The sequence below is a fragment of the Apus apus genome, chromosome 14 (assembly GCF_020740795.1).
Source record: "Apus apus isolate bApuApu2 chromosome 14, bApuApu2.pri.cur, whole genome shotgun sequence".
In the NCBI taxonomy this organism is placed as follows: Eukaryota; Metazoa; Chordata; class Aves; order Apodiformes; family Apodidae; genus Apus; species Apus apus.
Genome location: NC_067295.1, coordinates 2,364,548 through 2,490,861, shown reverse-complemented (window position 1 = coordinate 2,490,861; position 126,314 = coordinate 2,364,548). Strand labels below are relative to the sequence as shown.

The 126,314-nt window shown below is 46.5% G+C and overlaps 1 protein-coding gene across 2 annotated transcripts; it reads right to left on the bottom strand.

The window, feature by feature from the left end:
• Positions 1-5,632: 5,632 nt before the first annotated feature.
• Positions 5,633-124,839, bottom strand: CACNA1H (calcium voltage-gated channel subunit alpha1 H). 2 transcript variants are annotated; one of them, XM_051632379.1, is made up of 33 exons: positions 124,747-124,839; positions 122,523-122,656; positions 117,817-117,914; positions 111,670-111,829; positions 102,900-103,215; positions 90,471-90,563; positions 87,778-88,567; positions 83,246-83,658; positions 56,227-56,378; positions 55,029-55,214; positions 54,242-54,359; positions 52,757-52,912; positions 48,069-48,159; positions 46,142-46,350; positions 44,030-44,461; positions 43,235-43,335; positions 42,701-42,824; positions 42,493-42,561; positions 42,199-42,383; positions 39,967-40,093; positions 39,272-39,397; positions 38,471-38,560; positions 37,438-37,651; positions 30,534-30,685; positions 28,686-28,795; positions 27,462-27,595; positions 26,837-26,907; positions 19,594-19,672; positions 17,440-17,561; positions 16,629-16,967; positions 12,429-12,612; positions 9,251-9,429; positions 5,633-8,640 (listed from the first exon to the last, which is right to left on the bottom strand). In XM_051632379.1, exons 1-33 carry the CDS (start codon positions 124,837-124,839, stop codon positions 7,483-7,485), a joined length of 7,005 nt encoding a protein of 2,334 aa, XP_051488339.1. In that variant the 3' UTR covers positions 5,633-7,482. The 2 variants fall into 2 exon arrangements, with proteins under 2 accessions (XP_051488339.1, XP_051488340.1); XM_051632380.1 differs by having other exon boundaries at positions 37,459-37,651; positions 124,747-124,821.
• Between the last annotated feature and the right edge of the window lie 1,475 nt (positions 124,840-126,314).

Sequence of the window (126,314 nt, the reverse complement as noted above, 5' to 3'; positions counted from 1 at the left end):
CTGGCTGAACCGGCGGCTCTAATTGAAAGCGAACCTCGCGTGCCAACAAGGCAGAGGAATGTGCCGAGCTCCGCCGAGCTGCAGCCGCTGAACCGGGCTGAGCAGCCCTGCCCGCTCCCCTGGCCGCGCGGGGGAAACTCAATGCGGGAAGTTCCCCGCTCGGGCACCCGCTGCCCAGCTCGCCCCGTCTCCTCGGGAGCCGCCCGGGCGGCCAGACCCGCCGGGAGGGGCGGGAGGGGTGCGGGCAGCCCTGGCCCGGCGCCGCTCGGGGTGTCCGTGCCGCGGGTTGCGGGCTTTTCACGCGTGGGCTGAGCAGAGATGCAGCCCAGCCTTGTCTGCGGGTGGGGAGAACATCCTTCTCCTCCTCCACTGGCTCCATGTCACCCGCCTTCTGGCAGCTCTGGTGGGGGTGGCTGTGCTGCTCGGTGGGGCTGGTGGCCGCAGGTGTCTTGAGGCAAAGGGGCACCCCAAGACTCCCCCTCTCCTGTTGAAAGAGGGGGCCTCTTCCAACCTCTTCCAACCCCCTGTTGAAAGGGGTGCTGTGGTTTATGTCGGGCTGACAGTGACTACCGTTACACTTCATGCTAAAAAAAAAAAATAACCTTCCGTGTTCTACATAGATGCATTCTTTGTCAGTGTCAGTTTCAACTTAATTATTTAGGTTTTGAGTTGGGCTGGTTTGTTTTGGCGTTTTCGTTGTTTGGTTGGTTTTTTATTTTTTGTTACATTCAGGAAGCAGATTTGTCCAAGAGAAGAACGGGAGAAGCAGGAGGGATGGCTGGGAATGGCTGAAATGTTATCCTTTCTTCCCCTGCTCCTCAGAAGCGCTTAAGAGAAAATAATTCATTTGAGCTGAAAATTATCAGGAGGGAAAATACAGCAGGTCTCACCCAGCTGTCTGATGCAGCTAGCAAGGCTGTTTAATTAACACTTTATTTGGCTACCAGCTACCTCAGAGTTACCTAAGATCCAATTTAAGGTGTTTTTTTCTTGCCTGGCAAGTGATTCACAGCTGCTGGAGAAGTTAATGTCAGCACTGGGAGACCTTCCCCATGACAGAGAGAAGGCAGCAGGGTTATGCAGCAGCTGTGAGTCACCCGTGCCTGCTTGTGGCAGGACTCTGTCCCCTCCCAGCCATAATGAGACCTTTTTTTCGTTCCCCTCTTGCACACCAGTCTTGTTCTAATTAGCTGCGTTTTTTAGCCTATGTGAGTAGGATGAAATCCCAAGCAAGGAAGCGTTTTTACTCTGCTGGAAAACTTAATTAATGATCCATCAGTGAGTTTGATTTCCAAGCATAATGAAAACTCACGGATCCTGGTGCCTCCATGGGTGTTATTTAATGATGTTGTTGCTGCTTTTGGCCGTGTAAAATGTTCACCTCTTCTCTCAGACTTGCCCTGACCCTGTGATGTGGGAAGGGACTAATGGGAAAGCTCCCTGGGGGTTTTGGGGCCACAAGGAGGACGTGCACTCACCTGAGCTCCCTGACTTGTCACTTGTCCCATCTCTTGCAGATGCTGTGCCCACCTCAGGTGTTGGCTCCAGAAGAATGACTCCTGGTCTGGTGAGTACACTGGTGTCCTTTTGGCACTGACCTCCATGCATGAGGCACATCCAACAGCTAAGGGAATTCTATTTTTTTCACACCCAGAAAGACCCAGGGGTTGGAAAATTTCCAGACTTTGGAAACGTGGGCTTTGGATTCAAGCTGACATGCCTTGACCTGACTCCTAGAGCCCAACAGGCTGCCTTGACCCCTGGGCGGTGGGATCCCAAGTGCTCTCCAAGGGGTTTGTGTGCCATTGGGATTGACTCCACGCTCTGGTGAGGGCTGAGCCGGTGCCGTGTACCTTGGACCAGCCCATCACCCCAGCTCTGAGATCCTTTCCTGTGGTTGCAGTAGCAGGGGGAGAGCAGCAGGTCCTGGTGCTGCTGCCTGGGAGGGAGCTCTGAGAAGCCCTGGGCTGCAGGGAGGAGCCCAGTGAGCAGGTTCTTTGCCACTGTTACGCTTTCATGTATGATCAAACCAGCCCCAGGACTGAGTCCTGGCTTCCAACACAAGCTCCAGAGAGGGGGGTGAGACAGAAGTGACAAGACAGTGGCACAACAGAGAAGTTTATTTGAAATCCCAAATATTTATGATCAACACCTGCTAAATGGCCGGTGAGATATATTTGACAGCATCATTAATCTGCAATAAACCAGTTTTATTTTTAGCCTGTTTGCACAACGTTTCCAGCCTGACTCATCACTGCCTGCATTTTGTCTCTGCAAGGAAGAGCTTCCCTGCCCTTTGTCTTAACAGCCTTTTACTTTTCTCAGAGCTCTTCCCACCTGCTGCTCAAATCAAACAGCACGGAGGAGGATGTTCTCCTAACGTCAGGTGACAGAGCAGAGGAAGATCTTCTTGCTGTGATTCTTGCTGAATGTATTTACCTGGAGATCTCTTTTGGTGGGAAGGTAACTGGGTGAAGACAGGTAGGGTTAATGTGTCCTAACACTGCAAGCCAGCTGGAAACTGGGGCCCAGGAGGGTTCCCACCACCCTGGGCACAGTGTGGAGGGAGCTTTGCTGGGATGGGGAGGGGACATTTTGTGCTTTGTCACCCAGGCCAGGTGTGAACGTGAGGAGTCTCAGCCCAAGCACCTTTTACCAGTATCCTCTCCAGAGCAGAAGACCAGGGCAAAAAGCCAAAGCAGACCTTTAATAGTCAGTATTTGCTCCTCCTCGTGACACTGGGTGCTTTAGCAGGCTGGGGTTCTGCTCTGACCCCCCCCTTGCCCATGTGGCTGCTGGGCAGAGCCCTGCTGGGTGTGGGAGGTCTTGCTGCCAACCAGCTGTGGAACACCCAGTCTGCTATGGGGAATTAATTTGTATTGAAACTTGTTTCCCTTTGAGAGATATTTATTTTTGCTGTTGTTAATGAAGAAAATTAATTAGTGTGTTGGCGTGAGCCAGTCAGAGTAAATTAACATTAAGGCAAGAAGGGGGAGAGGGCAAGGAGGACCACAGCAGCTGTTTCCCAGAGGGGCATTGGGTTCAATAAGGGAAAAAGAAACAGGAATAATAATTATCAGGAGGTGGCTGGGGTGGGAATGCTGCTGACAAACCCTGGAGATGTTACCACAGGCCCTTCAGCAACTTGTGCCTCAGAGTGGGGCAAAGTAGGATCAACAGTAAGCTGCTCCAGGGGATTTCAATCAAATATTCAACTAATTAATCTGGTGTCTTTCCTGTGGTGTGACATAATGAAGGTTGTTGGTGTTTGCTCTCTCCCCATGAACAGATGATTTTTTTATTTTTTTTTGCACTGAAATGTCCAATGGCCACAGCTGGAAAAACCCCAGAACTGACCTACCAGTGAAGGTCCTGGCACGAGGAGCAGCCCAGCCTGGTCACAGCCCCAACCCAGGGGTGAAACCTGTCTGGAAACATGGCTGTGTGCCTCAGTGTCAAACCAGGGAGACTGTCTGTGCCACCACGTGTCCCCCAACCCCTTTGCACCCTCCCAGCTTCCACAGGGAGCTCATGCTGGGGCTGGTGCCACTGAAGGAGCTGAAACCCATTGTGGGAGAAGCTGAGCTGCCTGCGTTAACACCATTTCACTGGAGGAGGATCCTGTATCCACCTGGCATGAGCTGAGTTATTCCAGACTCCAGCAAGATTGCAGCAGATAGATGTGTTGAGCTGCTTAAAAACCAGGAAGACATGGAGGTTTCAGCCCCTCAGACCATGCTGGGGGTGCTGCAGCTCTGGCAGGCTGCACTACAGCATTGAATTAAGCCCCCCCACATATGCAAGATGAGAAGGCTCCAGCCATTAAAACGCAGGCGAGTATTTAAATCTTAATAGGGAAGATTTAATGGAGAAAGGCAATTTAATTATTCATCCTAAGAAAAGTTGTACAAGTCTCCCATGCCTGTCAGTATTCATGCAGCCTGTATGATCTCACACTGGCAGACTAAAGTTTGTGTCTAATTGCACTGGGGATGGAGTCAGATTTGGTTGGAGTTGTGTTGAGTTTTTTTTAGTGCTTTAATTTTTCTCCCCAGCCTGACAAAGAGAATTCCAGATCAATGCCAGCTGAGCTTTAAACTTGCAAACAAGACCATCTGAAGGCTTTTGGAGGTATGTTGTGATGGTTTCCTTTGCCCCTTCCTCAACATTGTGTTTTTTAAGCCTTGTTTGATCCCTGCTCCTCCAAGGCTGCTGAGGAGGCTCTGGACAAGCCCAGACAGTCCCCATGGGCTGTGGTTTTGCTGGAATGGAGAGAGGTGGAGAAGAGGCTGGCTGACAAATGGGCATGACTGACTCCTCATGAAAAATGCAAAATAGAAATCAATCCAATTAAATAATAATGACTTTCATTTACCCACTGCTTTTCATTTTCCAGCTGAAGCAAGGCAACCATCTCAGCCAGCCTGGTGGGAACTGGTTAACATTGCAGAACCCAGGAGCAGGGAAATTAGCGCTGGGTGATGGATGTTAAACCATGCCAGGTTTGAGCCAAGGACCCAGCTCAGGGAGCTTGGGGTTGTACCTCTACATTCAGGTGACTATCCCCAAAAAAGACATCTGAGAATGATTAATGGGCACTCTCTGGTCTTCCACAGGCTTCTCCTGTGTCTTCTACTGCAGCAGAACAGGAGATGTCTGTCCCATCCTCTCCCATCCTGGGTGGTGGCAGGCAGAGGAAGCACCTCTTCTTTTCCTCCCTTTACATTTCTTCTACTGTCAAAGAAACCAGCCCCCTGGCTGCATTTCACCCTGCTGGAGCCTCAGTTAATGTGCTCCAAGCTGTGGTTCCTACTGCAAAGTCAGTAGGATTTGGCTCCCACCCGCCCCCCCCCAGCCCCACCCCTGCCGAGGCAGAGCCAGGATCAGGGACTGCAGGAGCAAATCTCATCCCTGACATGCTGCTATGGCCTAAAAAAAAAAAAGAAAAAAAAGAAAAAAAATCTTCCAACTTGGTCCTCAAATCACTCCTCTATCACTGTGCAGGGTGTTGCCATCACTCACCACACCACTCCAGGGCCACAGGCTTCTCTTCCAGCTCTGGGGCACAGGGACGGGCTTTGGATGCAGGGGATGCTGCCTTGCCCAGCAAAGCTGACCATCACAGTAAGTCCCACCAGGAGCAGTGCCAAGAGAGGGACACAATGGGGTGTCCCACACACCTCCTGGCAGGACTCAGCCCAGCACAGGGGACTTTTCCTCCCCTCCTTTCCAATTCATGGGTTAAACTACAACCAAAGAGTTTGCCATTGTCCCCCAAAGTTCTATTAATTATTACTTCCATGGCACATTTCTGGAATTCCTTGCTAGCCTGCTGAGACAAAAGAAGTATTTCCAAGAGTCCAGTGACTCCCTGAGTGCAGTTGCTCGGCGGAACCGCTCGACTTACGGAGCCTCTCGCTCGAGGTAAGGAACCTTTGGAGCCAAGCAGGTGGGACCAGCTCCAACCACCAACAGGGAAGGGAGTAGTTTGGCCACATTTAGGAACGAGTTTTCAAGGGATGTCAAGCTCTGGGGGTAGGATGGAGACCTGTGGGACACAAGGTGCTGGAGCAGGGCTCGGTGTCCCAGCTACACCCCACCCTGCGGCACAAAGTCAGGCCACGCTTCCAGTTTATACAGTTTAATACATGTGAAAGAAGATACATTTCCTTTTGAGTAATGAATGCATAAATAACAGAAGATATATGTGGATGCATAAATATGAGGTGGCATGGAACGAACCAAACAAAACCAATTGTTTGAATTTTCTTTTTTGTTGTTTGTTTTTTCTCTTCCCCCCCTCCCCGTGTGACCTTCTGTGGCTCTGATTTAGCATCAGCTTGTCATGGTGAAGCTGTCCCACTGCCTTGGGGAAACTGTCCCACCGTGAGAGGGCCTGGATGAGGGGTGGGGAGGGGGGCAGGGACCAGAGGCGAAGGAAGAAAAATCAACCCCAAAACTGTTAAAAATAAAAACGGAAGAAGTGGTGTTACCAGGTGACCTGGATTCCTCTAGAGGCTGCGCAGCTGGAGCAGGTGACAGAAGGGCCTTGGGGATTGGGGTGAAGGTGTCCATGTGTGGGGCCGGGAGGGAAGACTGACAGAAAGAGGGCAAATGGGGGGGTTACAGCTGCCCCCGAGGGTCTGAAGGCTTTCTGCTGTGAGGAGACACATCCTTAGCTTAACTGCTCACAAAGAACATCACCTAAGACAGCTCTTTACACCTTTACACATGGTATCAATAATTTACTTTGAACTGCAGTAAACAAAATACATTTCTTAAATAATTTACTATTTATTTGTTTTGCATTTTTTTTAAATCTCTCTGTAAATTTAGCTTTTTCCTTTTTTTCATCTTTTTTTTTCTTTTTCTTTTTTTTCTTTCTTTGTAAACAAGAAACCTTGTTTGTGCACGTTAGTTCAGATTATTGCGACGTTTAACCTGAATTTCAGTTTAAAAAAGAAAAAAAAAATAATAAAAAGGCAACAGGACAGTTGTACAGACAAGAAGAATGAAGAACTTATTATTGCACTGGCTACAATTCAGTAGTGATTTGGTTGGTTGGTTTGTTTTTTTTTCGTGTAGTTAGGACAACCTCTAAAGTACAACAGAAAAAATGAGAGCGACGTCTAAAGCATCAGCTGTGAAAAGAAGCTGGTGGGATGATGGTGGAGGAAAGGAGAGGAGAACAAATGAAAGAGAAGAAAGAAGAGCAACATTTGGAGAACAAATGGTTGTGATAATTAGTTCCACATAAACCCCAAGGAACCACCACCCAGTTGAGGAGTCACATGTAATGCAAAAACCAGTATTGTTTCTCTATAAAAATATGTGCATTATGAAGAGGGAGTTTTTGTGGGTAGGTTTTTTTTTTTTCTTTTTACCTTGTTTTGTATCTCACAAATACATTATTTCTATTTATATAACTGCTGATATACAGACAATGTACAGCTCCCATCTCCTGGGCACTCCCGCGTAATGTGACATCTCTAAAAGGTGCCTCGTTAAAAGTTGAGCATCTTTAAAAAACAAACAAACAAACAAAAAAACCCCAACGAAACCTGAAGAGAATCCCCCAAATCACAACCACCACCACCTTGAACCCGAATCAATGTGATTGAGGCCACGGAGCAGGGTGGGAGGAATGAACCAACCCCTGAATCGACTCCACCTTCCCTTTAGCAAAGAAACCCCCAAACCCTCTTTGCAAAGCCCAACAGCCCAACCTGGAAACCCATCACCGTGGTGTCCAGCTGTTTGTTTGGTTTCTTTTGAATTTTTGTGTGTGTGTGTGTGTTTTGTTGTTGTTTTGTTGTTTTTTTTGCAAACCTCCACAGCGCTTCAGAACAAGTGACTGTGAGAAAGGAAAAAACCCCCGAGGGAGCAGCCACCCACCTCCCTGTGGCTGCTCAGTCCCTTCGGTTTGGAAACCCACCTTGGTGTCAAGCCCTTGAGACCCCCCCGCTCCCCCCTCCCAGACAGCTATACTGGGTCATCTATGTCTTCTTCTGTTGCAACAGTCACCGGGACCAAGTCCTGCTTCCGGAGGGGGCTCTTGGCAATGCCCAGCAGCTCTTTGCTTTTCTCGGTGTTGCTCCACTGAGTTTTTAAGTGATCTGGCTTTCTCAGTTCGGAGGCAGCGGGATCCAGCCGGGAATCCACGGAGGCCGGTGTGGACTGACCGCTGTCCAGGAGATCCGAGAGGCTGCTCAAGGAGCTGTTGTCCAACTGCTCGAAGGAGAAGTTGGGGATGGTGAGGTGGTCCCCGCGGCAGGGGGGCTGGCCCCGGCGCTCCGCTTTGGAGGCCGGTTCCCCGGGCTGGTTCTCTGCCAGCTCCAGGGACTCTCTGTAGGCCGGGAACTCGCAGGACGGGGTCCTTCTCCGCAGCATGCTGTTCTCGGAGGGTTTGGTACGCGAGGCCGCCCCGCCATCGTCCTCCATGGGAGGATCTATAGAAATGCAGGGTGGGCTCATCTTCTTCTTCCTCCGGGCTCCGTGGATGTACTCAGACTCAGTCTGGATGTGGGCAGGAGAGCGCTGCTTTTCCCCAGCAGGGTCCTCAAAGCTACAGTCCCTGTCACTGATGGAGGGGCAGATCTCGATGGAGTGCCGCCTTTGGTCGTCTGCCCAGCTGGGCTTGTTGAGGAAGCCCTTGGTATCGGTGCTGTAGAGCTTCTTCAAGTCCTTCTCCTTGCTGCTGCCTCCAGAGAGGCTGGTTGTGCTGCAGTTCTTGAGGGGCACCGGAGACGGGGCTGGGGAGATGAACGGTGAAGTGGAGCGGCTCCCGGCCTCCGAGTGCTCCTCCCCCCAGTCTTTGGCCGAGCTGTTGATGTGACGAACCTCCTCGTCAGCCAGGTCGGAGGACTCGAAGAAGCTGCCCTCGGGGTTGGGAGGGCTGCTGCTGGGGCTGGGTGGCCGGCTGCGGATGCCGTGGACGTGCTTCCGTGTGAGCGCGCTGGGGTGTGGGCGTGGGGAGGTCGGAGGGGTGCCGGGGAGGGAGGAAGCCGTGGGGTGGAGTGGGCTGGGGGGGAAGGTGCTCTGGGGCTGCTGAGCTGATGGTTGCATCCCTCCAGGCTCTGCCTGCAGGCTGTCCTTGTGGTCCAAAGTCTGCCCATCCACTGAGTCCGTTCGAATGGCCTCCTGGAAAATGAGGAGAGATGGGATGAGAGCCTGGGGATCTGCTGTGCTGGCAGCACTTCCAGTGATCAATCATGGCATGTGGCAGAACTGCTGGTGGGTCTAATGTACCCTGCACTGCCCCATCCCTGCCCTGTGGTGCCAACCCCTGTCAGACCCTCCTTGGACAAGAGGATATAACCTGGGTAGCAAGCAGACCAGACCCTGAGTGTCTGGGGCTTGTATCTGCTGGGTCTTTTGGCATGGTCTTGGTCTTGCTCTAGCACCAAATGCCAGGTCAGTGCAGCCTGTGCTCAGTGACACAGTGTGGGGCTGCCTGCAGGTTCTCACAGCACTGCCGAAACTGAACTGAGCACCTTCTCTCTAGGCTTCAGTTGTTCTTTCACAGGACAATACATCCACAGAGATGAAAGTAGGTAAAAAGGGCCTCCCCTAAGTGTCACTTGCTGTGACTGGAGTATGTTACAATTTATGGCACCAGAAACACTTTGTTCTAAAAAGGGAAATTCTACTCTCAGCTCCAAGAAAAGAAACCCAAGAGTGGACTGGAAAAGAAGGGAAAGACCCATGTGACTATGAAGGAGTTTACCTCTGCAGGCCCTTGGCCTCTCACCTGTCTGCAGAGCAGCTTGTTGAGAGTAGGAGATCGAGGTGTGACGTGAGGAGGAAGGATCTTCCAGCGGTGGCGGCCTTCGTGGTTGGGAGAATGGGCTGCCAGTGGCAGGGACTCCTTGGGGACCCTTGGAGAGGAACACGTTCCCACGGGCTGGGAGCGGATGGAGGTGATGGACCCTAGGAGACAGCAAGAAAGCAGTCACCACCACTCCTGGCACAAGGGCTGTGAAGGTTTGAGGAAGAACTGGTGCCCACAGACTCCAGAAGAGGAGTAAACACAGGAGGGGAAAGGAAAACCTGTCTAGTCTGGCTGTGATCCCAAGCCACAGCATAAGCCTCGGGCAGTGCCAGGGTTAAAAACCAGCTGCCCCTTGTCCTGTGTCCTGCTTTGAATACTGAGCCAGATCTCATCCAAGGGGGCAGAGGGACTTCAGATGAAGTCTCTGCATGTGCCTCTGCCTGCTCTGGGATGTCACATTACAGTCTTTACACTCATAGCCTCTTTTTTCTGTTTCAGGTAAGAGGAATCTTCTCTTTCAGCTGCTGCAACACTCGGGATGGATGGTGGGGCACCAGGACTATGTGGCAGCAAATGAAGGCAGGAGAGGGGCCTGCATTTGAAACGCTGCCATCGGCCTTCTCTTGGTAGCAGTGCTTTGGGTGGATCTGTGAAAAGAATTTGCCTGTTTGGAGAATATGGATCAGGGGAGTCTGGTGGGTGTACAGGATGCTGTGAGTCAGGATGCCAGGGACAGGCTCACATCCTTACCTTGCTCCACCACCTGAAGGCAAGAGCAGTGTTGCTCAGGTCCCTCCCAATAACCAGGGCTCGACTTACTGGTCCAACCTCCAGCCTGGCAGAGCCACCGGGCACTCTGCCACCAACCGGCACCCACAGGGCCCTTTCCCAGTCCCTACAGCCCAACCACCACCATCTGTCCATGAGGCAGAGTTTGGCTGAACATCAGCAGCATGGAGACTACTTCAAGTGCTTTGACAGTCCCTGAGCTCAAGCATCAGGCAGGAATCACTCTCTTCCTGAAGGTTCCCAGTCCCCTGGCTGAGTCTAACGGCAATCCCTCCTTCCCAGCCCCTTTGTGGTGCTGCTTTTCTGCAGTTCTCTGCTGTCTGAAATATCTTTTGCTTTTTTTATTTTTTTGGCTGCAGGATTTATTGTCCTCATTAGCTTGAAACCCAGCATCTGTTCCTACATTACTGCTCCATGTTAAAAACACAACTATCCATCACTTCAAGAGATCTCGCCCAGAGGTCAGGGAACTTGAACCTATGACAAAAGCCATCCAGACAGATTGCAGTTGCATTGCAGAGAGAGATTTGTTGTTGGGAAGAAAGAAAAGTTAGTGTTTAATAATTTTTCTTTTGGAGCTTTTCTCCAGAACACCACAGAAAGAGCAGAACTTCCTACCCCTCACCCCACTTCTCCCTAGATCTTTTCTGGGGTCTCCTACAGCCAGACTTTCAGACTGGGTCTGTGCTGCTCATGTGCTATTCCAGCCTTTACAAAATGTGTATTACGATGCAGAAAAACTTTGTCATAAAATCTGTCACAAACACAATCATAAAATCAAAACTCTATGCTCTCCTGCCTGTCTTTGGTTGGAATTTCCTTCTGTTGGAAGCTTTCCATCTAGCTCTTGTATATGAAACCAAAAACCCCTCTGAACTGCATGCGCAGGAACACTGAATATCTCGGGATTTGAGCATTTTTCCCCCTTGTTTTTCTTGTAAATGGGGGAACTTCAACTAAGACCAAAATAACATAAGATCTGGACATCTCACACTATTTAGGAGAAGACCAGACATCCTTAACTGATGATGAGAAGTCCATGAAAGCACAAAGGCTAATGTGAGTCTCTGCTCAGTTTTACCTTCACATAACTTGAGGGTCTGTGACTTAAATCAGAATTTGATGAGCTCAGAAGCAGCACTGGGTGATGCTGGTTGGATCCATTTACCAGACCAGGTAAAAAGTAAGCCCCTGTTATATTCATTTCTGAAGTGCTCTTGGAGTGAGATTTGGGAAACATGAGCAAATTCTTGGTCTGTTCTACCCAGCACTGCCAACATCACAGCAGTTTTATATTGATATAAATCCTGATTTACACCCACTACGGAGATGAAAACCATCCCCAGTAGTCCAGCCACGAAACTCAACCTCTGTTTTCTTTGCTTAGCAAAGAATTTGCAGGTGAAATAATAAATACTGAGCAGAGAACATTAACTGGTATCTGGAGAGTTTGAACAAATACAGAGTTATTTCACTCAAGGAAATCAGAGCAGATCTTGCCAGCCTCACCAGGGTTTGCAAACCCACTCCTCATCTGTCCAAGCAGTTCTTGCATTTCAACCAACCTTCCATCAAAGGAAACCAGGCTGGTAAGTTCTTGGGAGCAACTCAAGAAACACTTGTGCTTTTAGGGAGGAAGATATTATCTTTCTTATTGATTTCCCCTTCTAACCAACTCACACAACAAAAGAGCTAGAAAAGCATCTCAGGGGAAATGTTTTTTGGATGCAGTTAGATAAATATGTAGTCAAAGGCTCCATGTAGCTCCTGATTCCCTAACTGTGGGGTCTCTCCACAAGATTCATTTTAAGGCCAGGCTAGGGAGGCACTGGAGAGTGGTTTCTAATCTTTATGCTACCAAATAAACTCCTGCATCTCTGAACTCAATGTACTGTGCTGAAAAGATGCTACCCTGAGACCAGAGACTGCCTGAACCAAGAGCTGTGAAGGAGCTCTGCCAGGAAGTGATTCTGACTCTGGCTTTCATTCCTGTTGATTTTATTGATTCGTAGTCATCCTGTCAGGGCTGATCGCTCCAGAAGAAATGTGCAGCTCCTACCCTTTTCCTCAGCTAACAGCCCGTCCCCTGCGCCACCAACATCGCTCGGGAGCCCCACTTCTCCCCAGCCAAACCCCCCAGCCAGCAGCTTTTTCCTGAGAAAAAGCAGCAACGTGATGAAAACACAAAATTGTGCAGCGAGTGGAAAACCACAGATCAAACCAAAGCAAGCCCTGGCTCAGCCCACATTCACACAGGGTGCCTATGGCCCATCTAACCACCATGTGGACCTGCTATGGCTTCAGCTGGGAGGAGGAAGGGAAAGCTCCGCCAGCAGCACCTCTCTGGGATTTGCAGGGATAGGTTTACCTCTCTGGGATTTGCAGGGATAGGCTTCCATCTCCACCTCGTGGAGGGGGAACGGGGCTTTGGCTGGCATCACTGGCCGGAACATGTAGCTGTCGTTGGGCAAGGAGTGCATCCGGGACACGGAGATCTTGCGGACGGTCAGCAGGTTTTGAGGGTCCTGTGGCCTCAGAGAGGCTGCGGCACCCTGCAAAGCAAGGAGAGAGGGAGGTGGGGTCATGCAGCATCTTGGTGGTGAATTTACAGCAATTCTCATCTGCATTTTGTTTTAAAACCTTGTGCAGATGTTCCTCTTGGCACCTCTGCAGGCCTGGTGGCTGCAACGGGAGAGCAAAGCTACTCTGAGTCAAGAGCTCAAGTTGCGGCTGGAGTCAAATGAGGCATCAGTGACCCACCACTGAGCAGTCTCTTGGACACCACAGAGAAAAGTAAAGTCCAGGAAAATGAGGCCCACCCTCTAAAACCAGGAGAAAGCCAACATTTCTCATGCTGTTCTGCTCTGATTTTCCCTAGGGCTGCTTTCAGCACAACTCAGGTGGTGATGCTCTCCTCAAAGCTACTCTGGGACAAATGGGAAAAACTGGTCAGTCCCCAGCCCTGCTGACTGAGGGGGTAGCAAGTGTTTCTGGAAATTCATGTATTATCTTCCCAAAACACACATACAGACAGACATTTAAACATACACATCAACACCACTGCAAACCCTGTGGCCTCTCTCCTACAGGATGGAGCATTTTGGGCACTGCTGACCCCCAGAAGATGAACAACCCCTTGGCAGGAAGCAGAGGGAAGAAGGCATCATGACAGCATGTATGTGGGTGTGGAGCCTGTTTGGGGGTAGAAAAGGGATTTCTCTATGTTTGCTCTTGCTATGAAACAGGTCTGGTTGGAATTGTATGGACAGAGCACGTTGCAACCCTTCAACTCGACCCCTCACTGCTTCTGAAGCCCTTGATACTTCAGGGTCTGTAGAGCGAATTTATCCCGGAGTCTTGGGGAGCTTTAGAGACTCAAACCACGTCCCTGCGGTGCTGAGGAAACAGCTGGGAGAGCTGGTGCCACGACTTGGCCAAGTGTTGGTAGAGCAGGAGCCCCTGGAACAGGACCTGCAGCCTGGCTCCCAGCCCTGAGGTTTTGGTCCTGGACACTCTCCCCTCACAACTTACCACATTATCTGAAGTACAACTAATCACTCTGGTTTTCCTTTAATGTCAGCCTCCCAGTGACTGATTGAAAACATTTTCCCAGCTGCATGCCTTAAATTAAATGTATTTTGCTTTGCTCTGCTGAGCTGTTTTCCCTCTCTGCTGGCAAAATCTGGGCCTGAGGTCCCTCACTGGCTAGTCTGGAGGTCACTGAGGATCTGGTTAGATCTGTTTTTTCCACATGTTTCTGCCTTACAAATTTATCTCCTCAGATCCTTAAAGAGGTACATGTGGAGGTGAATTACTCAATGCTTCTACCCTGCTGAGGCTGGTTGAGAAGATGGGGGGATCAGCAGCAGTTGTTTGCAGGGAGTTGGCCTCCAGAACTGATGGCTGCCTTGGCCAGCAGCCCCTCAGGTCCCTCCTCTGATACCTTCCTGCCTCAGGAGGGTGGCTGTGCCAGGTGGCCTCTGGCCATTATGGCTTATAAGCCATCAACATGGCAGCACCTGAGCTGAGAGCAGGCAGGGGATTATTAGCTCTCTGGCGCCACACTGAGAACAAAAGGTCTTGCTCCACTTTCTCAGTGTTCCAACAGAGAGATCACAGTATTTGTCTTTTAAATCTCACTTCATCTTTGCAGGATCTTGTATGTGCCTCCTTTATCTGGGACAAATGAACAGAAATCTCCTCTTGACATAAAAAAAATATGCAGTTTTTAAGGTATCAACTATTGAGACTCAATTGACTTAGGGATGTTGGGCCATTTCAAATGGCTTTAAAGTCACTGTAAGAAGTGCTTGAAATATGAAACATGGACAGGAAGCTTGTGGGCTCACACCTGGTGCTCTCAACAGCAAAACAGGTGAGACACATCACCATGGGCACTGCTGCTCCTCCTCTTTGGGGAGATATGCCTGGTGCACAAACAGGTTCTCACAGCAAAAGTAAGAAAACCAGACTGGGCTGTGTTTTCTCCACAAAGGGCTCTGCCTGCCTCCAGCTCTCTTTCCATCATCTGAAGGCTGACTGCTGACACATCACATTGCACTGTTTTTTAGCTAAAAAGAGTATTTCATTCATGTCCCACAGAAGGCTGCTGGCAGAGTCAGCTGGGACACGTTCCTTGCTCCACCCCTGCACACCCATTCGAAGGACAGAGGATGGAAGACCATTGTGGCTGTGAAGTGACAGGTTTAGGACAACTCAGACACCAGCAGTAGCTGCACAGCACCAACGCACAAGGCCACAAGCAGAAGTAATGGCACAACATCATTCACCTCAGCCTCGTGGCCTGGGGGTTTGTGGGAAGGTGTCAGGACATGGTGGGACACAGAGCAGAAGGACGGGGTTTCCATCGTGGGAGTCTCTGCCCCCTCCAGCGTGGCTGAGTCTGGGATGGCTAAAGACACATTCTCACAGCTCAGCTCCTCCTTCAAATCAGTGAGACAAAAAGCATCAGTAGCAGAGCAAGGCTGGGGCTTAATGCTCACACATGTTTGCCCTGTGGTATTTTCCTGGTTGCCTCATTAATCCAAAGCAGGAAGGAAAAGTAAATGTAGGCTGAAAAAACTGTTGTAAATGGCAGGAAGATACAGAACGTCTTGTAACACCTTCCACAATGCCCATGCCACCACCAAGGGCAGCCCTACAGAGCCCTGCATATCTAACCTCTTCAGTGCAGGTGGCAGGGAGAGCAGGACTGAGCTGCCTGCCCTCCCAGAGCAGCTCAAGTGTCTGAGATGGGAGTGAGGTCAAAACCCTCACCTGCATCCCAGCCATCTCATCCACAGGGGAGATCTGTGGCCAGCTCAGGCTGCTCTCCCTCTGATGAGCATCACCTCTCACTGTGCATTTTCCAGGGCTAAGGGGAGCTCTGCTTGGCTCCTGATGTGCTCAGGAGGTAGTGGAGGATGAGGAAAACCCAAGGAGAATGAACTCAGCCTGCAATCATGGCCCATGTGAAAGGAGGTGCCCTCTCTTGCCCCACTGAGAAAAGCGACCTGGGTGTTTCTGGTGCATTTTCCTGCAGAAACATCTATTAGAAACTACACTCCAGTGAATTCCCCATCGCTGTATAATTAAATTTCTTTTTACTTAATAGAGTTTGATAGATTTTACAGAAAATCTAATTTAATGCATTTTAATCTCAAATCCCCCATAGATTTTGCAGTAGATTTATTTGCTATCACAGTGACAAAGCAATTTTGTGTTCACTCTTAATCACCCGCTGCTGACACGGGATGAGACAATTATCTCGTGCCCCTGCTTCCCCCCTGACTTCTGATTACCCTATTTTTTCCTGAGGACTAATAGAAATCAGAGAGCAGGCAGTGCCTGGAAAATCAACCCAGGCACCTCCAGCTTCTCAGTGAGAGTCTCTGACAATTCCCAGGGTCCAAGTCAGCCATGCCCTGAGCAGAGGAGCCAGCAGGACAGTGGGAGCTGCATCTTACACCAGTGTCAGACATGCCCCCCTGAGCTGCACACTACAATTTGCTAGAGGCTTCTCTGGAAATCCCAAAACAGGATTAAGAAGAACCTGAGAAATATTTCTGTGCCTGTGTCAAGGGAATTTGTGCTGTCGTTCACTGCATGTGTCAGGTTGACAGAAGCAGCACTCCCAGGGCTTTCTGAGATTGCTCCCTGCTCCTGCTGCCCAGGCTAAAAAGACAAGGACCGATATGTTGGCTGGGAGAGCAGGACCTGTACCTGTTATGCTTCTGAATATAAAATTCACAACCTTTGAATAACTGGAAATGGCAAGAGCTGGACTTTCAACTCTCCCCTAGAACAATGACCAGGACAGAGCTAGCCCTGGAGAATGCATTGCAAGCAGCCTTCCACCTCAGGGGGCTCTCCTGAGAGAACTCCAGATGGGGAGGTGATGGTGACAGCTCTGACATAGGATAACCCAAGCAAGCTGCCTTCCTCCCATGCTGCCTTGTCTCCGTGTCCCCTGGGATCTGACTGCCCAATGATCAGAAGACAGTGACAGGTGAGAACTGTCCCCTCCCCTCCCTGAGCATAAGCGCAGATGCTTTGTGTGAGCTCTTACCTGGGCTTGGTGCTTCACCTGCACTGCTGACTCTGACTTCACGGTCTCCTGACTCCTGTAGGATGCCCTGCTCTCCAGGGCCACTGCACCTCCCCTTCTCCCACTGGTGGCTGAGGTGGTTGCTCCTCTGGACATCTCCAACTCGATTTCAGCATCCATTTCAGCATCCTCCTTGGCCTCCTTGTTGCTCTCCTCCAAGTGCTTCATCAGCACTGCCACCACCACGTTGACGAGGACAAACTGTGCAATGAGGACGAAGGTGACAAAGTAGACAGGAGAGATGACAGGCAGGTAACTGAGGCAGTGCTTGTCTTCCTGAGTGCATTCCCGGAGAGTGTCCTGCAACAGAGAGGGAGAGGTGAGGGATCAATAAGGGCTGGGGCTCTGCTTGGGCTCCAAACACAGAAACATCAAGGATAACCTGCTGAGGACTGAAGAGCAGATCATGACATACCCCAGACACAAGAGCTTGTAGGTACATGGATAGAAAAAAACCCAAACACCACCAATTACATCAACTACAAAGAGTAGGGTTGATACCTCCCAAAGGCACAGGGCACAGAGTGTACAGTCACTCCTCTCAGCCACAAGAACTGGCATAATTTTCCTAAAGTATTATATGTGTGTTAAAAAGAATTAAGTTTCAGGCTGGGTGAGACTGAGGACAAATTATCCCTTGAAAACACACTGAGCTTTTAAAATGGAAAGTTTGGATTTGATGTTTTAAAAGGAAACTTTTTTTTTTTCTTTCACACAGAGGTTCCTAAATTTGTTTGAAATCTGCATCTACAGAGACAGAGATTGCACACACCTTCATGATACCATTCCAGTTGTCCCCTGTTGACACCCTGAAGAGGGTGAGAAAGGCCATGCCAAAGTTGGTGAAAGTTGCGTGCCTGCTCAGGCCTTCACAAGGATTTTCATCACTGCAGTCTGCAGGAGAGAGGAGCAGAAGCACATCAGTGAAGCCAAGTTTGCCAATTGCCCCAAACCTGGTGGTGAGACCCTGAGATATGTCACCCTGATAGATGACATCAGGGGGGACTGCTAAGTGGTGATCCCTGGATGGCCTGCAACACCTGAAGGGCAGCTGCAGAGATTGTGTGGCCAAACTCTCCCAGCAGTGACTATAATGGATGGCAACACACTGGGGCTTAGAAGGTCCAGGTTGGACATTACTAAAGTTGTTTTCATCTGCAGGGTCCAACAGCTCTGGGATAGGTCACCAGAAAATTTTTTGTTGGAAGCTTTTAAGATTTGGCAAGACAAAGCCACAGCTACTCTGAGCTAGTGATGAGGCTTCAAGTGGTGGGGGCATCCAGAGGCCTCTTCCACCAACATTTCTGTGATTCTCTGGACTTTAGCCCGACAGGCAGAGCCAACACAGAGAGGTATAAAAGGAGCTGGAAACAAGCAGACTTGCTGGGCTGCCTGATAGTGCTCTACAGTGCCCTTTGTCTGTCACCCTCTTGATTATGTTCTTGCCTTGGTCATTTTTTACAGGGTACATCTACCATGAGGGATATTTCACTGAGATAAAGTGGAGCAATTTGACATTTTTTCCCCTGAGAATTAATGTACTAGTGAATGTAAACTGAAGGTAGGAGATTTCCCTCTTTCCATAAAAGAGAGGCTCATTAAATATTCATGAGGACAGGCAGCAATGTCCCTTGCTGGGGCATTTCACTATTAGGTATTTATTTCAGTGGCAAATAGGAAGGAAAGCCAGAAGACCAAAAACACCCAAACCACAAATGACCAGTCTTGGGGGAGTGTGTGCTGGTGGTTCTTGTGGCATTTCCCAGTTAAATCAGGCTGGGAAGTGGTGGGCTGGGTGCCTGCAGTTTGCCCCAGACAAGACTAAGGCTTTCCCAGGCTCTGACCAGGTGCTTCCCTGGGGACTGACACATTGGCAAGGTGTGTGTGTGGAAACAGAGCAGCAGAAGGTGCCTTTGTGTATAAGACATTTTTCAGCTTTGTGGCTGAAAGAAGACATACCTACACATCTAGATACGTAATATAAACTCCCCAATATTTCATTTGGGGTGGATGCAGAACTACTTTTTTTTCCAGAATTCATGGAAGACTGAAAAATAAGTTCTTGTGGGTTGCAAGAAATATTCTGCTTTCAGACATTTGTAATCTGAGCAGAGGGTTGGCCTCATAAAGGGGATTAATGACTGCCATAAAATCAGCCTGGAGGAAGGGTCCTTCTGATGGGGTCTTGGAGACCTAATTGGGATGCAGACTCTGAGAAGGCAGACACAGCTCCTCCAAACAGCACCTTTGAAGGCAGTGACTGCCTTGGCCTGGCTAAGCTGGGTGAGGCAGGGCTAGAGGATTTGCTTTCTTGACTCCATCTGATTTTCTTTTTAGTGGTGGACCTCATGATCAGCTACACAGTATCCTCAAGCCAGAGGAATAAATGACATTGGACAATCAGGAACCAGTGGATGCTTCCTGATTTATGTAGAAAGGGGGAGGTGATGCTGAGAAGAACAACGGACAGATGAGGCTTGGGCAGCTGGAAGAGCAATGTCAGCCAAGTGCAGAAAACTAATGGAGTGTGGTGGAAGCTCTGAGGAGGGACGTGTTTATGGTGGCACCTCTCCAGCATGAATCTGACTACCATCCAGCTTTGCAGACTCTGTCTTAAGTAGCAAACTTCCATCTTTGTGAACATACCTATGCTGGACAACTATATTTAAACAGTAAATAGTTACTCTACAGCTAAGGGTGGTGTTGGACAAATCTCTAAATGAGTGTGTGTGCACGTTAGACAGGTTCTGTACTACATCCTCATGTGTCATATGTGACCCTGAGATCAAGAGAAAACTTTAATCTTCAGACCATGAGCTGTGAAGCTAAAGGAAGGCCTGAGAATGAGAGAGAGGAGAAAGGAAATGGCAAGATACCGAATAAACACCAACCGGATGAAATAAATGATGTCAGGCACATTACTCACCTAGCTTGCCAAACAATTCCACTCCAAGGGCAGCATAGATAAAAAACAGGAGCATAAAAAGTAGGCCAAGGTTCCCTACCTACACAAGGAGAAAGCAGAACAAGGGTCAGGCAAGTTGAGGTCACAAATTAAGTTGCTCCATCACATTTTAAACACAAACAAAAGAGGCACTGGTGACCAGAGGCTGATCATCATCTCCCCTGCCTTCTAACACCCTGGTTCCCTTTCATTGTTCTTCTTTAACAGATCCAGTGAAGTGTTCTATGCGGTGGAAGGAGCAGATGTTCCCCTGTGCAAAGCAGCCTCCGTCCCTTACCCACCACGCTGCCTTCAGCTGCCATTTGGCCAACTCACAGCTCAGCCCCAGTGGCACTTAGTTCCTTCCTGTGCTCTGGGAGCTGAAGAGACTTGGTGCTTGGGTTTGAGTTCTAAGGGCCTTTGCTTCCCATCTGCCAGGTTTGAGACTGAACTCGAAGGCTGAGAATTTGAAGACAATGATACAAACAAACCCTGTCTCAAGCCACAAGAGGAGAGTTTCTTGAAGGTTTCGCTGCCCTGGAGGGCTTTTAGAACCATCCAGTAAGATGGAAAGCCCTCCTAGCCTTGCCACTTTACAAATATTTCTCAACAACCACTACCTGAATCTTAGCTTTCAGTGTCTCAAAAGAAAAGTCTTCTTCCATATAGCAGCCCTTGCGTGCAGGCACCTTGCAGCTCCAGCACTGGGTGCTCTGCTGCCCCCGGGCAGTAACTTGCCCTGCAAGGGGGCTGAGGGGGTGGTCATAGAAGTGCAACTGTGCCAGGAGCACAGAGGTTCTTAACAACAACAGTTACCTGCACTGCACTCAATCACTATGAGGGATCAAAGGCTTTAAAACATTTCCAAAAGCAGATTTATTTATTTATTTATTTATTTATTCAGGCAGAGAACATGAAGGGCAGGGTAACCTGACCAGTATTTTACGTGCACCAAACTCCAGTCACCTCTCCTTTCCCTGCCACTTCTAAATGCCTTGTGTCTATCAGCTTGTAGCAGAGACAGAGAGTTCTCCAATTAGTCACAGTGTCACAAGCATCATTTTATCTCTAAAGAAAAATATGAACTAGGTGGTGAGCCAGGTAGTCAGGCCAAAGGATCCATGATCTCCAAGGTATCTTCTAGTGAACTAGAGGGAGTTGGAGGGAGCTCCCTGCTCTGAGGCAGCACAGCCACGTTGCTGCTGGGTATTCTGACCATGCTGTGCAATTTCATTAGGAAGGTTATCAGTATGATACCTGTCATCATCAAATTAACACAGCTATCACTGCTGAGGCAGGCTGGGGTGGTTTTTTTTGTATGAAAGAAATGGGAATAGTCAAATCACCCAGTGGAGACTGTAATTGTTCTGAAGCCTCCACTGGCTACTCCACATAGAGCTTTGCAATTCCGCTAACATGATTACCATACTCCAGGGAATAATAGAGATAATACAGTGATGTGGATGGCTGGTCTGGATGATTTCATCTACATGCTCTGACTTCTGGAATTGTGTTTCCTAACTCAGGTCTGCTGGACCACTGGTGCTTTGTAAGACATTAGGAGGCAGCGGGCAAAATGATTGCAAATTAGAAACCAGAGGAAAACAAGGACACCCACAACTGCACACATGGTCTGCTGGGGAGGCAAATGAGCAAATCATTAAAGAGAAGGAAAATAAAAGTGATAAACAAGTTCTCTAAGTTGAGTGTAAATTAAAACCTGATGCTGTAGCACTGCAGCATTTTTTCAAAGAAGTCTATAAAAGCTGAGTATTTTACTGCTATTTTAATGCCTAATAAATCAGCCTGGAAATTCTGGCATTGAGGAAATTCTAAAGAATTTAGACAAACATCAAAGTTATTACCAGGTTAACAGTCAAAACTATTATCTATCTCTCAACACATAGAGCAGACACACGGGCAGCTCCAAAGCTCAGCTGATGCACAGGTTCTCCTGGGGAGTGACTGAGTGTCTGTGGAAATGTGGCTACATGAAACAGAAATGTGGGAAGCAGAAGCAAGTCAAAGATCCTGGGATGGGTGATGGCACCACCTACACTATTAAAGTCCATCCCAAACTGTATCTAGACATCCAGAACTTTCTGCTAAGGAGCAGGTTGCTCCCCATGTGCACATGAACAACCTGCTGCCCTGCCCACCCCCTGCAGCTGCAGCATCCACATGGACATGTCCAGACACTGGGTGGCTTGTGAAGTTGGAGAGGGCATGAGTTTCTCAGCAGTCCACAAACACCTGATGCTCAAGAGAATGCAGCTGAGCAAACTGGCAAAACTGCCACATCTATTTGTGTAGCTTCTGGCACAAGTCAGGGCCAGATTTAATATTCTGTCAGGGCTAGCCCATGGTTCTCTGTTATGTGTCCCTTAGGAAAGGACCAGAAGGTCCTCTTCAGCCTACGGCCTTCACCAAGGCCTGAGCACAGAGAAAGATCCAAGGCACGTTCTCAGAGATGGGCTGAGGTGGAGGCAGTGAGGTCAGGCAGGGCTGCTGAGCAGCAGAGCAGACTGGATGTGTGTCTGAGACCTGGGTGAGTCGCTGCTCTCCTGTAACTCAATGTCCTCATTTGTAATACCCTTGTGGAAAGGTAATGAATGTATCTGAACACTTTCAGATCTACTGAGACCAGACAAGAAAAAGATCATACATGAAGCATGTTACTGGGAGGAATGGGAAGGGACAGGAGCACATCCTGGCACTTTTCTCCAGCAGCCAAAGGCTGGGATGCCTATGCTGGACTCTGCACCAGGGACAGAGATCCAGCTCTGGTCAGTAACCTCAGCTTCGGCAGCCAGACACCCAGGCAGGCTCTGAGTGGTTCTGCTCTAGCAGCACTGAGCAGGTCAGCCCGTGCTCTGTTAATCCATCAAGCTCTTCCTGATTTGGGCTGGTGCCTTTGGCTGGGCAGAGGAAACTCCAGATAACCCCTCTCTCTGGCAGCCAGGGGCTATCCATCATTTGCTGTGGCTCCAGTGTTGAGGGGAGGCTGTAGCCTATAGGGAGTGAAGCAGAGATGAAGAATGTTTTGGAGATATTCTTTGTGCCCTCAAGTACCTCAGAGGAGCCCCAAGAGAAGACAGAAACACTGGGGAGTATCTCCTGGATCTTCACTTTCTGGCATCCTGGCTGCCACGTACTGCTGCCAAACATGTCTGTGTGCCTGGGCCAGAAGGATGCTGTGGGGAGAGAGGCAGTGTCCTCCATCCCACCCAGAGGAGCAGGAAGGCCCCGTGTGAGGAGCTACCACCCCAGCTGGATCTGTCATCTACCATTGCAAAAGCCTTGGAATAAACCTGCTCACTGACAAGTCACATGCAGCAAAACTCTTCTCCCACTGCCCCTGCATGGCCTGGGGTGGCTGTTTCTGCTTTAATTCCTGTAGGCATCACTGCTATGAGTTTTTTTGCCTCCCCCAAAGTGAGAGTGCAGTAGTTAAGCACCACTGCATGTCCCATCAGAGCACAACCTCTGACCTACACCACCAACTACAAAGCTCATATCTGCAGGCACTGGGATGCAAAGCACCTACACCAGGTTGTGTGAGATCTGGAAACGTGCTGCACCGATCAGGTGCACAAGCCACCTGGGCACTGTCACTTCTCTGTCACACTGTCAGATGTGTGATCCTACCCAAATCCCTCTAGATCCTGCTGGCCTCTACTCTCCCTGCTCCAGGAGAGGCATTGATGAGCTACATCTATTCTGCTGCCCTGCTGCCACGATGGCTGGTGAAGCACAGCACAGTTCGTCTTCTGCCTCCTCCTGCTCTGACATGGATTATTTCTGCATCACTGGCCCACACCTTGGCATTTCAGTTGTCCATGTGGGCACTGCACACAGCTCCCTGGGATGCCTGTCAAGAGCAATTTCTCATAAAACTAAGCCCCTGCCAATCCTTTCCAAGTACATGAGTCCTCCTTGTCCTTCTTCCAGCACTCTCCAGCCACAGCAATAAGCCTGGCAGCAGGAAGACACATGCTAATTTATGCACTAAACCCAAGAGAAAATGGCCACACTTACCTGCTTGGAAAATGGAGGCCACCTGTGTGAATTCCTGGACTAATGGAAAGGGCCAGACAGACAACCTTGGAGGCTAAAGACATCTCAGTGGTACAACCACAAGGCCACCAGCTGAACGGAATGACCTCCCTTTCTGTGCATCCCCAGGGAGCCTGTGCTAACAGCCAGCAGAGCCCTGGGGGTTTTTACCTAATCATTTCTGCCTCACTACTCAAGACCCTCAGGCATCTCTGCTCTTTTCCCAGCGTGCAGCCCAGCACACAGGTACCTGTCTGCCAGGACCTGCCTCATCTGCAGTGCTTGCTGGTAGGACACTTCTGTTCTTGCTCCCTGAGCAAGAATTAAACCTGTGGGTTTTCAGTGTCTGGCTGTCATTTATGTCCTACAACTGCTGTTCCACAGTGCCAGAAATCCTCTTCAAGAGCTGAAGTTGAGATCAGCACAGGAATTACAGCCCCACAAAGAGTTAAACTCCTGGACAAGAACAAACTATAGACTCTGTCCTTCAGGGCACTGAAAGAATGAGAAGTTCTTCACTTTTTTCTTGGCACAGAATCTATCTGGGGGGAGTTCCAAGCTTTGAAGACAAAGAGGAGGTACACTGCACTGTTCTGCATTTAATTAATGTGCTGCCCACAGACAAGTGAGAAAGAAGAAGGAAAAAACCAAATAGATCTTTTGATAGGGAAGGTCTCCATTTTACTGTTGTTGGCCCTGCAGAGCCAGGATGGCAACTGGGCTGGATTCCACTTTGTCCTTTCCATCAGGAAGAGGGAGCACTGGCAGCTTAGCCCTGACTGCAGGTTTTCATACTGGCAGTTGACACTGGAAGTGCTGTGCAGGCTGGGGGGTGGATTCACTTGCACACTGAGCATTGAAACCCAAATGCAAAGTTACAAACGCAAGAGCAAAGTGCAGGCCCTACTACAGAAAGGGTGGATTGTACTTTGGAAAGCAGGGGGTGTGAAAAGGCCTAAAGGATTAGCATCAAATGGGAGTCTTACAGAGCACACATTGCTCACAAAATCAGTACAGCCACCAGATGTACAAGGAAGGGAATATTCAGCTGAACCATAACAATGGTAGAATTCATGATATACATATATATACATAGCCTTAATGGGGCCAGAGCTCATAAAGAAGAGGAAAACACTTGAAACAGGTCTTGAAAACCTGCTTCATACTGAGAGATTAAAGCAGTTTAATGTTCTTCTGTTTGCCAGACTGCAAGTGATTATTTTATCTCTTACTGCTCCAAAAAGGAGAAGTTTTAGAAGAAAAAAAGCAAAATTACATCCAATGAAAGAACAGACTTGTCTAATTCAGATAAAAGACACCAGATTTTGATTTTTTTTTTTAGCAGAAATTGCTGTCAGGGAGATCTTCCCAAACTTCCCTTCTCATTTTTTGAATTTCACTGGAGGACAAAATGACATTTTTATCTGCACAAGATCTGCTTGGAATATCCCTGGGAATTTCCCTTTGAAAGAGACTTTGGTTTGAACGTAAACTGCAAAATCACCACAAGGAAACAAAAAGCCTGGCCTGCAGCCACCCTATTGTTTGGGGGGACAGAAAACAAGGAGAGAGAGAAAATATGCTCTGTAATCACAATGCTTTGGAAAGAAAGAAAACAGACACAAATCAAATGCTTTTTGGAAATGCCAAAAGAGGGGTCAGGCTGGTAAATTCCGTGCTTTAGTCTCAGCCAAAATCCTTCACTGCAAAGGAAATCTGAATACCAAAGTGCAAATGGCTCAGATTAGAAACATCTTTATGGCAGTGATGAAAAGTAAATGGGTCTTTCCAAGAAAAAGAAGTTCTCACCCTTTTTTTTTTTTTTTTCCAGTTAATTTTGAACAGATTATGGGCTTCCTTGTACTCAGCAACTAACTCTTAGGGGCATGTCTGGGTAATTACATCTACTAGTTCTACTGATTCTCATGGCCACTCATCTTCTGGAAGACATGTCCACACGGTGTCTGTCTTGGCCAAGGCACAGTGCTGTCCCTCTGAGGTGTGATCCCTCTGCAGGGAGCTGAAGCTGACCAAGATGTGACTGCCCACCATGGTGAGCTGCCATCTCCCTGTGCCCGGCTCTCCCAGCCCATCTCAAGACACACAACACTTTGATACAGAATGGAGTGGGCCCACTCATAAAGCTCCTTCCAGTGACTCAGCTGTGGGATGTTTTGGAGGATTTGAAAAGTAAGGACTTGTTAAATGATGCTCGTGCTGCTTCTGAATTGCCAGCTCAGAGAGGGTGGCTGCAGAATTGCTCTGCCTCATTCCTGGTGTCCTGGCACCTCATATTGGCACTTACTTCTGGGTAAAGTGTGGCAGTAAATGTTTCCAGTGCTTTCTGATCCCAGCTATATATGAACTTGGAATGTGCAGGCAGCTGAGCTAACTCTAATGACTGAAAGATTAAGACTCAGACCATCAAACCCACAAACCAGCAGAATACAGCTTAAATAGCATAAGATTTTAAAAAACAAAAGGATCCTAAACTTCATGGAATTCTTCCAGTGTTCTTTAGATCTTTATGAGGGAGGAGTGCAAGTCAGCAAAAATAGTTTCTTTCCTGCTTTTGTTCAAATAAATGGATCCATAAAAAGTGGTCCCAGGAATGGAACACTTGAAGGATCCTATCAAATATCAGCAAGACCGTCAGCATCATTGTTCCTCTTGCAGCTCATGAGAACAGGGTGATTTAAGATCACTCTTCAACATCTGAACACTCAGAAATGTCTCCCCTATTTGTCTTTTAAAGTCTGCAGCTCCTCTGTCAAAAGGTGTCAGTAAACATGGTTGCTCCTGTCTCACAAAGAAAACTGCTGAGCTGGGAGCTGTCTACTTCCAATGATTTCACCAACAGCTTTCTCTGTCGATCCTTGTGTTTCTTGAACTTGCCAGTGAAATCTGTGTCTCAGAAGAGCTCTGCCCACAGCAGCTGGCTCTCTGATAACTCTTTTTCAGCATTCTGGCTCTCCCATCTAACACACACTGTGTGAGCAGGATGTGCCAAGCAAAATTCAAGGCACTGGTGGCAGAAGAAAAAGCTGATATCCTGCCCAGGAGGCTTCTAGTGCCCACCAAGCATAGTTGCACAGAGCTGTCCCTGGGCCCAAAAGGTGAAGTCCACCAAGGGGAACAAACTGGGCATGGATGAAGTCTGGGGGCTTACCTGGGGAAGTGCTTGTACCACGGTGTCCAGGAGAGCTCGCATCCCAGTGGCCATTTTGAGCAGCTTCAGCACTACAATGAGAATCAAACTGTGGTCAGCAGGGCTAGGAAATAGTTCAAGCAAAATCCTTGGAGGAAATCTAGCTTCTGATCTTATAGGGAGGGTTTACATCTCCTGCATCTATTCATACAGATGGCAAGCTCACTGCATCCTGGCGGGAGCCACAGAGCATCTGAACATCCTGACTACTTCCCACACCAGCTAAAGATGTCAGTAAAACAGACCAAAAGCAGAACAACTCCAGTGTGCCTTTGCAGGAAAGCTGGAGACATTTCATCAGTGAAGAGAATAATCTCAAGCTCTGATCCTCTCCACAACCCCCTGCTCTTGTCTGTTATCAGTATAAAAGGTCTGTGATCCCAGGTTTGAAATTGAAACCAATCTAAGATGCTACTGGAAAAACCCCTGATGCCCCACCCAGCTTGTCTCTGAACAGACATTTTGCAGCCTCATCACCTATCTGTTCTCAAGTCAAGCTGGAACAGCAGGACTAGAGGAATAAATGGTCAAACCATCTCCTGAGGTGTCTGGAAGGCTGGCTGGAGACCTAGGGAGCAGGTCCTACCTCTTGCTATTCTCAGCACCCGCATGATGCGGATTATTGTGGGGTTGATGGGCAGTGCAGCATTCATCTCAATTTCCTCCAGTGTGATTCCCACAATTGATAAGAGAACTATGGCCAAATCCAGCTGATTCCACCTAAAAAAACATAAATCGTATGTGGACAGACACCCCAAAGTAGAGAATTATCTGTTAATAACAATTGCAAGCAAATCTCAAATGCCTCTGCTCTCTGATATCTGGGCTCACGGTCTTCTACGTGGTGCAAAATCAACTCACAGATGCCCTCTGAGCCACAAGCTATGGTAGGCTGACTGGGAAGTGTCCTTGCCTACTTCCTAGTCCCTGTTGTCCCCCTGCTATCCACTTGGAACCACTGTCAGGGACAAGATACTAGGCTAGAGGGACCTTTGATGTGAGGCAACGCTACTGCTCCCACATCATGTCACCTGCCTCTTGAATTACTCCACTTGAGTATCTTCATTGATTTGTACCTCACACTTGTAGAGGGCCTTCCACCCCAGCACGAGACAGAAAGTTGGGATGAAACTGAGAGTCTTTCCTACCTGGTTTCCCTCACAATACTGTTCACAGCAGCTTCCAACCTCTCCATCAGAAGAAATAAGGCAAACAAGCTGACCTTGTGGAAAAGTATCCCGTCTTCCCCTGCTCCCCTACAAGCAGCCAGACCACAAGGTGCTTTCACACACATTTGCTTCTGGCTAGATGGGAGGCAGAATAAGATCCATAGGTCTCTGCAGCTGGGATCTGAAGGCAGTGGGGCTCGAACACAGCTAGCTCTGTCTTTGCCAAAGGCTTCACGAAGCCAGCAGTCTACCAAAGGACTGGTTTGGACTGCAAAGGAGGCTTGTTCTGAGGAACTCTGTGACCTTAAGTTGCCAAAACTACTCTTTTGAGGACTGGGTTGATGCCAATAGGTTTGTGACCTCTAAGCTGAGCTGGTCAGACCTGGTAGAAAGGCAGATACTAAAAGAATGTACTGAGAACTCTGAGATTTCCTGAATTCCTTCTGCAAGGCAGCACCAGCAGTTCTCACTATTTTTAGTTCCTACACTATAAAGTTTTCACCCGTGGAGAGACAGCCCTTTGCTCTTCCTTGCACACAGCATGCAGTGCAATCATAGCAATGCTACATTTACCCAGTGTCTGCCTTTGAAACTGGGTCACTACTGCACTATCCCAAATGCACAGTTTAAAATGTTCTCACCTGTCCTTAAAGAACCTTCGAAAACCAAATGCCACCAACTTCAGAACTGCCTCAAACACAAAAACGATGGTGAACACATAGTTGCAGTACTTCAGGGCTTCGTCCAGGGACTGAAAAGAGACACACCAGTTAGACCAGTCCATACCATCTTTTCCTAGAGCCCCTGCAGAGGGATGGTTAGGCACAAAGGTGACACAGGCACAGAGGTGTAAGACACCTTCTTTGCTTCTTCTGAACTGCTTAGCCCTGGGAAGAATAAAAGACTTGATGGATCATAACTTTATTCCAGCATGGCAATCCATAGGACAATGGCTTTTCTTAAAACACTAGGAAAATAAATAATGTTGAAGGTGGATTAAATCTTGCCTCCTTGAAAAATGTTACATCTCTAGAGCTGGGCAAAGTGTCTCCATATATGGTGCAATGTTCACACTCTCTATAGAGCTGCTCTCGGAAGTCAGGAATCCACAGTGTTTATACTTTAAGATGATGAGTGTTTATAATGGATTTCATTGGAACTGCAGGCCAACAATAGCAAAAGAAACTTGCTGGGACCTTAAAATAGACAGTTACAGAGTGAAACAGCTCTTTGGCTGGGAGGGAATCTGGGGAGAAGAGGGAGGGAAGGGGAATTTAATTAAATGTAGTACAGGTCTCTTTCAACAGGAAAATGCCAACAACAAAGATCAAACCAGACCCAACTGGAAATAAAATGCAACAGAGGAGCCTGCAAAGCAATATCTGCTTTGTTGGCAGAGGAAGCCTCAGGCCACAGGGAAGCTCTCCTTACAGCTGTGTGATGACTGTGCTTTGCTGACCCCAGATGTGTGGGATGACCATGATTTTTTGGGGGAGCAAGAGCTGAAGGTTTTTCAGATGCTGGTACTTCTCAGTGCACTACTGTCCCTTTTCTGTTCCACTGCCTAACATCAAATGGCAACTTCAAGGAACGTGGGACAATTTACTGTTTCATCTGCAGCACACTGCCTGAGCCTGAAGCCTCAGATCCTTTGTGATGGCTTCCGTTCAGATTTACACCATTGTGTTTTACCTGAATATAAACCAAGTATGAAAAAAGACCTGATCTGGATAAATAACATTTACATGGGAGACAAAGTTTGTTGTGCAAAGAGATTCTGGGAGCAGAACAGAACACAGTCTGTTGGTGTAAAACACACGTGTTACCCTGTGGCTTCCAGGGGGCAGCTGCAGGTTACCTGGGAGATCATGAAATCCTTGGAAAGTAAACACTGAGCCCAGAGCTCTATAATGATAAAGGGATGGAAGAATAATATATGTGGCAAATGGACAGGCTGTATGATTTATGCCAAAGGTTTTCTTGGGAAAGAAGAGTTTTATGACACACAGAGAAAGGTTGTACTTAAGAGCTGGTTTACTCTAAATTCATTGAGGAGAAGAAACGCTGTGCATGCATTAACTTCATGTTTATATCTGTTAATGGAATAGTCTAAAGCTCTGGACTGTTTTACAGTCTGAAGGTCAGTCACAGCTGGGATCAGCAGAGGAAATATTTGGACTGGTCTTTACCTAGGAAAAGTTTAGCTCCCTCTCCATTAGCCTTATTCTCTGCTTTTGTGCAAGAGCAGGGAAATCAGGTTTTTGGCTGGGGCATGTAACTCCAGAATGGTAGAGCTGGCCTAGAGTCAGATGGATTACAACAGGAGCCTGCTGAGGCTTTCAGACACCAGGGAATGGTCCCAGAGAAGCAGGGCTGGCTGCAGACCTCACCACTCAGCAGTATCCCAAGGGAACACTGTATGGTCCTAAGGTTCTCTGCTACCCCCCTCTGCTGTGTTTCACAGCCAACACATGGATGGATGGTCTTACCTTTGGCTGGTTGTAGTGCTCCATTGACATAGTGATGACATTGACCCCAATGATGAAGGTGATGAAGAGGTCAAGATAGTGGCTGGTGCAGAGGGTGTGGATGTACTTCCGTGCTGGGGAATAGTCCGCATAGTAAGGCCTGCGTTGGGCTTCTGCAGAAAAAGAGAAACAAAAACAACCCAATGAGCACAGGCCCTGCTGCATGGTTGGCAGCCAACACAACGTGGCCTGTGGGTCGTGTCTTACACACACCCAGATTCAGCATGTGGGAGAACTGATTCAAACAAGCCATGTGAAATGGCCAAGTGCTTCTACCTAGAACCGTAGTTGAGTTCTGAGGCTGAGCTGAGAATCTCTTGTGCCACCAAGAGGAACCTCCACAGCTTTGACAACCAGGTCTTTTCTTCTGCCAAGTGCTGTCTGTTCTTGCTGCTCTCTCAACCTTTTCACTTAAGGGTACCCTCATCCCAAACCAGAAAAAGTGGGACACAGGATGGAAACGAGACCCAAAACCAGAAGAAAAGCTTCAAACCCAGCAAAGATTCAACTCTGGTTTAGAGGAAAGACTTAGGAAAGGTCTCTTTGGTCTGGACTCTGACAAGTACCTCTCCTAATCCTGCTGATGTCAGGCATGTTCCATGTAAGAAAGAACATAACCTGAGCTCAGCTTCTGTGACAGAAGGCTTTTGGTGTCTTTTAAAGGTCTAAAGAGAACACAGTGATGCCTGTGGCAAAGTAGGGCACATGCGTGAGGGTCACCAGCACACAGGGGAGCATCAGCAGCAGTGGAGTGGGGGTGCTCAGAGCTTGGCTCCACAAAGACTGTCAGCACAAGCTCCTCTAGAAATATCCAGCCAAGGGCATGGTTGCATCTGAAAAGCCATCCAGGCTACAACCACATGAGTTTTACATCTCTGTCTCTGGTCATGTCTCCTCCTCTTTGATACAAGGAAGTTTCTGCACATGACAAAGTACCTGGGGCTGCTCCAAGGAGAGTGTTTGGACATTGCCCTGAGATTGAGTTGTATTTACTGTATGTGTCTCTCAAATCAGACTGTGACCACAAGATGGCTGTGGGCACTTGGATGGAGTCAAATTCTTTTCAGACTTATGAAATGTAAATATTCAAAGAGTGTACTCAAGGCCAAAGTCAGTGTTCCTGCAGATTTTGCAAGTGGAAGAGACATGTTAAGTCATACCACACTAACCCAGAGCAGGATTGTTCTTAACAGAGGTTTGTTTTTGCATTTTTTTCCCAGCAAATCTAGCTTTAAATGCATGAGGAGCTGGGAAAAAGGACTTGCTTCACCTTAAAAATAATGAAGGAAATATGTTTGCAAGCACTCAGTGCTCCCCTGAAACACATCTTCTGCTCCTCTAATCTTTCTGGGATCTTCCAGATGGAGAGACTCTTGAAATGTGGGGGTTTGGGTTTGTTTTGTTTTGTTGTTTTTTTTTTTTTCATAGTGAAGCTGATGCCAGATTAAAGCCCAAAGCCCTAAAATAAATTGGATAAAAGGAAACCAAATCTATTGCTCTCTTCCAACTACTGTTTTTTCTGGTAGTTAAAATGGAGTGGAGCCATATAAAGGCACTTCCTCCTCACCAGAGTCACTTAGACTGATTTTTTTCTTCTATTGGACGTGGAAAAACAAGATGAAAATGAACACAATTGTTTTTTAATACATTTTTCTGTCTCTTTCATGTGCCTTAGTCCCACCAGTCACCTCAGATGGGTAGGACTGTTTTTGCTACTGAGCTCAGCTAATCTGCTGGTGTATTTAAAAAATAATAATAAAAATATTGCAGTACAATATGTATTGATGTCTGTACAAAATGCTTTCATGTGTATTCAAGATTATGACAAACTTTTTTTTTTAATGTCATCTTGGGAATGCAAAAAATCAGCTTGTTGGGAGGTCTGAGAAGAAACCAAGTAATCAAATGGTATATTAAGGGACTATTTATTAATGACTAATGGTTGATTAATGGATCTCAGAGCAACATCAGCAGCAACAGGCCACGTGTGGATACACTGGTGAGCAGCACACAAGGGACACAGGCTGTAGGTGACTGCAATTACTCTCTAGCCTGACCAAATACAGCCACTGATTAACTATTCAGCAAAAGATCAGATGTTTACTGTGTTTTATAGACTATTTATATAATTCTAAAGCACACAAAGACATTTTCCACCATAAAGCCAGTGTACAGAAAGCCTTGGAGGCTGCCTGGCAGCAGCAGAGCTCTCTTTACATGGACTGGATGTACAAATACTAAGGAGAAGCCACCCAGCCATAAAGGTGGGTTTGGTTTATTGTCTCAGAGGTCTGTGCCTGCACACTCTGCCTGGTCAACTGGGTGCTCAGAAAACTTGGGAAAATTCTAACTTGACCTGGGATGAGAGAGCTCTAGGAAATGCCTTACTCATTCAGGATGCACTACATCCCTGAGGCCAGGTTAACACATGGAAAAGAAACTCGACACATACAAGGACAGTCTGGGAGAAAGTTGACAAGGCTTCCAAACACATGCAGCACCACGGTCATGCTCAGTGCTCAACCCATGCAATGTCCATTAGAGGAGATCCTGCTCATGCGAGGCTCAGGGTGGTGCAGGGGTGTGCAGGAAGGACCAGCCCTCGGCAGTGCTGCTGGTGGGCTGGGGTGACCCCATGAAGGCAGAGGGGTTGCAGCAGGGTGAAAGCAGTGAGAGGTTAGCCACACAGCTTCACTGCAGCTCTGACTCCCTCTGAGCAGGAGGGAGACTGTGTTCCAGAGTTCCAAGACCCCACTGTTCATTCCTGGTCCCTTCAGGAACAGGAATTTTCCTTCAGTCAACAGCACAGCAGGTGGCTCTGGCCTCCTTGCAGTTCAGACACACATTTTTACCTCTTAGTGAGAATAGACTAAGTTATTCTCCCCAGTTTGGGTATAAGGGTTTACTGCACACACCTACTGCTACAGGCTGCTCAACCAGAGACAAGGGGTCGGCAGGAGAACAGTGCACCATGGGGACGTGGGCACAGCAAATGGGGGAGATCTAGTGCATAGTTAATTACAGTAGACAAAATGTAACCTGTGCCTGGTTTCTTCAGGGAAATGGTGTCTGGGATGAGACTCCAATCAGCCAACTAGCAGACTTATATCAAACACAGACAAGTATCCCTTCAGCTGACGGTCTGAATTGGTGGGAATGCAGGAGGGAAAGGAGAAACCATCAAACATACACAAAAGGAAAACCACAGCCCTTTCTCGCCCCCTCTTATAGATGTTGGCTAATGCTTGAGTCTCATCTCTCTGCTGACTATTTAAACTTCTTTGCTTGTGATTTTGCTGACATGAAAATTAATGAAGCACTGTCTCCTGGCTTAAATGCATTTAGGTTGGCATTACAATTGCTAGCTACAGCTCCTCCATTATTCTCCTCTGCATGAAACATTAGAAAGCCCTAATGGGTTTATATGCATGCTTGGCACAGAGTAGCTCTATACCAGCAGCTGCCTGGAAAAATAAGCAAAGATGGTTTGATAATTCCCTAGTTGGAAATACTAAACACTCAGATACGCAGTGCCCAAAATTTTAGTTACAGCTCAAATATTCCTTGCTGGATACAGAGATGGTTGTGGCATTGAGAGGATGGACTAATTTAAATACTACTGTGTGCTGCCCTGGGTTGCTCATCCCTAGAGAGAAAGGTTTATAGTCAGTGCTCTGAAAGGCATCTCTGCTGGGTTGTAAAACAAAGCTGGCCTCTTCCTTCTACGATGGCCAGACACTAAATGTTGGGAAATGCCTCAGAGAAACCTGGCTGTGGCCATGCTCCTCTCCTGGAGTGGGAACCAGGAAAAAACTTTTCCTTTTCTCAGTACTTGAGGTCTTCCCAGGGACTGGTGACTTGGTGACACTACTGAAAGGCACTCTCTGCTCTTCAGTTAGAGCCTCCCCCAGGCTGTGTCAGGCCTGTGTGGGTAGGTACCTACAGGTGCCCAAAGACCTCGATACACAGAAACACGGGGTTGCTAGACACAGAGGACATTACAGACAGGAGACGGGACACAAAGACAAGAAGCCAGATGGACAGGGCAGCCCAGATGGATGGGTGCTGCTCAAACAGTGCATCTGCCAGCTAGGCTGGATTTTACTCATGTTAACAGCCTTAATTCCCCTCTGGTCTACTCAGGCCAAGTGCTAGAAATGGCAGCTGAAGGAAAAGCAGGACTCTCTGCTAGGCTTCCCAACATCAGCTCCTTGCTTCTCTGCAGAATCACTGGTCTCCTGTGCCCACCCTGCCCCGTGGGGACAGCCTCTCACCCACTCCCCTGTATGGGTGTCACACAGCACTGGGGCACATGGAAAGCTGGCCAGCCCACTCTCACTGTGCAGTGTCCCACACCTGCACGTGCACACAGACACTCCTCCACAGAGACTGCCACACATGGCACCAACCACACCTCACATCTTTCTGAGTCTGCCACATTTTTTCACCAAATCCGTCATCTTCTAAACTACCCAGGAGGTGAAAACTCCTCCCATTTGAATTAAAATCCATTAAAATGTAAATAGCAATCTGCTATTATGTATCAGATATTTGATTTCACCTTGTTAACAATGCAAGTCTGGTTGCCAAGCTGTCTGTGCTGAACAGAGGCAAGTAGGAGACCCCAGAGCCAGATGATCTGAGGTAACCTCCTGGAAGCCTAGCACAGGACCACACGTTTAGCCTCTCAGTTTCTCTCTTGGACTTGATTGCCTTCCAGAAAACTGTCCTCCTCCCTGCACACCCTCAGTGACATGCGGAAACCCACATCTGTGCAATGCCTGGGTCTGCAGTCTGAAATATGTCCTTGACCCTGTCCTTCGAGATAGCTGGATAAAGAGGGACAATGTTACAGTGTCCATCACTTTGTCAGGACTGGCTCTTTTTGGTGTCTATGCAGTGAGCCACAGACAGGCTTGCAATAAGATTTACCTACTATTCAGGAACAGCAACTGGCTGTGGTCAAGCTGTCCCTCCATACCTGTGCCCCAGTCTATTTTCTCTGAAGGATGCTGAATGTTCTTTGTAAAAAAAGTTTTTAGGGTTGTGTTTGGGTTTTGTTTGTTCATTTGTTTTGGTTGGTTTTGTTTGTTTGTTTGTTTTAACATATGAGGTTTACCTGAATGTCTTCTTGGGTCAGCACATTGGAGTAGAAATATTGCGCAAGTAGAAAGACTCTTGAGAGCCTAAAACTGATTTTGGTTATTGTGCTGGAAATGCTGCCTTCAGGATTTCCACTTCTAATCCTAGGTGGAACCTCAGACTCAAAAACCAAAATGGGAAAAGGGAAATGAAATTGCATTTGAACTCTTTTAAACCTCTGAAGAGATTCAAGGTCTGTTTGCAGTTGGCTAGTTTGATCTAGATTTCATTTTAACCCAGCCACTAAACTCTTAACCAGCTAAAATGAGATACGCTTGGTCTTCTCTGTGGTGTCAGGTCAGTCTGTCATTAAAGCCCTGTGGAGACCATGGTGCAGATATTTAGTGCTGGGGTCTCCCATGGTTCCAATAAAGAGGACCAAAAGAGCAGGAGAGCAGTTGCAAGGTGTGCAGCTGCCTGCCTTCTGACGCAAATCTGGACAGATGGAGGAATTTGTCCAGCTTTCTCCTAGCAAAGCCTCTGACCACCATGGCCTTAGAGCCAGGCGAAAGACTATTTGATCTAACTGCAGTTTTCCCAGCTGTAAATGGACACCTATTGGTTTGATGTTTGGGAGATAAGTTGCCATTTGTCACAAGGAGGTATTAGGTCCTCACAGGACATCACACATGGCAGCAGAGCACTAGGCAAAGAGCCACAGGAGTGCTGTGGCAAGCAGGGCCAGAAGCGTTCAAGTCTTATCCTTGGCTAAGCTCATCTTTGATCACAGTGGCCAAGCCATGTTCCCTCACTTCTGAAAATGCTGGCCAGCACCTAATTCAGGCTATCCCTGCACACTCAAACTGGCTGGGAAGTCAGTGTGGCTGGTTTCCTGACAGTTTCTCTGGGAATACCCAGCTGATGCTATAGGCAGCTTGTCCCTGGTGAAGCCTGCCTGAATTAATACACAAAAACCCCAGGAAGTTTTGGGTCAGGAAAGGAGCACAAGCTCAGCTGTTTTTCTGGTCAGGTTTGATGGTTCCAGACTGGATCCACTAAGAAACAGATGTCAGCTAAAGGCCTGCTGCTGCACTCTAATAGCCCTGCACCTGGCCAGTATCTCCATGTAGACTGTTTGCAAGGACAAACTGAATAGCAGCACATTTCTCAGCAGTGAAGGGCTCTCCCAGCCTGTGATGGGGCAAGCATCTCTTATAATGGACATCTTCCAGAGAAGAATTTTCTGGACAGCCCCATCTTGGAGCTCCATTCCTCTCCCCAGGGCTGTGGGTTTGTTCATGCCCTCATGCAGCATGTTTGTGGCATGCGGGGCCATGCGCTAGGACTCTAAAAAACATCACAACTCTTTTGTCTAAGAAAAGAATGAAGAAATCAAACCACCACCATCATCCGATGCAAATGGCACGTTAAGCCCCAGGGCCACCCTGGGGACTGGCCTTCAGGCACAGACCAAGCATTGCAGCTGTTTACTCGCTGCGTCCCTCAGTCACCTGAGGCACTTCTGCCTTCCAGAGTGTGCTAGAGGACTCTGCTTGGAGGAGGATTTTCTCCCCAGCCAAGTAAACAGGTAATGCTTCACGTTAGGCTTGGAGAGGACAATTCCAGGGCCTTGGCAACCCAAGACTTAAGGTACCGTCAAAGAGGTAAGGAAGCAAAACAACCTCTTGAATCCCATGGAAACAAAACCAAAGGAAAATGCAAGTTTTGCTTTGGGAGCAGGCAGGGCTCAGAAAGATTTTGGTTTGTAATGCAGTCTACCGACCAGACAGGTATATCTCCTTACTCCTGCGCTTTTTCTCCAAGCGTCTCAGCCGCTTCTCCTCCCGCCGCCGGGCCTCCTCTGCCTCCTGGTGCTGCCGGCACTTGTGGAAGTTCTCCACCACCACCCCCACAAACATGTTGAGCACGAAGAAGCTGACAATGAGCAGGAAGGAGATGAAGTAGAGAAGCATCCAAGGGTTATGGTTCTGGATGGGCTGGTGAGGTGGGGAATTAAAAAACGAGAGAGAAGCGGCATAGACAAGATATGTGTAAGTCAGGGTTTGGGGCATTTGGTGGCAACAAGACATTATAGGACACTTCTCTGGGGAGGGGGAGAGGACTGGGAGGATTTAAGAGATTTTTCCCAAAAGTTCCATCTCATTCATTTTCTCACTAATTAGAACCTCGCTTTTGTGGTGAAACCCACCCTAGTCTTCCCAATTTGGCTTATAGGATTTAATTATTTTGGAATTTATTTAATACAGCTTAAAATGAAGCTCAGTAGATGTGCATCATCCCACCTGTTAGCCCATTGTCGCCAAAGATAGGCTGCAGCTTATTTTTTTGAGATGTGAGCTCATAGTTAGTTAGAAGCAGGAGAAGATCTCAGTACAGAGTGTTCCTGTAGCTACGATGGGGTACAACTCATCTAAGACTCCTGACTTGCCTTTGCAAATGCCACACAACACAAACTTAACGTTTCTCTCACAACATTCCTGTTTTTTTCACATCTCTTGAGAGTTTGCCCATATTCATCATGCCTTCCCTGGAGCCACAATGCAAAGGCATGTGTGGCCCTCCTCAAGCACCATGATTCTAATTAAAAACCCCATCAGTGCTTGTGTACTACCTGGGGAGCAGCCACTGTAAAAGCTACTTCACGGAGACTGGAAAACCTTGGCAGCCCTGTGGGCAGTTAGACCTCAAGAAGGTCCTACAACTCTGCTCCTCTGCTCTGAGAATTCAAAACCACCAGAGTGACCCAGGTATCAGACTTTGGAGAGCAACACAGCTGGTCTCTGTGGTACATTTACCTGTTGGTCAATACCCACGGCATCCAAACCATCGTACATGATGTTCACCCACCCATCCTTGGAGGAGAGGACAAAGAGGGACATGAGAGCCTATAAGAAAACAAACAATCAAAAAAGACTGCTCTTGCATTTTAGTCCCCAGAAGAGAAGCTAACAACAGACAATGCTCAGCAAAACCAATCCACAACTCATAACGCATCACCTGGCCTGGAGCTGGTGGAAAAATACAACATGTTGTGTCTCGCTTTTACCTATTTCAGTATCTGGTTTAAAAGTGAGCAGACTATGGTCATTTAATGCTCCTTTTCCCTCATCTGTAGGTTGACTTTTGCTCAGGCACATCAGGCTTTCTGCTCACCAAAGCATGATTAAAAGTCAATATGTCAGGTGGGCCTAATGGCAGGGGGTTTTAAAAAGCAATAATATACTCAAGCTCCTACTACGGGCTGGTTTGCTTTTCAGCCAGTACAAAGCACCTTGGTTTTTTATTTGCAAACATAACAGCTAGAAGTGACTAAAAGTGACAGTTGAGGTTCATACATGAGGGACTGCATGGAAAAGCAGTGGCTTTAAGACAAGACTCTCCTGCAAAGAAGGAATTTTTCCTAGGAAGTCTGGCTGCAAGAGATCAAGAGGTGACCTGATCCCTTTTTTGCCCAGTTAGAGTTGTTTCTGGTAGATGAAGGCCTACATGGTTCTTGGAAAATTCCTGTGACAAAGGTTGCACATCCTCAAGAAGGACATTCAAAGTGCTCCTCCATTAAAAACTGGTACAGAAAATCCCTGCAATGATGACTTTACCTGTCCCAAATTGTCAAAATTGTACTTCCGCCGAACCCATTTGTAGTGTGCACTGGTGCAGTCAGACTTCGTGGTGATGTTTTTCACATCAGGACCATCGCAGTAGTAGAACTTGCCTTTAAAAAGCTGCATTTGAGAAACCACAACAACAACAAAAGAACAAAAAAGAAACAGCTTTGAAAGTCTGTTCCCTGATTTCTCTTTCTTACCCCTAGTAGAGTTGTTTGCCAAGTTCAAATTCCTTTCCTTCCAGCTCAAATATCTGTCTTAACACACTTGACAGGAAAACATCACTGGTGAAATACAGAGAAGGTGGTCATTGTGCAGGCCTGTTGTGCTGGGAGAATGACAATCTCCCCTCTGAAGAAGAGCTATGAGATATATCCTAGCACACAAAGCCAGAAGTGATCTTGGAAATTTGTCTTTTCCTTCCCCTGCCCTCAGCTTAGCTGGCACTGTGTTGTTTAGCAGAGAGGTCTGCTCTTCTAATCCTGAGAACCTTTCAATGAGCAGGTGCCAACCCCACCATGGAGCATTTCTTCTGGAGCCTGACTCTTCTTTCCTTACACCTCAGTGAAATCTTCCTTTGAAGAGATTTAAGCTCATTACTTCCACTTTCACCCCAGACAGTGAGAAAAAAGGCTTCTCTTTTGCAGCAGTCACTAAAAGATGGTCAAGTGAGGGAAATACTCTACCTGGACCCCTAAAATCCCGAAAATAATGAAGAAAGCACAGCAGATGAGAACAATATTCCCAATGGGCCTCAAGGAGGAGATCAAGGTTTCCACCACCAGCTTCAGACCTGGGGCCCTGCTGATTACTCTGGAAGAGACGGTAAAACAATAAAGCTTTTAATTTTTCTGCATGCCCTGCTATTTTATAGTTGTGTTTTCTTCTCTGCTTGGACTGCCTTAAAGCTAGCACAGCCCTTCTCTACCTGCAGGCAGCATTCAGAGATGGTAAGTGATTTATTTGGACAACCAGAAACATTCAACATCACATTAGCTGGAACTGAAAAAGTGTAAGACACCCTGTCAGCATGGTGTTGTGGGTTACTAGTAACAGTAAGGAGGCAATACTCTGCAGGTACAATATCAAGAAAGGTTCCTACTGCAGACCTATTTGTACCTCAGTGCAGATAGATGATCCCCTCTGAGGTCTCTCTGGTCCAAGCAGAGGAGCACACAGCAGGCAGGAGCTCACTTCCTAGCATAAGGTGTGTAAACAGCTTCACAGTTGCTGGAGGGCATGTCTTGTCCTCTTTCTACAAGCAGAAGTGCTCACCTGCCCTTCTGGCCTGGGCATTATGACAACTTTTCATAGTAATTTCAGTTTGTCTCCTAATCAGTTCCTGAACTGACTCTTAGCTAACAGGAACTTGTGATCAACAGCTCCAAAGCCAAAGGGTCACCCCATTAAAGAGCAGCTTGCTCGCTGGGAGAGGCCAGGTGCACTCTGAGCACGGCCTGAAGCAGCTTTTGGGTATTATGGAGAACAAGTGTTTTCCTTTCCTGCATGAGAGCCTGGAGAAGGGCTCTCCCATGGGCATGTGAAAAATGGGTTTACGCATGTGAGTGTAACTTGCCCAAGTAAACTAGGGTGTTCTGACTGAGGAATATCAAAACATTTTTTTTGAGAGGCCTGTAGAGGGAAGGGGGTATGAGTCCTTGCAGGTAGCTTGAGCTTGCACAGCTAATGATGCTTTCATGCTTGCCAAACATGAGAAGAGAGGAGAGTTGTGTGCTGCAGGAACAAAGCATTTCTGTAGGGTCTTGTTTGGCAGCAAATAATGTGGCAGCGTGAACTGCACCTACAAAGTGTCAGGAATGGTCCCTGGAGTAATCCCAAAAGAGACTGTGATAAGTGAAGCCATCATGGGAGGTGATGAATTCCTCTCCATTAATAGGATCTGGCCTAGTTACTCTCCAAGACCAATTCCCTTTCCCCTTATGTTTGCTTATGAGTTGCCTATGCTCTGGTTTCTGTTTCTATTTATGTGTTACACAGGAGCTCTGAGGTGCTGCCAGGGTGACCCAAAGTGGCTCCCGCTGAGCCAGCACTGCAAGGGCACCCTGATGCCACCAGCAGAACAGAGCATGGGAGCAAGAGAGGAGACAGAAACACTCCTAAAATTATTTGTCAATAAGGAAACACAGAGCAGCAGCAAAAAAGCTGTTGTGCTTGTGGTCATGGGCCTAAAAAAGATTGTCTCTTCCTATTACTTTATTAAGCAAGCAGCTTTTCATCAGAAAGCCCACAGGTCTCATGAGATGTCTATCTTATTTCCCCTGAAATTTCAGGAAAAAAGGCTTGTGTTCCTTGCCAAGCAGGATGGAAATAGAACAAAAGCCATGAGCTGATAAAAATCCCCCAAGCATTAACACTCTTCGTTATTGCATAATGATAAACAAAAGAAAAATTCTCTTTATGAATTTTCTCACATACTGAAAGTGTCTCCCCTTCCTACCTGAGAGCTAAATAATTTTGCAGCACTGTCAGATATGCAGGCATGGGAGAGCAGGTAGAGATGCTGGAGCTTATCAAACTATTGTCAGTCCCTGCTCATTTGCAAATTTTCTCCCAGCCACCACAAAGGATGGTGAGGTTGTGCAGCTTAACAAGGAGCTAGACTGATTTGCAAAACAGTGACAAAAATGCAGGGTGGAGGAGGCATTCACTGCAATAACTGCCTGAGGACAATAAGACCTCTCACTCCAGGCTCCATCCACTCTCTCCCATGCTGCTGACAATGAATTATAACTCATTTCATTGTTTTCAAACAGTTTCACTAGATAAGAGATCCCCAAAGCTGATTCTACCCACACTGTTTCAGCTTTTTGTGTAATTAAGCAAGACCTTCATAGATCATGTGCATTTTTTCCAAACTCCTAGATCTACCAACTCATTTGCCCTGTTGGTGAACGTACCGGAGAGGTCTCAAGGTCCTCAGGAGTCTCAAAACACGAAGGACACCCAAGATCTTAGCTCCACCTGCTGATGCCATGGAGACAATGATGTCAATGATAGACACAAAGACCAGGACTCCATCCAGGACATTCCAGCTGCTCTGCAGATAGGTGTTCTCCCCAGAGAAAAAGCCAAGAGCCACCACCTACAGCCAGGAGGAAAGAGACATTTAAATCTTCACCCAGATCGTAACTACATTGCGTTGAGGACTTTGCCAGTCCTCACTTGGGGCCATGGAATGAAGATTTAATTACCTTAACCATCATTTCAGCCACAAAAATTGCAGTGAAGATGTAATTAGAAACACTTAGGAATATCCTTTCCTGTAAAACAGAACAACAAAAAGAGGCAAGTTATTTAAAGATGTTGGAAAACAAACAACTTTCCTCTTTGCAGGGTCTTGCCTGCACAAGACTAAGATCTGGATGCTGCACCAAGGAAGAAAATGACTCAGGTACTCACCGTGCTGTGTGGGTCTATGTCTGGTCGCTCCAGTGCTATAGTGATGCAGTTGAGAAATATGAAAACCAGAACCACATGATCAAACATTTTGTGGGCAATGACCTTCTGGCACATCACTCGGAACCTGAAGAAATGATGGGGAGAAAAATATCCTTCAGATGGTTGGGTCAGCAAGAGGCTCCCACCTAACCAGCATGTGGCCTTCAGCAGCTGTGACACCAGCGTCAGCCCACGTGGGGAGCTAGTCACTCCACAAGCTTCAGCCATTACCACAAATGCAGTAAATATGTAATAACAGCTATTACTAATGCTGGTTAAACCACCCTTCATCCTAGACAGGCATGGAGTGAACCATGCAACAATTCTCCCCACGTGTAACAGAAAGAGTTATCAAAAAATCAGGAATTGGATTTTTAAAACTCTCAGTGCTTCGGCATCAGAGAGGAGTTTCTTTCAAGGGCAGGGCTGGCAAGAAACATAATATTCCATTACCACAGACATATGGTGGGCTGGCATTTCACCAGGATTTCTTACCGATTCTGTGGTGAAAACAAGTAGAGGGACCAGTTTTCATGACTCTTGCACCACTGCGGTTTGTAGGGCTCCAGGAATTTACGAATTCGGTAGCAATAACTCTGGATAGAAAAGAAGAAACACCTTTTCTTCCTCTTTTATTTTCCTGCCTCTTCAGCTTTCATAGTTCTTTTGTGAAAGGGGGATACATGGCATTTCATAGCACCTGCAAGGAGTCATGGCTTTTGGGACAGAGATGTGGCAAGCTTTGTCACAAGTGTCCAACAAAACAGGGAGGAAAGGGATAGAAAAAAGGGGCTGCTCTACAGTGTGATATGAACCTGAAAAAGCAAGACTTTTTGGCAGGTATAATTTTGAGACCCAAAGTTGTGTCAAAAGCAGCAAAGCCTCAAACAACCAAAAAGTTACATAGAGAACACTCTTTCTAGGCTTTCAAGCCTTTGAGATACCAAACAGCTCTTGTGAGCAAAGACATGGTGGGTCTACAGCTCATCTTTGGAGGGGTCCTGGGCCAGAGGGACAATCTCAACCAGTCCAAAACCCAGACAAGTGCATGCACAATCCCTTGCAGTTTTACCTCATTAGAGACCACTGCAAGGTAACAGTCCAGCTCATTAGCTAAAAAAACCCCAAATCCTTTTGGGAAGTGGGTGCCCTTTCCTCAGATCTGGATTCATTTTATCTACACCAGCCATTGGGCAGTAACACATTTTAATAGCTTAATGATTTTTCATCAGCCTTCTTGGAGTGGACAAGCCACCTGCTGCAGGAGCGCCCATTTCCCCCTCAACTCACATCCTCCACCTCATCCTCATAGTCTGCTGCATCCTCCTTGTGGCCATCAACACGCAGGAAGAACTCGCTGGGGACGTGAACCATCTTGCCATTGCAGTCCTGGTACTCGGCAGGCAGGATGGCCACGGGGCTGATGCTGAGCGAGTGGCGCATGGTGGGCAACTGGAGCAGCTCGGGCAGGTCCAGGGTGCTGCGGTAATCCAGGGACTCGGCCCGGCGGTGCAAGGAGGGCCTGCTGGTGCTGGACTTGGCGTCATCGGAGTCATCATCTGTGCTGCCTTTGCCCTCCCCGGAGAGCAAGGACTCCCTCTCCCCTGACTGGCTCTTCTTCTTGAGGCTTGGGGCCCTGCCCAGGCTATTCCAGCTTGAGCGGCGGCTTCCCCAGTTGCTGCTGGTGCCCCAGTTGGCGCAAGGGGAGCTGCGGAGGCTGGACTGAGAAAGGAGGAAGACATTTGAGGGTTTGTTTGCAGGACAAAGTCAAAGGATATGGCATTTTGCCCGGTCTGGAAGACCCTTCTCTGTTGTAGCTTTCCTCACTGCTCTGAATTCATCACACCAAGCCCTTGTGATGGGAGCCAAGCACCCAGCTAAGCCCCCACTGAAGATGCTCTTTGAGCTACACCTGTAGCACAGCTACCTCTGTGCTGCATGGCTTCCCACTGCCCTGGCAACACCAGCTGTGCATAAAAACTGAGCCCAAAACCACTACTGCTGAAGTGGTATTTTCTTTCCTCACGTTCAAGAGGTTTGAGCACACAACTTCCCTGGCTTCCAAAGGGGCTCTGGCACTCAAGACACCCAAGTGTCTGTTGGAAATTGTGCCCCTCTTTGCATTACTATCTCTTCAATTTGCTGCACAAGGAGGTGGAATGAATGTTTCTCTCACAGCAGATTTCTGGCACTGCTCGGTGTGCCTGTGCACTTTGGCTGGTAGGTAGTTGCCAGGATGAGAGCACTTAAGGTCAGGGCGGAAAAGCTAGAAGGAAATCTCTTTTTCCCTCCATGGCTTCCTCCCAGCTCAAGATGAGGCAAACTGCCTTCCTCCTCCTGCTCAGTGTTGGCCAGCTCTCTGACTGCTTCATTTTCCTTTGGCTGGTGGCACTGATGTGCTCGCAGAGAAAGGATTCAAACAATGAGCAATCCTCTCCAGCAACTCACAATCCCACAAAACCCCAAGGCAAACAACAGTCATCTCTATTTTCTTTTGAAAAGCATTACCTTGACTAAGCAGCTTACCAAAGGGGATAGTGTCTGTCTCTGTGTGAACTGGCTTCATGCTTTGCTGCCTTGATTTGAACATGATATTGCAGTTACAGAGCAGAGGAACGGGATAGATAAGCAGTAGCAGGAATCCACTTTGTCTATTAACTCTGTTCCCTCTGGTTTCATAGAGCTGCCCTCCTGCTCCCCTGCTGCAGGCAGAATGCAACCAGTTGCCAAAGCGGTCATCTCCAGCCAGATCTCTGCTCCATGAGCTGTGTGTGGTGGCAACTGGTCAGCTCATACCTCGTTTCCTCTGTTTCCCTTCCAGTGGGGCTGCTCTCTGCAATTGGAGCTCAGCTGCTGGGTTGGTAAGGAAAATGCTTCATTTCCCTTGACACAAGGTGGATTCAAGATGCAACCCTAAAACTTTCTGGGAGGGAAAACAGGCCTCATCCTCACAGGAACATTTGACAGCTTCTCCAAGACACCATAAAATGGTCAGCGTGGTTGGCAAAAGATGCCAGCTCCTCCTTGGAGAGGTTTGCTGGAGTAACTGTATGAACTTGTCTCAGGTTGCAGCTCTCAAGGGAGGTGGCTTGACATGGACTTTCACTCAGATACTAAGCAAGAAAACATTGAATCCCAGCACATCTGAGTCTCCCCTTTCCATATATTCACTGTCCTTGGCTGCTATGTTCTCATTGTCCTGCCCCAGTATAGCACACCCACTCATTTCTCCCTCTTGACTCTGCTCTCCTGCCTTTGCACATACTTGTCTCATCCTAATCACCCTTTTTTATTTTCCAGCAATGCAGGTGTGCAAACACACATGTGCACACATGCATGCACACCTATCACCTGTGCTGCTTGCAGGCACTTGAGGGAGAGTTGTTAGCAACAGGAACCTACCAAAGATTTCTGATCGTAGCTCAGGGGGTCTAGTGAAGCGTTACTCCCTCTCCTTGAGTCCACAAAAGTGTGCACTGAATCCATGTGTGGGGAGCACTTTGGTGTGGGCATTGGTGTGGCAGCAGTGCGCATGATGATAGGAGGTGGCATGCTTCCCCTGCCCTCCAGGTGTCCATTTGGGGTGACAGCCAGTGAGTACATCTTCAACTCTGGAGAGAAGGGAAGAGAGAATATGAGGTGAACGCTCAGCTATGGAAATCACTCTTCAAAGGAGACATTGCTCCTTGGCTCTGCCAGGAATTCTGCCAAATGGAGATGAAATGCTGTGGGAAATAAGGTCACTCCCACCATGTTGAAAGGCATGAGGCAAGTGTCACAACCTTTGAAGAGGCTTTCATATTCACATCAAAGACAAACCAGACAAAACACCTCCAAACCCTACAGAGTGCTGTAACACTCAAGCCAAAAGCCCAGTTTTAAACACAAAGCTGAAGCTGAACTAGCTCCTGTTTTACTGGTATTAGTTGGTTCTGGTTTAATAACTGCAGAATCAGTCTTAAGGAGAGGGAAGGATGGGAGCAGCTGTGATCAACAGGAGAGAAGTAAAAGTCTGCACTGAGAAATCCAAGTGATTGCATTGCCCCGGTTCTTCTCCTTCTACAGGCTGCTTTTGTAATGCAGTCTGCTTCTATTGTATCATCTGGTGAGATGCTGGCTGGTGCACAGATACCTGATCTACACCACAGGAGTCCATGGGAACATTGCCATTGGTTTTGAGGGGTGGAAGATCCAGCTAAAATGTGCTAATCTGCAACACATTTCTCCTGCCAGTCTGTTTCTGGACCAACAGCATTGTGATAGAACTGTTAATGTCCTTATGATGTTTAGTCACCAGTTGGCACAGCGAGGCTTATGGGGGCACACAATTCATTATGGACTTCAACTGATGGCAAGTTCAGCCCTGTTTTCTATTCCTGTACTACTTGAGAAAAGGTGACAATTCTACAACTCTCTTATTATTTGAAGTTGCTCAGCAAACAGTGCAAAGTTGGTGCAGAGTTGGTGTTGGGAGTTCCTTGCCAACTATTTGCAGTGGACATTAACTTGATCACTTGGTGGTTGGAATTTGTTTCTTCATTTGCCAACTGAGCAGCTCCATCAGCTTGCCATGATCCAGCTCTGTCATCTTCCCCAACAAATTCCATCTGTCCCTTCCTCAGTTGAATTCTATCTGCTCACCACAATCAATGTAATTTCTTTAACAGAAACTAATTCTGGTTTAGAAGCATTTAAAGTAATCTTAACAAGAGCCCAAGCTGAGAATCAAAGTACAGAGGAACTAAACTGACTCCTGTTTACCATCATGCTATTCACTCTGTTAAAATACATGATCCCTTCCTGTCCCCACCTGGTTGCAAACTCTGCAAAGTGAAGGCTGTCACCTACTATTCCATGTTGATAATACACTAGCACAATGTGGCCTTACCTCAAATCAATTGCCAGGCTCTCCTGTAACACAAATGCACAGCAACATTGCCATCAATCAAACCTCACCTAGGTGCCTTTGTGTGAGAAACCAAAAAGAACAGATGAGAACATGATTGATTTGAAAAGCTGCTGAGAAGTAGGGTGAGAATACTGCTGTCAGCAAACCGTTCTGTGGTAGTGATACAGAAGAAACAATGAGACACATCTAAATAGTCTAGTATAGTTTGAATTAGAAAAGACATCTGTTCAAAGGAAATACCAACACTCATTTAGCATTCCCAACACTGTTGCATAGCTGCTCCTGATATATAGATAACAAATTAATTGCCAAGCAAAATGGATTCTTCTACTTTGCCGCATCAGTTGATTTGAAAAGATGACTATGGAAGCAGAGCTGTAGCTCTCATATTCCCAGGAAAATGTAGAGACAAAGTCCTACCTGTTGCTCGAAGATCCTTTAGCTTTTCAAAATCATCATCGAAGTTGGCAGATGTCTTGTCCTCATCTGTGTCTGACCTATTGGCATCACCCTGCAGAGAGGGGAAGGATAACAAAGTGACCCCACTCGTGTACACTTCAGCACAAAGGTCACTTGGGTTACTTAGCAGCTCCGAGGTCGCTCAGCTCCCCATGGTTAGTTTAAGTGTGGCCCCTAGAACCAGGAGGGCTGATGCCAAATTCCCTCTGATACTGCCCTGGGGAATGACCCTGGGTAAGTCCCTCTTCCTTGTTTTGATTCTTTTTTGTACTTGGACAGAAAGGATGATGATGTGATGTGATTACTGCTCCTGCAATGCTGTTGTGTTTCCAACACTGTGCCCAGCCTCACTGAACAGTGTGTCCTAGGGGAGAAGACAAAAGTGCAGCTGTAATCAGAGGAGTGAGTAAGAAAAAATTGGATTGTGGGGCTCCATACTTGCACTTTCCATGATCCCAACTGAAAGCACTTAGGTTTTAATGTCAAAGGATGTCGAAGGGTTTTCTTCTTTATTGAACCGCACTGTGAATTTGACTTAGATCTGAAAACCCAGCTCTGATTTGCTTTGTTCATGCTGGCTGGTAATGGAAATTGTGTTGGGAAATCTCCTGGCAACATTGAAGCTGAGGCAGAAGGGAAGGAGGCCAGCTTGTCTGGCAGCACAGCATCATCTCAGGACTGAAACAGCCAGCCACCCTCAGGACTGGCTTTTCCTCCTGGAAGTCCAGTTATTTTTCCCTTTCTTTCTCTGCTACCACAAACGATCAGCCTAAATAATGTACAAGCCTGGGACAGAAGAGCTATTGCCAGGTTTTCCTCTGCTGGGAGAGGTCTGAAGAGAGGAGGGATTCCAGCAGGCTGTTGGCATGACTATGGCTTGATCCATCAAGACTGCAGCAAAAAGCTGTACAAATTTGTAGCAAATGGCTGGTTTAAAGCAGCTGATCCTAGAAAAAGGAGCCCAGCTCCTTAACTGGTGCCTGAACAAATTGCTACAGTTTCTAGAGACTTGGTGCTGAAGAGGCAGTGAACTTCATTTTGTCTGTGATGTACTGCTGACTGGTGCAGCCAAACAGACAGAATGACTGAAAGGCTTAAGCTCCCTCATCCATCTTCTCTGTTTTGGAGCAGAAACACTAGCAAACAGCAGATTAACAATTTGCTTAATTTTGGAAGGTTTGTCTGCTCTTCCAGAGCAGCTCTGGGGTAGATTTCAAAATTGCATGGGAACAATGTAAGCACAAATAGGCAATTATGGTCCTGTTTGAAGTCTGGTCGCTTGTTGCCCTAAGCACAAACGTACTAAAAATGGTTTTGTGGCCATTTAAGTCTCTTCTCTTCTAGGGGTACTCCTGCCAAACTTGCTCCACAGGCAGGCCAGAACCTGAGATCAAACTGAGACCGTGTACTGTGATTCACAGCACAATTTTTGGTGTCCTTGCTGATGGTTCAGAGCAATTCAAATGTGCACCCTCTGATCTGCACAAATCTCCCGAGAGTCACTCGCCTTTTAAATGAAAGAAACACCTGAGAAAGGGGGAAGTGCACCTCAGCATCTGCTATGACTGCTGAGAGCATCACCCTGTAAGGGCAAATTCAAAGAGGTCAAAGCAGGATTTTCTGCCATATTCCCAACAGAACAACAGAACCAGGGATGACAAAAGAAAACAGCTCCACTGGTACTTCTTCCTGGGAGCTGTCCAAAAAGACTGAAAACATCTTTAGTTTACAACCAGAGCCAAGTTATGCCTTTAGAAGTGTAAGACTTGATTTGAGCCTTTGTAGCTGAGATGCAGCCCTGAGAAGGGTTTTCTGTAACACAACTAATACCTCAATATGTGACAACTGACAAGCCGATAGGCTTAATGTCAGGATTTATAATGAATGGAAGTGGAGAGCAAAATGTGCCCTGCAAATGTCATGCCTGTGGTTGCTGGCTTTTTTCTGAGGCAGCACTGATTGAATAATACAAACTTTGAGAACTACTCCTTACACACATTCAAATCATGGTCTGTAACAGCTCCAGAAGGAGCCATTAAGCCTGAGCAAGAAAGGGATGGCCATTGGGCTAGGTCTGTAATTGTGCACTCAGAGCATTGCAGGAGGCTGCTCATTTCTGGCTTCACATTAGCAGGTGATTCAACCTCCAACAGGGCAAGTAAGGAACAGGATTTGTACTGTACAAAAGTACCTGCAAGCTGCCAGGTTGCCAAGAAGATAAAACTTTCTTCTGCCTCAGAGGAATCAGGAACAAAGGATGCAAACTGCTGGATAAGGGTTCTCTGTGCCCAAATGCAAGACTGCTTGAGCAGGAGCAGTTTCCAGTCATTTGGGTCACACATGCTGCTTGGATTTCCCTGGCATGTCCTTTGTTTCCACCCAGATTTGCTGGTTGGTGGAATGTGAGGGTATCTGACATGTCTGGCTATTGAATAATCCCATGTCTGAGCTACCACACGGCCAACTGTAGTGGCTGCTTCTGCATTTGGTTCAGGAAAATCTATTACCTAAGCACAAACTTTAATCTGCTACAGCCTGTGTAAGTTTCTAGCAGAACTGAGGTCCAGCACAACTACTCTGAATACAGTTACAACTGTCCTAGAGGAAAACTCCTTCTGGGTTGGAAGACACCAGTAGAAATACTGGGAATGCCTTTTCTTTGGTAGTATCAATTAGTGACTAAAATGTCCACCTCTATCTGCAACAGGTTCCACTGGAACAAGAATATGGCAAAGCTGTTACAATGACAGAGCCTGGAGATACTGAGGTCGATGACCTTGAGAAAGCTACAGGAATTTGGAAATAAACAGTGTCATAATGAACTCTAGTCATTGAGACATGGAGCACAGGCTTGTTCTTGGAAAAGGACCTTCTTACTCTTCTCAGTCAGCTTCAGGGCCTGGGCCTCCCTGTACAAGACATGAAGATGCTCACCAATGCAGAGCCATTCATTTTGAAAGTGATGAGCTGGAAAACTTGTGTCTTCTTTGTGGGTGCAGGTGGTTCTCACCCCCCTCAGCAGCCGTGGAACAGCCCTGAGTGCTGCAGGTCAGGATTGCTTTTTTCCAAAATTGGGCTTGGCTCCTGTTGTTTCAATTAATTTCCCTCTGCCAGTGCTGTGAGGAAGCTAGGAGGGATGTTTTAGTAATGAATTTAAGCAGACATCCTTGAAAGACATAAATGTGGCTATGCCAGCTTGAGAGAAGAGAATTTTTTTGGTCCATGAATATTTCAGTTATATTCCATGGTTGGTAAAGGTTCATCTAAGTGTGAACTAAACACACAAATGAGAGCATTTTGGGGGCGGGGGGGGGAAGTAAAAAAAAAAAATCCTATAAAAACAATGTCTTTCTCCTTTCCCTTGGGAGATAAGGCAGTAAAACTGAAGCCATTTTCTCATTTTCTTTCAGAGCCTGTGTGTCTCCAAAGTCAACCCAGCACTAAGCAAACTTCCCCTTCTTGACTGTTGCCAAAATAAAAGAGTAATAATTAAAAAATCCCAAAGCACAATGTAAGTCCTTTCAGTGTCACTGTTCTTAGCTTTAACTGGGACTGGATGATTTTTTGGTAAGTCTCAAAATAATTTTAATTTGCACTAGGACTTTGAAAAGAGTAATTTTTTTTTCCTGGATACCACATGTGTGTATATGCATCGTTGTATTTATAACCAAAATAGATAATTCTCACTTAAAATCTACTCCAAATGGACTTTCTGTGGTCTGGAAGGAAGATGGAGAAGAGCAGGACAGGGCAGGGGATGGCTGGTTTCATCCTCTCAGGATGATGAAAGTAGATTTGGAGTGGACTTGCTGGCAGGGAGGAAAAATTCAAAGAGTGCAGGAGTCCCCTGTTCATACCAGTCCTATCCCACTTACACCACTCACACCAGTGCATTCTGCTGCTTTGGGTGGTGTGGCACAGGATTTCCTACACAGCTGCTAGGGCTCCTGCCCAGTTCAGACCAGGACGTGACATATCACTTTCAACTGAGAAATACAATAATTTCTCTAATCTTTTCCAGATGAGATGACACGCGTGCAGTTTATAATAAAATCCCTGCTCACTGATCTGATACAGACTTATTTTCAGGTGGAGGTAAAAATCTCTTTATCATTTATATGTCCTACATCATCCTAAGTACCTCAAAATCTAATGTTTGTGACCTTGTAATACAGCTTTTGAAGTGCTGTGCTACTAGCCTCAAAGATCACATACGGGACAGAGTCACAAGGAAAGGCCTGGATTAAGAGCTGGTTCCCATCCTACCTAGTCTCCACGACTAGTACTGACTAGATACATTGAAGACCTGAGACCCACCATAAAGAAACCCAAAACATAGCACATATGGGAGATTTGGTGAGGTACATTCATCCTAAACTATTTCCTCTAGGTCACACAACAGACCCTGTAGAAGATAAATCAAAGTTTTGGTCTCCCAAGTCCCATGCCAAGCCTAGTGGGCCTTATTTGCAAAGACAGATTCACCAGAGCTTCACATGCCCAACCAGACCCATCTGTACCCCTGAAGTTTCAATTTAGGGCTGCTTGCATAGCTAGATGTATGTACTGACACGGGTTCATGGGTTCATCTCTACACTCTTCTACACATGCTTCTTGGTTATCTCCCTCCCATTGCTCAGATCTCTTACCTCTGCCTGGAAGCCTTCTACCAGGATGGCAACCAGAAGGTTGAAGAGCACGTAATTGCCAAAGGTCATCAGGGCCACAAAGTAGAGAGCTGCCCATGAGGATGTAGATGCCATCCCATTGTACAGGACTACGTTCCAGTCCTCTTGAGTGAGGATCTGCAGAGAGGCAAAAGAGAAGACTCTCTAATTACTCCAGTCACAACAGCTGCATTCAAACACTGGCTTACCCATTTCTTCCTCTCCTCTTGACCTTTTCTGAGCATAAACATTAGCAAGTCTTGTGAGCTGAGAGAGCAAAACACTCCTTTATCTAGATCTTTGCATGTGAGAGGTCCCTCCTGGCCAAAGCTCCCCTCTCTGCAGGAACATCCAGCACACCACTGTCCACAGAGATGACTAGTTCAGATCTTAGATGTGGTAACACAAAGTATGAGCTGGTCCCATTATTTGGAGGCAGTATTGCCTCCTTTGATAACCATCAGGAGTAAAGAGACCTGAGGCCAGACTTGTTGTCTCCTTTTGTGCTGCTCTTAAGAAGGCATCTGGAGCTGAAGGGGACAGTGATATTTGACAAGATAAGTACATTGGGTGGCTCAAGAAACATAGGGAAGCAAAGTGGTTTCCATTAGGTAAAAGCACTGACAAGCTGGGCAAAAAAAAACACACAACTTTGCAAAGCTTTGCTCCAAGGGAACTTCCTCAGGGATTGCCACTCTGCTAGCTTTCTTGGAGCTTGGCAATCCTGAAGCCTAAGAAAAATGGATGACAAATTCATGCTTACAATGAAAATGGCCTCCAACCCTCCTAAAAACAAGGCATCTTTTTGGGTAGGAATGCAGCCAGTTGCACTGAGCCATGCCACTCATTAACCCTCGTGGCAGGTAGGACTGAGCCCTTGTGCTCTGTGCCAACTCTTGTTTCCCCAGGGATTGTCAGAATAACTGCAGAAATCTGCATTTGAGTTGGTAAAAGAAAAATGTGAACGTATGGAACTAATGCTGATTTGTCTTTGCTCTTTTGTAAGAAGAAAAACTTTGCAAGACGTTCTGTTTTTCACGGAGAAGACTCTGGACTGGTTTTTACTTTGAACAATACTGTGGTGAACACCTACTGTGCATTTAGAAACTTACCTTAACATTGTTTACATTGTGCTCCACTTGCTGCATTTGAGCTGTAAAGACTGAGCTTTTAAACAGAAAAGACTAATCTTTATATTTAGAATGTCCTACAAATAGCAGCTTATTGCTCCATGGGGGGATATGCCAGTAATTTCAAGCCCGTAACTGATCTGTCTGCAGAAGGGACACAACTTTTTAGACAAAGATCTTTTCAGCACACAGAACAAGCAACTCCAGCTCCAGTTTGTGACAGTATTTGTTACTCTCTGTTAAATGAAATTGTTTGCAAAGTGCGTTTTTGGGGCAGTGAAGGCACGGAAGGAGATAGAGATCCACAGAATGGGAGCAGAATGAATCCAGAGCTTACCTGAAATACAGTCACAATAGCCCAAAGCAAGGAATCAAAATTCTTTCTATCTGGAACTGTGTCTCCCGTATCAGTTTTCAGGCTGAACTTGCATCCAAAAAGATGCATTCCAAGAATGCTAGAGTGGGGGAAAAAGGAGAGGGAAGAGACACATTATTGTGTGAAATATGGTTGCAGGGAGAACTGCAGTGATTTTCGGGACACCTTTTCCTCCCAGTGATTTGCGTGCCAGTGGTATCTCCCAGAAAGAAGGGCTCTGCTTCACCACTGACATGATCACTGATCAAACCCTGCCAGTTGGTTCTTCTGGTTCATGTTTCATTATGATTGTCTACGCCCAAGTCAAATTAAGGGTCACCCTTGTCTAGAAAATTACACACTGTATTGTCAGCTCCTTAATCCAACTGGTTTCCAAGAACAGGATCCTGAGGAGCATTATAGGGTCAAACAGACAGAAGTCTTGGAGTCTGTACAACTTCCATCTCAAGTATAACTGGTAGAGTCCAGTTACTGGCAGCTTCCCAAAGTACAGCTAAACGAGTCTCCCAGGAACTCCAGAGCAATTTCTGCCCATTTGTGTGCTTCATTCCTCTACAGAATTACAGTGCTGCATGGAAATCTGAGACCCAAGAGATGTAAATAGTCTGTTGAGAGTCTGCTTGCCAGTCTATTGTGAGCACTTCAATCATGCAGGCAGCCTAGCAAATGTAGCACATTGTTATTCTAATCTACATATTACTTAAGCAAGCTGAATCATTAATCAAAGAACAGCTGCAGCCTCTGGTACCTGAAGATAAAGATGAAGAGCATGAGCAACATGCAGAAGGTGGCTACATTGTCCATTGTCTTCATCAGGACCACCAGCTGGCGCCGGAGGGCGGGCATGAACCGCACCAGTTTCAGCACCCGGAGCAGCCGGAAGGTCCGGAGCACAGAGAGTCCCCCGTCCGACTGGCCGATGATCTCCCAGACACTGCAGGGACACCAGAAGAAGAACTGTACAGAGCAGCACTGTGCTGTGAACCCCTGAGCACGCTGGCTTCTTACAGCGTGTCACACCACTTAAGCCCTAGAAGGGTAATTTATTTGCCTGCTACTTTCTTGGTTCTGAAAAACTCCTTCACTTCCCAGCTGTGCACACACCCATGGTCACATGCAACCTGTGTCCTTCATGGCTGGTTTCTTGATTCCTTAGTTCCCTTGCTTTGTGTGGCTCTTCACAGCACAGCACATCTCCTGCTACTCTGCATCAGTACAATCTGTCACAAACCCAGCCACAAAATGGGGATCATAATTTTGTACAAATTCACATCCAGAGGGATTTACATTTGTTGGGGTGGGCTGGTTTGACCAGACCACAGATTGGCCTTTGTTCTGGGCTCTACTGCTCCTCACTTCCCTGAATTAAAGGGGTGGGCCCACTGAAGCCAAGAGCACTATCCTGGTTTACAACTTTTGTGTCTGCCTTGCCTTCTCTATCCCAAGTTACTGAGTAGGGAATAGCACTGCTAGAAAGACTCCCAGCACAGAGAGGTGCTGCACAAGCTTCTCACACACACGTGGTGGCACCCCCAGTTCAGGCTGGAACAGTGTTCCCCTGGGAGAGGACACAACAGTGCCCAATCTTACCCTCCTGCTTGCCCCATTCCTGACATAAGATCATTCAGGAGAGGAGGGGCACACTGCTGGATGTGGACACTCACAGAACTCCTTTCCCAGGACCAGCCATTCTGCACCTCAATGGAAAATTGACCACAGTGCCAGATGTGTGGCATAAATAGACTTTGTTCTCCATCTGCCTGGTCCATTTACTTTGGACAGCACTTCTAATGACAAGAGTCTAAAAGGCCAGCATAATTATAGCCCATCATAGCCAGCAAGCTCTGGGTTAACACATGGCACATCACTCCTGTTCCCCATCCCACTCCCCAGTGGGTCTGAGCCCTCGGCAGAAAAGCAGCAGTGCAGGAAGGACTGGCAGTGACCTGATGACAACGATGATCCCATCAAAGATGTTGTACGGGTTCTTGATGTAGCCAAAGAGACCAAAGGCAAGGAGTTTCAGGAGCATCTCCAGGGCAAACATGCTTGTAAAGACGATGTTACTGATCTCCAAGGCGTTGGTCAACTCATCTGGCTATGGGGCAAAAAAACAACATGGTCAAACAGATGCCCAGAGGAAATGGCTAAAGGCTGGTACGTTCCTCCCATTCTGGGATTTGTGCTAGTGGTGCACAAATGATACATCTTCCTGGGCTCCTTGGAGGCAGGTAAGTGTCTGAGGGGAGCAAGAGACAAGCCCCATAGACAGACTTTGTGAATTTTACTGGAAAGACAGAATCCCAGCCCATTTCTAGAGCACTTGCAGAACTGTGTCCAGTATGCACGTCTACCAAAGCTATGCAAAGGAGAGGGCTTGTTCACTTCTGCAAGAGGCAATTGCCCAGGTGAATGACTGGCATGGCTTGTAGGGCTTCTGTCTGACCTTGCCTTGGTGAGGCTGTTTTTATTACAAAAACTCCAGCAGAGCTTTATGCATTCTGCTATATCCAAAGCAGGACCAGTGTCAATACAGCACAGCCCTACCCGCAAACAAACAAAACACTTTTCTTGCAGAGCTCTCTTAAAAGAGTCAGGAACACAAATACCAGTGAAAGGCAACAATTCTATCTCCCTGAGAGACTGACCCCAAAAACACCCATGATGATTTTTCCTTCCAAAGTCCTGATAGTAACAACAGCAGGGTTTGTTAAAATGGCAGCAGTTCAGCCCTGAGTATCAGGATTCCCTCCAGGACAAAAGTGGGTTTCTCTGAGTGCACAAATCTGCATGCAGCTTCAATCCAAGAACTGATTTTCCCACTCAACTCCTCTATTACCAGCACCAAATTACCTTGGGCTACAATCTTGTTTTTCAGACACAGCCTTAGATATTATTTTCCTGGGAAGTGCAGCAACCTCTGCCCAGCACCCAGGCTCCAAAACTTGGCTCACCAGAGACAGATGCCAAAGGTGGGATGGGGTTTCCTCACTTACTAGAACTTCTCTAACAGCACCAGGCTCTGCAATGTGCATTTCTAATGCTCAAGGCTTGTTCCTTTGCAAAAGCAAGTAAGTCTTTCTCATTTCCTCAGTGTAATAACATTGTCTAGAAAGAGGTATTATTTTCATATCTGACTCATCTCCTGACTGATAATAGCTTCCTTTACTCCCCATCCATCATTAGACACTATGTTAAAAGTTGGCAGTTTCTTAAGGATATTGTTGCATTATTTGAGGCTCCAAAGGGAGAAGACCACTGTGATGCTGTGACACAGCCACGTGTAGCTCCACGCTCAGCCAAGTCAATCCTTGGCAATAGAAGGAGAAGGTGAAAGAGTTAACTCGAATGCAGGGAGAGCCCACACAAGCCCCTGCCAGAGGCAGCGACAGTCTGTGGGCTGCTAATGAACCATCAGTCATAAGCTGAATTACTTTATGCAATAGATTGTCTTTTGCTCAACCATTTATCCAGGAGAAAGAGCACTAAGAGCCTCAGTCCTCATGATTAAAATCCATATATGCCAATTAGTAAGGGGCAGAGGGGAAGGACTGTGCCAGTTTCAGTTCTTTGGTCTCCAGCAAGGGGTGGCCCAGAGTGCACCTGACCTGCAGGATCACGGGGCTGCCCTCCTCACACCTTCCTCACTGCAGGTGATTCCCTCCTTAACATCAACCAGCATTTGCTCATGCCCTTTCCCACCCGAACAATGCCAAAACAACCCAGACAAATGTCTTGCTTTTGCAATTAAAACATAGCTGAAGAAAAGGGCTACTCTGGAATGGCATCTAACCAGCTCCCCAGCAGAGACCGAGCCTGGAATAGCCCTGCAGGCTCCCAGGCATCTGTCCCCCTGCAAGCCACAACGGTGACAGGACATGGTGCTCACAGTGTCCTTGAGCTATTTGTCAGGAGCAGCACGTGGATGGCATATTCACCCTCCCCTCAGGTGGGGTTATGGAAGGGTATTCTTGCCAAGAAGCAAAATAACTTGCTAAACTCCTGTGTCCCTCCAGGCAGCAGACTGAGGGCTCTTTGGGACACGGTGTTCACTCTTAGTGTGTTGAGGCTGGGAAATCAATGACTCAGTCATCAGCCAGGAAGCTGCAGCTTGGGCAGCTCTGAAGGGACAGGGTTGTTCTGCAGCACTTTCTGCTGAGAAGCGCAGAGAACCTGCAAATTGTGACCTACAGTACCTTGGAGTCTACAATACAGGGGCAGCCTCATCTGCTGAAGTCAAAATAGGTTCAGAGTTCCCCTTGCTGCTGCCAGGTGTGCTGCCACGAGTCAGAATTGTATCATGGAACCTGGAAGAGCTGGTGATCACTTCAAAATCCCTAATCCTGGAAGTTATGCAAATATGACGAGAAAATCTCAGGAGTCACTACCAAAAACTCAGTGTCTTGCCTGAAAAGCCTAAGCTGGACAAACTTAAAAACACTCTCAGGCAAATAAAAACATTTTACAAGTTGTTATTTTCTAAAATCCCATGTTTTCTAAGCCAATGGCAACATTTTTCTGTGGCCTGCTGAACACATGGCATTGCAGCCAGTTCATCTGCTGATATCAGTGCTGGAATTAATTTGCCAATTTCCTTCTACAACTGGGTGTCCTTCTTGCTTATTCTCCAGCACTGTGACTTTTGCTTCATACATGAGTTTAGAGAGTGGAGGAGAAGAGCTGCAGCCATTTCTCAGGGAAAGGGAGAAAGGGCACAAGGAAGAGGGAGAGAGAGGAGGTGGCCCAGATGAGTTCATCAATAGCTGTGGTGAGAAGCTGATCCAGCAGCTTGAGATGAAGGGGGGATGCCTGGGCAAGGCTGAGGGACAGCAGGCTGACACTGCAAAGCCAAGAGTGCATCACACAAGAGATCTTCATTATCTCATTGTGATCATATCTGGTGTGAAGCAGAACTAATTTGATGACAAGGGCTGCTGCAACGTAAGATGTTTGGAGCACAATCCTGCAGTGACACAGAGGCAGGACCCACTGGGCAAAGACAAGGATGGATAGTCCTGCATGCTGGCCGAGCTACTGCTCTGAGCTTGTGTATTATTAGAGTGGAAGCAGAGCAGCAGATGAGCCAAACATCCAGCCTTCAAATGTAATTACCTTCTTTCACCACCAACTGGAGCCTAGAAAACAACCTGCCATGGATATTTTTATGGCTTATAAAATGGTTTGTTGCTCAGAGCACAAATAACTTCCCTCAATTGGTGGTGAGCAAAGATCTAGAAGGAGGGTCAAGGAAGAGACACCTGAAATGACACCTGAAAGCCAGGATGGGTATGGCCAACCCCCTGGAGTCAGCCACTAGGAGACACTGTTGTTTTGTTCAAATTTAAGCCAACTTCAGTGCAAGATATTTTTTTTTCAGGAGCCTTTTACTCTGGAAAAAACCAAAACGTTGGTTTGCTGAAACGAAACAAAACAGAACTTTTCATGGCAAGGATTATTTTTGTCAGACTTCCCGGTGGGAAGAAAGTGGCAAGACAGTCATGACAATATAGCAACAAAGCTGCACAGTGCTGTGACAATGTTGTGATAATGTTGTGACAACATTGCAACAAAGTTCCGACTAAGCTTTAATTGCTTGTCTTGTTTTGACCTTCTCAGAAGAGGAAATGGCAGGATTTTTTGCTTGAGAAGTGGCTGTACCAGGAAATGCAACTTCTTTGCTAGCAAGGAATGGTTAGCAAACAAAAAAATGATGCACATCCAAGAGAGTAGTTCTAAAGTGGTATTTTTTGCTTTTTGCCAAATGCTTTGAAAACCTTAACAACTCTGACAGGGGAAATGACTCGCCTACCCCAGGCTCCAAACTACATCAGTGAAAACTTCCTTTTTCAAAGGACAGTGAGAGCACAATGCCCCTCATCAGCTTTTGATACCTCCACATCTGCTGCTATGATTGACCTTTGCATTCATCCAGGTTTTCAGATAGGACAAATGAAACGGAGCCAATGGCAACCAGGTGGTATCGTACTAAGCCACCAAATGCTCAGGAATCCCCACAACAGATGCTTGGAGGTGTTCAAGGCCAGGTTGGATGAGGCTTGTGCAGCCTGGTCTGGTGTGAGGTGCCCCTGCTCATAGCAGGGAGGCTGGAACCTGATGATCTTGAGGGTCCCTTCCAACCTTCACCATTCTATCATTCTATGATAAATGCTGTGAGGTGAGCAGGAGGGTCACCAGGGCAAGACACACTGGCTGGAATGGGAACTGCCATCTGGAGACAGCAAAATCAAGCACAGAGAGTGGTTTAAGCCACAAGTCCCACTGAAAGGTCCCAGAAAACATTCAAAAAAGGCTCAAATCTGAGTACAAATTTTATAGATTTCAGATTCAAATGAATACTCATACTTTGGATACAGGAATAAGTTTCTCACCGTTCAAGAGAAGGGCAGAAACTGTATGGGATCAATTTGTAACATTTCAGCAACCCTGAACATGAGTTTAAAGGAACAGTTAGCCTTGACTCCAGGCAAAACATGTCCCAAGAAAGGACAACCACCTCTGCTCACTTTGAAGGCAATATTTATGCTCTGGGATATTTCAGTGATTCAAACCCCTGTTTTTATTAGAGACAAACCTCAAACGTTTCAGCAGTTCATTCCAAGTTCAGATAAACACACAAAAAAATCCTTTTCTAAGTAGTTTGGGTCTGAAAACCTCAGAATACAAGTCTCCTTTTGAGAATCTGATACTTCTGGTTTTAGCAAGACACAGCACAAGTCCAGAGCCTTCCTGACATTGGGAGAAATTCAATAAGAGAGAAACCCACAATGGTCAAATTATTGATGGCTCCTGCAAGAAGACAATGAGGAACAGGGGTAGGACTTTGCATCCTTAGCTTCTCTTTGTGCAACTGATTTACTGCTGTTCTTCAAGGAAGTCACAATCTCTTTGTGCCTCTCTTAATTCCTCTCTGCAATTTTCTACCCTGTCTCTTTTGATTGCTGCCCCCACAACCACTTATTTCATGTAGCTTAGGTTCAACCACCAGCAGGATGGCACCATGCCTTGGCTGGGACACTTTTTTGCTCTGACACTAGTAGAAGTAATCATACCTGCATAGCAGTGGAGAAAAGGGCTATTAAACACTTGGTCTCTCCTGCTGTACAAAGAGGGAAGGAAGTTTCCAGAGTAAACTATGTGCTTTGCTTTGGAATCCTCTGCAGGAGCCCAAAGCAGCCATTCAGTTCCTCCTGAACAGGGAGAGCTGAGGCTGGCAGGGATGCAGAGGAGTGGTAAACAAACCCAGAACATTTAGTCTCATAAACATCCTTCGCACTCATGTTGTTCTTTCTCTAATCCTGGGCCTAAAGCTGTCAATGGGATTTAGAGCACTTGTTTATATTGGTTTTTCTGCTTCATATTTTTAAGTTCAGTCTGCAGAGATTCTGATTGGGAAGAGGAGACATAATGAACTCTCAATGTACACTTTGATTCTGGACACTCAGATTTTCTCACCTCACCTCAGTTTTGGGTAGCTGTCATTTCCCAATTGCCAGCTATTCCACTGCAATAGATTTCACCTGTCAATGGTACCTGGCATCATCCTCATTTCACAGAATTAAAAACAAATGGCAATGAGCGGGAGAGACAGGAAGCAGGGAAAAAGGCAGCTAGTCTAATCACAATCAAGTGGAAGAGGGAGGGAAAATGCAAACCACAAAACTTTTTTGAATAATAAACTCCAAGCAAGGCAATTAGAGCAACCCTAGATCACCCACCCAGCACTAAGCAATGTCTTCCTCTGGCACTAGTGCATAGCCTGCTCCTCCTTCCAGACACAAGCTCCTGCCTTCCAGGGACCAGGCAGTGGTGTCAGCTGTGGCTCTGCCTGACCTGTGGCAAAGGGATGTCTACTCCATCCTGTGAAGGGAAACCAAATTATTCTAACATCCACTTCAGACAGTGAGCCATAGGCAGGGTCAGGATTGGAACTCAAGACTTTCTACTTCACCACTGAAGATTTTTCTTAGCAGTATCTCTGCATACAGGTGGTCCCAGGATGCCCACAACCTTGGCCATAGTGTCACCAGCTGCAAAAAAGCAACAGTCCCAGAAAAAAAAACATGTGAAGGGGCATGAACTACAGTGCAAGTCTCTTCCTCCCACAGTGGAAGGAGGAGATGGTGCCTCAGCTCAGCCCCACCTTTTCATCTGGACACTGTGCTCATTCACCCCAGAGAACCAAGACAAGGCAACCAGCCACACTCCAGGGTCCATCCTCACTATAAGATCTGCAAGGTGGAGGAAAACCCTTTACATCTCCAGTGCACATCAACTGCAGTGCATGGAGCTGTATTTGAGCTGGCTTTTCCTCTGAGGAGGGAGATTACAGCCTGCTTGCTTTACTCACTGAGCCCCACAGCCTCCTACAGAACCAATCTGTTTAACTGATGGATTACTGGGCTCCATATTACATTTGCAGGGTCTTCGTGCCACGGTGAATGCAATCGTGAGATGAAAGCCAGTTTTCTGGGTCAAATTAAAGAGAGAGTTTGGGAGGGATTAGACCTCTTTAATAAGAAATAAGGTTCAAAAATTGTGGAAAATATTTTAAAAGAATTTGAAGCACTGGCACCACAGGAAGGGAGCAAATCAATGAAATTGCTAAAGAGAGCTCGAAATTACAAAATATTCCTCCAACTTTTTCTAAAAATCTACAACATGTGTGGAGTGTGTGTGTAATACTAGCACCCCAGGCACACTCAGTGAGCATCAGTCTGCAACCCTGGACCTGTCTGCCTTCTGAATGTAGGATGAAGGGTTGGATAAAACACTGCATGGGACAGTTGGATGAAGGGCTTAACCCATGGAGAAAGCGCAGGGAACTCAAACCCACAGTCTGTCTTTCCTTTCTTTCCTCTCCTTGGATGTGGGTGGTTCCTCCCAGTCCTCGTGGCATGAGGAGCTCACCTGCATCCAGAGTGATTCCCAAATCCTTGTACTCTTACAAGCTTAAACTTTGTACTTGAAACACTCACCTGTGTTTCCTGAACACTCACTCCTTTGAAAATTTGCATCAAACACCATTTTCTTGCCCATATCCTTTTCCTACAACAAATTCAGCTAAAGAGGAGCCCTGCTTTCCTCGAGTAGGTTCTACTCTTGGAGAAGGAGCTATAAATAAGTCATATTACCGGTATTTTGAAACAGAGTAGATTTTGGCAAAAGGACACAAAGACATTGTCAGCATTTGCTCTCCTGGGAGCAAGCACAGACCCCTCTGAAGTCAGCCCAGCAGCCAGATGTGGCATGGCACAGACCCAGGCTGAAGTTTCTTAAATGCTTAATGAAGCATATAGGAGAATCTGTCACTTCAAGTACTCGTGAGGCAATTAATTATTTATCCTGTCCAAAACAATGTAATCAGCCATTTAGCATGAGGGTGGGTGCTCCACCTGCCTGCAGCTGGAGGCTGGTTTTGCCCCCAGTCACAGCAGGTATTTATCCCAGGGAGAGGAATTCTGCCCTGCCTCCCTCAAACACTCCCTGCTCAACATGTCTGGGACAAGAACAGTGCAAATATCCCTGCAGATTTACTCTGTGAGGCAGAAATGATGCAGCTGGAGGGGCCTGTGTGTCCCTCCCCAGGCTTCTGGGCAGCCTGTGCAGAGGCTGAACATGGGTCACCTTACTGAAAATAATAGCATGGGGCTGGAACCCCAGCAGATGAGCAGCTAGAGGCAGCAGAGGCAGGCAGTAAATTGCAAACCTGAATAAAAGCAAGAATTTTGAAACCCACGTGCTCCAGGAGAGTTGGTAGGTTCTGTCAAAATACAACCCTGGCTGGTCTGGGACTTGGAACATGTTCACACAGCAGTAATGAAACGTAAGCACCTGGTGTGGCTTAACTGCACCAATAAACACCAACATCCCCGGCCCAGGGAAGGGAGGAGGAGGGAAGCTGGGACACCTCACAAGCAGGGACTCAATACTGCAACTATTACATGCAGAAGAGCCAAGATTGCCCTAGAGTCTGCAAGCTGTGTGCTCCTTTTTATTTATAGCTATTTCACTCTAAGGCCTCTGAAGCTGTATGGGAAAAGGTCCTCTTGGAGGAGGCAAGTGAGGACTGCAATTTCAGAGGACTGCTAGAAAATGTCAAGGCTACATTTTGACCTTTATTTTTCTCTCTCTCTCTTTTTTTTTTTTTTCTTGTCAAAGACCAAACAGAGTAATGCTAATATTTCTAAGGTAAGTAAACAACCAACCAAACCAACCAAACAGAAAAACCTCAAGCAATTTAAAAATTGGCTTCTTTCCTCCTCTGCATTCCATGTCCTTAAAAAAAAAAAAGAAAGAACAACTTGAGAGGGTCTTTCAGTTTCTGTATTTGAAAATAGTTCCTTTGTAAGCTAATTTGATGTAATTTATTTACTACAACATAGGACTCTTGCTGTCTTAAAATCAACTTCAAACCAGTTTAGTCAATCTGGACTATGGTTCAAACCAATTGCCCTGCATTCCCATGATTTAACTTCTCTCATTAGGAAAAACAGTTTGGACGGTGCTTGCACATGAGAACAGCTGAAAGTTATTTATGCTCTGGCCTTGGAAAGGGACCAAGGACTTGAACCAGGATGCCCCAGCTCCTAGAAAACTGCCCTGGTCACCAAGATGTTTGCTATTCTGAGGTGCCTTCTGCCCTGCGTTTGACAGCCAGACACTGCAAGCTCTCAGAACCAAAAGCCCTTCTTCAGAAGGGTTTAGATGTCATTAGCATCTCCTCTCAAAGCTGTGACTTTGATGAGTTTGTGCTTTCTGATGAATAAAAGTTTGGCTGAGAGGTTTCCAAATGTGCTCTACTTAAAAGCAGGCTGGAAACAGAAGGGGAGAGATATCTCCTCCTCATGCCTACTGATGAATGTCCACTCTCTGGCTTTGGAATTAAAAATGGAGAATTTATTCTCTCAATCACCTCTACTCTCAGGTTTTATGCCTTCCTCTAAATGGGATCCTTCATGTGGAGCGATAACAGTTTAACTGAAGAAAGCCAACCATAATTTTTCCTCCTTTCAATTGACCTTCTTGATCTCCTAATGCTCTCTGGGAATTGCTTTTACCTTTCTGCTCTGTGGCATGAAATTCCCTGCTAATAATTACTTACACAACTGCATATGACCAACCAAAGGCAAAATGTGCTGCTCCTTTCTAGAGCTGCAAATAGGGCATTAGAGGAGGAATGGAGCTGCACCCAACCTGTTGTCCTCTGGCATTAAAAAAAAACAACAAACAAGCCATTAATATCATCTAGCAATGAACTCTCTGGGATTTCTGTGTGGAATGTTCAAGTTCAGTTGGTATTCACTCCTGGCTGGGAGTGTTTTCTAGAGAAGAAACCTTCTGCCACACTTTCATCTCTTGCAACAAGAGCTATGAGTTTGTTCTCTGGGATAATCAGCTTTGCTGTAGCTTCCTTAGGAAGCTTACCAAGCAGAAGGTCCCACATGACACAACATATTTTCAGTATTACTTTCCCATTTCTCAGTTTAAACCAGCAAAATGAAATTTCATTTCAAGTGGCATAAACGCCAAGCTGGATTATATCAATTGCTGTCTTCTCCACCCTCAGGAGAAGAGGACCCGGGCAATCTGAAATGCTATCAGCAGCAGCATACAAAGCTACAGCTACTACTCTTGAAAAGTAGGCCAATCATCTGGATTATATCTTGATGGAGGATCACTTACTCTGACAGATGCCTGAAAAAATAGGCATTAAAATGAAAAAAACCCCAACAAACCCAAACCTTATAAAATAACCCCTCCTAACATGGCCAGAAGGGCTCAGGTTTAGTTATTAAAGAAGAATCGCAGGAGGAAGGAGGCAACTCACCAGGTAATAACCAAGGATGAATGCCTCCTGCCATACCCCAAGAGCACTGTAACAGCTCACCTGGGGAGGTGCTCCAGTGCAGACCCTGTGAGCTGGTCACCTCTGCCAGTACTAATGTATTGATTAGTTTCATTGAAAGAGATGAAAAAACAGAAATAGGCCTGAAGTGAGGACAGCAAATGACTAATCATTGCTCCAGTGCTGGGTGCAAGTGAGGAAGCTTCTGTCCAGGCTGAGCTTGGTACCAAGTGAAACCACCATCATCCCATCCCTCTCAGCAGTGTCATGACTGGAACGTTGTTCAGGAGTACACAGGACAGCCTGGGTCCCACAGCACATTGGGTTGTTGCCAGAGGCATCTCCTAACGTTCCAGAAGTAGACCTTCCTTCTTCCCTTCAGCAGCTGTTAAACACCAGCAGGCTTCTCTCTGCCATCCCACCCCACATCAGCTCAGTTCCTTTAAGAGTCTCTGGCAAAAATCCAAGGGAATTATACAGACTGAGTAATTCCCATCCATATGCTGGTGGAGTCCTTCAAAGAACCAGCAGATCTGTGAGGCATGACATCTCTTAGCAAGGCCTCTGCTGACTCTCATCCAATATATTTCGCTTATCCCTTGTCATACCAAAAAATTACTCTCACACAAGGAATTATCTTCAAACAATTTTTGTCCATTGCCAACCATTGTTTTTTCCTTGATCATTGCCTGCGTGGAAGTCAACAACAAATGGTCAAAAATCATCAGCCTAATGCCTGAAGTCAGCTTTGCTGGCTAATCACAAAGCATACATAAAAAATAATAAATATATATACTTAGGCTGAAAATATATTGTATCCCATCAAATTAACTAGAAAGAAAAGTTAGTATTTTCTTTGAGATGTAAACTGAGTCACAAGGTTTGAAAAGCTGGAGAATTTAAGAAAAAGCACAGTGTTGTGAGATGTGCTGGAGGATAGACCCAAAGAGCATGGATATATGCTGCTGTCCCTTTCAGAGAAAAATGAACACAGAAGCCCTGTCTCAAGGAACCTGCATGAGAAATCTAGGTTAATTGTTGAATTTCTTTACTAAAAATCTTGCTGCTAAACTACAATTGTACATTTCTGACTGTGCACCAGAGGTTCAGGATGCCTATCACAGGCAGATCCGACAACGTCCTTTAAAGGTGTCAGGAGCACAAACATCGAGAGAATAAAGAATCATTTCCAACCTCTTTGATTGGACAGAAAGAGGCAACTTTACAATGATGATACGATCTTTATCCACATACAAGCAACAGGCTTATGTTGTGATAACAGAGAGATCAAAGGCCTCTGGGTTGTCATTAGCAGTCAAACTCAATAGAAGTTGTTTACTTCACCCAAGGCACTGGAAATATTTAATCGAAAAATGGACATACTCTATTACTGCCAAGATGATTCAGAAGGGACCACTTAAATCTATTTTGTCAACCCATTTCTCATCCCTTGCTAATAGTCCTTTATGGAGAGTCCCTTTGAAAAATGTGCATTTGTGATTTGCAGGCTCTGTGCTGGCATTAGGAGATGAAGCACACCAAGAAAAGATGACAGAGGACTGCTGATGGGAAGAACAACACAGGGAATATGTTTAGTCTACATCTGACAAAGACCTTGGCTTAGTAATCTTTTAAGCCCAACGAAAGGAAGCTGAAGAGGTCTGATGGGGAAATGAGTTCAAGGAGAGGCTAGTTCTTCAGCAAAAAATTGAGCAATCTGCTGTCTTTGACCTCTTAATGGTATGTGGAAGAAGGAAAGATGGAAGTAGATTAGGAGGGCTTTTCTGAGGTTCAAGCATCTTGTGGAGAAGAAGAAAACAAAAAGGTTGGGTGGATATTAGGAGAAAATTTGGTGATGTATCTGAGAGGAAAGCCAAACGTTGCCTACTGGAGCCTTTTTTGTTGGCTTACCAAGGGAAGGCTCAGTGTCCGCAGTGAGATGCCAAATGTCAGGACTTCCAATCTCTTTTTCTAACTCGTAACATCTAGCCTCTCATGTGGTCCTAAACATGTATCAGACATTTTGGCACAGCCAGTATTTTATGGGCTTCCCTTTGGGATGTACAGAGATCCTAATGAACCAAGGATGTTCACCTTCTGGGGTTGTCTTATAATATGAAACCCCTTCTGACCCCACCATAAGAAGAGGTGATCATGCCTTAGAGTAACAGGATGGACCAGGTGAGTTGAGCTACTGTGATTTTTGTGACACTGGACCAAAAAGATCCCTTGGGTTCTTTGGATCCAAGCCACTGCTAGAGTGGGTAGCTACATCTTACCACTTTTTTCATAAGCCATTGAAGCTCAGGGACATCCTGTGGGGCAGACACAGTTAGGGGAACCTCCAGGCCTCTTGTCTTTCAAGACAGGACTGCATTTGGTGCAGACTCAGTTTTGCTACAGATTCTCTTTCCAGAAACACTCATGAAGAGCTTAAGATTCAAAAGCTTCATCAGCATGGAAGTGATTATCTGCAAATCCACATCTGTGATACAGGCAGCAACTGCTCTTTGCTCTGCATCAGAGATACGTGAGGAGCCAGAAGAACAAATTCAGGGGAAATCCACCTTCCCTCCCCTCTAACGAACTTAAAGCAATGCAAGCAATTGTTACAAGCTTATTTTTGTCCCTGAGAACACAATGCTGGGTACAGCCCAGAGTGCTCTAGCTGGCAGCCAAAGAGGCAGATGGGAACCTTAGAGTCCCTACGCTGTTCTTGGGAGTGAATTATTGATATGTTCTTCTTAGTCATGAGCATCAGACTGAAGTGGCAATTAAAACTATCCACAATGATCAAAAAGAAAAAGCAAAGATGAAAAGCTACAAAACTAGTGTCTCTATTGGCCAGCAACATGTTGCTATTACAACTGGTAAGGAAGGCTTCTGGGTCCTGGTCCTTCAGGTGTGTATTAGATAATGGTCTGCATCAGAGCAGGTGGACAGTGGTGAGCAACACAAGCATTTCTGCAAGAGAATGAGCCACTCCTGGGAGCTCACTGCCCATTTTAGCTGAAAACAGGAACTACAGTGATAGTCATCCCTCTTGCTCCCTGACACAGCAGCACCTTGTTTTTCTAAGGCAAGAAAGGACAAACGAGGTCAGAAAGGAACTACAAGACAGAGCTGCCCTTCAGCACAGACACATCACCTGGATGTTGCATGAACTGAAAGCCTGGAATTACCAAATGTGAGAACAAACCAGCAGGATTGCTCACAGCTCTTGGATTTTCACCTGGCAGAATTCCTAGATTTTAGTGGAACCACCACTGAACATGGAGATGGCCCAATGCTTCCAACATTTTCACCTTTTTCACAAAAAAACCCAACCCAACCAACCAACCAATCCAATGAGATTATATTAAACCACCACCAATATTCAGAGATGACCAAAGTACAAAATTCACAGAAAGTAACTGTGCTGGCTTTGCAATGTGTTTCTCTTGTAATACTTATTTCCAGTACTGGGGGAAGAACACAAAAATCTTGAAAACAGGACTTAAGAAATGAGGAGATGACTTTCCATTGCCTTTTTCTCACCCCTTTTGCATGAAACAAGCCTCATCCCCAAGCATTCCCTGGGTTTGCAGTATTTTTCTACTGATAGGGGAACAAAATGATTCAGAAAAAAAAAGTTTAGACATTCTGATTTTATATAATGAAATAAAATCACTGCTGTAATAATGAAATTCAATTATGCTAGCCCTAATAACAGTAGTACTAATTAACATTATTGTAATTCACTGTTACTATGAGGTTGCAGTGCCAAGCTGCAGAAAATGTAGGACTGCTGAACACCTGAGAACAGAGGCTCTCTGCCCAAGCTGGTGCAGTGGATGTGTTTGGTTTGGAGGTTGCTAGTTCAGCCTTGGTGCATTGGGCAAAGAGGACTGTTGTGCTGACACTAATTAGACTTCTAATGGCAACACTAATAACACCTCTCAAATCACTAGCAAGGTTGCCCTGAACACCAAAGCAATGCAGTCACATGGTGCTGTCATTTCAAGAGGAGGCAGAGAAAAGCAAAGGAACCTTCCTCCTGAAGTGTCATCCTGCAGCAATTCCCCTACAGAAGATGCCAGATTCAGGTGAAGGGTCACACAGCCCTTCCCCTTCCTCCTCTCCACATGTCACCAGGTTGTGCCCAGCCCCTGTGCTCTGCTCAGGCCACGCTGCTCCTATCCTGATCCCACATTGTGTGCAGGAACCACATCAGGAGAAACCCTCAGGCAGAGAAGAGGATGTCTGGATTTCTGCACCACCTGCTCCTCCACGCCAGCCCTGGGGCAGCACCAGCCAGCTGCCCACTGCAGGGGCTGCCCACGCCATGCACTCCCCTGGGGAAAATCCGTCAGACAGGGGCAGTTCAGACAAACCAAACCAAACCAAACCAAGAATTTCATTTGCAACCTTCCTCTATGGCACATTCAAGTTTTCCTCCTGGCAGCTTTTCACTTCCGTGCTGTGGCTCTGACTAGCAGAAGCAATGCCATGAGGACAAGGGACACTGCAAAGGTTGCTCCAACCCTCTGCTCTAACCAGACCTCATGACTGAATCAAGGCTTTGATCCATCTCCCTGCCCTGGGAGCAGGGCCAAGTATCCCCTGCTGAGGAGGCACCCAAGAATGAGCCAAACTGATCCATATCCTCCAAACAGTTATCTCAGCTCTCACGTGGAACAGGCAACACAAGGTTTTATTTGTAGAGAATGGGAGTGAAAGAGAACACAGATGCAATCTCCAGTGTAGTTGCTTTAATAAACTAGTAAAGCTAAAACAATCATGTGCAAACAGTGAGCCCTTGAGAGAACAACTGAGCTCGCAGATGTTTCTGCCTTGATGGAAAATCCCCCTCATGACTTTCCAAAATGGATCGATCGTGGTGAAAGCTGTCATATTATTTTATTTCTTAGTTCCCAAAAGTGTTGGGGGTGGCATACACAGTGGATCTCAAGTAATTATTTGCTGAATATCAGGACTTGCTCAAATGCTCTTGCTTGAGAAGGTGGCAAGAGTTTCCATGGCAATGAGCTATTGACTTGGTGACCATGGACCTGGACTAGTGCTGCTAAACCACTGCGACCTTCGCACACCTGAGCACAGCAAGGAGTTCCTCCCAGTCTAATGGATTGCTGTTGTTTTTAATTTCTGAGGTCATCCCAATCTACAATTGCCTTAGGTGGCTGTGCTAAAGACAGAGAAGCCCAAGTTACTACAAAGAAGCATTCTCTGTTCATGCCTGCCTCTCTGCTATTCAACCCAGAATTAACTTTTCCATCAGTCAGGAGCAAACCAACCCCAGGTCCTATCCTGGCTGCTCCTGAGCAGTACTGAACCTCTGCCTATAAAACAGCAAATTAAGCAGAAAAGGTACAGGACTTCATTAGCCCAGACATCAAAAGTACATTAAACTATATGCATTTAAACCTTTTAAGAGAGGTCAAACTGAGAGAAAGTTGTGTTAACAAGGTGGAGAAGTGAGCTTGCCCATAAAAAAACAGCTTTGTACATAAACATGTATCCTCCTAGGCAAGAATTTGATCTAGATTTCTCTGGAAGAGGAAAAAATGTGTCTGTGTCTGTGTCTCCCTCCAAACAATTTTCAGATAAACTTCGTGCTATCATAAAAGTTTCATCCTGGGCTCCTATAGTAGAAAATTATTGCCTCTCTGCCTTTGAGAACTTCCACTGCTTTTCTTCCCAGCTTAATTGCTGAAACATTCACTCCTTCCCAGAGACTGGCAGCCTGAAATCTGATTGAACCAAACCATTATATTAGTGTCTTTTTAAATTTGCACAAACCCTGCACTCTGCAACTCCAAAGTGGTTTCTATGGAGATGGTAAAAATATGGAACAGCACCTTCTGGGTGCCCAATTTGGCTCAGCAAAAAATGGGGTGAGCAGCAAATGCCAGGTTAGAAGAGTGTGAGAAGAGAATTGGAGACCCAGAAAACAGCTGCTTAGTCAGAGCAGCCGATAATGGGGGTAAGTTACTGCTCTGGCTGACAGGCAGGAACCAAACTGACACGCTGCACTGAGGATCCTGCAGAGTTTAATTAACTGCAGGCAATGGGGCATTAATACAAGAGAGCACAGCCTGCCCTGCTTCCTCCTGGTGGGAACGTGAGAGGGAGAGGGAGGGAAGTGAGCATTTGCAAGGCAGAAGCCATTCTGGTGCATTAAGAGGTTTCACAGAAGAGCACTGGAGCAGCATTTGGTTGCCTCTCTGAGCAGCTCTGTCTCCTTCATGTGCCGAGCTGGGCAGAGGAGTCAAAATCTTGCAACTTCCTACACAGTCTATTTTCGAGTCTTAGAAAGAAAAACAACACACAACAGGAAGGATGCAATTACTAGAAATATGTCTGAACTCTCCCACACCCCAACCCCACCAATCTTGATGGCTTCACCATGTGCATCACTAGATGAAGCTTTCACATCCCATCCCATCCGTGTAGTCCTGCTGGATCAGAGTTCTGCACCAGTGCTCACCTCCCTCAACACCCATGATAAGTCTCAGTTTTGCTCCACTCTGCCTTTCCCAGTCACCAAGCTGGACACAAAAAGGCCCTTAGGCAGGGCTGAAATGCCACCTCTTGCATTGGCACAACAACCCTGAGTCACACAGAGCCCAAACCTGAGTGCAGTGACCTTAGTGAGACACAGTCACAAGCCCTGACACTCTAACAAGACATTCTATAACACAATTCCCAAGATTATTTGATACTTTTCAGACCAAAGTGCTGTTTGAAGAAAGACCAAAAGCTATTTTGTCTTATTTAAGCAGGTGTCCATTAAAATCACCAGCCTGGGCTTCAAACTTCAGCCGGTGCCCACCCAGGAGTGAGGAAGCACACAGACAGTGCCAGGGTGGCAGAGGGACTGCACAGCACACGTACCCTTGCTCTTTGGAAGGGAGGCAGAATCTCTCTTCCTCCAGCCACAATAATCAGGACATCTGGTTTTAAGTGAACACAGAATCAATGGTATGGAGCACTGTTTACCTCCTGGTGAGTGTCACCCCTGGGATTTGAACATATGGCTGCATCAAGTCTGGCTAGTGCCAGCTCGATTATTAAACTATTAAACCACCCCCTCAGGCTCTGCATCCTGTACTTTCTGTGTATATTGTACAAGGGAAAAGAATTTGATCCGAGGTTATGAGAATTTCAGGCAAGGATATACAATTAGAAAAGTATTTGCTTCAGATCATGATAAACAACCCTGATCTGGAGAACCTCAGAAAATACCTGTTCTTCACTTCAGTGTGATGACACCAAGTCTTATTCAGTCCTGTTTTACATGTTTTCCTGAGACCCCAATCTTATTAACCTTCATTTCACTGCATGTTTTCAGAGGAGTGACAGCTGCAACCATAAATACAGCTACAGTTAAAAAATCAAATATGTATGAAACCTTCTGTTATAACACACTGACTAGCAAGGGGAAGGGGGAAGTAAAGGAGTGGGGGGAAACCTATAGCATTAAATAATTTCTGAAATACAAAAGGACTTCTGCAAGCTCAGGTAGAAAACATCAACTCCACTGTTAGCTGCAGGGTCAGCATCTGCCTGTTATTCTCAGCCTGCCTGCCCATCAATCACTCAAGGGTTAAAATCAGTCTCAGGATAGTGGAGAATCCATGCATGAGAAAGGAAGGAGCAGAGGAACATCCTCAGCCATCAAACTCCCCACACTACAGCAAGGGAATGATTCCTGCTACTTCAGGGGCTATCTGTACATGCTGGTACTTGGGCAGTGGGAAGTAAGGGATGTAAAGAACATGATTTCAGCCTAAACCTTAGGAGATCCCAGTGGCACTCTAAAGAGGGAATACAGCTAGGGAAATAAGAGTGGGGAACAACAAGAAAAATGGGAATTCCCTTTGGGTACCTTTGAAAAGCATTTTGGTGGGCTATGTTGTGCTCAGAGGAAGTGGGGAGCCTTTTCCCCCACTCACCTCTGGCTCTTGGGGCTTTCAGAGGCATTTGCAGCTCCTAGCAGTCCTCAGCATAAACTGGGATTTCTGGCATTTAATCCACCTGCACTTCCACTCTCTGCAGATCACTCCCTTGTACCTTGACACACACATCAGTTGATACCTGTCACCACTCCAACCCTAAGCTACCTTATTAGTAGTTCTGCTTTAAAGACATTCAAGATACTGATCTCTTGTTTTGGCAGCTTCAAGAGACCTCAGCACAAGTGAGAGATCTTCTGCAATATGGCCTCCATAACACAGGCCATTTGCAAGGAGATAATTGCCCAGCAACCCATGCTGCTTTCAGACTCTCTGGCTGAAATTAATTTACACAAATGACTTTAAACTGTTTGCACTCCCAGGCAGCAGTGACTGTGGATGAACAATGCTGCCAGGGCTGATGTTTTGCCTCTGAATGCTTCACAAACCAAAGAAAAACTCTGATTCTCTCCCATATCGGGCAGCTCCTGTGGTTCAATATATTTTCTCTTATTGATTGGATTTGGGGCAGGTTGGAGCTGCCAAGTTTCTGCCTAGATTCTGGATAGCTCTGAGCAAAGTACTCTGGGGGAACAGAACCAGGGCTTTGTTCCTGTGGTCTCATCACTAAGCTCCAGGTAGAAGTCCTATGAGCTGCCAGCACACTCTGGCTTCATAAACCACCTCAATCCAAACTCACTTTAAAACACAGACAAGTCCATGTATAGTCATGCCAAGAGTCAGAGAACTACAGAATCCATCTGACCATAGCAAAATCAGTTCCCTTTGGAGTATATAAAACAAATAAACCACTTTTCTTTCTTCTGCTTCTCCAGAGGCACTACAGTTTTGGGTTTGTCTCTGTGTGGGACAAGGACAGAGAGAGAGGAGGTATGAACTTGTACAAGCATCAGGCAGGAAATAAATCTCCTGAGAAATGCCAAGAAGCCAAGTGGTCTTCCTGCCTCATCCCCCTCAGTGGCAGACTCCCTGCTCTAGCAAGCTTTACCACTGATGCTACAAGGCCTGTGCACAGAGTGTTTTTCCCAAATTGGGAGTCAGGCTGTCTTTAAGGCTGTAAACTAGACAGAGCAAACAAAAATAGAGCATTAAAGGAATGTATGCAGACATGCCAAATCTGTCTCATTTTCAAGTAAAAGTCTCACTCTTTTCAGATGCAGCTTTCTCCCCCCACCTCTCCAAACCATTTATAGAAAAGCATCTTGGTCTTGTAGCAAAAAATCTAGAAGGAGGTTTCAAGGAGACATTTCAAGCTTCATTCATAATTCTGGAAAATCTCACTGTCCCAACTGGAGAACCCTGGTTAAAACCTGAGGAAAATTCAAGACTCGAGTTGACAACAGCAGTAAACATACCTATCTATTTCCTTGCAGTGTTTTTCTCCCTTGCTGTAAGGAGCTAGGTTGCAACCCTGAGCATCTTTAATCCTCTGCCTGCTGATGGGGACAGCTGGCTCTTTCACTCAGCTGTGAGGCACCCAGAGAAGGTCAGTGTGCAGGGCACCTCAACAATACCACTGAATCTCCAAGCAGAGCTCTCAGACTAAGCTGCCATCATTTTGTATGCACTGCCAAAACCCCACTTTGCTCTGGCATGACTCTTTCCTGCACCTTCCTACCATTTGTACCCATTCCTGCTGCTATTTTTAGGTGTAATACCATCTAGCAGGCCCTGCTCAGGAGCCCCACATGGCAGTGCAATGTACACAGAACACGATGTAATCCTTGTCTGGCGGAAAAAATATATCTGAGCAAAGGCTGATGCAGACAGACTAGGAAGTGTAACATAACAAAGAGAAAGCCTTGGCTAACATGGGAGATTGTGTTCCTGGTAGACCAACAGTTGTATCCTCCTCAGATCTCCTGAGACAATCCAAGCCACTCGTTTCCTTCCACTGCAGGGCAGGTTCCACTCCAGGCCTTGCCAACAACGTCTAGGCACGTTTTCCTGCCCCATGGCTTGGTGTGGCTGTCTCACTCTCATCGCATTCCTCCTCCTCTGCTCTCTGCCCTTGACCCTGCAGCTCAGCTGCCTTTCATGGAGGCAGCTGGAATGGTGGCAGGCTGCTGCCATGTGCAGTTCCAAAGCCATGTGGGCTGCTTGGAGGGACCTGAGTGGGGCTCTGCCTGTTGCCTGCAGGCACCATGTTCTCTCTGGAGCTGCAGATCACAGCTGCCATGAACCAGATGCTCGAACTGTTCCTCAAACTATTATCTTGTCATTGCTAAGGCAAAGGACTACCAGGTACACCTGCTCTAGAGCATGGATTGTGCTCACCCTGAGGCTGGCTTACATGATCAAAGCCAACCTCCCTCTTACCAAACTCACTCCCAGATGAAAAGCATTCAGCTGACAGCCAGCAGGAAGGCACAGGCTCAGTGCAACATCACACTCGTTGTGAAAGCCACCCACTCTCATGGCAGTTTCCCTTTGCAGAAAGCAAACACCCTGCTGTCCAGCTGTGCCAAGCTTCCCTGCCTTGGAGCACATTAGAGCCCTTGCCAGCACAACATTGGATGCTGGCTGCCCACGGCTGTGATTTACGCACATTTTTGTGATGAAATGCAGCTGGTAAGTGCACTCTGCTTTCATTCTTGAGGCTACATTACACTTGGTTTATTTTACCTGCCAGTTGAAATGCAAACAATCTGTCTACATTCTATATATAACTACCCATTGCCATCATGTGTGTTTATGAAGCATGGAACTTTCATGGGTTCAGTTTCAGAAGCCTTGGAGGGCATCGTGACCATCTCTGCTGGCTGGCTGCATAACCCAGGTGAAAGAAACACACCTGGTGGGTCCCACACACTATGGTTGCATGGCTTGGGTCTGTTGCTGGCATCATGCAGATCTCCAGTCTCCATGCCCCAGCTTATGCCGGGAAGCATGTTACTATCACCTGCTTAAAAAGTTTGTCATCCTGGCAGAGAGTAGATGTGATTTATACGGCCAGTCCCTCACCACAGAGAACAACTAATGGCGTAAGTGAGGGGAAGGAACTGAACCACTGGTGGTGGTAAAACGTGCTTACAGTTCTGCAGGGAATATCCTAATACTACTCCCTAGACTAATGAGCACATCTATAGGAACCAGATCAGACTGCAAACTCCCCTCACCATGACTAGCTCTGTTGTTCTCCTGACTCTCTCCTGACTGCTCAGTATGTCAGCACTCCAATGAGTTATTGCACTCAGTTTCTGCATTGGAGAGGTGCTGTTCCTGTCTCGGAGGAGGCAGGGGGATGGGTGGATCCCTAGTATTCTTTTCCTTATATAGTAAAAAAAAAAAATTACCAAGAACATACAATCCAACTGAAGGAAAACAGAGCAGTGGAGTCAGTTAAATTACAGAAGAGTAAACGAGAGATAGAAGGGTCTGTGAACACCACTCACAGTGGGAGCCCTGTGGAAGGGCATGATTTACACCCTTTGCCATGAAAGCTGCTAAGATGCAGCAGATGGTGACCTAGCCCTGAGCTGGGACACCTGCTTTTAACTGCAAACATTTGCCATCAGTTCATGCTATCTTGCCTCTGACCCTTGATTCCCTCTAGCACAGGAATGACACCTTGCAGGCGTAAAAGTTCCATGTATGAGCCACTGCTGACTCTCACCAAAAGCCTTACAAGTCTGCACTGCACAGAGGGGATCCCCAAACTGTTCCAGGTTGTTCATGTCCTGACAGAGTGGCTGTCTGTGGAAAAGGGGGCCTGGATAAAGGCGGTCTGGAGAGCACTAAAAAGGTGGTGTGATCCTGGGGCACAAAAGAGGATAGGAAACACCTCTGTTCCTTAAAGTCTCTGACAAAGCTGTTCCCTTCCAAGAGGTGGGGGCAGAATTCAGATTATCACTTAATGTGCCAAATTTCTGTTGTTTTGCTTAGAAAACTCAACATGTGTTTTGACCAACACAGCTTCCCTACCAAACCAGTGCATACAGAAAGCCATCCAACCCACATTCACTGGTGGGACCTGGGAGAGGGAGGGACAGCTCAGTGTGCAGCTGACAAAGACATAAACTAAAGCACTACAAAGGGCAGAATGAGTCTCACATCATTTATGCAACAAGCTCAAACACATTTGGCTTAATTTTCATAACCCAGACTGGGCTGGGGGAAGCTGTTTGCTTCAAGTCCATCCAGTGTGTGAGTTCTTAAAATTGGATCATGGAATAAAAGTTGGGAGAGTGAATGGGTTTTGCGAGCTGAAAGTGAGAATCTCAGATCAGTGTAACATTTTATTGACTCACAACTTGAAAGGAATTTAAGCAATTTGCTTCAAATGCTGCTGAATGATTCTCCTCTGCTTTCTGAGGAAGTGCTGAGCTTTCCAGGCCAACCAATTTTTCAAGCCAAAATTGACAAATGCTAAAATAGAATGTCACTAGAGAATCTAGTTGCTACCTTAAATCACACAGAATTGCTTTTACTCCAGAACAGTAAAATGTGCTATTCAAAACCAATACTTTTCTGACACTGATAAGCAATGGACCACTAGGTGCCCACCAAGGTCAGCTCCAACCTACTGTAAAGGGAGCTGCTCTGAACAAACATGCCATGGATGAGGGATCAGAAAAGCAATTAAAAGCTCTTTGAACAGCAATAGCTTGGAACAAATACTAATTTGTACTTCTCTTCTGAGAAGTGAATATAAAATAGCATTTCTAGTGCCATTTGATGCAAATTGAGCCTTTTATGTAGAATCATTACAAGTATCAACAGCTACTTCTGCAAATTCCTCTAGGAAGCAAAATGTGTGTGGGGGATCTCTCCCCTCACAACTTAAACCAGAGGTCCTCATGGATGAATTCAAAGCTTACCCTTCTGCAGGGATAATGCCAGCATTTCTCTTGGACAAATGAACAGGACTGTGTCCTTCTACTGGACAATCAAGCAGCTGGGAATTGAGGCAGACCAGAAGAAGTAACAATTGTTTCTTTAGACCAGTCACGGAAGCACAGGCATGAGTTGACTCTGGGATAAAAAGGTATCAGCTTTCAGTGGCAGAGAGACACTGGAACAGAACCTGCTGGTGCCAGGCATCTCTCCCTGCTGCCCCAAAAGCATGACAGAGGTCATGCTTCTGGAGTGCCCAGTTCCTGCTCGGTTGCTGCAGTGCCATGGCAAGTTCTCAGATACTCTAGAGAATTGTCAGCTACAATGAACACATCACAAAATCATCCTGTGCATTGAAATTTCTTAAAAGATTAATCCAAAGATTGCCACCTTCTTTGTACTTGGCTCTCCTCATCTGTGGGAGCTCTTATTTGTGCTGGAGATAGACAAATAAATAAATAAAACACTAGAGGAGGAAGAAAATAAAAGAACTCCAAACCAGCCAATTAACCTTTGAAATACAAGTTGTGCTGCTGCTAACGAACAACATCCTGTAACCTCCTAATTACCAGCCATGTACAAGGTGGCAGTTGGAGACAGAGCTGGCTGTTAACCCTGTGGATGGGCTGTGTGGGAGGATCCGATTGCTGCTAATGACTGAAGTCCCATTTCCCATCACCAGCTGCCTCCTGCTGCCAACTGGCTGTGCTGCCATGAAGTCCTCCATCTGCCTCTGAGAAGAGCAGGACTGCTACAGGGCAGCTCTGTACAAAGCATCACCAGCGTGACTCCCACGAGTCAGCCACCCGCTGCAGCAGTCGTGTCCTTAGTCACAGAGCAGGATCCTTGCCTAAAAGGGTGTGACTTGGGCTGCATGCACCGAGTGCCATGGATATGGCCAGTTATGTTAGCCAAGAGCAACAGTACTAACCATGTGAGCAGACTGCTGTGAGCTTCAAATTCCCACAACAACACATTTTGAAGCCTTGAGGGGACTTGGACACATACAGGTCTCTCATTCATCTGGAGGTAGCACCCAGGCCTGTGGAAGTACAATCACCTTCCTGTCTTGTCAAAGGGTGCTACCAAAATGCTGCTCTGGCACACGTGCCCCCCATGTCCTGCTGCTACGGTAAGGGCCAGCAGTACTGCACTCGGAGATTTGCCACCAGCCTGGCACTTGCAACCTTTATTTCCTCATCCAGAAGATAGGGACAATAATGCTCCGTTGCCTCAAGAGGGCTCCGTGAGACTTCTCTGCAGAGCGCTGCTGTGTCCCGGGATGAAAGGCGAAATAACACACCAAGGAGCAGCACTGCTCTACCTTCCGTGCCATGTGTTGTTCAGCACCCCCCACCCCTCCCACACACTCAGAGGGTTGATGTCCTGGATTTGAATATCACTCTGAAATAACCATGTATATGGTGTGCCCTTCTATTTGGAAAGCCACTGATGACTGTGAAGTCTGAGAAGCCAGATTAAAAAAGGAAGCAGCCGTTAATAGTTTTTTATAAAAGGGATTGGGCATTTCTTACAGTGAGGTCTGGGAAGGGCTTCCCTGTGCCTGCTGGACTGACTGCAGCCCCGTTCAGTAAAGCCAGGCAATGGCTGAAACCAAGCAGCAAGAGTCAAGACCAGGGAATCTGCTTAAGCTGCTCCTCCCAAAGCAAACACCTCCATGCTAGGTGAAGTTTTGCAAGGCTTCAGGGCCCTGGAGACCCCTGCCCATGCTGCTGTCAGCAGGCAGAGCACAGGAGGTCTCCCCAGCAGGAGCCCCTGAAACGTGCTCTCTTGGTAACACTGAACAGCTTGGTGGGAGCCAAGGGAGAGCCAGGGACTAGATATCCACGTAGGCTTGGGGAATGGGCTCCAAGTTTGCCTTTGGGAGGATGAAGAGTGAGACAATGGCAGCACCCATGCCTGTCTAACAGCCTGGGGAAGGCTCACACCTTCTAGCCTTGTAATACCTGCTCTGAGCAAAGGTGCAGAGTGGTGCTGGGCAGCATCACTCAGTAACCAGAAAGCCGTAATTAAACTGTTTTTTCTGGCAAGGATCATGGCATACCCAAAACGAGCTATTCTCACCTCCCCTCCATCCCAACACCATGCTGTGGGTTCGTGACAGTTTTGCTCAGGCATCTCCTCCTTATCACCACACAAAGCCAGCACCTCACCCTGAGTCTTGCAGCCAATTCTCACATGAGGAGGGCGGAGGGTTCTGAAATCACCCCACTTTGCTTACAGCAGCCCCAGATTTTCATGCCAAACAGTCTGGGAGTCTAGAGCCATTTTCTCTTGCTTTCAGATTGTGTCACAGCCGCTAGTGATGCCCTGGAGGTCACCCTGTTGATAGGAGAGTGCTTGTGCAAGGTGTTTTGAAGCTGGGCTCTGACAGCTCCATGGCTTGTTATCCCCACTGAGTACCCTGACACTTTGCAGTCAGGCACGTGGAAGAACTTTTACAGGTTTCACTTCAAAATTTCTCACTTTTTATTGGTCCCATGCTGGGCTGTGCCTGTGAGCAAAGCTGGCAGGAGTCTGATGCTCTGTTGCCAAAAGCTTCAGAATCTTTATTGCCATTGGCTTTGAGATAGTTTAAAGCAAATCTTTTACAAGGTAAAATCCAATATAAACCTGCCGGCTACAGTTTTCCTTTGTTAGCAGCAAGGATATAATTATCACAATTTACCTTTATATGAGTGATTGTGGACAGACTCCATGTGATCCCTGGGCTTTCTCACTGCAGTCTGCCTTAAGGTTTTCCCCCAGCACTCATCATGGCAATATCCAAGGACTGACAAAGCTGTATTTGCCTGACAAAAGAGTATCCATGCAGAAATGCAGTTGCTTCAAGGAATGAATGGCCTATTCAAAGGCTACTGACAAGGTGGATTTCCTAATTTTAAAACTTGCTGTGAAACAACAAACCAGACAGAAAGCTGACAGCGACAGCTATTTCTTTGTTGGGTTTGGACTCTCTCTGCTGTAAGTATGAGCTAATTTATTGTTACATGGCTGAGGTTCATGTGTTTTAGCTGAGTACTTGCTTTTTTAAAAGAAAATATTTCTCAGATAGCATAGAATATGGGGATTTAAAGCACACAAGTGGAGAGAAAATAAAGAAGCAGCAATCTGGAGGACTGTTTGCCATGATCCCCAGTAGGATTTAATCCTAGGAAGTGATGGAGAAGAAAAAGCAGTCTCTTGCCCTGCCTTTGGATGTAGGATGATGCTCTGTTTGCCTTTACTCCTCATTCCTAAGTGGACAGACCAAGGCAGAGAGGAGGAGTAGCTCCTCTCTGGTCAGATGCCCTTGACCTGGTTCTGATCCTGCAGTGGAGATTTTGGAGGAGCACTGGATGAACATTTGACTACCCACCTGGCAGAAAATATATATGAAGATCCCTTGCCTTCACTGGTATGCATTTTCTGCACCAGATACAGAGGCAGCACGAGAAATTACAGAGCACAAGTAGAGAAATCAGTTGAAAGTAACCAGTTTTTCTGAGAAAGAAAAGCCCGAAAGAGCATAGCTTTCCAACAGATCAACATGGAGATACTCAAATGACTCTCCTCTGTCTCCCATATTCCACAACCCCTCAAGCCCTCATCAGCCAACAACAAGGACAAACTGTCCTCAGATGCCAGCACTCCTTTCTGCCATCACCATGTTCAGATAAACACTGGGAACAGCACGATTTCTCCTTCCTCCCTCCAAACACATAGAAGAAAGACCTGCTTACACCCTATGAAATCAAAATGAAGGTTTTGGAGCCTTCAGGGAGAAACTAATTTTAGTTTATTTTTCCTTTGTTGCATTTACTATTGCCTAACAGTTTAGGTCTTTATTTAAAGGCCCAGGATCAAAGAAGATACTTCTTCATGGGTTATTTGCACTACAAGGTCCATTGTGCACCACCACCATCAGACCAAAGCAGTATTTACACCAAACAATTCACACTTCTATGAATACTTCACAGCAAACACCTCAAGCAGTCAGGCTCTGAGATGCTACATCCTAACACACACATTTAAACTCTCCACACCCCCAAAGCACTGCCAGCCACCTTCCAGGATTTTCGCACAAAGAAGGATGCTCCTGCTCCTCACACAGCTGCAGGATCAGGCCCTCAGCCCCTTTTAGTGTTTCCAACATGCATGAAAACCATTTGTTCCTCCTCTGGCATGAATTTGACAGACTCCCTCCACAACACCGTGCAAGTCACCGTGCCAGGAGCGCCTGAATCCACAGACCCTCAGGGCTCTTGAGGTCGGTCCTGCACTCACCTGCTCGTGGTACTCGATGCCCATGCTCAGCGTGTTGATGAGAATGGCTATCATAATCCCCCGGTTGAAGTACTTGCTCTCCACGATCCTCTTCAGCTTGCTGCCAAAAGCCTTCCACAGGCGGGTGACCTTGTTCCTCTCCTTGGGTTTTTTCTTCTTCCTCTTCCTCCTGCTCCGCTGCTGCTGGAGCTGGTCTCTGTGGTCTCCGTGCTGCAGGTCCCGGGTGAATTCATAGACCCCGTTGTTGTCGGAGTCGCAGCTGTCGGACTCGCTGAAGGCAAACTCGGGGTCCTCCAGGAGGCTGGCACAGAAGGGACAGTCCTGCAGCTCGCAGGTCAGCGTGCCACCCGGCGGGCTGGGCAGGGGGCAGGCAGCACTCAGCCCCGACAGCCGGCTGGGCGTCCGCCGCAGACCTGCAAGGGGAGACGTGCACCGTCAGCCACCTCGCCCCCTCGGTCACATCACCCCCTCGGTCACCTCGCCCCCTCACCCCTCAACGTGGCCGACAGCCGCATGTTCCCTCACAGGCAACACCAGGCCTGTCCAGAGCAGAGCAGATTCTGCTGCATCCTCAATTAAACATCATGCTTTAACACAGCCTTCTAGTCATCCATCTTACCCAATGGCTCTTGCTTTGTCTTATTTTCTCCCTCTCTTCCCTCTCTCCAAGCCCCAACACTCTCTAGCTCCCTCCATGGGTGAGGGGCTGAAGGGCCTCTCTCCACAGAGCATTAAAGCCATTTTGTGTTCTGCTGCTGGGGGAGGACTGGCTGGCACACCTCTCATTTTCAATTACTTTTAATTATATCTAACCAGGCTAACATAATTAGTGGTGATCTGAGCACTATCAAGCTGTTACACCCAATTTAGATAGTGCTTCCATTTAGCTAATAATGAGGAGGGAGGGGGAGAAATGGACCAAAGGTGGCTACAGACCACAGATCACAGCTCTGAGAGTCACGTAGTCCCTTCAGTCTTTAATAAAGCTCAGGTGAATTCTTTCCTTGAGGCACAGAACTGAGTGTTCAGGGTGTTTTAAAATCAAACACATTGCCACATGTTTTGTGGTGTGAGGAGAAACACTGGCTGCTCTCATCGAGCCAGGGTATGGAGATGATACGGACAAGAGTAACAAGGATGATTTGAAGGGGAAAAAATACCAAATTCCTCATTTCCTCATATTTAGGAACCAGATATTAATGGCAGAAAAGAACCCCAACATGAATGCAGTACTGTGAGAATGGGATCCTTCCTGCAAATGCCATTCAAGCATCAATGAAAATTTGAACTTTGAGGTTCAAGGACATCAGGTGAGGGGTTAGTTTTTCTCCTTAACATGTCCCTGTCATGTGGTTGGATGGGGCACTTGAATTGGTTTTGGGGACACCAAGCAAAAGGCAGTGGATGCTCTTGGCTCTGGGCCCAGGAGCTTGGAGCTCACCCAGCAGTAATGCTGCTGATTTCAGCCACTCCTGGCTGACACTTGAGGATGTCTTTAAAGAGAAGGCAGCACCAAACAAAATAGAAATACTCTGTTAGCTTGAAAACTGGGTTGTGACAAGAGTCAAAATACATTGTCTTGCCTGAATGTAATTTAGACATCACTGGCCTTCAAAATAGCCTTTCAGGAGAGGACTGCCCTCTTGGTCATTACATCAAAGACACCAGGAGGATCAGAAATTACTAACTCCACTTTATTCCCTTACTCGACCTGCAAGCAGCACCAGTGCAGCATGGCACATTAGTGTGGCATTTCTCATCTGATGAGAAAAAACTGCAGCACAGCTACAGTAGCAGAGATGACAGAGGTAGTGGGCTTGCCAGCCATCTTTTAATGCTATCAAAGTGTTAAAAATTATATGAAAAACACTGGCGCCACAGATGTCTTCAAAATACCAGAGTCTCCTTGGCTGCCTGCTAAAATAACCTCACAGCATTGCAGGGCACAAGAACACGGAGGAACAGGCTGTACTTTATGCTGTTCAATTCCACAACAAAAGCAAGGAAGAAAATTCTCTCTCCCACAATTGCATCTTTCCCAGCAGACACCGTCCTTGTTTCCAGCTGGGGCTGTGAGTGCCCTGGCTGCTAATGCCTCCTTAATGCTCTCAATTATCACTTGTGTGCTCTCCTTGCACAAATCTTGCAGTGAACATACTCTGCTTGTTGACTGGTAAGAGTGGAAAGAGAATTAAGTGAAATAGCTCTTTGTTTGCCCAAAGAGGCTGAGGCCAGGAGGGTCAGGTGAGCTTGTGAGCCCACCTCACCTTTCTGGCTGAACACAGGGTAGGGACTTAATATGGCTCCTTGGCTAAGTTTAGTCTGGCATGGAGAAACATGAGTTAGCAGCTGTGCCTAGCAGAGCTGTACCCTCAGGAGATAGCTTGTTTAGCACTTAAGGATCCTCCTGGAAGACACATCCATCATCCCTGCCGTACAAAGGCGGTTGAGGTGAAGAGATGAATCTGACTCAGCCCTGTTGGTGTTGCAGGAAGGGCTGTGGCAAGAGTGGAAAGGAGAGCCTGGAAAGAGCCAGAGTCATGGAGAGGAAGAGCTGGGCACTGACACATCATGTGACAGGGTCTCCAGAAGGACCTGGCTGACTTGCTTCCCTTCCCAGCCCCCATGCTTCTCAGGGTGCCAGATAAGCTGCTGTTCACCAGCCAAGAGCTGTGGCATCCACCCCTTCCCCTAGAAATGACTACACTTCTGAAAGAGACAAAACCATTTCAGGAGATTTGTTTACAACATTTTGGCATCCTCTGGGCTTAAATGCCTTCGTAAAAAGAGGATACTATAATTGCATTATTAATAACAAGTCCATTGAACCTCCAGCTTTCAAAGAACCACCACAGGCTCCATGAAAATTTCCTAAGTCATTGGTGGCCCTGGGATGTCACAGTTAGGACTGAGACTGGGGACTTTCTTCTCCTGTAAAGGACCCCAGCAGCAAATCCCCTTGCAATCACTAAGAACCAAACCTCCAATTTGAGCACTGCCTTCCAAAGCAACAGCTCCTCTGCTCATCCTTGCTTTCTCAGTTCCAGACTTTTGCAGATCCTGGGTGTTTATCTCAAGGTAAATACAGATTCTCATAATAACCTCCTTTAACTTGTGTAGCTAAAGATGAATGAATGATTCGTATACAGTTTTTCCTTAACAACAGAAGAATGTTGCAACTAACCCTTCTGCCCTCCTGCTAAGCTCTACTGAAGGCAATTTCTATAAACAATCCACTTTACCCTTTTGTATGGTCACTTTAAAGAAAAAAAACATTAACCAAGACAAGCCACCCAACCTATTTGGCAAGCAACCTTTACTGTGACCCTCCCAAGCTAGGCTTGGTATTTTTTCAGCACATACCTCATTCAGATATATATTTGTGTCCAAGCACCAGCAGATAAACAGTTTTGGAAAACAAGGGCTTTGAAAAAAACAAATGATGAGTTTGGCTTAAGGAGATTAAAGAAATGGAAGCCAGATTTTTTTAAACTTTTTAGTGTTTGAGGGCTTAAGCCTCTATTTTTCATCTTTTAGCTCCAGCCATGAAGACTGGAAACATTTTGCAAAATAGAAACCTCAGTGTTGCATGTGATCACTACTTCAGCCCTGAGTGATTTACATGTGAAGGGAGGTAAAATGACACTAACTAGCAGTGCTGGCGTGGCTGGAGGCAGCACTGATAGGGATGGGACAGAGCTATGAAAGTGTCCCCAATGTTCCTCATTCATTCAGGTTCCACAGAGCTCCAAATCTGCAGGAACACTCAGTCCTACATTTCTTCTGCACATGGGGAAAGACAAAAGGGAAAGCCTGAGACCTGCAGCTCTGCTACACTCCTGCCCTCACATGCACTCTTTGAGGACTAACACAGAGCAAGACCCTGCAGTGGCCTTGGACCTTCCTCCAAACCTTCTGTTCATTCTTGTCTAAAAAGAAATTCAGAGGCTCAGGAACCTGTCAGAGCAGAACCAGGGGCTTCTAAAAGTGTGTTTTAAGTTCTTTCAGTGCCTCCCTCCTTTAAACTTCTTAGGTTTCCTATACCTTACTCTTCTCTACCATCTTCCACCTGCTCTTTCCTTTCAAGATACCATCTGCCAACAGCTGGGGCTTCTCTGCTGCAGGGCTGCAGTTGACAGGTCCATCATTCACCAGAGATCTAATTCTAGGGGCTATGTAGATCTATTCTTGGGTGGGAACAGAGAGAAAATCTCCCAGGTATCACTAAGTACGTGAGAGGAGTTCAAAACCACGTGCTTTGTAACCACTGCCCAAACCATCCTGCATTTTGTTTTACCCAATGGCTGCAAATGCAAGGTTAGAAGGAACAGAACTCTCAGTCCCTCAACCTGTCCTACTTCTGGCTTCAATGCTCAGTTCAAATACCATTCACAAAAGAGCCTCCACCTTCAGCACCCTCCATGGCTCTTGTTAGCACCTTAACTCTTAAGCAATTTGCTCTTTGCCCAGTTTTCCTACTCAAAAAAACCCCAAACAACAAACAAAACCAAACCCAGCTTGTTTGTCCTTACCCTGCTCTCCTACCAGTTGCTGCAGCTTCCCATAAGAATCCGTGCCCAAAGTTACAGGGCTATTAACCACGGGCACAGGTGAATTACCATTCTTCTTTCCTTTGGGAACTGAAACAGAAGTGGCTTTGCTAGTTGGAGAAGGCAGGATGGTAGGATAGTTCATGTTGCCACGGTTGGAGAGCCCAGCAGTCAGTTTAATGCTCGCAGGGGCGTTGGAAGACTTACAGTTCACTTGTGGTCCTTCGATGTGACAGTCTGCGTGGTAAATGCTGTGCACAGACTCTGCATCTGGAGGGGGAGCAGGACCCTGCAAGTTGGGGGATGGGGGAGGAAGCATCAATTGGTTTCCAGGTTTCATGACCTTGAGTTCAAGGTCGCAGATCTCAGGGTTGGAGCACAGTCCCCGAGGGCTCCCATTGCTGATGTGGTAGTGGTGGTGGTGGTGGTGGTGGTGATGGTGGATGAGGTGGTGGATGGAGGTGATGTGCTTTTTGCCTCGGTGGCTTTGCCCGTTTGTGGTGCTGTTTGGGTTCACTTTTTTCCGGCGCTTACTCTGCCAGTTATTGTACAGGCGTATTGTCCGACGCTTCACCTTCCTGAAGATGTGGCAGATGTACTTGAGCAGCTCCTCGTAGCAGCTTCCTGGCTCTGAGAAGCTTGCAATTGTGCTGTCGTTGGAGAGATAACGGGCCCGCTGCTCCTGCATCAGCTGGTTCTCCCGCTGCTTTGTTTCAGAAAACTGTGTTGCTATCACAACCAGGCACAAGTTAATCATGAAGAAGGAACCGACCTGGAGAAAATACAGGGAGAAGAGTTAACAGGGACTTTACAAAGCAAGACATGCTCCTCACCACCACATACTGTCTGGGCTTGAAGTGTAGTGCTTAGAAATCCCAAGATTTCCAAACATGTTGGATGTCTGGGTCTGTTCACCAAATGTTACGTTGACATGTGCCTGAGCTGCTAAATTTGGTCCTAAGCCATGTTATATTATTTTGGCAATAGCAAGGAAAGCTATAAACAATAGCCTTCACCACTTCCCTCCCCTCAACTGTGAGGACATTTGCTACAAACATGGGGTGTATGAAACACAACACAATCAATTACCATCACAAACCAGATCACCAGGAAACACCTGGCTAGACTGCAAGGAAAGATGGTCTGAAGTCCCATTTGTGCTGTACTGAAACTGCCTCTTCCTCTATCACTTTACACCCTGGCATAGTGCGTCCTCACTTTGAGGAAGACAGTCAGGGTCCATGCACCTTGTCCTCTTGTCTCTCTCTGACAGAGAAATGCATCTCCAGGAGATTCAGTGCTCCTAGAAAAGCCTGATCTTTTGTCTTCTTGAGTTGATGTGTTCTTGGGTGATACTTTCAAAATGAAGTCCCAAGGATATGAACGTGAAGTCACTTAAGGCTGCATCCTTCCTGAAGCTGTAGAGTCCTCAAACTGGTTTTTTAACCACATGGCTTCATAAATCAGCCAAAGGAAAATGTCAGCTATTCCCATTGGAGAATCAGTGCCCTTAGGCGTGAAAGGGACTGACGTCAAGAAAGTGCCACTGTCTGCATGGCCAAACCTCTGCTCTGGGCTCAGCAGGAAACGTATGGATTTAATCTGGACCATTGTCTGGTGATTTTCAAGGGGAAGCCATTGGGAAATGGCTTGCACTGCTATTCTCCAGTTAGTAAATCAGCATGGATACAGCTTGAGAAGCAGCAAGGGTGACATTCCCAGCTCCAAGTGACTTGGAGATCAGCCACCTTCTGGCTTTTCTGCAAGGATCCATATGTAGAGAAGGGCTCAAACAAGTGGAGTGAGAATCACTACCTATGCAGGGCCCATTGCTAAAGGCTCAAAAATCTCTGGCTTCAGAATGTTATCATTTGCTGGGAAACTCTCACACTGCTCTGATCCATGCCTTTTCCACTGGTAGTGGGAGCAGTAGTGGTTTGACTTCCCAAGGCCTTCAAAACCACATCAATGAGAATGAGGTTATATATAAAGAATATCTAGTCAAAATAGCACTTTGAAATGCCTCTGTCCCATGTCCTGCATGACATCTACATGGTACTTTTCCCTCTGCTCTCCTCCTGACTTAAATACTTAACTTTTCCACAGATGTAGACCCCTGGAGAAGGTTGTGCCCACTGGAGAAAGAAGAATCTTGCTAACATAGAATGGCAGCTTCTGAAGGCAACCTCCAGTGAGTAACACTTTGTTTTTAGGAATGACAGCACTATAAGACCTCAGAAAGGTGCACTACTATTATTATTTAAGGGGCTCAGGTGAGGTTCAATAGTTTGAAGGCCCTCCATTGAAATGAGGTGTCCTTTGGCACATCGAGGAGACTAAAGGAAGACAAACTACATTCTCTGGTTAGTGGTTGCTTGGCCAAGGCACCATAGTTGGGATGCATCAAAGTGACAAGACCAAGACTGGGAGAGTAAGAGGGAGGGAAGACCATATGGCTTGACAACCTGTGACTATGCATCACATATGATACTAATAAGGGCTGTTGTAGCCAATAATCTGTCTCCACAGCACTTATCACAACCTGCATGGTTAAGCTTCATGGCAGGAGGAAGGTCTCCCACTGGATCCTAGCTGGCTCTTCTCTGTGCAAAACTCAGGGAACAATTCTACCCCAGCAGGACAAAGAACAGGACCATCTCACAGTTCATACTTACTATTATAAGCAATATAAAATATATAAAATTGTAAAAAGAATGTGCATCCATCACATAATACATGATGTCAACCCATCCTTCCAGGGTTATAACCTACAGGAAGACAGAGAAAGAAAGTGTAAGAACAAAAGTCAACCAAAAAAATCAGTAAATATCAGTCTTCTGATAGTGCCTGGTACTCATCCCTCCAGAGCATCTCTCAGGCTGCACTTCTTTTCCCAGTTGGCTTAAGGCAGCAGCAACACGTGACCAAAGGACTGGCCTGAGCTGTCTACAAGAATCTGGTATGATTAAAATGCTAAAACATTACATCAAAACATCTGAAACACTGGTTCTGACCCAGTGCAAAGAAATTCCAAGGAGAGAGTATAAACAAAGCAGAAGCTTCTCCCTCTGTGCAGAGATCTGGGCTGTTACCTCAGGCTCCTGGTTTCATAAGCTACCCACAAAATTCCTAAGTTTTTAAGTCAGTTTTGTTTCTGTAAAACCATTTTCTTTGCAATTCCTACTGGCTCGTCATTGCAGTGGCACCACCACTATCATAAGAGGAAAGCATCTGAATGGAATAGAGTTACTTTATCTTAATGTAGAATTGATTTAATTTTCTCAGTCTCCTCCAACTAAAGAGAAGCTGAGGATTTAATTAACACCACACAGCCTGTGTGCAGAGCAAAGTGAATTCTGCCATGTAATTTACACTTTTTATTTAGATAAAACATACCTAATGTCTAGTGCTATCTTGCTACTAGTCCTAGAGTTGAAATTCCACCACAATTTCCATCAAAATCCAAGCTCCTATCTGAATTTACTTACACTGACGTACCTAATTTGCTACACCAAACGTGAGCTTTTGTGGTCCCCGCATGAACCCAGAATTGCTGCCTGCCTCCAATTTCAGTAGCATCATTTCTGATTTAAAAACCATGTTTGCAGAGAAGAAACTGGGAATTCACTTGCTGTGAACAAGGAAAGGATCAAACTTCATCAGTGTAGAGGACCTTCTGTATGGCATGGACAGCAAAGCTGATCCATAAAGTGCTTGCTGTTGAGGCAGTGAATAAAAAAATGTTCTCATCACACATGGAGCATCAGGGCAAAACACTCATGGGGAAGTCAGACACGAATCCTTGCCACTTTTCTCCTGTTGTTCTCATCCTAGAGATGGATCTTTTGATGTACACACACCCATCAGCACTCACGGTTTCCCTGAGACTGTTGGAGCACCCTGCCATCAGCTCATGGGTGCTGGAAGAGAAACACTACCTCCCACTCTGAAGTCAAACATGGTGATGTCTTACCAGCAAGTTTTCACTCACTTCCCATGGTGAAGCACATGTAACTGAACACCCACCAGGCAGCTGAGTGAGAAGCCAGGGAGTACAGCTCCAAGCTAAAACCAATAAACATGATCTGCCAAGGAGCAGGTAAAAATTGTCTCTGCAGCTGTTTTACTCTGTCAGCATCGTTAAAGACTTGGAGTAATCAGGTCTGATGACACACTGGCTGCATGTCCACAGGCTGCACCCAGCTCTCCTGCTCCTCCTTACACCCATTAGATGCTCTTTCATATCACATCCTGGCTGCTGGTTAGTGCTGTACAGGTACCAGCCAGCAACGTGATGCTTCCAGGGGCACGGGTTTAACAAAAGCAAAAAGTAAGCTTTTGCTCAGCATGAACCCCAGTGATCAATCTGTAGCAGAAAGTTTTCAGCAATAGACACTTTTGTGTGTGTGTAGATGCAAGTGTAGTTATTCACCCTGGAATCTGAGAAGGAGTTAAGCTGTGTGGGCAGACACAGGCAGTGATCAGTCTGTTCAGCAGTGTGAAACGGACAAGCAACCAAACTTAAACTGCCCTTTTCTGCCTTTCCTTTAACATGGTAGAAACATTTACAGAGGGCAAAGGTCTTTGCAGCTGCATTCCTTGCCTGTGCGGGTTGTGCACGGCAACCCATTATCTCTGGCACTTGATGCCTGTGCAGGTTCATGGGGAAACTGGAGAGATCAAGCTGGGAGGTAACACAAAGCTAAACCAAATCACTGCCAACTACCTAAGAAATAGTCTGGCAGAATCACAGAATGGTCGGGGTTGGAAGGAACCTCTGGAGATCATCTAGTCCAACCCCCTGCTAGAGCAGGATCCTTGAGAACTGATCACACAGGAATGTCTCTCCTTTGTGCTGTTCCAAGTCCTCTCCCTTCCTTCCCCTCTATTTGAATGGGCAGTTCACAGTCAAGCTGCCACAGCAGGTGCTCCATCCATTTACACTTAGGGATGGAAAATGAGCCCAGGGATTCCAGACATGTTGGCTACACCTCTTCACCAAATTTACATTTGGCTGGAAATCCCCAAATTGAGTGTTGTAAACATGGAGCCCTCTCCACAAAAGGAGTTACCTGAGGGCTGCTGTTGGTCTTCTGCAGGCATTGCCAGCTTCCCACCTGGGAAACAGGTGCTGGAACAAGAGTGAGGGCCAACCAACTGTTACAGAGATATTTTTCTTGCAAGCTAGACAGCATTTTCAGCAAGAATCAATCAACACACCACATTTCTCCTCTGGCAGGCTGAAAATGCTCATCCGGCTCCCAGAATATTTAAGATGTCATTAGAATTTGCATTATTTACTACTCACTTGTAAACCAAAGGGATTCAGGAGGGATAAACAGACCACAAAGGGTTTTTGTTCTCCTGCTTGACATATTTGTGGATTCATTCTTAGACTCATTGCCCAGTACAAATCCAGCAGTACCTAGGGGAAGGATTCCTGAGCTGCCGAGGATTAGAGGGTACTAGCAATCCCCTAAGAGAGTGTGCCCACAGACATCTGTTTTCTTTTTTTAATCAAATAGCTCTGGAGAAATGCAGGACAACACACATGCACAACCACCTGTCTGGCCTGAAACAGTGTCTCTGATTTTTACAGCCTGATTCTTGCCATGCTGTGGGCTTCTTTCCTGCTGTCTTTTAAAGTGCTCTGAATGACTTTACAAGTACATTTTTACGTCCTCCAAGACCTCATTGCACATCCCCAGCAAAGCCTTGGTGTAAATGGAGACCAGACCATTTGAATTTGCCAACAGCTGGTCTATACACTGCAAACTAAACTCCAACTATTTTTGGAACCAACTCAAAGGCATCTGCTCTGGTGCAAGGCTCACCACTCCAATGCACAGTTTGATCCTATACACTGGCTTGCAGAGCAGATGAACTGTGGGAAAGCAGCAGCTCTTGCTCTTCTCCCAGTAACATGGATATATATTTTCAGTGTTGTTTTGCCTACTGTTCCTCCCTTGGGGCACTCTGAATGCAACATCACCTACGTTGTTAAGCAGAAATGACTGCTTCCTCTCTTCACTCTCCAATCTGATTAATCCAGTTGACTGCAGCTCCAGCATTTAGCCCTTCAAGCCCTTTATAGATGTCTTCCAACAACCTGGAGCACCTTTCTTGTGCTTTCCCATCTCAGCAATCCATTCTCAATAATTAAATTCTGTTCAAGCTATGGTTGTTCACAGACAGACATATTAAACAGTGTCTCCAAAAGTACCAGTTCAAAGCTTCCAATAAATGCAACATACAGTTATTTATCAACAGAGATAAGACTGCACGAAACATGTTTCCTAATTCTGCTCTGATGAGAAAGATGTGCAAGATATGTGGCACACTAAAATTGGCAGCTGCAGGGAAATAGCTGAAAGATTCAATTAAGATGATTGGCAAGGTTGTCCTGGAGGGTGCTGCCAGCTATAATCACATGCTGTGACCCCAGCAGGAAAGGAGATGCTGCCCCCTTAGCATGGGGAAATGAATTTTGCTTTCAAAGGACTGAGGCTCTGAGCAGAGGACAGAGGTGTCCTCTAACCCATTGGAGTTCCTGCATAATGCTCAGTCTAATTCTTCTTGCCTGCTCACTCAGTCCTTTACTTCTTACACAGCACGGGCAAGGATGGCAGAGTCATTTATCTCCCTTTAATGCCAATGAGGCTGAGTACTAAAGCCCTGAGTCTCATGCTTGATCCTCTCTCATCACTGCAAGGTTTTAAGGGAAAGCTCACTCAGATGAACATGACTTCATTGATCTTTGGCTTGGACACCATTCATGCACTCCCCGATCACCATACTAATATGAGCAGGATAAGAATGGACAGTCAGATGATCATAATTTATATTTTTTTGTCTTCTGTTCTTTGATTCTGATCCTCCTGGTTTGCTCATGCCACAAGAATTTCATCAGCTGTCACAAAGATGCTCATCTGATTTAGAGTAATTGGGGACAGAATCAGGTCTTCTAGTCAAGCTAATCAGAATCAAACTAAAACTCCAGAGTGAAAAATCACATGATAGATGTGGATTAAAGATGCTGGCAATTAACTCAGGTCACCTCACTGATATCAAGGAGACAGGAGGTTCATTTTGTTTCTTTTATGGTCACTTCAAAGGTCTCTGAAGAAAAATTAACTGTATTATATCACCAAGTTTTCATCATAAAAATCCTTCCCTTTGAGCTTGGCCAAAATTTTTGCAAGTTCTTGACTATAATGGATTCAAGAGCTGGTTATTTTTGCTTTAGTGTCAGTTAAGAAAAAAACCAGCATACAGTGGGAAAAAACCAATAGGAAAACCCCAACCCAAACTACTTTAATTAGTAAAGGTAAACACTGAAACACTTGCTGTGTATTAGGAAGCACTAAGAGGTAGTGCCAGATGGACTGCTGCAGGCAGAAGTCAACCTGGAGGTGCTACTGATCAGTCAAAGAAAGTTTGAAAATTACTGTGCAAAGCAAAGCTGAAAAGGTTGTAGGACCTGAATGCACAGTGTGTGAAACCCCAGCCCAGACCTGAGGCCTGATCTCTCTCATGGTGAGATTTCACTTCTATGACACTTGAACCGATTTCTTTTGGAGACACAGATTCCTTAAGCATGGGAACCAAAAATCAGCATCTCACACTTGGATCAAACCCCTTAAAAAGCACAACTCTGGCAAGGAGGAACTTCCTTGGTGGTTGATTGTAGAATTGCAGGTGCTTGTTCCAGCCCAGTGCCTGGCCAAAGCAGGAGATGATGCAGAGAAACCCAAGCGTGTCCAAACCATTTGAAGTGTTCATCTTAATTGTCATCTGTATTTTGCATTCAGCCTCTTTCTTTGGCCTAAATTGGGCCCTTTGGGGATCAGATGGGCATTATCTGCATCAGAATCAATTATACTGAACCAAACAACAGCTCTAAGGACTGTCATGATTATTTGCTTTTGTTTACCTTTTATCTCATCGTTTCCCTGGCCCTGTTGCAAAGATTTTTTATTTCTTATTTTTATACAGCTTATCAAGACAAGATGCAATGATATCATAAATTGCAAGAGCTATTAATTACTATGATGGTCTCAGCAAGTTACATAAGACCTTCAGTATTTATTTCTGAAAGCCTCTTATCTTATGTATTCTCCCCTCTTGGGCATATTGATTTGGCTAATGAGCACTGACCAGTGAATAATGGAATATTCCTTTTCCTATGCTGAGTGCTTGGCAGCTAATCAAATCCCTATTTTTTAACTCAGTTTCACAGTTTTAATTATTTCCTTGTGACACATGGAACTAAGTAGCTTCTGTGGTCAGAAGCACAGGTTTTATTATATTCTGAGTAATGTCCTTTGAACAGGTGCCTTTCCTTTCACTTTGAGGGCCTGCTTACTTTCCAAAGCTACTTTAGCCATTTCTTTTTAAATGGGGAGCCTTGCAAAGCAGGCATCCGCCTGAAAAGTGGCCCTGTGGAACAGAAGAAAAGAAAATGTGTAATCTTGTATTTGTTTTTGATTTGTGACCTCTCAAATGTGTTCCACATAAGTGTTACCTCTGGCCAGAGTCTGGATCTTGAAGAGCAGAGCACAGCCAGTGTCACGACAAAGTTGGACATGTCACTGATACAGTTATGGGTGGCCCAGAACTTCACAAAAGTGAATCTACAAGCTTAAAAATGGCATAAAAGCTTTACAGCCTTTGCCACAAACAGGAGGTTAGGTGCTGTTTCACACTAAATAATGCGAGATCCTCATCCAGTAGCAAGAACATCACTGATTCAGATGACTGCTTCTTGTAACAAATCACAGCTCAGTCCATATGCATGAGGTTTGATTTACTGGGATAATTATCTTCTGCCTTCATTGTTTGTGTAAAGTATCTTATGCACTGGGAATGTATTTAACTGTTTAGCTTCAGCAGTAATGAGTCCATTATCATAGAGACAGCCATAAATCAGGGTTTCATAGCAGAGCAAAGCTGAAAGATGAAGAGTCTGCGATGAGAAGCGAACCAAAGCCAGACTGAAATCCTTGCTTACAGCTGAGTGTGTCATCCAGCAATCATAGAAACGACAGTGCCCCTCCAGACACCTGTCTGGAACCCAGCAGCAGTCTAGGGTACTGGCCCAAATGCAAAAAGCAAGATTTTGGTTAATTGTATCGTTACACCTTGTTTCAAATCATGTTAGAGACTATTAGGGTCAAAGGGTGCAACAGCTTCAAGCCCAACCAGCACTCTGTGCAGGGCTAAGACAAAACACACTTCAGGTGTTGAAGTGTCTGAGCTTTACACATTCACACCAGAGTGGAGGTGTGTGTCCTGTTCTCCTGGATGGATCTGCCAACTCAAAGGCTGGAAGGAATTGTGTGGGGACACCACCATTTTTTAAGGCCAGGTTGTAGGAGGTTTTCTGCAACCTGATCTAGTGGTAGGGTTCTCTGCTTATGGCAGGGGGGTTGGAACTAGATGATCTTTAAGGTCCCTTCCAATCTTAATGATTCTATGAAAGGTGTTCAAATATGTGTGTGTCAGAAAATTGTTTATTTGGCTGACCAAATTAAAAAAAGCAACACCAGCAAATCTCAAACCCCATCATTTGGAGTGAAATATTTTTGGAGATCCAAAACAAATTCAAATCTAGTAACAAAGTATCTTCTTGAAGTAGTGAAAATGAAAGGCTTAGAACTCGCTTTTTTTTCTCCCCAGCCAAAACTTCTTGCCAAATTCAGCACAGATAAGCATTGCTGACACAGCTCCAGTTTAAAGAATGAACCATTTGACAAAATGTCCTTTTGGCAAAAAAATTATCTACTCAATGAACTCTGAAAACATGGGCACCCAGTGTGACAGCTGCTTCTAAAGAATGTGGCCCACAAAACTACATGTTGGACACAAACACACTTGCAGTTGGAAGCCTCAGGCTCTTTCACTTCCTTCTGCTTCAGTGTTCCTTTTGGCTGGTCCCCAAAATATTGAAGGCTACCAAAAGTGGAAGAATAGAGGTTGCAGCAGACAGGCAAGCAGGAGTGTTAATCGCATCTTGGGTACAATACTCTTGAGACACTGGTGAATGCTTCCTGAGCTTCCATTTTGTAAGGAACTTGGTCAGGGTACCCCGAGGTCCCAGTAAGGAAGCAAGAGAAACAGTCCTCAAAAATGTCCCTGTTAATATGTGAGTGACAACCCAGCTAAGAGGAAGATGGGTGAGTAGGAAGCAGAGGAATGACCCTGCCAATTCTGTCCTGCCAGTACATTCCAGGATGGAGGTTTGTGCTTACTGTAACAAAGAACACTCTTAGAACTTCAGGTCTGGTCTCCTCAAATGAGATCTTTTCCTGACTCTGTGACAGTACAGACAAGGAAGGACTCCAACTCGTTCTTGTATTTGACTATAGCAGAAGTGTATTGGAGTGCAAATCATGTTTCCTTGAATTCAAGTGGAAGATGAAGTTCCTACCACAGATTTAGCTGAAAGATTTCCAGGCAAGGGAGAAATCCGCAGGGAAAGATTTCAATCATGATGCACAGAGGCTGAAAACCACACGAAGTGGATGACAGCTGCGGAACAGATCAGGGCACCAAACAATGGTGAAGAGAGACAAATGTACTTTTCCTTTTCCCAACCTGAAGTCTCCTCCCAAGGTCTGTACCTTCTCAGCTGGCCCCCCTACAGGCACAGCTCCCAAGGATGCAGACCCTGGCAGAAGCAGAGTCAGCAACATTGAGACAAAACAAGCTTCTCATCAGCACATAGCACAGGGTCAAAATGAATAAATCCTTGATTGGATTGAGACGGCTTACACAAGCTCCCAGGAGCTTTTTTGACAAGCTAGAGCATAGAAGAGGTAACTTCACATCGAAACAAAAGGGCTGTGTTGGCAGGTGGCCTGCAGCATATGGCTGTCACTGCCAGCTGTCCTACCTGCTCTGGCAGCCTGCCATTGCCTTCGGAGTAAAGTATCTACAGAAGGACAAATGAAGGAAGGAAAGGGTGGTAGCAATTCTCCCACTTTAGTTCTCCAAACTTCTTCTCTTTCCTGAGCCGGTCACCCACATCTCTGTGGCTGTAACATGATGAGACCAGGTGCCAAGAGAAGCTCTCCATCTAAGCATGCTATCAAGATAGCACCTTGAACTCCTCCTGCTGCTGACAGTTCCTGTAATGCTTCTCTATTTCCAGACATCTTTCTTCAGAAGGTGATTCAGCTTCTCCTTTCTTGGGTATTCTTATCATGTCATGTGCCTGCCGGGCTGTCTTCAGCTCTCATGAACACAACCAGGCTTTTTTTTATTCCTGACAGCAGCAAGGGGGCTGCTGAATGCAAAACAGTCTCCTCTGAGAATTCCCCTCACTAGGGCCTTCTGATGATGAGAGATGTGTACGACTTGATTAACTTGTTAACCAAGATATCTTCTTAAGCAAAACCTCACAGAAGGAATATACATTCAGAACAATGTGAGTCAGAAACAGACTCATGAATCTGAGAGCTGCATCCAAGAGCTCATTTGAAGAGGGTCTTTCATTAAGGAAGCTCCTTAGAAAGTGCAGCTACTTCTGAGATACAGCTTGTGAAGAAGTGGTGCCAGGTGAATCTCCTCTCTTGGATGGACATTTCCTGAAATGTCCATGCAATTTTTTTCCTGTACATTTGCTCTCAAAGTTCAGTCCTTCCAACTAAATCCTGGAAGGTAGCACAGAGGAACAGTTTGTGCCCTTGATCTCACCTTGGTTTTGCCCAGCAGAATCTTATTGCTCCTTCAACTTGCCTTACTAGTTTTGCCAAAAGCACTGCCTCCTGATGTAAAGTGCTATTATAGGTCTTACTTTTCTAGAAGTCAGACATGAAATCATCTAAGTAGTGGTTCTGTGGTTTGCAAAGTAGTCTAAATCATCTCTTCTTCCTAAATTGTGTATCTTAACAGCTATCCAATCCTCTTTGGGGGGTTTCTGCATTCAGGCCTGGCCACACCAACACTGATGGTTGGGAAGGTGACAGTGTTTTGGTTGCTCCACTGAGACTGTCAGTAATTCAAATTAAATTGGACTTTGGTTAGGTGGGTAATTAATCATTTGCAGTGTGACAACAATACCTGTAATTAGTGCTCTTATTGTTGTGGCTGAAATTCATGTGCAATAAAGGGTTCTTAATATCATGCCAAACCTCAGAGTTAATTTAGGTTCCATCTCCTTTCATTTATTCTGTAATAAGCTAATTAGTTCACATAATTTACCATTGAACGTGCCTTTGTAACAAATATATACATGAATTAGCCTATTACACAACAAATGAGGGGAATCAAAACATGAATCACTTGCAGGATTACATAAGGAGTTATTATCCTTTCAGACACCCATGGATGCAGCCATTGCCTTTATTGCTTTAAGATTGTATTATCTCCACTAGGTTGGTTCTCACATCTGATGCCTGTGACTTACTCCTTTGCTTGGAAGGTCAAAAACATTTGAGTTTGATGTGCCCCACTGCCATGTGCCAGCTTGCTTGTAAGTTCAGGGTCACTACCATAAAGTTAAAGGTCTTTCAGCTTTGCTGTTTAAATCTAAATTCTGGCAGCTGAAAGAGCCTGTCCATACTGCTAAGCTCCTGCCTTGGTGCAACATTCACAAGGACTTTTATGAGTAGAGCTCTTCAGATCTCCCTCTCGAAGCCTGCCTTGGGTTTTGCTTGCTCACAGTCTGCACAGCATCCAGCTGCACCCTGGGAAACTCTCGGGCATGCCTTGCAGTCACTGCACTTGGAAGTTTCCTTCCAAGTCTCACCTGTGGGGTTCATTTCATCAACCTGCCTCCTGACAGCTCTTAAACCACGCTAGATTTCCAGCTCATTTGGGATAAATCATGAGTCCTAAGGCTGCCTTTATGCAAATTGGAGGCCTGCCAGACCTTGAGGTTCAGTCCACCATTACAATTCCTGCAAAGTGCCACGTATTCATTATTCCCCTGAAGGGATCAAGACAATTGGACCTGTCTCATCCAGAGCACAGCAGACTGCTTTCTGCCCACTAACTCAATACCAATTCACAGAGAAGCTCCTGAGCTACTAAACCCATCAGTTCTACTTACTGGTCTACTTAGTTTGAGGCCTCATCTAACTGCTGACCTGGTACTACCCAGCTTCAACTATTAAATGTAATGAGAGCACAACTCAATAGCTTTATTTGTGAAATGTTCTCTGCTTACAGCAATTGTTTTGATTTAGTATCCAACCTCTTGGAGTAATGATTTACTCTTCCCATATCAAAAGTTAAGCAAGCACCTTACAGCCAGTGAAAAGCTGCAGCTTTACTTGGAATTAAGTTGTTTTCAGCTTCTGAAAGTAAGTTCTTACCTCTAAAAGGAATAAAGACATAAGAAGAATATTTGGCTAGAAATACTCATTAGCATTTGGATGACCTAAAAAGCACTAAAACCAACCATAAACCTCCTGGCAGCTGCCAAAATAATCTATGGATACAATACCCAACTTTGCCAGACAATCTGCCCTGCCCAGAAGAATCAGCTGAAACCTCTGCTGTGGCTGGAGTGTTCTTCCTGGCTTCAAACTGCACATTTTCAGGCTGAGGAAATGGAATACCAAGATGACATGAAAACTTGCAGCCTGCAAAAAGGCTCAGGAAGTAAAAAGGAAGCAGGACCCCTCGAGAAACACCTGCTCATTTCCAATGCACTACTACAGACACTCTGCAGTGCTCTGCCCTCTCCCTGGCAAGAACATTGCTGCCCCATGGTGGGAGCCAGACAGGACCTCCTGGGCACATCCATCAAGCTCTGTCGAAGAACTATGCAAAAGCAGAAAAAGGAGAATGCAAGAACAGCCAGAGACCCATCTCTTATTCTTGCCTTGATTTGCCTCTTTCCTTTATGCAACATTCACTATCAATCAGGAATATTCAGAATTACTTTGGCAGCTCCTCTCTTGACATACTAATTCCAGGAAAGAACCAAAGCAGTTTTGAAGACATAGCCTAGTAGAGATTTGGGAAATGTCTGAAAACCTTCTGGATTTGGTTTAGAGGCTCTGACACCAGCAGCAGTGATTCAAGGTGTGCTACTGTGACAGCAGGAGAGCAAACAAGATGCTCAGAGCAAACAATCACCCCTTTACAACTCCCAGATGAAAACCAAAAGTTACTAAGTTTATACTATAATATGAAACTAGCAGGAAACAATAAATGAAATCTAGGGATCTGTATGAGTAATTATTCATCATTAACAAAGCTAAACGAAGAAATTTTTCTCCTCTAGGAACAGATGCCACTGATGCTTCAGGAGGACTAAATAAAACAGGGCATCCAGCCAGAAGCATAAAGAAATTTGTATTATAAACAGAAAGTGTAAATTAAAAATGGGAACCAGCACATGGTTCACTGAGTATGAGCTAGCCCCAGGAGACCATAGCCTCTGGACTGTGTAGGGGAGAGATCCAATATTCCAGAGCCATAAATGCTTTGAAAATACTTCAATTGTTGGAGTGTTTTTGTCACCTGGAAAGGCTTCCCCTGTCTGAGCTAAAAATCACTTTGGTCTCTAGCGAAGAGCTGTACAGGTGTGGATCAAGAGAGACTCAAATTCTACATGACAAGTACCTCTTCACAGGTATTACAGCCAGAATGAACCTTTAGGATTATTTCTTCCTCTCTCCAGCACACCATGCCAACCAGTATTAGCTGCATGCAGTTCTAGAATCAAGCCCAAGCTGTCCCACCAAGCTACTGCCTACATTTTTGAATTGTGTGAAGTCTTGCTTAAGGACTTGGACAATACTCTCCATGTCCTGGTACTGCTGCAATAAACACCTTAACTCTCAAAAATCCCTGGATTTTTCCAGGTTTGATTTGCAGTGCTAGAACTTGCCATATATTGTCTGCCTCAAGAAGTATTTCCCCCTTTTTCTAAAATGCACTGAAAAAAAAAGGCAGTTCTCTTCAAATCCTCCTTTGCAACTTTTGGGCAAGTTATTGTCTGATTGATTTACTCAGTGTGTCTTTATTTGCAGTTTCATGCAGGTGCAAGCAAATTCCTTTCTCCTCTGATGCACCTATCAAAATCTTTCCAAGCAGAAGATGACAAAAAAAAAAAAAAAGGAACACAAAAATATTTAGGAGAATCCTACCTGAAAAATAGCTATCCAGGCATATCCAATGTTATCAAAATTGATAGCCCCGTTGTGTGGGTTTACGTCCCCGGCCATGCAAACGTTGTAATACTGGTTCCAGTTTATGCAGGCATTCCTGCTGCTGAAGTCAGGGTTGTATAAACTTGGGGTGTAGGAGTCCATGCTCAAGGTGCACTCCAGCTTGTACTCCTTCCTGGTTGGGATGTTGGAGCATTTCTGCATGCCGTTCTCACGGTGCGATGAGCAGATGAACGGATTCTCCTCCGCCTCGTCTGTCCGGTAGTACGGATGCAGGAAGGTAAGGTTGTATGTCCTGGAGGGGGAAGAAAGGAAAGGATAAGAAGGGATGCACCCTTTATTTCATCAGCAGTAAAAGGCAGTGGTTCCTGTCCCTGGTTTGGCTGTGTTATTTCTCTGTTCTTCAGTCCCATCAGACTGGGGACAGCAACCTGCAGCTGAGATCCCAGCCCCTGCCTGTGTCCACAGAGCTTTTTGCTTACAGAATTCTGTAAGGCACCAGTAACCTCCCAGTTAAAGATCAACCTGAGCTTTCCCAAATCAACAGGGCAGTTGAAAGCTGAAATGAGAAAAATCCCAGCAGGCCAGGTGCTTCCCAAATATCTAGGGTACTTTTGTTTCCATCTAAGTATTTTAAGATACACAGAAGACGCTTCAGAAAAGCTGAGGGCAAAGCAGCTTTCAAAAAAAAAAAGGTGCCCCTCAACACCTCCCTGGGATGAGTGAGCTGAACTTGAACAAGGAAGGACTCAGCCACAGGCCATCTCAAATTCCTGCTGCACTTACATAAGAAAGAGCCCACAGTAAAGGGAACCATATGCTTATTGCAGATCTGATTTAATTGGCCCAGATAAAGTCTATAGCTCTGTTACAACTAAGATAAGCGAGTGCTCTAATTGCATCATGGCAGGGATGTGCCTTTTCTCAGGCCATGCTCTGGGGCAGATCAGCAAGCAACCAGAGCCCAGGACTTTTCATGCTGCTTGATTGGTATTAGTGAGATCTACTGGAGCAGACACTGCTCAGGATGAGAAGATGCAAAGTCCTAGAGCTGTGTTCAGAGCTGCAGAGATCTAAGATGCAATCTAATCAGCCAGGAGATAAGGGAAAAGGCAACACACAAATTACAGGACCTAGTGAGATGTGGGTAGCAGATGAGCATGCAGTTCTTCAAGATAGAACAGCTGCATTGTTATCTGTTTCTGAATGTACCTATTTCATCAATTTGGCTCTAATGAGTGCCAAACTAGTGTATTTCACACAATTGCTAGAAATTGCTCCCCAGAACCCTCGTGTCAAGCAGGAGTCACTCAGCCACGGCACTTTGAGACAGCAATTGCTGCAAGGCAGAGCTGAGGGAAAATTAACCATGAACAACTTCCCTGGGGAATTTGGTTCTCCTCCATAAATGGATCACTTGAGATGGGTGTTGAGGGTTCATCCAGCTTCAGGGATAGGCAAGAGTAGCACATCAGAGGGACCAGGCATTATTTGCTGGTGATTAAACATCTACCAGCTACTCCCCTCCCATTGCACAGTGTTCCCACCCTTCTAGAACAAACTGTAACACCTTCCTCCCAGTTTCTGTGCTTTACATTTAAGAGACCAGGAAAAAAAAATGGAAAATATTTTTCCTCCAGGACTGCCTAAAAGCCTCCTCCTTACCCTCCCACGGATTGGTTTCACTTGGATGAGATTTCCATATAAAACAAGCTGAAGAAAAGGCCGAGTGCTACACTAGCACATGGTTTGCTAGATCAGGTAGTACAACCAGCAGTTTGTCACACAGAGGGGGGCATTTCTAGGCTTGTGAAGGATTAAAACACACTGAGGCACAGGGATGTGTCTGGGATTGCTACAGACTAGGGGTAAAGACATCTGGGGAATGCGAGAGAAGATGCAGAGAGAGGAGGAGAAGAGACACCTGAGAAGTAACTTCTCCTAACTTGCAACTGGCAGGCAGAGCCCCAGCAGCAATGTTTTGGCCTTGGGTGTGGTGAGAGAGTCTCAGTTCAGATGTAAAGGGCTCCTGTACCCTCAAATAAGTGTTGTGGGGACCTCACACACCTGGGACATCTCTGCTTACAGCCACCTTGCCTGCCTGAGCCCGCTTACCCAAGGAGGTGCTGGGAGGGCTCTGCACCTGCAGGAGACATGATGCAGCTCAGGGTGGAGCCATCCCAGCCATCTCAAGAGGGGCTTTTCTAAAACCTCCAGGATTTAAAGGCCATGAGTTCACGTCTCATGAGCCTCCTCCCAAGGAACTCAATAGCAGGTGCTCAGTAGCTCTGAAGTCTTTTAAATGGCATATCAGGATCAGGGCTTTCCATGCCCCGTGGTAGTGACAGAGACTAGGAACCCCCAGAGCCCAGACCAAGCCTGGACTACCCTGTGCACTGCCTAATACAGCTCAGTGGCACAGCCACAGGACCCTGGGCTGTGACCAGCTTCCCTGGGGTGAATTAATCACTCTTGAGAAAGGGGAAGAGTCCCTCAGGTGACAGCAGGAGAGCTCTCATTTTGTACCTTCTCATAAAATCACCTGGACCTCCAGCTAAGGCTCAGCAGATCTCTGCAGTTCTCAAATCCCTGACGTGACAAATCATGCAAACTCAAAACTTTGTCCAGACAGCTCAAAGCCCAAACCTGGTGCTTGTAGCACCTACAGTCACACGGGCAAGTCTCAGACAGTAACCTGCAACCCTAAAACCACACACTGAACACCCAGCACCTGCACAAACCCTGTGTGATTTGGGGACATCCCTTCCTCTTTCTCACTTCCTTTCAAAGTGCTGAGCAAGGCTCTGGATGTGCCTCTGCAGTGACATACTCCTCCAGGGAAACTTGCTCTAGAGGCAGGCAGAGCTGTGAAACTCAGCAAAAACTCATTTCCTTCACCACACTGGAAGAAACACCCCACCACAACACTAGCAGCAGGAGTTCCCTGATCACAAACACCTTCTGGCAGCAGGCAGGATGGGAAGGCTCAGCACACCAGAGCTCACGGGCCAGTGTAATTAGGATTCTACCCAGAGCAAGGCTGGACTTGCAGAGGGAGATGGACCATCTGGAGGAATGATTGCGTAATTAGTAGTTATGGCTGCACAAGCTCCTTTCCTGGGAGCAGTTTTGTTTTTAGATGCAGACACACACATGCCTGTGCCAAGAACCCTGACCATGGAAGAAGTGCTCAGACAGAAGGGCTGATGCATCAGCGTGATCCTCTGCTCCAACCTCACACCCCTGCGAGCTGCCTCTGCCACCACAGCACAAAGCACAGCATTTCTGCAGCTCTCTGCCCTCCCAGCTGCAGAACTCTGACACATGTTCATTATCCCACAATAATAATCTTTATTTCAGTCCCCAGAGCTGATCTCTCATCTCCTGATATGCCCACCCCAGCTGGGACACAGCTAGTCAGGGAGCAACATGTCAGGCAATTCTGCTGGAGCTCACATACCCAGGTGGAGGGCATGAAGCCAGGCTGGGGACCTAGAGGACCAATTCCATTTCCATGCAACACTTCTGTTCACTACACATGACAACTGGAAAGACCCTCAACGAGCCACACACACAGATTTGAGGGGCTGCATGTTTCCCATGAGTCAGCGTTCAAAGAAGCCTTGAGCTGAAGGAGAAATACTGCCAGCAGACAGGGCCCTGGGCTGCCATCTAATGAGCTGCACAGAGAAGATCCAGACATAAACCCTATGGAGAACCAAAATAACACACTTTTGTGGCTGTGGGAGAAAAATGAAACCAGGAAAACAAAGCACAGTTTGACTGTGAAGGCTGGATGAAGATTGGTTTGGTTCCACTGCTGCCTAACTTGTCCTCTCTTTTCTCTGCCTTGCTCATTTTTGCAATTGTCCTCCAAATTCACAGACTAGAAGTCCACCCTATAGGCATGGGTGGACCAAAATCAGTCACATGGGGACCAATTTCTGCCCAGCCCTTTTCAAATCCTTCCCTCTTCCATGTCTGCCCTGGGCACAGAGACACTGCCAGCACCCATCCTGCTGGGAGGGATCCACACGGATTGCTCTGCTACCACTGAGAACAGCAGGGATGGACACACCATCTGACAGCAAGCACTGCAAATGAAATGCCCTTTTCCAGTTCCTCTGCTTGAAGACCTTTCTGGCAAAAAGGGAAAAAAAGAAGGAGAGCAAGAATGAGAAACAACAGTCTTGCAGAAAGAGGGAATCCCCAATACCTGGCAAAATAATTAGCTCTGCCAAGACCATTTACCTTCATGTGCAGGAAAGGTCAATCTGACTTCGTTACTTGCCAACAGGCATGGTCCAAATAACTTATTAGTGGCAATGAATCCACTAATCATGAGATCCTTGTGCTCTGGGGAAAAGACATGAGAAACTAAGCCCCAGAGGATCTTGTTATCACATTAGAAAGGATTATCACCACTTTCTCGGCCAGCTGCCCAGTGCACATCTTTCCTGGGCTTGCAACAGCTTTGCAATGTATTTTCCCTGCTCTGTCTCTGGGCACTTTCAAGTGCAGGAAGGACAACAGTAGAGCAGGTAAGTCCATTCTCTCCCATATCAGAGGAGGCTCAGTCCTCCGGGCTCAGTCCTTCCAGCCCAACACAGAGCAGTGCCAGGAGGAGCAGAACTCAGAAGCACCTTTCTGAGGAACTCAGAGCTGTCTGTCTTGGCTGTCTGTGCCTTCTCACAGCTCTACAAAATCCAAGGAGCCCAAGGCAGTACGATGCTGAGCAGGTATGGAGTTAATTAAGAGTGAAGTGCTCACATTATAACTGTCCTGCAGCATTTGATAAGTACAAAGCACTTCACAGCTCTCCCCCCTCTCCTGTTTCCAGCCCACAGAGTTCCTTAAAGGGCTCCACAAGGGGGAAAATGCTCCCCTGCATAACAACACAAGCAAGGAGTAGCCCCAGCAGCAACAACCCAGGCAAGCCGGGGGTGACCCAGTTCATTTATTTACAGTCACATCAGCTCATGGCAGCAGGAGGGAGGCCAGGGGGGCTGTGTGGGGGAGACAAACATCCTGGAGATCTTACAGATAAGCCTGCTGGCTTGGCTTGCCCTTCACATGCATACATCCCAAGCCTTCCTCTCAGACCAAACTAACCAAAAAGCCTTTGTGAAATATCCCCTCCAGCTCCCACTGTCAGAGATCTCCTGCACTCACTCACACGGTGGTGGAGACAATCCTGCCAGTGCTGCTCCTCACAGCTCTGCAATGCCAGGGGAAGCACAGTCTGGCCAGTAAGCTCCCTGGGGCTTGAAGAGGTGTCTGAGCCACCAGAGATTTCCAGAGCACTGCTCTGGTCTCCAGGCCTGGCTGGGAAGTGACAGCTTCTCACTTGTCTTTAACAACAGTGACCTACTCCACTTTATTTCTTGCCAACCCACTCCTGCAACAGCCCAGTAGCTGCCTGTAATTCCTTCAAAGTCACTACTAAAAGAGAAGCCTTAATCAAACAACCTTCGTCCAGCATGAAATGCTGCACCAGTGCCATTTTCAAAGGAGAGAGAAAGCAGGTTATTTCCAGTGCACCTCAAACAAGTCCCCAATTTCTATCACAATGTGCTATACTTAAAAATAGTTCCTTTACTCGAAGAGGCCAACTTTCGAGGGAGATTTAAAGAAAAAAATAGTTTCCACAGGAAGAAGAATGATAGCAAAATCAAAGTCACTTCTTCCATCTGATGCCTGTTGTAAAGTTGAATGGCCCAGAAAGCTGCTGGCAGCAAGTGTGCAAGGAAGCATGCAGCAGATAAGGAACTATATTTGAAGTCCTGGTCTCTGAGCTCACTTACACTTTTTTTCACCTCAGAAAACCTTTGGGGCTATGACCCTGCCTTGCCTGGATTGTGGGCACATGCTCACCCTCACATTAAAGCAGTTCTGTTTTCACCTGGGAGGTTTGGCACCATTGCCAAGGTGAGACCTGCCGATAACTTAGGTCTTCCCTTTATGAGGCTGTAAGGAAAATTAGAGCCAGGACCATCACCTGCTCAGCCCCAGGCCAGGTGCTCAGTGTGTCTGTCCATGCTGCAGCCCCTCACTGCCTGCTGAAGGGCTGGGAAACATTATCTTACACAAATTACCAGCATCTCATTCCCTCTTTCCCACAGAGCTCTATTTTGTTTACTTCTAACCAAAACCAGAGATTAATCCTGCATCCCCTGTGTGAAATTTTTGTTCTCTTTGGCAGCTTTCCCTTGTAGGGGACCCATGGCCAGGGCTCTTCAGCACCTCAGCATGAAGATGAAGCATGGGGACACGGTGTTGGATCCTCTCCAACCCTGGGCTTGACTTTGCCTATAGCTCCACAATGTCTTGCAGGCAGATGGCATCCTGCTGCTGGTCAGCAGGACCTGTATGTTTGGACTCAACACAAACTTGACTGGTTTATTTCGATCCAGATGATTCTGGTCCATCTGCACAACAGCAGGAAGATGTAATCCTGAAGTGTTTTCTCTGTCCCTGCCACTCCATGCCTTTCCCCCCATACAACTTGCTGTTGGGTTGTTAAAGACCAGTGCAGGGGTGAACCATAACCTGGTGCCTGGTACTGCGGATTCAAGAGAATGAATTAAGAATAATGAAAGAGATGGGAATAATTTAATCTAGATTGCACAAAACTTTCAAACCAAAATCCAATCAAGCTGGGATAGCTTCTAGCTGGCAACGGAGGAACTGGTTTACTGCAGCCACATTTCTCAGGTCTAAAGCTAACCCAGCACAACAGAGACCAAGACAGTAGCTTCAGTCTGAGGGATGGTATCAGAGCATCCCACATCGCTTATACTGACACTGGCACCAGAAGAGTTGGAGTACCCCTGTTCCACAGCACCACAGCCACCCAAATTCACCCCTACCTGCTGCTGGGGGAGACCCAGGAACCAGTGCAGAGCTGCAGAGAAGCAGGAAGAAGATCTCTCACAAACCTGCCTCTCCAAGCACAGGTGCTGAGGCTGAGCATGTGGAGCCTGATTTTGCCTTCAGTGACTGGGACCAAGACCCTGATAAGAAAACCCTTTGATGCTGCTAATAGCCATTACATAACAGCCTGCTAACATCTCCACTTAGCAAACGTTTCCCCTGTGGTTAATTTTAAAAGCTCCACTTGGAAAGAAATCACACAGCATTTCAGAAACCTGGTCAAAGAGATGAGAGGGACTCGCTCAAAGCTCATTACAGCTCTGTGCTCAAAGTGTTGCCTGCATGTGGGGCCTGCCCCATGCAACGGGGCCACCCAAGCACAGCTTCAACACCACCCTTTGGGCTTTGAAATGACAACTCAGGGGATACTCTGAGTAACAGAGGGTCTTGGTGACCAACAAATAGCTGCCCTGGGGGCAGGAGAGAACTCACACGCTCGGACCATCAAGATGCAGGAGCAGAAGCATAGACACATGGCAGATTCACCAATTTTCTACCTTCAGCATCTCAGATGGGACAATTAAGTGCCACTAGAGATGGCCTACAGCACAGAGCAAGGCTCAAGGAGCTGAAAGCCCCAGGACTAATCAGTAAAAGGCAGGAATAGGACCTAGGGTAGAGCTGAAGGACAACCTCTGCTTCTTTGCAGACACAATACAAGTTATAACAATAACAATTACAAAGAGATACAATTACAAGCTCTGTCTCCTTTTGCAGAACTAGAGTTGCCCTGATTACCTGGTCTCAGGTATTTCCTCACCTCTGAGCCACTATCTCCAGCAGTCTCTGATAGGAGTTCTTCTGAAGGGGAGGAGCAAGGACAACACTGTCCCATGGCAGGGGTTGGGCCAGGAACCAACAGTTGTCCCAGTGCCAGCAGCACCTGAACACAGCAGGCAGAGCCCAGGGCTGGCAGCAGGGTCCATTCAAAGCCATCCAGGGAACTCAGGTAGGAGCCAAAGAAACCAGGAGCAAAGACAGAGCTGGAGACAGGCACACCAAGAGCACAGCTTGAACTAGGACTGAGCCACAGGCAGAGCTTAAATAAGTAGGGTGTGGGTCCTAGGTGAGGCTCATCAGGATAATTAAGGCCTATTAACACCCTCATCACCTGTCAGGTGCTCAACAGCCTAGCTTGGATGAACCAAAATTAAATTTGCATCAAGAAGAGCAGGTGATCAAATGTGTTGCCCACCCCTGATGCCTGTCCCAGACTGGGCAGTGTACAAATGTATTTAATGCTTTTTACATCAAGCTTCTTGATACACCTAAAGATTTATCTGTGTGTTTCAGCAGCCTCTCCATGGTGCTGTCTGTACCAGCATGCAGAACAACCCATCAGCCCCCTGCCAGGCAGTCTGGTGTGCTCAGTGACCTCCCACACCTGCACAGTTTTGGGAACTGGCAGTTTTAGGACAGCTCTAATGCTTTTGTTTGTTCTAAATCCTTAAATGCCCAGAGTGAGGGATCTCAGCTTCCTCAGACAGAGACAACCCAAACCACTAACATCCTTGTACTTCAGGTGCAGAGGGAAAACACGAGAAAGCCATTCCAAGCTCTCAGTAATTTGCTGACAAAAGTTTTCTGTTTCTCATACAAGAAGCACCTAGCCAGACTTGGAGTCCTGATGCCAACAACCTTGTGAGTCAAGGTAACAGCCCAGTTCAGAGCTGCCATGGCAGCTGTGTGGCACAGCCACCTTGTGCTCTTATCCATGTGCCCCAGCTGGATGCTAACCCTGCTGGCAGCCAGGAATTCTCTGCCATGGGAGAGGGAGAAGGGAAGAAAAGGTGAAGATTTTCTTTGTTGTACTTACCTTGCAAAATTCCTGTCTAGGAAACACCTGTTTCTCAGCAGCCCTGCCCAGAGCTGCACACCAACAATCCCAAAGATGAAGAAGACAAAGAAGCACAAGAGGAGGACGTTGCCTAACATAGGCAGAGTATCTAACAGCAGGGTGACCAGTATTCTCATACCTGTGGGGAGGAGGAGAAAACAGGTTAGAGGAGCACTTGGGTGGGGACAGCACGAATGTCACACCATTCCCAGCTCGGCTGTGCAGCCAGTGCATCCTGGGCAGAGGAATGGGATGTTTATGTTTTCCCCTAAACCTTAAGGCTGAAAAGGAAGATAAAGAGTGTAAAAGGCATAGGAGCACGTGGGAACAAAGAGGGTATCTCCAAAGGGTGGACTTAGGAGTGGGATTTTCTGATGTTTTCAGTAACACAGCACTCAACAACACACAAACATGGGCAAAGCTGCAAGACAGTCTTTCCTGGAGAAACGCCCCCACAAGCCACCAGCCTCCTGAGAAATTGTCAAAATATATATTTATAAACATAGTGAACATCTCTCATGAATCACACAGATTGTTCTCCTAAACAACACTGAGCCTTGTGCAGGATAAGAGCTGCAGCTGCTTTCTGGTCCTCCCCTGGGGACAACTCTTCCACAGAGAACTCCTCTCCTTGCTGGCCACCACTGGCAGCTGAGAGGCATCCATGCTCCAAAGCTTGTAGGACTGCCAAGCAGGGGAGGCAGAACGAATTTTAACTTTTTTTTTAGGAAGGGATGCAGGTTCTAAATGATTCTTCCTCTAAGCAAAGCTCTCAGCTCTACTCCCTTCCCCTCCTGCACTGATGGCCAAGATACCTTCCCAGTTGCCCTCACACCTCTCTGCAAGGCTCTGTGTGCAGAGCAGGGGCTTCCCCAGCCCCTCTGCCGCCAGGGAAATGCTCTTTGCTGTGCAAGATCTTCCATCCTAAATAAGACTGATGAATGAGTCGATCTTGCAGACACTCAGCTAACCCTTGCATCTCCATCCAGGATGTTCCCAGCATTGATTCCCAGTGGAAACTGGGCAAGGAGGCAGGGACTGTGCTGTAAGCTGAGGGCTGCCCTGTCTCACTCATCAGGGTGCCTTCAAACTCAAGGATAAAAGAAGAATAAAAAGGGGATAATGACTTGCAGCTCAGTAGTTCAATAGAGGTTAAACGAACCTCTGAGACACCATCATTTCAACAGCTGAGAATTGATGAGAGGAGAACAAATGAAAAGAGGAAGAGATGAAGGCAAACGGTAAATTATAGAAAAGAGTAAAATGAGAAACTGAGCCTCATAGAGAGCAGGGCTCAGGTTGATGGCACGGAGGAAATCAGTGCTGCTGCTGGGTAAGGTGACACAGCCACCTTTGGAGGCGCTTTGTCCCACTAAAATTCTGCCCTGCAAACACCTTTTCCTGCCTGCCTACAAGGGGACTTTTGTCCCTCCATTTTTGCTAGCAGAATGCTGCTCTCCATCAGTTATCCCATTGGAACACAGACTGGCATGTACACTGACCCGGTATCTCTTCCCTCACCAACTCCACATTGACTTCTTCCCTCAACCAGCTCTCAAGTGGTGCCTGATGCCTCCCCTGCTCATTCCATGACAATGCTGGGCTGCAGCCTGGCATCTGTAGACTTAGAGATGAGTGCTGAGAAGAGCAGGGTCTCCAGGACAGCAACACCCGTCTGACATGGCACCTTCCAGGCCTGGCAGGCACTGCTGGCAGGATCTGGAGCCCTGTCATGCTGCTTTACCCTCCTCTTCATCTCGCTCTGCCAGCGGAAACGTGACCCAGCCAAGCGGGGCTGGAGCTGACATTACCTTGTCAGCACGGCACGAGGGGATAAACTGCCCTGGCCAAGATGTCTGTGCTAATAAATAATTAAGTGTGAGTAATAACCCCTGCATCCCAGGGCAAGTGCCTTCCAAGGTCTCCATGCTCAGCTGCCTCTTGGCTACAGTGTGGCCTCCCTGCTGCTGGAGCCGGCAGTGGATGCCACTCCAGAGGAGCCACAGTCCTGGCACCCCGCCCTGTGCCAGCCCTGCTGGCCACCCTCCAGACCCCATCCCCGTGCCACCCTGGCACCAATGTCACCCAGCAGGGAAGGGATGGGGTGCTGGCACCCAGGCTGTGCCAGCCAGCACTATGGGTGGTGCAGGATGCTGGCCAGCATCCCTGCTGGAACCGCAACGCCGGTGCCAACCTCAGGGACAGCACCAGCCTCTGCTCCATGCACAGGGGAAACCCAGAGCTGGAGGCAAACAGGGGGTTGATTTTTGTAATGCTTGTTCCCAATACGTGTTGTCATCTTAAGATCCCCTGGAGCACATCCCACAGCACTGCCCTTACAACTCTATTTTTGGAAAAACAGAGAAGCCTCACTTAATTCCTGCTGGAAGGATGATGCTGGCTTTTGTTCTTTCTTTTTCTTCCTTTCCTTTCCTTTCCTTTCCTTTCCTTTCCTTTCCTTTCCTTTCCTTTCCTTTCCTTTCCTTTCCTTTCCTTTCCTTTCCTTTCCTTTCCTTTCCTTTCCTTTCCTTTCCTTTCCTTTCCTTTCCTTTCCTTTCCTTTCCTTTCCTTTCCTTTCCTTTCCTTTCCTTTCCTTTCCTTTCCTTTCCTTTCCTTTCCTTTCCTTTCCTTTCCTTTCCTTTCCTTTCCTTTCCTTTCCTTTCCTTTCCTTTCCTTTCCTTTCCTTTCCTTTCCTTTCCTTTCCTTTCCTTTCCTTTCCTTTCCTTTCCTTTCCTTTCCTTTCCTTTCCTTTCCTTTCCTTTCCTTTCCTTTCCTTTCCTTTCCTTTCCTTTCCTTTCCTTTCCTTTCCTTTCCTTTCCTTTCCTTTCCTTTCCTTTCCTTTCCTTTCCTTTCCTTTCCTTTCCTTTCCTTTCCTTTCCTTTCCCTTCCCCTCAACTCTCACTAATATCCTCACTCTTTTGTTTTCCAAAAATGGTTAAAATGTATCTCCCTATACAAGACAACTTTTTCCTGCTCAGCTACTTTTGGTATTTTGGGTTGTTCAGTGGCACCATTCTCGAGATTGAATCCATCTGTTTGCTGGGCTCTCAGCAGAATGTTCAGTGTGCCATGGGAAAAGAGCACCAGCATGGGTCAGGCTGAAATGGAGATCAGGATTTCTTTTCATTCCCACTCCATGTGATGCCTGGTTTAAACCACATTGTAGAAAAATAAAAATAAAGCAGTGAAATGGATTTGAAAAAAACAGTGACCAACACTAAAAAAAACCAACCCCTAACTACAGCCCCTGCCAAACAAACAAATCACTGGAATTCTATTTTTTCCAGTCATTTTCAAGGAATAATTTCTAATAGACATGAGATTTTTATTGGCTGGAGTTCTCCTTTCTTTTCTTAACAAATAAAATAAAAATGAAATAATCTTGTGGGTGAATTTATTTGGCCTGGAAGTGAAGAGCTAATAGCACTGGCTGGAACCCAGGAAAGTGCCCAGGCATCACAAGGATAAATCACCAGGCTGCTTCTCATGGGTTTCTGCTTCCCCTCTGCTTGTGCCTCAACATCAGCTGTAATTCACAGACTCACAGAATCATCCTTGTTGGAAAAGACCTTGAAGATCATCAAGTCCAACCATAACCTAAATCCACCAACCATAACCTAAATCTACCCATTCAGTGCTTAAATCATGTCCCTAAGCACCACATCTATATCTGTTTTAAACACTTCAGGGATGGTGACTCCACCACCTCCCTGGGCAGCCTGTTCCAGTGTCCAACCACTCTTTCAGTAAAGAAATTATTTCTAATATCTAGTCTAAACTTCTTCTGATGCAACTTCAGGCCACTTCCTCTCATCCTGTCATTATTCACTCGAAAGAAGAGGCCAACTCCTACCTCCCTACAACCTCCTTTTAGGCAGTTGTAGAGACCACTGAGGTCTTCCCTCAGCCTCCTCTTCTTCAAGCTAAGCAATCCCAGTTCTCTCAGCCTCTCCACCACAGTTCATAGCTGCTCAGTGTCCTTCTGTGACTGCCATGGAGCCAAAACCCCTGTTCAGCTCAGTGCTGTGGTGGTCTGGGGAGCATGGCTGTCCCAGCACTGGGGACAGCATGGATGGGGCTGAGTGGAACCTGCTGCCTGGGATGTGGTGGATGTCTGAGGTAATTCCCAGCTAAGCTGTAACATCCCCATGGATGAAAGGTTAGAAATATAACTCTGTTATTACCGGAAACTGCAAAACTACAATGAAATAGAGGATTGTCACTCTCCATTCTCTGCAGCCTCTGGATTACATCAGTCTGAAGCAGGAAAAGTCTCAATGTTAAAAGTGGATGCAGTTAGCATATCATAAACAAGCAAAGTCTGTGATTATCTGCCCTCCAGGAACTGAGATATTTCTAAGAACACTAATCCTGCCCTGGCACTCGTTCAAGACACTGGTAGTGTTGTAAAACCAGCCTAGCTGCTCATCAAGCTGGGTAACTCAGCTCCAAACATGGACTGAGATATTTGGATTTAATCTCACATAATATTAACAAAAAACCTGAAGATTTTCTCTTGCCTGTCTTTTGAAAAAATAAAAAAAAAAAATCAAAGTGGCAAGTGTAGCAGAAGACAGCCTAAAAGGCTTATTCCAAAGCTTCAGTATCAGACTCCCAAGGAAGAAAACCACAAGCTGGACCCAGATCAAAATTTCACCTAGACTTGGAGGCGTTTGGATCCCTGGGCCTCTGTTTAATAGGCATGCAAATCTTTAAATTCCCCAGGCTTCTCCTCTCAGCCCAGTTGTATCCCAGGTTGAGACTCCCACTATATTTCAAGGGATTGCTACAAAGAGCTTCATGAATTTCAGTAACTCCAGAGCGAGCCTGATCCTCGTCGCAGCCTGGAACCTCAGCAGGGCTCTGAGCTGAGCACGTGCCAGTATCCCTCTGCTCCCCCCTGTCCCAGAGAGGCCACGGAGTCACTGTGCTCACAATCCCAGAGGAAAACTTTGTGTTGTGGTTGCAGGCTGCTCAGAAACCTCGGTAACAAAACCTCCTTCAGAAAACAAAGCTCCGGAGGGTTGTGTGGTCCCTTTTAGCCTCTCATTTCTTTTTGTCTTGTATTTAATGTCCAATGATGTCACTGCCCATTTTATTCTATTAAAAAAAAAAAGGAAAAATCCTGAAGACTTTGAGCTCAGAGAGAAACTTCAAAGACTCCTGTGCGTAAACATCCATCTGTTCCCCTGCATGTTCATCTGAGGTACTGGAACTGAAACCCTTCTGGGGGAGTTTGTTTTGCTGTCCTTCGATTTGCAGACAAGATGGGCAATTCATCTAGGCAGGATATTCAGTGAGGACCAGCAGGGCTGTGGCATTCAAATGTGTTTTTGAAAAGAGCAGGAAATATGTTTTTGGGCTTTGTTTTGAGGTTTTTTGCAAGGAACCTCTATCATTTCCATATAATGCTGTTTCATTTTGAGTTGAGTGGATTTTGGTTACAAAACGATGAAAGTGCTATGAAATTAGTACCTTGCAAAGGATTGCTCAGCAGACAGCTGGTTCCAGCAGGAAATTATTTCAGCTTGTTGGTTCATCTTTCAAATTGGATTTGGAAGACAAGCAGCTGAAGCCACTTGAAAGTGTATTTAGGGGCCACTTGAACTTTCTATCATGGATGAACCCAATTTTGTTTTACATGACAGCAAACCTTCTGTGGTATTCCACCAGCAACAGAGGCTTTTGTGCTTCTAATCCTGAACACAAAGAAATGGAAAGACCTTAAATAGCTGAGATGGGAAATTGAACCCTTCCAGGGCAAGAAGATCTTTCTTAGAATTGACCTTTCCTCTTTCTGTATAAAGCTTTGTTATTTACTTCACGCTAGGAGAGGAGACTTACCTCAGAGTTCACAAAAATGTTGGAAAACAGCCACGAATATTTGGAACCCCAGGTGTAAAATCCACTCCCTTGCCCTTTACTAACACCAATAATCATAATAAATGATCTCTAACTTGCCATTAAAAATTAAAATGAATTAACTTGCTCTCAACAACAGGAGAGAAGACTACTACTGCCAGGCTCAGCCTGCAGAGAGCCAGCTGGGGTGGCTTTAACTTCCTGGTTTTCCCAGGTGGATGAGCCAGGCAGAGCCCAACAGTAGTGGGTGAAGGTGTCACTTACTTGGGACCCTGTTAATGGCTCGTAGTGGCCGAAGTACCCGGACGGTGCGGATGGCTGACAGGCTCACGTTGTGTCCATCCAGGGAATACTCCATCATGCTGTGGAGAAAGAGGAAAGGTGTCAGGATGGGGGATGTGGAAATGAAGGTGCTGGGGCTGCCCAGGGTTGGGGCTCTCTCTCTGCCTCTGTGCTCTGGGAGCAGAAGCTTAGCTTTGCAAAAATCACCTTCTCTGTGTCTGCAGCTCATAAGGTGCATCGTGCTGTTGACAGGGGATATAAGGGATATTTCAGCCTCTAAGAGACTGAAAACACTCACATGAGCAGTGACGGTGCAGGGGCCAGCAGGCAGCCCTGCTCCTGACCTCAGAAGCTGCAGGCACAGGTAACACATTGGAAAGCAGGACTTGGCACAACAAGGAGCTGCAAAGTCAGGGCAGAGGGGGAGCCCCCAGCTCTCTGCTCAACCCCCCACTGTGCTGCAATCCCTCCCCATTAACTTACTGTGCTCTGGCTGGGTGCACATCCACAGCATTCGTGGGGAGATACTGCATAACTCCATGCAGCAGTCAATAAGATTTTTCTGATATTATATGCTCTACAAGCTCCCCAGCTTATTTTTACACCAGCTTATCTCTCCCCCTGTGACAAAAATGTGAATAACCAAGCTGACAAATGATGTTAAAGTAGCTTGGGTTCCATTTTATTAATAAGAATAAGGAACATTTTCTTTTTCATGCTCCATCTCCATTTCACATAAACATTTCTCTCCCAGGCTGGGAAGGACATTAAGTCAGTTTTCTTGCTCTTTCATAGCAATGAATGGCAAATGTATGTAGTGTTGGTTTTTTTAATGGGGTTATGGCTAGTTAGCATGGCTGTAATTACAATTTATGAGTTTGACTACAGGGAAGCACTTGTAAATATGTCACAAATCTCTCACCACGCCTGTTCAAATAACATAACAGCATCAAAAGCAACCCAGCAGTAAACTGTTAGATCCCACAGAGAAAGAGCTTTGTTTTGGTTTATTTGTTTTGGTTTTTTTAAAATAAACAAATAGATATGGAAGGAGGAAGGCAAATAGGAGCTGAACTTCTGCAACCAGGCACTTCAGAAGCTTCAGTGGGAAGAGAGGTTTTCAGCTAGAGCATCCTGCAGCCAAGATAGACCAAACCTGCTACCTGCCTTCAAGAAGCACCAGCTGAATGGAGTTGAGGCAACAGCAAAGCAAGCCTTGGTTTGGGGCCAGCTCTGCTCAAGCACGTTGTCACCCCTGGGTGCCCGTGCTCTGCGCTGCCAGAGCCTCACATTTCTTATTTGATGTCTTGCCCTGCTCCACAAAGTTTAATTTGGAATATTTAGATGTTCTGATGTTTGTTTCTCTTTTGTCTTTCTCCTGAAGCTGTTTGCTGTAACCCCGTGATATCACTGGCATTGCACTGAGGTGACTTTGGCCTGGGAGCCTTAATTTGCTGGGCAGAGGCCTGGGTGATTTTTGAGCTGTTTTCAGTGATACCCTTCCAAGCTATTTCTTCCTGAAGTAGTTAGCCTTTAGAAATCAAAACCACCTTAAAGCTTGTGCGTAGGAACTGAGCCGAACATGATGAATAACTTTACAATTGAATGCAGCCTGAAAACAGATTTGAAATCTAATGTATGTTCATGAAGCAGCCTGGAGCCACACGAAGGTCCACACCGTGGGAAAGCCCTCGGAAATGCCCGTTCACACCTGCAGCACGGGGTCTGGAGCCAGCACCAGGTGTCTGCTCGAAACAGACCTTGCAAGAATAGACAAAGCATTGTTTCAAATCCCTCAAGTGAATTGTGCCTGAATCTGTTGTCTGGCCTGGTCCCAGCGCAGCACGCTCACAATTTATCAGCTGGCTGAGTAAGTGGATTTTAGTGTAACTCATATACTTTTGGAGCTACTAATGGCATGTGAAAGGAATAGGAAGTACTCCAGTGGGAGCTGGTTTGGTATTCCAGAGAGTTCATGCAACTATCAGCACGTTACAGGGCAACTGCTGGGGCTTCACTTTGAGTTGGTCCTTGGACTTTCAATGGGGCTGCTAAAAGATGAATAATCAAGGATATGGCCTAGGAAACAGACTTTGTGACCCTGATACTTTGGAATTCCATGATGCTCCATTTAGGATTTCAAAGTGTGAGGGGGATCTACATCACCCACAGCAGCCAGCCTGAACCAGTTGATGGATTCCAGATTGGTCCTTCTACAATCAGTGAAAAACTTCATGAAAAAGTCAAACGTTTGTCAAGGCCACACTTGGGTGCCTGTTTTCACGCTTGTAAACCAAGAACACCCTAGAAATGCCCTACAGAAACCTGCTAGGGCTCGAAATTTTAAGTATGCAGGAACCAGAGGTCTGGGTGGACTGGAACTGGGTAGGTGATTCTCTACAACCTCTGGGTACTCAGAAAAAAGAAGAGGCACAAGCTTTTGTGATCTCTTCTACCACAACCAGTTTCCAGTCATTCAGCTGTCAAATTAGAGATGTCCAAAGCATATCATCTGAGCTTGCAACATCTCCAGGGACTGGATGCACAAGGAACCTCTCTGGTTTCAGCTCTTGTGTACATCTTTGGTGCTTGGGAAATGTTTTCGACTTGGCTGCTGGACAGACTGAAAGGCTGTAAGCTCCATTCGGTCTGAAATTTTCCAGGGCACATTTCTCAGGCGAGCAAAACTTGAAAGGGTTTTCAGTGCTGGAACAAACTTCAGACACAATCTGTTGCTAGAGGCAGAATATATGTTTATTTTGTAGTTTCCCTGCTTATACTCCACTGCCTTTGGTATACTTGCTAGTAAGCCAGATCAGCTTATCTGAGGAGCCCGGATGGGACAAACAAAGCAGGCAGCACTGCCTACCACTTGGTACCCTGCTTATCAGAAAATGCCTCATCATAACTTCATCACCTCCTTCACTTGCTGAAAAAAGTATCTCCAGTTATTCCAGTAGCGTGTTACCTGCCAAAAGCACCTCTGGTTTTAGGAGCAGATGCTGGATTGAACAGTGATGGTGGGAGAGGTGACTAAGCCCAGCCCATCACACAGCTTCTCCTTACCCTCCACCAAGGTGACCAGCCAGCCCAGCCTCTCTTCTGAAAGATGGGAAATAATGTCACAGCTATGGCTTGAAACCACCAAAATCATTTGGAGGTGGCTTGGGATCAGCCAGAGAAGGGGCTGCTCCTCTTCTCATCTTCAGCCTGAGTAACACCAGACTGCCAGCAGGACTTCCCATCATGATCTCCTGGTGCTTCTGCTGTTTTCATTCTTCTCAAACACAAGCTAGCCATGGAGGGTGGGAAAATGCTCAGGAAAACTACCAGATGGATTCACCAGCCACCTCCTCCCCTGTCCCAGGTGCTATGTGACCTAAGATCCTGGTGCCAAACTTGACTCAGAGGTATGAGCAGAGGGCTCAGCCTTTCCACCTGCACTTGCTGTTTTATTCTCTGCCTTCTCTGGGATGATCTGTTTGATGAACCTCTGCTCGCCCATCAGGAGAGCTCATCCCATGGGATCAGCATGGGGAAACACTGTCAGCACTTTGGTTATGGATAGCAGATCTCTGATCCTGAGCTCCCCCTGCAACCACAGCCTCACTCTTCCCCTACTACTTCTGGCTTAAACGCTGCAGCAGTTTTTGGAATGAAAAAAACATTAACTGCTTCTTCTGTTGTTCTTGCTGTTCCTGCCTGGGCTGTAACCACACACGGGTTCAAGGAAGCTCTGCTCCAGAGAGCTCATGTTTTATTCAAACCAGTAAAGCCATTCCTAATTGTATTCCAGACAAATAACAAGGAGCAAAACAAAACTCCATTAATGCAGCAAAGATTCGACATCACTAATGTAAGGGTAAAAATGGCCCAACACATTACAGGAATGTTCTAATTAACCCCAGGGCAGTCATTACAAACTCAGGAATTCAGAAATAAGGCAGAGCTCTGTAATTAAAGCAGCCTATCCCTTTCTGAGCAGGTAAGAGAGCCTGGGGTTTCTAAAATAAATTTGTTTACAGAAAAAACCCCCAAAACTTTTAGACTTGCCAAACTTTTAGTTCACTCAGTTTTTCCCAATGAGTGTGAGGGAACTGGTGTCAAAAGCAACCAGATCTTCCTTATATCTGTTTATTAACACATCCTGCATGAGCGTGGGGGAGGGCACTAGAATGTAAACCAGGAGGAGTTTACAGAAGGCGTTTGCTTGCACTTGTAATTTCGGTCAACTTCAGGCCAGCTTCTTCCACTGGGATTTCAACCATCTGAACCAGATTTTGGGGCTAGATTCTCCTTTTTTTTTTTTGGCCAATTTCTGCATCTCTGCCTCACTCTAATGATGTCACAGAGCAGGAGCAGGGCTGAGCTGCTCTGTGCTGGGGACAGCAGTCTTAACACCAAGCACTGGGACATGCTGGCTAGATCACAAGGATTAGATCAGCGTGCAGTCAGTGTGAAGAGAAGACACTGAAAAAGGATTGTCACTGAAAACCCAATGTCTTTTGCCCTAACATCCATCCCCCACCCCATAATCTGACATGGTTGCCAGAGGAGACACCAAATGAGATTTTACCTTGGCTTGAGCCTGGCAACTTTCACAAGATGTTATGAAAACCAGCCACAGTTTGTTGTGGTTTTTTTTGCTGTCATCTCAAAGAACAAATTTATGAGGCTTTGTTACTGACCCCGCCATCACAATGAAGAAGTCCAGGCGATTCCACGTATCTCCAAGGTAGCACTTCTGCCCGAAGATCCCCAGAGCCACCATCTTAATGACCATCTCCACCGCAAAGAAAGCGAAAATGAAGTCATCAAATGCCTGGAGACCAGTAAAAGATGATTACAGTCAGTTCTGCTGTGCTCTTTTCCCAAGGACCTTTGAGATCTCCAGCCATGACTGCTGCTGTCTAAAGCCCCCTCTCAATGACTGCACTGCTGGGTATTGCGTTGCTGGCACTTTCTTACTGAGGCCCAAGTGGATCAATGGTAGAACTAACAGAGCATCTGCATGGAAGCCAGGTTCCCACTGTGCATCCATGTACCTCTGCATGGCTGTGTGTGAGCACCAGCTCCTCTGGCTGTTGGCTTTATCAACCAGGCTTTCCCTTGATAAACTACCCAGAAGTTTTGTTCCATTATTTCAATTCATTTAATAACTGGCATCCAACCACCTCCATAAAGAAGTTCAGGCTTTTCTACCTCATGTTCTGGCTTCCATTCCCTGCTGCACCTGTGACAGGGTGAGGGATAACAATGGCTTTACCTGCAGCCCTTTTCTGCCTGCAAAACCTTCCGGGTAATACTTTGGGGTTTGCAAATATACTCAGTTGTTGTAATCACTCTGCTGCTCCTAGAAACCAAATTCAGTGCTTGGGCTCCTCCAGAATGGATGTGTCTGTTCTGGGGGAATAGACCATCTGATTGCAGTCTGATTAAATTATGCAAAAAAGGAAGCAAATAATTAACATTCAATAATATAATCTCCTCATCCAGGCAGGATTCCCTTTGTCTGCCTGGACATTTTGGCAGGGATGGGCATTGTCCAAACAAAGCCTCACGTGGGTGAATACATGCAGAAAACTGGCAGGCACACGGAGTGTCATCTTTCAGGAGAGTTGGACACTTTCCCATGGACTCTCTGGAGGCAGCTCAGCCCACAGCTTTCTGCATTGTGACACGTTCTGGGAAAGGAGATGGACTGGCCACCTCCAGATGCCACTTGACAACAACCTTGACCCAGCCCAACCTTCTGAGACGACCCCTAAGTCGGATGCCTCTAAAGGCAATAATTTCTCCAAAATTGATCTAATTCCATAACAAACCTCTACTGGCTTCCCAGTTCATCTGGTTTCCTGGCTCTGCATTTAACAGATCCTCTTTTAAGGTTGAAAGAGGGTTTGATGATGAACTCTGCTATTCCTGGCATCTGCAGGCAGTTCTGGACCCATCTTTGAAAGAAGAAGGAGAGGCTGGTTGGAAGGATCCCACCGGCCTTCCCCTAAGGCTGAAAACCCCAAAGGGAAATAAAGCAGCAGATCTGTGTAGGATTCAAACTCCCCAAGCCCGTTACACTACCACGTGTCAGTAGTTCCTGCCTAGGTTGATGTAATACATCAGAAACAGGGAAAATAATTTCCAAGCCTGAGAACCGAGTTGCTGCAGGAAGCCCAGCGCCAAGGTGCAGCCCACGCACCAGATGCTGCTGGGATGGGCTTCCAAAACCAGTCCTGTGGGCATATGGCAGCCAGGGGATTGCCAGGACACAGAGAGGGATGATGTGACAAGCGTGATACCTCACTAAGCTTGGGGTGGCCAACAAGGGCCTCTGAGCTTCATGTGTGTGTGCTTTTCCCAAAGGTCAGTTATCCTGGCTCTAGGCAATGCCACACTTCAGCTGGTGGGCTCTGGCGTGGAGGAGAGCCTGCATGGACCTGTCCCATGCTTTTTGGTTCATGAAGAAGGGAACAAAATGGCCAAGTCTCCAATGCTGAACTGCACAGTCCAGACTGCAGCAATCCAAGAGATGCTGGCAGTGAGCTGGCTGGCGTGGAACCCACTGACTGTGAGCAGGAGGCTCCCTGAGGTAGTGGCCATTCTGTAATTAAGAAGTGCTCAACATCTCCAGTGGGAGCTGGTTGCCCAGTTTTGAGCCCCTCTGCCCTACTGCATGTGTAGAGGAAGGGTCTTGCTGGGTAAGTCCAAACCAGTCAGCCTTTGGGTCTCACCTAGGGCCATGGCAGCAGGTCTCCTCAGAGGACAGGCTTTGCATTGGAAAAAACATCCCTGTGGGAAGAGCTTTCACAGCTGGATCCTGAGGAAAAGGGATGAGATGGGGGTCCCAGCTCCTGGGATGGCCACCCCGCTGCACCCTGCAGGTCCCAGGCAGGCGGGGCAGCATGGGATCCTTACCTCCAGGATGGTGCAGCGCTCCGACTGGCACTCCACGTCCTCGCAGGGCTGGAACATGCCCAGGGTGACACAGTTCAGGAGGATGACCAGCATGCTGACGTGCTCGAACCAGGTGAGAGCAGGGTGTTAAGGAGAGCAAAACCCTTCAGCAGCCATCAGGAGGGGGGAGGCTGAAGCACCACACAATTTACACCAGAAGCCTTCACTCCTCCAGCAAGCAGAAAAGAAAACACTGCCAAACATCCCAGGTTTGCTAAGGTTTGAAGTTTTTGGCAACTGAGGAGCAGGCCTTAGAAAGGGTACTCCTGTTGAGATGAAGGGACAAAGGGTGTCTTTCATTTCCTGCACAGCAGCAACTCAGAGAAGCACAGCCAGGCCCATGGCTATGTTTTCCATTCCAGGTCCTCCACACCCCCATCCTCTTCTGTACTTAATGCACACCCAGGGGCAGCCCAGAGCACAGCCCAGAGCAAAGCCGCCTCTGTCCTCCTCCCACAGCAACTTTCATCTCGAGATCTCAAAGGGTTTTACCAGTGAATCACCCCACACCTCCGCTAGCACTAACTCCTTCACCACCAAGCTAAAGAAAACAAGACAAAGAAATATTAGTTAATTCTGGCACCACCAAACATTGGGCTCATGCCCAGTTATTTGCTCCAAACAGTGAGGCTGCTCTTCGTGTTTCTATCTCGAGTCTCCTTCCCACCCAGTTTCTAAGTCTCAAGAAGCTACAGAGTCCATTTTGACATCCACACCATGGCTGAGGATGAAGGCAAAACAAAGCCAAGCTGGTGGCACAAGCTGGTAGGGCCAAGGATGGCAGCAGGTTGGGATACAGGATGTAAACCAGGACCCAGCATGCACAGCACAGGCTTCAAAAGGGATGGAAAAGGCTCAAGGTTGGATGTCTCCAGTCGCCAAAAAAAAAAAGACCATATTCTCTTACAGGACCCACCAGTGTTCAACTGCACAACCATTAATAACTTCAAAGTAGTAAGTGGTGATTTGCATCAGTGCAAAATAGGCCCAGAGCTTACGATCACTGCTGCTGGGGTGACTATTAAAACAATAAAAAAAGGTTTGGGAGAACTAAACAGGAGTTTTACAAATTAGGCATGAATGAGAGAACTGTTCTTAGGAAACTAATTGGTAACATCTGTGTGTGAATAAACCTTTATGCTTTCAAACACAGGAGAGTATGTGAGCAAGGGATCATGGAGAAAGCAGCACACAGACATCGCCTTGTTTCTGATAACAACAGTTCCACTGCTGTGGAAACCTGAGCAGAAATTGTAGAATCGTTATGGTTGGAAAAGACCTCCAAGATCACAGAGTCCATCTGTCCACCCAGGAGGGAATAAAAACCACAACAAACAAACAAAGACAAACAAACCACACAAAGAAACCCCAAACCAAACACAACCAACCAAACAACAACACAGAAAACCCCACCATGCCCACTAGGGCATGTCCTGAAGTGTCACATCTGCAAGTATTTTTTTAATACCCCCTGGGATGGTGACTCCACCACTTCCCTGAGCAGCCCATTCCTACCATATTTATCCCTG

What these genes read in the sequence shown, in the direction of transcription:
- CACNA1H (XM_051632379.1), bottom strand. Translation starts at nt 124,839, where the DNA reads ATGCTGGTCATCCTCCTGAACTGTGTCACCCTGGGCATGTTCCAGCCC. An exon ending in AGGTGAAGCACCAAGCCCAG is followed by an intron (nt 12,613 to 16,628) that starts GTAAGAGCTCAC and finishes CTTGCTTTGCAG; the next exon opens with GGTGCCGCAGCCTCTCTGAG. An exon ending in ACAAGCTGCTCTGCAGACAG is followed by an intron (nt 8,641 to 9,250) that starts GTGAGAGGCCAA and finishes CTCATTTTCCAG; the next exon opens with GAGGCCATTCGAACGGACTC.